This window comes from Gorilla gorilla, chromosome 3, assembly GCF_029281585.2.
Source record: "Gorilla gorilla gorilla isolate KB3781 chromosome 3, NHGRI_mGorGor1-v2.1_pri, whole genome shotgun sequence".
Taxonomy (NCBI): Eukaryota; Metazoa; Chordata; class Mammalia; order Primates; family Hominidae; genus Gorilla; species Gorilla gorilla.
In genome coordinates this window covers 152,857,545-153,001,723 of record NC_073227.2, presented here as the reverse complement: position 1 = coordinate 153,001,723, position 144,179 = coordinate 152,857,545, and the positions used below count along the sequence as shown (strand labels likewise).

General features: G+C 33.8%; 1 long non-coding RNA gene across 1 annotated transcript; it reads right to left on the bottom strand.

Annotated features, from left to right (window-relative positions):
• Window positions 1-43,033: 43,033 nt before the first annotated feature.
• On the bottom strand, window positions 43,034-125,689 carry LOC129532951 (uncharacterized). The gene is made up of 4 exons (XR_008678927.2): window positions 125,498-125,689; window positions 76,044-76,178; window positions 59,141-59,244; window positions 43,034-43,114 (listed from the first exon to the last, which is right to left on the bottom strand). It is a non-coding gene; the product is annotated as an uncharacterized lncRNA (long non-coding RNA).
• Between the last annotated feature and the right edge of the window lie 18,490 nt (window positions 125,690-144,179).

The following is a 144,179-nucleotide window of genomic DNA, read 5'->3' as shown; positions in this document are numbered from 1 at the left end:
CAACATGGATGAGCCTAGAGGACATAACAGTGAGTGAAATATACCAAGCACAGAAAGACAAATACATGTTCTCACCCATTTGTGAGAGTTTAAAAAGTAGATTGCATAGAATAAGTAGAATAATGGTTACTAACATATAGGGGGGTAGAAGGAAGGAGAGTATTGGTGGAGGTTGGTTATTGAGTACAAAATTAGTTAGATAGGAGGAGTAAGTTCGAGGGGTCTATACCACAGTAGGATGACTATAGTTAATACTAGTTTATTGTGTATTTCAAAATAGCTAGAAAAGAATATTTTGAATGTTTTCAACACAGAAATATTAAATATTCCGCTGACAGATATTCCAGGTATCCTGAGTTGATCATTATACATTGTATACATGTATGAAAATATCACATGTATCCTATGTATATGTACAATTATTATATATCAATTACTTTTAAAAGTTCATACAACTGTCCAGAAATTTTACTCTATGTAAATTACACCTGAATAAGTCGTACCAAATCATGGGTTCCTGAAATACCTGCCATCAAAATAATACAAAGCCTACAAAATATTATACCATTTAACTGGAAGATAATCATGACTCTAGCTGCTTAACGAGTCCTAATATGTCCCTGATGTTGTAACATCATCAAGAACGGTTTGGCCATCTCTAGAAGTGTAAGATTTTGTGTAGTATAAATTTTAGCCTCAATTTTGTCAAAATTTATCTGACAGGTACTTTGTTTTAATATTTCTCTGGATATTTGCTAACAAGTAGAGTTTATTGAATGTTTAGGTATCTCTTCATTATTTATAATTTATTATTTGAGACATTAATAAAATTTATACAGTTAAATTTTATAATTGTAATTTGTTTGGTGATTCTTTGACAGGTCACATTTTAAAATGTGAATATAAATCATTTGTCATCAGTCTTGAGAACAGAATACCCTTGTGATGAATTTAATCTCTATAATGGTCAAATAATAAGTGAGGGAACACAGGATTGGAATAAGGTTATAAACACTTGTAATTTAATGCTACCTCCTATACTATCTACACTTAATAAAGAGACATATTTTACATGTGCAACATTGCAGCATTTACAAAAATCACAATATATTGTCACCCCAAAATAAGTACAAAAAGTAAATAATTAGCATATTGCATATGCTTATCATAAGCCAGTAAGTTTTACATAAACAATAAAAATGGCTCTGAAAACTATTTTTTGTTTTTTTTGAGACAGAGTCTCACTCTGTCGCCCAGGCTAGAGTGCAGCGGTGCGATCTCGGCTCACTGCAACCTTCGCCTCCCAGATTCAGGTGATTCTCCTACCTCAGCCTCCTGAGTAGCTGAGACTACAGCAGTGTGCCACCAGCCCGGCTAATTTTTGTATTTTTAGTAGAGATGGGGTTTCACCATGTTGGTCAGGCTGGTCTTGAATTCTTGATCTCATGATTTGCCTGCCTCGGCCTCCCAAAGTGCTGGGATTACAGGCATGAGCCACCATGCCTGGCCTGAAAACTTTTTTAAAAGAATAGCAAATAAAAGAAAAGTAACTCTTGTCTTAAAGAGAATATCAAAATTGACATTCTATATGCCATGGAGAGGGAAACAAAGAGTGAAAAACATATAACACATCTAAGAGACACAGAAAACCTGCATTTAGAAAAACATGGCTAGTCTACTTGTAGTTAAGATTAACAAAAACCAGACAAACTGAATACTGTTATAAAAACCAGAAAAATAATGACATAAAAAGAATGAGGCATACTGATAAAAATTTAAGTTGAACTGAATGAAATAATAAAAAAGAGGAGTATTAATAAATAAATATAAAATCATTATTCTCCCAATCCAATCTTACAACTACTTAAGGTAAAGAGATAAAAAGAGAAAAACAGATATATTTATATTTCTAAATCTATCTATTATATATCTGCTTGCCTATCTATAATTAAGAATGGAAAACAGCCATAACTGAAGCTATCGAATAAAATTAAGTAGAGGAATGGGACATGTAAAAGAATCTCATGAATTTCAAATCGGAGAAGATATAGATTAGATTCTAGTAAAATACAATATGGAAATTTAAACAAAAAGTAGATTTTGAATCAATCAATACTAGAGAAGTGTATTAAATTTTACAGGGGGAATACACTGTAATAGCTAAATTCTTTCTACACTTAAATGATAAATATTCCATTGATATTTACAATATCCTAAACCAAAGAAAAATATGTAAAAATTTACTATAAAGCTACCTTAGTTAAGGCAATGAGGTCTTCACCTAGAAGAAAAGATATTAATGAAAAAAAAGACAAAGGACTGTCAGGAATAGGCAGGCACATATACGTCGCATTTATTTCTAACAGAAATATCAAGGTAGCTCAATAGCAAAATGACTTTTTATCAAATAAACCTGATATAACTGCATAAATATATCAAAAAGTAAATGTCAAGTCCTGTATTAGAGACTCATAAATGTAGATTTGAAATGATCATAGAATTAAATATAAAATCAAAACTATAAAGCATCTAGAAGAAAGTATAATGAAACATCTTTGCAAACTCTTAGTAGTTAACAGTTTTTTATAGAAAATACAAAAGTCACTAAATATAAAAGAAAGAAAGGTAAACATAACAGAACCAGACTAAAAGCACCTTTCAAAATATTCCGCTACAAAAATTAACACGCGAGCTATAGTTTGGGAAAGTATTCGCACCATGTACATCTGTCAAAAGTCTTTTGTCCAGAATACATAAAGAACACTTACATAATTACAATAAAAGAAAAAATGGCTAAAAGACTTAGACATTTCACAAAAGTGTATAAAAGCCAATAAGTACATGAAAACATTCTTAGCATCATAGGTCATCATAAATATGTTAATTTTAATCAAAAAGACGTCTCATTTTATATTTTCCAGAATGGTTAAATTTAAACAACAAACAAAACAACAACAAACCTGACAGCATAAAATGTTGACCAAAATGTGTGTGAACTCAAACCCTCATACCCTGCTAACAGATAAGTATAATCAGTCAACTACTTTGAAGTAGTGTTAGTCTCACTTTTAAAAGTTAAACACAGATTTACTGTATAATACATGAAGTACACTGCTAGGTATTTACTCAAGAGAAATGAAAGTATGTGTCCATAAAATGTCTGTACAAAAATGTTTCTACAGTTTATTCATAACCACCAAAAACTCACACCAACCCTAAAGGCCATCAAATGGAGAGCTGATAGGTAAATAATTTCATACTAAGTACAATGAGATTCTGTTCAGTAATAAACAAAAAATAAAATATTGATACATATAACCACGGTATGAAGCTCAAAAACATTATGTTGACTTAAGAAGCTTTAGAAAATTGTACACAGTGTGTGGTATACCATTTATTTGAAATTCAAGAAGAGAAAAAATAATGTAAGAATGTGCAATATTAATCTCTAATAATAGAAATCAGAACAGTTGTAGCCATATACAAGATGGGAAAGATAAGAAGTTACGATTAAATTCTGGGTGATGAAAATATTTTATATAGTGATTAGGATGGTCAGTATATGGGTAAACACTTATCAAAACTCATTGAATAAGAACTTCACATCTTTGAATTTTGCTATAAATAAATGTGCCTTAATTAAAAGCAAATACTTTTAACTCAGTAATCTAATGCCTGGAAATTTATAGAAAAAAATTAAAAAGGAATTATGTGCAAGAATATTTATCACGTTATTTGTAGTCAGGAACCGCTGGTAATAAAGTAAATGCTTCTCAGTAGGAAATTGTCAAATAAGTCATTCTATGATGAATTATGTCTCTAACGAGAAATCAAGCCTGAACTCTTTTAAGGGTTTTGCTAATGAAATGTTTGTGGCAAAACCACTCTCTCTCTCTCTCTCTCTCTCTATATATATATATATATCTGAGAGTGAGATATCTACCCATATATGGAGAGAGAGATACATATATCTATCCATGTGTGTAGATAGATAGATCTAGATCTATAATATACAGATATATAATATATAGATAGATATATAATATATAGATATATAATATATGTAATATATAGATAGATCTAGATCTAGATATATCTATATAATATATAGATAGATCTATATCTCTATTATTCGATCTATCTATCTATCTATCTGAATAGATAAAGAGAAGAAAAGTTCCATGAAAAGTTTGGATGCAACACTTTATTCCAGTGAACAGTTTGCAAACTGAGGAGACACAACCTTCAGTGTAGAATGTAGAATAATGTGTTGCAGAGAACAAAGAGAAGATTCAGGTTTTACAGCAAATTTCAAACCCAGGTTCCTAATCTGGTCAATTTTTGCAAATGAAGGATTGAAAATGGCTTATTTTTATTGGTTAGTGTAGTTGAGTTCTGATTGGTCAACTTAGATTAACCCTAATTGGTTGATACAGCCAAACCATGATCAGTTAGTACTTTCGAACCCTGATTGGTTGATTGCCAAGACAAAACTAGAAGTTTCTGTCAATTTTTTTTTTTTTCCAAATGGGAAGGGGAAGGTGGTGCTTTCTGGCTGCTGTTTACCTTGGCATGACACTTGCAACAGGAACTGGATTAGTTTGATTGGAGACAAGTCAGTCCTGTGATGCTTTTACATCTTTCTGAGAGCACAAAGTACATATATGACTGCTCCTTCACTCAGTTATGACCACCTGGTTCTGTTTTAAGTCTGAGAACCACAGTTAGCCATGGGGAGTCCACTTTGTCTCCCCCCTCTCTATTTCCTCTCTCTTTGTAAATATATGAATGTAACACGCCAAATCTCAATTTGTTCTTTACTAACTAGTTTGTTGCCATGACCTCATACAATGTTTGAAATACAATGTGAACTATAACATTGTGCATATATCAATGGCTACCAAACCCAACAATTTGCTAAATGTCACAAAAGATACTGGCTCCATCAGGTCTAGAACATTAGAACAAAGAGCTTTGTTTTTCTAGCTTTTACTGTAAAGGGTATTTTCCCAATTAAAATTATGAAGCCCTATGCATTTGTTTCAAGGTACATTTTAGAATTTGTGTACTTTCAAACTATTTAAATATGCAACTAAAATACTTTATTAGTGATTAATTTTACATAAGTTTACTTATATGTTCATGAAATTACTCAAATCATATAAGAATAGCATTACTTGTAACTTTAAAAATATCATGGAAACATAATAAAAGCACCTTAGGTACACTGTTTATGATCTTCACATTTTTATTATAGCCCAATACAACTTAAGTAAACTGAATCATTTAAAAATGTAAAACACAATTACATAGAGAATAATGTGCATTATTTAGTGAGTTTCCCAGTAATTCTAATATTATATCTAAATATTAGAGATAAAAGATAAAAGACAAGTTGCCAAGTAGAAAACTTGAAATTGGGGAGAAAAGAATAATAAGTCCCATGATAACATAGAGAAGACAAGAAAATAGCAATCTGGTTTAGTGATAGGAGATTTCATTTTCTCCACAAAAACTGTAAAACTTTTGAGAGGTGTAGGACAATAAAATACAAAATTATGGATGAAATAAAGAATTATTGACCTTCTGTGTCAGAAATCCTAATAGGAATGGTCCTATCCAATCTCAGAGAAAATGTGCAGTTAGTAGATTAGAAACAGCAAAGCTGCTTGGTTCAAGTGACCTCGTGATTAAATTCAATATAAGTTAGAACAGTGACCTAAATGCTATATCAAACTGTAGCTTGAATTCTCAAAGGCATATTTTGAAAGCATAAGAAAAGGAATGGGGAAAGTGGTCTAGGAAATAATAAAGCTAACATAGCAAGAATAGAGGAATTAAAAAAGAGAAAGAAAACCAGAATATGGGCAAAGTAACTTCACAGGATAGCCACTTTTAATATCTTTTTCTTTAAGGTGAATGAAGTATTCCTCTGCTTTTTTTTTCAATGATTTATTGTCTTAGTGGTCATCACATATTAATGTCAGCAATAATTAAATTTCATATTAAAGCAAGCTGGGTGCTCCTTCCCTGAAGAATGAGTACAGGTTAGCAATAATTCTTATTGGATCATAAAGCTCTTCCTTAGAAAATGGAACTAAGAAATTATTCCCTAAAGCCTATCCAAAGGAAAAACCTCACAAGTTTTATTAAGTTGTTAAATAAAACAGCAGGCCGAATTGGGAAACTCAGCAAATGAAATAAAGAAATTTTAAAATGTAGAAAATTAACTTTTTATTGAAGGTAAAATTACATTATAATGTGCAGGGATGCCTGACTTAACCAGTACCTGGCCAATCAAGTATCTATCAAATAGCTGGTGTTGCCATAAAACTAACAGTCCTAAGTATAAGTTAGGAAGGCTATATAGACTTCTCTGATTTCCCCTAAATTAGAATTTTATTAGTTTTTTAAATAAAATATTAATGCAAGAGATATAGGCTCATAAAATTACATAATCTAATTCATCAAGAATCAAATTATAAGGAACCTATAGTTAGAGTGAGGATATCTTTTTTAACAATACAAATCAGCTAAACTAACAATGAAATTCACCTGATTATTCATTATTTCCTAAGAACTACTAAAAAAAGTCTTTTTACTCTGGTTGACCATAATTATAAAAACCTGTTTTAGCCCTTTTATTCTCATTGCTTTAACATATATGCTCAAAGGCCAGCATTCAACTTCAGAATGATATTGATTATCCAATAAAAACCAACATTGTCCTTTACATTGAATTTATTACAACTATATTTTACATTTTTAAACAAAATTTTAGGTAAAATTTACATTTTTCTGCACAACTTTTATTCTTTTCATGAGTAGTAATAGCAAGTCATGATTTTGTAATTTTATAGATTTTTCCAAAGTCCTCCAAAGTTGCATTTGATTATTTTGTAACTAAACATAATTGTAGAGGACTGTGTTTATTGAGATAAATTAGTGGTAATTAGTGTGCAAATGAAGGATGATTTTACAGTTATAGTGGCTATATTTTGTTTTTGTCTAGATACTTTTATTATATAAATGATAGAATCTCATTTATGTGTAATTTAGCTAATGAAAACACATTATTCTACACCATGCCCTTGAGTGTTCACTATGAGCCAGGAACTGTATTTTGCAATCTCAAAACTATATCTAATTTTATCCACATTACAGTCTTATTGAGTTGGAACATTTATCACTCTTATTCACAAAAGAATAAACTGAGAGATAGAGTCTGAGTAAATTATTCAGTCATATAGCCATAGCAAGCATATAGGTCTTATTTTTTCAAGCTGCTTCTTGTTAGAAAGCATTAACATTTCTAAAAAAATGCTGATTGCAGTGTACTTTCTGTGCAACCTTTATAATTGTTGCTATATCTATGTATAATGTTTATGATTAAATGTATCATCCAATATTGCTATTCAGGTTGACCCACTTTTTACTCCAAGAAAAGTTAAGTGTGAAAATTTCATATTATCATCATAAAGGAAAAAACAATGTGCACTGATATGAAATCAGAAGAACTATATAATATAAGCGATGGCAAAATATTATAATATTTAACATTTTAAATGTATTTTAAAAGCTCATGATAAAGTAAATTATTCTTTAAATGACTGTCAATATTTCTTATATAGAAAATAAAAGTATTCATAATTGTTTATTATCAGCTTTATATAACTGATTTTAAAATAATTTGAACTTTTAAATTTTACTAGAGTAATGCCTAAGCTGTATTATTACAAAATTAAGATGAGAACTTTATGACTTAAATAGAGAAAAAATTCTTACTCTATCTTATAAAAGTATTTGGAGAGTTCAGATGCAGAACATGTGGGGGCAGGTGGATGTCATCTGATATGGTCTGGCTATGTCCCCACCCAAATCTCATCTTGAATTGTAGTTCCTATAATCCCCACAGGTCATGGGAGGGACCTGGTCGGAGGTAATTGAATCATGGCAGTGGTTACCACCAGGCTGCTGCTCTTGTGATATTGAGTTCTCATAAGATTTCATGAGTTTATAAGGGAATTTCCCCCCATTTTGGCTTGGCACTTCTCCTTGCTGCCACCATGTGAAGAAGGATGTGTTTGCTTCTCCTTCCTACATGATTATAAGTTTCCCAAGGCCCCCGTTAGCCATGCTGAACTGTGAGTCAATTAAACCACTTTGCTTTATAAATTACCCAATCTTGGGTCTGTCTTTATTAGCAGCATGAGAATGGACTAATACATCATCTTTGGCTGCAAGATGGCTGCAGCATTTGTCACCCAATCTGTTAGACATGACCAAAATGAGGAACATGCTTATGCCTTTAAGTGTGTGACTTTGAAATGTCTTACATCATTGCAGAATCTCACATACTAATGGGGAAAGGGAAACTTAACATTGCAACAAAACCTGAGACGTTTAATTCTGGGTTGATGACCATCTGCCTAGCTGAAATTCAGAAGGAGAAATATTGATGTAAAACTAGCAGTGCCAACACCAGTTTATTGTTTTACATTTTTTAAACTTTTATTTGAAGTTCAGGGGCACATTTGTGGGCTTGTTATATAGGTTAATTTATCATGGGGGTTTGTTGTACAGCTTATTTCATCACTCAGGTATTAAGCCTAGTACCCATTAGTTATTTATTCTGATCCTCTCCCTCCTCCCAGCCTCCACCTTCTGACAGTCCTCAGTGTGTGTTGTTCGCTTTATCTGTTCATGTGTTCTCATTGCTTACCTCCCACTTATAAGTGAGAACATGAGGTGATTGATTCTTCTGTTCCTGCATTAGTTTGCTAAGGATAATAACACAATTAAGTCTTGCTGTTATCTGGCTTTAACAATCCACACATTGCATATGTGTTAGTAGAAAAGGCAGAATATATTTGAGTGTCCTCTATGAAAATATTACAAGTTGAGAATTATTTTCTGGACACATGGTTATGAAGAAAATTTTTTCCGGCACTTTTTTTAAGAAACTCTCTGAATCATTCTCCATAACCTGATCTTTAGAATGTGTTCAACTATTTAGTTATAGCTTCAAAGTTTTAAGAAATAAGTTTTTTCCACTTGCTGGTGCCATCAGGTTTTGGAAACATTTTAGAATACTTTTTAGAAAGTCTTTAAGTGTTTCTCCATAATATCCAGAGATTCTTCAGATGAAAATAACCTTACCATTTAGATAATGAAAGAGACTCACTTAACACAATCAAAGTATGTAAGCTGTGACTCCATCTTTCTATTATATTCATTCTCCCTTGTAGAGGCAATACTGAGAGACTGCTTTGTATGGCCATATTTAGGATTTTCAAATGAGAAACTGTATTTAGAAAATATGCAGGTTTTAAAGTCATTTCTATTTATCTATATACTCTTGCATAATGAACTTTTTGCCCAAGGAGGACTGAAGGTCTTTCAATTAGAAAATGTGAATGAAGAATTAAAAAGGCTACAGCTGACGGATTTTGTTTGAAAAATAGACATTTGTAGTCACTGGTCCAATCTTTGAAACCGAAAAGAAATACTGCTGCTATGTAAGACAGTATGAAGGCTCCCACAAAATAAAAATTAGAGATTCCATACGATCCAGCAACTCCACTTCTATTTTTCCAAGAAATTGATGTTGAAGAGATACCTGTACTCCTATGCTTATTGCAGCACTGTTCACAATAGCCAAGATGTGAGAACAGCTTAAATATCCATCAAAAATGAAGAAGTAAAGAAAATTTAGTTTATATGTACAACAGAATACTATTCAGCCTTAAAAACAAGAAAAATTATGCAATACTCAACAACATGGATGACACTTGAGAATATTATGCTGAATAAAATAAGCCAGTCACAGATGAATATTGCATGATTCCACATATATAAGGCATCTAAAATAGTCAAATTCACAGAATCAGTGAGTGAAGTGCTGGTTGCCAGGGCCTGAGGACAGGGAGAAGGTAGGGGTTACTAATCTGTGGGCATTGTTTCAGTTAAGCAAGATGGATGAGCTTTAGAGATCTGCTGTACAACATTGTGCCCAGAATGTATGTCAACAATATGTATTGTGCACTTAAACATTTGTTGAGAGTAGAATTCATGTTACATTCTTACTAAAATAAAATATTTTTAAAAGAAAATAAGGTAAAAATAAAAAAAGTTGTAGGAATACTTGGCCTGCACTTATTTTAAAAGCTAGACATATTTATCTGCTTAATTGAGGACAATGATATAAATGGACCAGAAAAACATACTATATACTACCTATAGGAAACTAGGTGTACTGACTGTCCATGTATCTATTCTTTAATTTTAATATTATATAATACTTATTTATCAATCACCTCTTACACAGGGTTGGGTAACATAACAAGAATACAATAAAAATCTAAAGAAATAGTTCCTGGACTAAAAAAATGGTAGTATTATGTGGGTGAGTGACATTAATAAAATAAGCACACTACATAAAATTACATCTGTGACAGATGCAAACAGAGAAAGGTAAATGGTTTTATAAGTGACTGCATTATTTCAAGAATGGTTGACTTAGGCAGGGCAAGAGAGCATCACTCATTGAGAAAGAAATAAAGTTACACATGAGGAATAAGAGAAACAACTAGTTGAAGAAGGAAGATGAAAACACCGGCAACGTCATAGTTGAAACAAGTCCTGAACTCCAGAGGTAAATCTTATTTCAAGTAAATGACAGTTCTGATTGGGCAAATTTGGACCAACCACTTTGGTGAAATAGATGAGATCTCACTGATTTCAGCAACAGGGCTCTACTGATAATCATGAGTGTAGGATCAGTATGATGCAAAATTCATAAATGCTATGTACTGATTCATTGGTGGTTTTAGAGAAAATTTGTGTACCTCTGGAAGTAAAAAGAGAAAGAATGAAGGCTTCCTGGGCAACTGTTCATTTATCACTGTGCTTTCCGCAAGTCTCTACAAGTTGGACCTTTCTTCCCACTCCCTTACCATTTTGAACTTTCTGTAGTATGAGCATATTTCTGAAATTACTTGCTTGCTGGTTTGTCGCTTACACTAGACTGTGGATTTCTCAACTGTGGTAAATTTATTACCTTCATTCTTTTCTCAGTTATAAATATTCTTGTGTGTATGCTAAGTAGATATTTAATACAAATATTTTTGTGTGTATGATAGGTAGACATTAAATGTTAATGAAAAATTATTGAAAGAAAAAATACTAAATGAGGTAAGGCTGGAAAACTCAAATGCCAGTCATTCAGTTAGAAAATAAAAATGTCCACCATGGCACGTGTGTAACTATGTAACAAGCCTGCATGTTCTGCACATGTATCCCAGAACTTAAAGAATAATTTAGAAAAGCAAAAAATAAAAATAAATAAAAACGTTTTGTGAACTCTAGACAGTATGTATACAGCATTTCTTAACAATGAAATATAGAGGATTATAATCTGAATTTAATATCTTCTCAATGTATTATACTTATACTCTATAATCTAAGCTGGAAATCATCAAAATTGCCTTAGCAAGTACAATCGAACAATTCAAAGTATTTACATCAGTATGCTAATATATTAACTTTTAGAAAACACTAAGAAATTATTACAAAATCACAAGTTAGATTACCTCTACCTCTTAAACACTACCTCTTAAAAAGCATGAAGCAATGTAAATTGAACCTATACAAAGATGTATGTTTCATTGAGTTTAATGGGTTTCTATTGAAATAAAATAAATTATTATGGTTTATCAGTTCACTAGAGGTTATGTAATATATGGCATTAACAATCACAAATGCAATGCAACTCAGGATATACAGCCAGAAAAAAGGTATTATTAATACTTTTATGACTGTGTGTAATAAAGTGAGAAACATAAGCCAAAACTTTCTTAATTAAAAAATTGGTTTTTTCTTCCTTTTTTTTTAAAAAAAATTTTTGAACTATGATGTTTACACCTTGTGATGGTTAATTTTGTGTGTCAACTTGTCTGGGTGCGTCTATGACAGTAGTTCCAGAAGAGATTAGCATTTGAATATGTAGACTGAGTAAAGAAGATCCCTCACCAATTTGGGCAGGCATCATTCAATTCTTTGAGGGTATGAAGGACACATTTTTCCTATCTTCTTGAGCTAGGACATCCATCTTCTGCCCTTAGACACTGGAGGTCCTTGTTCTCAAGTCTTTGTACATGAACTGAAATACACCTCCAGCTTGCAGATGGCAGGTCGTGGGACTTCTCAACCTCAATAATTGTGTGAGGCAATTCTCATAATAAATCTCCTCTCCTCTATTGTAGTTATATATAAATATCCTATTGGTTCTATTTGTATGCAGTATGCTGACTCACACATCCCTCACTGAAAAACTGAATAAGTATTTATATTTATAAAACCATTTTCTCTGTCCTTTAACTTAAAAAAAATCAACCTAAAGATATTAATATACACTTTAAGTAGAATGCTATGTTCAAGAATAGAAACTAGCTAAAGAAAATTGGCACTTTAATATTAGTCTTCAAATTCAATATGTGCTATATACCTCATTTTTTTGTTTTGTTTTGTTTTTCTTATGTGGTTATGTGTGTATGTGTGTTGTCATTCTTGTACTACCCCAAAAACAATGAGATTGTTAATCAGTCTACACTAGTGTTACATCATCTCTAAATTCTCTCACTCATCCACTCTTTCTATATATATATAAATGTGTGAGTTTATATGTGTGTATACATGTATGTACATATATGTGTGTATACATATATGTACATATATGTGTGCATATATATGCACACCTGCATATATATGCATATACATGCATAAATATAGATATACACAGATATGTCTTTTTAATATCACAAGTAGTGATTCATTCAAATTCACTGTACATTGATCAAATAGTATGCTGTGAAGTGAAAGTGAAACCTTCTAAAAAACGCATTATTGTTTATTAGACAATTCATAAATTTATTCCAGCCCAGTGGCTACAGCATCAGGTAAAATGACATTTCTTTTTGATACCTAGCAAGTTATAATTTCTTTAATGTTCTGAGGCTACAGAATTACAATACTGTAAACCATAGGAGGATCATTTTCTTTTAATAGCTATGCCAAAATGCAAAAAAAGTGATATACAGGTTAATACATGTATTTTAAAAGGTGAGATGAGAAAACTGATTGTTTGTACAGGAGCTTACTCCACAGGTGATTTCATGAGCAGCTTTCTGTTTGCTCTAAAATTCCTTAAGTAAAACAACACAAACAAATAGGGGATATCTGCTGTTACCATAGCACATTACCAGGTACTAAAGTTCTGTTGGCTTGTCACTTAGAATAGATCTGCAGGCCAGGTGTGGTGCCTCCCAACTATAATTCTAGCACTTTGGGAGGTTGTAGCAGGCAAATCGCCTGAGCTTAGGAGTTCGAGACCAGCCTGGGCAACACAGTGAAACCCCATCTCTACTATAATACAAAAAAATTAGCAGGGCATGATGGCACATGCCTGTAGTCCCAGGTACTCAAGAGGCTGAGGCAGGAGAATTGCTTGAACCCGGGAGGTGGAGGTTGCAGTGAGCCAAGATCGCACCACTGCACTCCAGCCGCCTGGATGACAGAATGAGACTCCGTCTCCAAAAAAAAAAAAAAAAAAAGGAATAGATCTGCAACTTGAAAACTTGAATGTAGGCATTTGGAACATCAAGAGAAAAGTAAGGGACACTGTTTAACACTGTTTAACAATGACGCTTCAGCATACATAAATAAATATATAAATATAAATTAAAAAGTGGACTATTTTATTGTTCATAGCCTGCCAGTCACAGGTGAGGCTAAGAACCAAAGAAGAGCCTTAAATACACATAGTGGAGGTACAGCTGAGCTCATGAACTCTCCAGTGGAGTAACATATGTGCAAACTTTGCTTCAGCCAAAAATTTAAATTTATTTTACTTGAGATAAAATTTATTTGCTTTGCCAGTTTTCTTCTGAGAAAAATCAATACTAAGTAAGAATATTAGATTTGGCAGTGCTTTGTAAAAAATGCTTTGTCACTTAGTCACATGGCAAGTTAATTTAATTTTCAAAAGAAACGGAGATGAGGCAGGTCTAGACTTGAGAAATTACAAAAGTCCTTTTGGTGGCCTTCTACATCTATTTGCTCATATTCTGTATCTTTCCCAAAAGCACAAACACCATTGTTACTGCTTCATAGCTTTTCTTTGAGCACTGCCACATTCAAAGATTAGTTCCTCACATTTTAAATCCATGACGTTTGTTTCTGATTTATCTTTTTTTTTTTTCTCATCATGGCCTTGCTAGATTTGTGTGATAAACAGTTTTACAATATTTTGGATACTTCCATTTTACCAGAATATTTCTTAAAAAGTGGAAGTTTAAGTCTTGTTATAGGTTGAGAAATACTGTTTAGGCAGGACAGTTTTGTACATATTTTTGTTGTTTATCAAGCACATTACGGAATGCTAGAAGCTTGTCTAACGCTAAACAACTTTCCTGCTAAAATTGGTGGTCACATTAGTTGACAGATGGTGATATATCATAAAACTTTCAATATGAGTAATCAAAGAAGACTTTTCTGAGGAGGTGACATTGAGCTGAAATATGAATATAAGAATATTCAGCCAGACAAATATGTGGTATAGAAATTAAGCATATTGCAAGCTGAAAAAAATAAGCAAAGCATGTAAGTTGGGAATGGGATATTAATGTTTGTTGTGAGTAAGAAAGATGTTCAGCAAAATTACAGCTTTATGAGGGAGAGGGAGGATATGGAGAGATGTAGTTACAAAGACTATCTAGGGGAAGGTCATACTAGGCTTTGATAGATACGGCTCGAGGTGGGGAATCCAGTTCTGAATAAATTGTTTATAGCAATGAAAAGGCATTACAGGGCTTTAATCAGAAGAATAAATGGTATAATTTTGTACTTAAGACTGTCTGTCAAGCTTGCTTTGGAGATAAAGATTGGACTGTAAGATAAAATGAACAGAGGAGAGTATATTATATGGAGAATGGGAGAAAATATCCCAGAGGAGTGATAATGGTGGCTTCAACTCAGGTGGTAGCAACAGCAGTAGTGAGAACACTATATTTTAGGGTGTATTTAACAGGTAGCACCAATAGATCTTTCAGATAAATTTGATATGATTTATTTTTTGTGGGGTGGGTATAATCAGGATGATTTTTAGGCCTGGGGAATTGGGTAAATGAATCTAACATTTACTAATTAATATGTGGAAGAATTAAGTGAAAGCAAATTTGGGAGTTGGATGTGGAAATTCAGTGATTCTGTTTACATCACATTAAATTGGGTATGCCTTTTAGACAGCCAAATGGACATCTCAGGGTGGCTGTTGTTTATGAGTCTGGCATACTAGTAAATATCTATCATAAAAAGAGAGATTCTGTGGTTAATATGTATGAAAATGGCATATTAATTCATAGGAAATATGAGCCATTGTAGGAAGAAAACGTAGATACAAATAATAAATATGACAAATAATACCAAGAGTACTAAGAGATTCAGTAGATGAAAATTGGAAATAAGCCATAGGCATTGGTGAGCTTGCTATGAGAATTTTCAGTGGCATTATGAGAAGGAAAGCCTAATTGGAGAACCTGGAGAAGAGAACATGAGATACTATTTGAAGATAAATAAGACAGATGACTTTTTTTCTTTTTGAGAAAATCTGCTGGTAAGTAAAAAAATGAGGTGAATGATATGAAAGGAAGTTTAGTGTATTCACTCTTAATTCAGATTTTTATATAAAATGGCTGATATAATACAGATAGAAAATCATAATTCAAGAGAGAAAAATAATTAAGAAGCAAAGTTATTCATTTACTTAAGAATAAAGTAGAGGAACTGAAGATGAGGTTAATTCTATGAACCGTGCATTCAACCTGACCCTGAATGTAACCATAGCTACTTTCCAAATCTTTTCCTTCTGAAAACAAAGATTTCATATTTTATAACTATACTTCCTCAGTCATAATTAATTTTCTTTATCTCATCACTGAAATTATACTTTTTAGATAACTATTATTAATTTTTAGATGGTAGATAATGAACATATTCACAATGCCATTAGCAATAAACATTGAGAGAAAAAATATGATACCAAAGAAAGGAGACAAAATTTTATAAGTGGATTCCTTGAACAATTGAGATTTGAAGGGCTTACCTACAAATGTTACAAACTTGGGGTCAACGAACAATTGTTATGTGAATGACATAACCTAGAAAAGTACATGATCTATTCAAGCACAGATATTCAGTGAGTCTGGCCTCTCCTTTGTAAAATGTAGTTATAGGAGAAGCCTGAAAGACAGTTCAAAATAATAGAAAGATTTCTGCTCAGTCTAATATTAATATATTCGATCACCTTAAAATACTATTACTTAAAACAGAGTTTCTTAGCAAAGATATTGCACAATGGTATGAGTTATAGAGATTTTGTCAATGAACATGACTGAAAAAATATACATTTTTTGATTTTTTGCATACTGCAAAATGCTAGGGCTTGCCCTTATGAACCTCTACTGTGCAGGCATGTTAGCAATTTTGATACAAATCTTTTGGTTTTCCATGGCAGTGCACACTAAGTAGGATCATGTCCATTTGATTTAGTCAATTCTCAGGTTTTGACTTAAAACATAGGCAACAGCTGAAGGTAAACTCTTCTACAGAAAGAAGAACCATTGGCTGGTGATGCCATCCTCTCTCTCCTGAATTAACTGCCACCAACTGACTACCAAGAGAGAACAAACTGCTGCTGTAAGAGAACATCAAAAGATGTTTTCATTCTTAAAGAGAATTTTTTTTTACATTCCTTGATTCAGCTTCCCATAGCATCTTACTGTTGTGAATGGTGCAAAGCATAAATTATATAGTTAGATATGAATTACATGGTTAAACTTTCATATACAATGGGATTTAATAATTTATTTTTATATAATGTCCTTCTGTTTTTATATTAGATTTTAGTTTATGTTTTACAAAGACATCTGATGTTCCAGTGTGGTAATTTTTGAAAATTAGTTATGTTTTAGGAAAGGAAGACTCCAGGCCTAGGGCCTACAGACAATTCTGATGAGGTTTATGAGGAAAGACGATATAGTCATTTCTCTAAAATAAAAAGGAACACACAAACACACAAACACAAATATGTCTTTACAATGAAGCTAGTTTTTAGTGAATTAGGTATATACCTATTACAATTCAGAACTTATTACCCAGACAAAGATAAATCATAGATTTGGTGAGAATCTTACAATGAGGGGAAGTAATATTATAGTTAGCAAAAGCCTACAAGAAAATGAAAATTTTCCACTCTCAAAGAGCATAATAAATCATTGCGTCAATAGCATGTCACATTAGGCCTAAGAGATTTTCATTAAGAAAATACACAATAACTTCTTTAGGTGGCTGAATCAATACCTTTTACCAATAAATATGATATAGCATTTGTAAATGTCAGAAAATTTAGAAAATTTTTTCTAGAGCATCAGGTTATCCCAAACTAACAATCTGAGGCTCATTTAATGTTTTTTCTTTATATCTGGAAACAAAAGGTATATCTTGAAGGAAATGTGTCAGAATTTGTACTAATGTGGCCTCATCAATGATTGACTCAATGAAAGTTTTAATTCTCTTATGAAAGTGCAAGAAAGCAAGCAACCAAGCAAAAAAGAAAAAGGAAGTTGACATCAAAACAAGCTACTTTCTTCACAGAGAAGAGCTAATGTCAAAATTCTTGGAGTTTTTTAATTTTATAAATAAAAAAATAAAATTCTGAATGATGCTATGGATAACTTCATTAAACAAAGACCAGCTAACTCAAGAATATGTATTTTATTTATTTTTTTTTTAACTTCGTGAAAACGTGGTCAAAGAGCATATAGACCTGTTACACACAGAAATTTGGCAATATAGTAGAAATATTTTCAGCCAGGAGTTTGAATTGGAGGTGAGTTCTGAGAGTACTTTCGAGTAGTCGTAGGCCATATTTAGCTGAGTTATTTGAAGATAAAAATTGAGTGCCCAAACTAGCCTGCTTAGTCTATTTTTATAGTCACATGAACTACTTGACTCTGAAAAAAGCTCTGGAGAACGTTTTTTACTTCCGGTGAGATAATTTCGGGATTTAAAAGGAAAATAACTCTTTGGAAAAAATTATGTGGTAAAAGGAAATTTTAAAATGTTGTTTTATTGCTTCTTTGGCTTAAGTGAGAAGCGATATCACCAAGACTCAAATTTTATTAAAATTACCATTTTTTTTCCTCTCTTTCAAAACCAGGGTTTGGCTGGTAATGGATCCTTTCAATGAAACTTTTGCAAAGCCTGACAACTTAACTTGGAGGGAAAAGAAAGAACTTTGTTAGTTGGAGACTGATAATTTTAAGAAGATGTAGAGTGATCAGATAAAATATAAGACACTCAGTTAAGTATTCTCACCAGAAAAGAAAATACAAGTATGTCCATTTATGCAAACAAAATCTGTCTTTTTCTTAAGTTTGTTCCACATTTAAATATAGAAAACATTAAGAACAGGTTTTACAATAAAGTCATAAATTTAGTTGTTTAATTTTACTTTTAAAACCAGTATTTTCATTGTTCTTTTTTTTTTATTTCAATAGGTTTTGGGGGGAACAGGTGGTGTTTGGTTACCTGAATACGTTATTTAGAGGTGATTTGAGATTTTGGTGTATCCATCATCTGAGCGGTGTACACTTCACCCAATGTGTAGTCTTTTCAAAATCAGTAGTTTTATGCATGTATGGTCTTATACCTGAAATCAAGGTAGCAAAATATGTGGTAATAGTTTCATAAATGCTTAGTGTTTTTTGAGCCTGATCATACAGTCAACAATAAAATTAAAAGTGTTATATAAAATTGTCTTAACCTAAATTTTCATTCATATTGAGCTGACTTATAGCTTTAGTAGCTTTGCTATACAATGTTGTTAGTCAATTTTCATGTTGCAAATAACATTAATTAAAAGCAATTTATAAACTTCGTTAAATCTGCTGAGCCAATCTTTATATAAATAAATCCTATTTGGCCTAGGACAGTTATTTAAGATGAAAAATTGTCTTATGTGTTGAAAACACTTTTTAAAAAAAGTTTTAAAATTCTTAGAATGGTAAGCAAAGCTTAAATGCCTTTTTAATATGAATAGTTGGCTAAAAGTAATTTTCAGCTTTACATAAGTAAAACAAAACACTTTTGCCCACATCATATATCACACATTGTGTGTCCTTAGTATCTGCATAGTTGAAATTTTTGACAGGATTTCTGGGTTAACTTTGGAAAGGCTAAAAAATCATGTTGAATTTATTTTTTTAAAGAAATAACATGAACTTTACTTACATTACTGATTTACACTAAGGTTGATAACTTTTACGTGAAAAAGAAGAATCATACAAAATAAAGGTCTAACATGCTGTCCAAAATGAAAATATAATTCTGTATTTGAGAAAAAAATGGTGATTATAATTACATTATTATATCTACAGCTTCCTGATGCTGATACACTATGAACTATAAATATAATAATTTCTACACAGGGGATCTTTCAGACCTGAAAATTGTTTCTAGGGATGCTACAGGAAAACAGAGGTCTTTGTCAATTATACCACTCAGTTCATGGCACATTCAAACATCTCTTTGCTTTAACTTAAATGTCAATTTTTCTCTTCTTCATTCTACAGTTGATCCCTTTTCTCACTAAAGTAATTAACATATTCTGGAACACAATATTCACAGGATCTACCAAAATGGAGGTTAGAGTCTGATAAAGGAGAACTATATTAAGTAATAGTCTCACAAATAAATGATTATGCCTTCTAGTAGCAATTACGGGGGAAAAGAATTTTGTTTTAAAAATAAATTACGAAGGTTCTAGTTGACATGCAAATGTCAGAAATGGCTTTTCAGTAATGATCTGAATAACAGTGCACCAGGAAAAAATTGGATGGAAGGGTTTTTAGGGTAAAAATGCCCTGTGGAATAAAAATACTTGATGTCATAAAGAAACTTGAGAGTAGAGTGTTATGCCTGGAGAATAGTTGTCTTAGATTCAAATATATGTGGAAACCCAGTAGTAATTGGTAAAAAAAAAATTGTCGTTGTTGTTTGAGAAAGAAATCTTTCTATTCATAGCAAAGCTTATTACAGGAAGGAAAACAAGTGTAACCTTAATGAAGAGATTACAGCAATTGTCTTGTTAAAAAATGACCTTTAATTATGAGTTGTATAGGTACTGAAAAAAAAGAGACAAATGGATAAGCTTGAGAAATATTTTATAAGCAAAATTTGATTTTTTATAATTAAGATAAAAAGGTATAATAAGGCAGAGAGGAAGATATTATGGGTAAAACATAGGTTGTTGCCTTAAATTACTTAACTAATGAATATGCTTATTTGGTTTCAAAAGGAGAATGTTCAGTTTGGAGCTTTTTGATGTTAAGATAGCTGAAAGACAGTCAAATGAATGTCAAGGAGGCATTAGGATATACAATCTGGATCTCTGAAGAAGTATCAATATTAGATTACTAAATTTAAATATTCTAAAATAGAAACGTTACTTAAAGCCATTTGAATGGGTGACTTCTCTAAATGAGAAAGTATATGTAGAGTAAGAATAGAGAAAATTCAAGATACAACTCTGAATAACTTCTGTTATTATAGTATAGTTAAGGAAATAGGTTAACGAAGTTCAAGCAGCCAGAGAAACAGTAAGAAATTAGAAGTGTGTGTTGTCATTAAATCAGAGGATGAAATTATTACAAGAAAAAGGTCATGTGTTGTACAGAATGCTGCTGAGAGATCTAGTAAAACAGAACTAAAAATTGAGCATTGTAAAGATCAATGTGGAGATTACATTGGCAATGTGAAAATCAATGGCAAAATTAGCAAAAAAGTCTTGATACATTGGAAAGAACAGAATTTCAACTCGTGAATGAATCGAGTAGCATATATGAATATTTTCAAGAAAATCACCTGTTAATAAAAATAGATGAAATTGTAGTATTTGAATCATTGGAGAAAAACAACAAGCACTTTTCTTAAATACAGAAAGTACTAACACACATTTGAATAATGATGGAGATAAAATCATTACATTAGAAGAAGGTAGGTTGCAGGAGGAAAAGAAAAAAAAATGCAAGGAACTATACCTTGAGAAGTAGAGATAGGATGAAGCTTGATCTTTGATAGTTATTTTGTATGTAATTTTAAATATCTGCTATAGACACAAACATGTATTGGATATGCACAGCTTAAATGCAGAAAATAGAAAATTATTGTCACACACATTTTCTTAGTATACTTTCTCTATTAAGATACTCAGAAATTAAGCATGTGTGTGTGTCTGTGTGTATGATTATCTCTATATCACTCTCCATAGATAGAGAATGTAAGCTTAGTTGGAAGAAATTCATTTAAGTTAGTAGCTTATATTATGCTATTTTTTCATATCCTAAAGATTTAAAAAAATAACCTATTTTTTATATTATAAACTTTCTTCAGTACTTTTTTATCTAAATGAAATTAATAACATAAAAATCGCGATCTTAACCATTTAAGTTAACAAGTCAGTATTTGTAGTGTGTTCAGAATGGTTTTCAACCATCCCCACTAACAGAATTTCAAAATAGTTTTATCAGCACAGAAAGAAACCACATACCTACTAAAAGTCACTTCCAGTTTTCCCCACCTCCATCTCTCCTCAACCACTAATGAACCTCCTGTCTCTATGGATTTGCCTACTCTGGATATTTCGTATAAATGGAATCAGACAATAGGCAGCCTTTTGTTTCTAGATTCTTTCATTTAGCATAATGTTTTCAAGCTTCATCAGTGCTGTGGAATATATAAATATTTATTTGTCTTGTGTGACTGAATAATATTTCATTATATGGATACATGACATGTATTTTATCTGTTCATTGGTTGATAGACATTTGTATTGTTTTTGTTTTCACTTTTTGGCCACTATGAATAGTGCTGCAAGGAGAATTTCTACTACATTGTGTGTGTGTGTGTGTGTGTGTGTAAGTACCTAAGAGTGAAATTGCTGAGTAGTATGTTCATTTGTTTAACTTTTTGGAGAATTGCTAGATATCTCAAAATAGATCTGACACGTTACATTTTCATTAGCAATGTATGAGGAATTCATTTTCTTTCATTTCACATTCTTTATTGGTTATTTGTATATCTTCTTTGGAGAAATGTCTATTCAAATCTTTTGCCTGTTATTCAATTGGATTATTTGTCTATGTTATTATTGAATTGGAAGAGTTCTTTATATAATCTATATGATAGATGGTGGATATGTAATTTACAGATATTTGGTGGTTGGCCTTTTAATTTTTTTGATAATATCTTTTGATGCAAAAAGTGTTTTTTTAATTTTGTGAAAGTCCAATATATCTATCTGTCTTTTGTTCATTATGCCCTAGAATGTCATATTTAAGAAATCATTGTGCAATCTAAGGTCACAAAGATTTATACTAATGTTCTTTTTTTAAGTTTTGTAGTTTTATTCCTTACAATTATGTCTTTGATCAATTCTGAGTTACTTTGTGTGTGTGTGAGTGTGTATATGATGTTGGATAGGGTCTAAATGCAATTGTTTTACATATGAAAATCCAGTTATCCCAGCACTATATGTTGGAAGACAATTACTTCCCCATTTAATTGTTTTGGCATTTTTTGGCAGTGCTGAAAGCAAAGCTTAAGGAGCAGGACAAGTCATTTAGGTGCCTTTGAGAAGAATACTGAAAACGAGAAGCTGCATGAAGAGGGCCACCAAAATAAGCATTGTAACTTTATATGTCCATAGATGTATGTTTTTATTTCTGTACTTTCAATTCTATTTAATTGATCTATGTCTATCAAAATGCAAGTATCACACTATTTTGATTATTGTATCTTACCAGTGAAATTGGGAAGTGCATTTCCTTCTACTTTGTTATTTTTCAAGATTGTTTTGGTTATTTGGAGTCTCTATTTTCACATGAATTTTAGAATCAGCTTGTTAATTTTACAAAAATAGGCAATTGAAATTTTGATGGAGATTACATTGAATTTGTAGATTAATTTGGAGAGTATTACAATCTAAAGAACATTTTGTACTCCTATTCATAAACATGGAATGTCTTTCCATTTACTTAGGGTTTCTTTAATTTTGTTCAACAACGTTTTGCAATTTTTAATGTACAAGTCTTTCACCTCTTTGATTAAATTTATTTGTAAGTATTTTATTATTTTAATACTATTGTGAATAGAATAATTTTCTTAATGTCATTTTCAGATGGCTCAGGCTAGTATGTATAAGTGCAATTACTTTTTTATATTTATCATTTATTCAGCAACTTTGTTGAACTCAGTTTCGAGGTGGATTTTTTAATATATAAATATTTGCATCCCTTTTATTTTATTTTCTTGCCTTTTTGTCCTGAATAGAACTACCACTACAACATCGAATAGAAGTGGTGAGAGGAGACATCTCATCTTGTTCCTGATTTTAAGGGAAAAACCTTCAGACTTTCATCATTGAATATAATGTTAGTTTTTTCTTTTCTTTTCTTTCTTTTTTTTTTTTTAACAGATGTGCTTTGTTAGCTTGAGGACTTTCCTTTCTTTCCTAGTTTTTTGAGTATTTTTATCATGGAAGTATGCTGGATTTTGACAAATGATTTTTCTATTGCTATGACCATGTGTTTATTTTCCTTTAATCTAGTATTGTTTATTATACAGTTTGATTTTTGTATGTTAAATCAACTTTACATTATTGGGGTAAATCCTACTTAATCATGTGTGTAATATATTTCATATGCTGCTGATTTTGGATTGTTAAGTATCGAATATTGCCTCTGTCCTCTAAAGAGAATGTGGCACATACACACCATGGAATACTATGCAGCCGTGAAAAAGGATGAGTTAATGTCCTTTGCAGGGTCATGGATGAAACTGGAAAGCATCATTCTCAGCAAAGTAACACAAGAAGAGAAAACCAAGCACTGCATATTCTCTCTCATAAATGGGAGTTGAACAATGAGAACACATGGACACAGGGAGGGGAACATCACACACCAGGGCCTGTCGGGGGTTGGGGGACTGTGGCAGGGATAGCATTAGGATGAATATTTAATATGAATGACGAGTTGATGGGTGCAGCAAACCAACATGGCACATGTATACCTAGGTAACAAACCTGCACGTTCTTCACATGTGCCCCAGAACTTAAAGTATATATATACATAAAGAATATTGCCTCTATCTTCAAAAGGGATACTGAACTCTTGTTTTATTTTCTGGTAGTATCTTTAACTTTAGTGTCAAGGTAACACTGTTCTCCTAGAATCCGTTAGGAAATGTCTCCTCCTCTTCTGTTTTTTAAAAGAGTTCGAGAAGAATTGGTGTGAAGTTTTCATTAAATGCTTGGTAGAATTCACCCATGAGTCTATCTGGTCTGGGCTTTTCATTGTTGGAAGTGTTTTGATTACTGACTCAACTGCTTTTCTTATTGTATGTCTATTCACATTTCTTTTTCCTCTTGATAATGTTCTGTTAGTTTGAGTGTTTCTAGAAATTTATCCATATCATCTATGTTATCATATTTGGTGGTATACAGTTATCATAGTATTATCTATATATTTTTTTAAATTTCAATATAATGTACATACTTTTATTCTATTTTAGTAATTTGAGCCTTTTTCTTTTATTGGTAAGTCTAGCTAAAGGACTGCCAGTTTTCTTGATATTTTCACAGGGTCAACATTTATTTTTATTGATTTTTCTCTGTTGTTTTTCTATTCCCTATTATGTTTAATTCCAGCCTTTATTATTTTCTTTGCATTTCTTGCATTAGATTTAATTTTATCTTCTTTTTCGTGATTCTTAGAGTGGAATGTTAGATAACTTACTTGAGATTTTTCTCTTTTTTATAGATGGTTTATAGATGTAAATTTTCCTCTGAATGCTGCTTTCACCACATCCATAAGTTTTTGCATGTCATTATTTTGTTTTCCTTAATTTCAAAATATTTTTTTAATTTCACTTATGGTTTATCTTTGATCATTTAGTTATTTGGAAGTGTGTCATCTATCTTTGAAATGTTTGTTAATTTTCCCCACATTCTGTTTTAATTTATTTCTAATTTCACTCCATTGTGATCAAAGCACATAATTGGAAAGATTCAGTCTTTCCAAACTTATTTATACTTGGTTGGTGTCCAATAGATTGACATGGTCAACAGGAATAGAATTCCATTAGAATTCTAATAGAATTCAATTCAACAAGAATAGAATGCACGTCATTCTCAAGTGCACATGGATTTCTTTTGCATATGCACTTGAAAATTATGTGCATTCTATTCTTGTTGGGTTGAGACGTCTGTTGGTTGCATTTGGTTTTCAGTATTGTTCAAAACTTAAATTTTCTGGAAATTTTCTCTCCAATTGTATCCAATATTTTAAGTCGGTTGTTACAATATCCAATTATTATTTTTGAAATCGATTTTTGTCTTTAATTCTCTCATTTTCTGATTTATGTATTTGTGGTCTCTGTTGCTTAGTACATTGAAAAGTACTTGTTGTATCTTCTTGTTAGATTGAATTCTTTGTTTTTATATAATATATTGTTCTCTCTCATGACAATTTTTGTCCTAAAGCTTATTGTGTCTAATATTAGTATTGACACTCAAGCTCTCTTTTCGTTAATGTTTGTAAGAAATATGTATTTTATTATTTTTTTCAACATCTTTGTGTCTTTAAATATTAATTGACTCTCTTGCAGATAGCATACAGTTGGATGCTCCTAAAAATGTATTCTGTCAATCCTTACCTCTTCCCTGGAGCCCTTACTTCATTTATATCTATTCCATTAAGTTACAAAAATGGACTTACTTTTGCCATTTAGCTTTTGTTTCTTATGCGGCCTCTGTCTTTTTCTTGTTCCCCAATTTCTCCATTACTGCCTTATTTTATGTTAGGTAGTTATTTTCCAAGGTACTCTTTTTATTCTTGTGTCATTCCTTGTACTACGTATTTTTAGTTAGTTTCTTAAACATTGTCCTTGAGATTATCATAAACTATTTAATTAATAATATAATTTGGAGTAATAGCCACTTAATTTTAATAATTTACAAATTTTATATTTTATATAATTTTACTCCAGTTCATTCTATTATTATGACAAATTACATTTTTATAAATTGTGTGCCCATTAACACATATTTATAAATATTATGTTATGCAAATAGAAAATAATATATAGAAGACAAGAAGAGATAGAAACAAAAAATTAATACTGTTCTTTATTTTTACCTATGTAGTTATCTTTACCCTTCACATGGTTTCAAGTTATTGTTTAGTTTTCTCTAAATTTACCCTGAAGGACTTTAGCATTTTTTTACACTGCAGGTATGTTAACAACAAACTCAGTTTTGTTTTTATTTTTTTAATCTGAGAATGTATTAATTTATTCTTTATTTCTGAAAGATCATTTTGACAAATATAAAATTTATGTTTCACAGATTTTTCTTTTCTTTCTGCAGTTTAAATATGGCATACCATTGATTTCTGGCCTCCATAATTTATTATGCACAATCAGATGTTAATCTTACTATATGTATTAATCCCTTGTATGTGAGGAGTCACTACTTTCTTGCTGCTTTCAAGTTCCTATTTGTGTTTCTGCTTTTATCAGTTTGATTATAATATGTATAGGCATGGCTCTCTGTTAGTTTATTCTACTTGGAGCTGGTTGAGAATCTTGGATGTGTAGATTAATATTTTTCATCAAATTTGGGTTTTCTCCCATTATGTCTTTAAATATTTGTTTCTGCCCTTTTTCCACACCTTCTGAAACTCCTATTGTGCACATAATAGTGTGCTTGATGGAGTCTCATAGGTCTTTGAGGATTTGTTCTTTATCTTCTCATCATTTTTTTCTCTGTTTTTCTCAAATTGAAAATCTCAATTGATCAACTTTAATGAGTCTTCCTTCTGTATGTGGAGATCTGATGTGTAGCCCCTCTAAAATTATTTTTTATTTTAGTTGTACTTTTCGACTCCACAATTTCTGTTTGACTCCTTTTAAAAGTTTATATTCCTTTATTATTATTCTGTATTTGGTGATACATTTTAAGGTTTTTCTTTAGTAATTTAGATAAGATTTCTTTTAGATCTTTGAACATATTGGAATTATTTAAAGTATTTGTCTAGTAAATTAATTGTCTGGTTATTAAATTAGTTTTGATCACTTTTTTGTGTATGGGCCATACTTTCTTGTTTCTTTGCAGATCTCATATGTATTGTTGAATTTGGAACAGTTTGAATGTTATGATGTGCGAAATCTGGATATCAGGTTTTTTCTTCTCTGTAGAGTGTTCTTGCTACTTTTCATTTTTGACGTTTGTTTGTTTAATAACTTCTCTGATTTGATTTTGTAAATCATGTATTTTTTTGGCATTTGTGTTCACTGAATTGACAATTTTGTTAGCTTAATGTGTAATGATTGAATAATTTTATTAAATGCTTGGAACCAAACTGTCTTCCAGTCTTTGCAGAAATGTTCTGTGTGTGTTATGGCACACTTTCAAAACTCAGTTAAGAAGTTTAGAAGTTTACCTTAGCCTTAACTTTCTTTTTCTGCAGAGTTTCCACATCAGACAGATGTGAGAGGTGAGGAATTTTCAAGCCTTTTCGAAGCATGGGCAGAGCCATGGACATATGTGTATCTTTCTTGTTTTCCAGTAATATGTCAAAGCATTTTAAAGCCCTTATTCTAAGCAACTCACTATCCAGTCTTTACTTTCAAGCTTTTGACATAGTTTAGTATTTGCCCCAATTATTAACCAATTCCTCAGCAGCAGTGTCTAAAATGTTTGTTTATAAATGTCTTCAATAAACATCTCTGCCTAGCGGCTTTAGTAAAAGGCAAATTTCAGTCAGTTGAGATAAAGACAAGTCTTCTAAGCAGGTCTTCCAGAGATCCACTAGACCAACACATAATTAATGCATAAGTTCCATTCTTTTCCTTTCTCTACCAATACTTGGAATGATAAGGCCTGTGATTTCTCAAGCCACCCCTGAGCTGGGGAACAGAGCATGGTTAAAACACCATAAAATTTGCTTTTTTTTTTCCTGAGTAAAAGCTCCCCAGGTTGTGGCAAGCTTTCAGTTAGTTTTCAGAGTTCTAACAATGTTGATTCTGACAGTTATTTTTCCAGTTTTTAATATGTTTTTATGTACAGACTGGCTTTTTGAATTTCTTACTTAAAAGTAGGGATGTCACTGGCATCATTCTACTTTTGATGACTTTATTCTCTCAGTACATTTTCAAAGAAATGTTCATTATGATGGTCAAAGAAAACTCTTTGTTGCTACCAATCTTTCATTTTTACCACATATGACACAATTTTACTGAAATGATATGTGACATCTTAACTATTTTAATATACATAATTATTATTCATATTTTAATATATATAATTATTATTTATTATTAAACCTTTAAATATTTGGCTATTTTCATTGTTTCTGGACCAAACTGACCTTTCTTCTTTGTTTTTTTGGTTTTAATTTGTCTCAATAAATGTCAAACTGTTTTTGGAACTGAGACAGGTCTACCATAGTTAGGTTTTGAAAATTGTACTTACAATAACCATAGCAATACCTTAAAAGACATGCTGATATTGTTGGCTGTCATGTACTGCATTTATATGAATGGTTCCACTCCCAGTAATTCTGAGCCCAATTTAGGGAAATTATGTAAAATTAATTATTAAATTATTCAAAGTTATATGCACTGAAATAACTGACTTTTTACTTGTTTTCAACAACAAACTATTCTTAGAAATCTTATTAAGTGTCTAAGATAATGCAATTCATTCTAAAATGTTTTTATTTTATACTATCAAAAGGATAAGGGTGACATTTGTTTTCAATATTTTATGGAGTTCCAGGAAGAATAGGTCATCATATATTTGACAAAAGGCTACACAAGATTGCTCATTGTACCTTTAATGAACTCTAAAAAAGATCTTCAATGATTGTTTCTTGAAGATAATTAATCAGTTATTTCAGAAATAATATTGCTCTCTTCAACATCATTATCATATTAATCGTCATAAAAAATTGCATGTGCAATACTCTGTAGTTTCAATCTGTATTCTTTTGGTTTCTTTTGTTTTCCAAAAACTCTTTAGCAATGACTGGCAGTCAAACCATTAAATTAGTTATTATTTCAAATCAAGATTTTAAAATGCAAAATGTTTGCTTATAATTATATGACTAAAAAATTTTAGAGACAGGACTAGAACTTCATTTTCCCAAACTATAGTCTAATATTCAGTTTAATATACTACACTGACTAATAATCTTACATTTGTTCTGCACTGTAAAATGGTTTATAAAAATGTCAATTCAGGGACTTAATTATACAGAAAAGGAAGGAAACATTATTAGTGACTAGAACATGTACCAGTCCATAGAAATCATGGACTATTCTTGGCAAAATGTGGATTTTTTGGAATTCACTTCTCTGATTCTGTCGCCAATATTTTCAGCTGTGACATGGATTTATCTGTTTCTAACCATGAAACAAATTTTCCTGAGAACAGTATTTTCCCATTTATTTTTAATTGCTTTGAGAGACTCTGACAAGGTGCACTATAGAAAGAGACATATTATTATTTCAAGAGATGTTATCACACTTTCTTATCTTAAACACTGAAACTGCACAGCTTATTAGTGTGCAGAATTGGTGATTCATAATGCACTTTGGTGATGATGCCAGGCATTACATTTAAGAAAGATAGATGACATACTAAAAAATTTTCAAGAATAGTACAAGGAAGAAAACTATTATAACGTTAAAATAGACATACATTATTGTACTTTACATGCATGTTCTACTGAAATACAGCTTAATATATATGGGATTGTTGAGAGCATTTAAAAGAAAAAAGGTACAATGAACACATTAGTTATTAATCTGTCTTATACTTTTAATGCTAAACATTTTTCCTTATTGAGATCAGAAAATTTTGTTAACTCAAAAATCAAAATGTTTGGAGAATACAAATGTCCCAAAATAATTTAAGCTAAGAACTTTGGGAAGTAATTGCTTATGAACAGTTTGTTTAGGATGACACATTGCTGTTAACACACCTCTCTGCAGGAGCGAAAAGGAGAAGAATTAGCTATATCTTCAGTGAAATAAAAGATGCCAAGTTTTAACTTATTCTATAAAAAAATAAGAAAAGTCAGACATAAGCAAGCTGCACCACTGAAAAGGAATCTTATCTCATTTATTGCCTTAAAAGGACAGATAAGAGTAAAGGTCTGTTTTCTCTGTTCACAGATAAGTGTGCCTCTGATGATTCAAAGGAGAAAACGCTAAAGATTGATAACAAAAACTACCATATATGGCAATTCTAGTACACTTTTGGGACTTGCTTTTTTAATATAAAAAGTTGCTGGGATATCAGAGAAGTTTCTGATCCAGAACAGAATAATCACTATGTTTGCTAAATTATCCAAACCAACATTGCACAGTGGTTACCAATGCAAGTGCTTAGGATTGGATCCCAGCCTTGCCACCCAGTAGTTTGTGTATGTTTCGAGAGCAATTTTAATAACATCTGAGCCTCAATTTCCTCACTTGTATAATGAGAGAAAAATTGTGTCCCAGTGTTGTCACAAAGATTAAATAAGTTATTACATGTGAATTGTTTAGAATGTTGCCCATATGGAAATAGTCCATGAGTATTAGTTCAGGATAGTTTCTAAAATCCTGTAGATTCATGTAGCTTAAAACTGTATTTCACTTCCTGTGTATATGTAATTCTTATATCAACAAACTCCTTAGTCTAGAAGTGTGGCTTCTATTTATAACTATATTTTATGTAAGCAGAATAGACAACCACCTTACGGATTCAACGTTAAGGAAATCTGAAGGTCATTAATGTCAACCCTTAACAACTCTCTCTTCAGAATAAATATATAAATGAGGGAGAAAATTATTTTCTCATTTTTCCAATTCTTAAAATTCAATATTTTATATTTATATCTTTGTACAAAGACTTTTTTCCTCTGACAAAATACAAATATGTTGGAAAATATACTGATTTATCAATCAGCATGCTTTAATATATATCAACACATAATTTCCTATTCGTATACTAGAATTTACTTACTTTGGGATTGTTTTTTTTCTTCCTCTTTCTGAAAAGTACAGTCTTAAAACCATTAAGACGTGATAGGTCCACATCTGGTGGTAGGCAGGGGAAATGCCATTATCCTAATCCGGAGTCTCAGAACCCCAGCAAGATAAGGAATGAATCTATACGGATGGGCTGCCCAGTGTGAGGAATCAGAGAACAAATGGGGTGAGCAGCCATGTACATGGGAGGGAAACCCACTTGAGGTGTCAGAGCCTGGGCAGGATGTGGAGCAAAAGCACTCATGTAGTTGGCCTAGTATGGGAATTAGAGCCAGAATGAGATGAGAAAGGGATTGTATTAGTTCGTTTTCATACTGCTGTAAATAACTACCTGAAGGCCAAGTGTGATGGCTCACGCCTGTAATGCCAGCACTCTAGGAGGCCGAAGTGGGGGGATCACTTGAGGCCAGGGGTTCTAGATCAGCCTGGCCAATGTGGTGAAACCCCATCTCTACTAAAAATACAAAAAAAGTAGCTGGGTGTGGTGGCGGGTGCCCGTAATCCCAGCTACTCAGGAAGCTGAGGCAGGAGAATTGCCTGAACCTGGGAGGCGGAGGTTGCAGTGAGCTGAGATCACACAACTGCACTCCACCTGGGGTGACAGAGCAATACTCTGTCTCAAAAAAAAAAAAAAAAAAAAGAGACATGAGACTGGGTAATTTATTAAGAAAAAGAGGCTTAATTGACTCACAGTTTCTCATGGCTGGGGATGATGCCTCAGGAAACTTACAGTCATGTTGGAAGGCAAATGAGAAGCAAGGCACTTCTTACATGGTGGCAGGAGAGAGAGAGTGAGGAGGAAAGTGCCACACTTTTAAACCATCACATCTCATGAGAACTTACCATCACAAGAATAGCATGGGGAAAATCTGCCTTCATAATCCAATCACCTCCCACGAGGTCCTTCCTCTGACATGTGGGGATTACAATTCATGAGATTTGGGTCGGGACACAGAGTCAAACCATGTCAGGTATCTAGGTGCAGGCTTTCAGAGCCAAAAGACAGTGTCCATATATAGGGAACAGTTGGTATGGATGGTCAAAGTCCAAGGGTGGTGAAAACATCCTTGCAGAGGATGAGAACATACAATACTAATGAGATAGGTTAATTTCAAATAATTTGATTATATACATAATTATATCAAAAATAAATAATGACAGACTGATTTCCTTCTGTTGGAAGGGTTTCAAATATGTAGAGGAAGAAACTAATAAACTCTCTGTAGGTATATTGGAATACATTATTTGTAATACATAAAGATAGATACAAAAATAGATACAAATATAAATTAGCATGTAAATATACATGTATGTGTGTACATGTGCATGAACATAATTTGGCTCCTAAATAACTTTCTCTACTAAAGGAACTAGGGCTGCCCTGAAGAGCCTAATGACTCTGGAGCAGAAGCAAGAAATTATAAGAAGTTTCTGAAAACCCTTGTATTGCCAGAAAGCAAAGAATTATGTAAACAAGGCAGGGAGCATATTAGCAGGAACTGAGGTCATTAAAAGGATTCCAACTCGTAGAACATGGGAAATAATTAATATCAAAATAAATAACAGTAGTAATGGATTACAATCCTTGCCATAAGGTAGAGTACCATGAATATGTTCTTAAATAATTTATTAAACAAATAAATTGAAGGATTAATGAAGAATGAACATTTACATAGTTTCGAAATTCCACTCCACAAAATGCTGATTGATTATGATAGAGAAGGAAAAACTTTATGGTGGATTACCCTGGCCAAAAGTCACCTTAACCGAGTGATGAAAATGAACATCATATTTAACAGGGTAAAATAAAATTGTGCACTACCTGATAGGATGCAATGAAAATAACACATTATTGTTTCTGTGTTCCTACAAAAGATGCATAACCTGAATCTAATTATAAGGAAACAGCAAATAAATTCATGTTGAGTGAAATTCTACAAAACAACTCCCATATAATATGAAAAATACCAGGGAACAATTTTAGAAAATAGCCCTGGTAATAAAATTGAGAAAAAGTTTAGGAAATAGCCCTGTTAATATAGAGACTGAAGAGACATTTTGACTAGAGGAATGATTTGATTCTAAAGTAAATTCATTTGATATGAAGACAATATTGTGACATTTGGAAACATTTTAATGGTGTCTGATAATTAAATAGTAATGTATCAATGTTAATTCTGGATTTGGTGGTTTTGTTGTGATTATGTTAAAGACTGTCCTTGTTTGTAAGAAATAACTACTCAATAATTCAGAGGAATAAAGTAACATGTTGACAATACTACCAAATAATTTGAGATACCCAAATTTATAAAGTTAGAGAGAAAGAGGAACTGAGAGAAAGAAGGGTAAGATAATGAATTTACTTCATTCTTGATGGGAGGCTATGAATTGAGGGTGCAGAAATAAAGTGAAGAAATAAGCCAGGCATGTTATGTTGTGCTTGTAATCTTAGCTACTTGGGAGGCTGAGGCAGAAGGATCACTTGAGGCCAAGAGATTGAGAACAACTGAGCAACATAGGGAGACCCTGGATCTTAAAAAAATAATTTTAAAAAAAATGAGGAAAGAGAAAACAAATTCCAAGAATTATAAATTTACTGAGAATCGCCTGTCCTTTTACATCTTTATTCACATTAACTTGAACTGCTGTAGGCTTATACATTGATGAATAATCAATAGTCATATACAATTTAGAGGTTATAAAAGGTTTCTTAGATATTGTATAATATCTTCTGTATACAATTTTAAGGCAGACATTGGAATCCAAAGTTTAATAAAACTTCGGGAAATTCCAGCTCAGATAGACAGAATAAGTTATTATGTCTTTTCAACCTACTCATGTGACAAAGGGCTAATATCCAGAATCTACAATGAACTCAAACAAATTTACAAGAAAAAAACAAACAACCCCATCAAAAAGTGGGCGAAGGACATGAACAGACACTTCTCAAAAGAAGACATTTATGCAGCCAAAAAACACATGAAAAAAATGCTCACCATCACTGGCTATCAGAGAAATGCAAATCAAAACCACAATGGGATACCATCTCACACCAGTTACAATAGAGATCATTAAAAAGTCAGGAAACAACAGGTGCTGGAGAGGATGTGGAGAAGTAGGAACACTTTTACACTGTTGGTGGGACTGTCAACTAGTTCAACCATTGTGGAAGTCAGTGCGGCGATTCCTCAGGGATCTAGAACTAGAAATACCATTTGACCCAGCCGTCCCATTACTGGGTATATACCCAAAGGACTATAAATCATGCTGCTATAAAGACACATGCACACGTATGTTTATTGAGGCACTATTCACAATAGCAAAGACTTGGAACCAACCCAAATGTCCAACAATGATAGACTGGATTGAGAAAATGTGGCACATATACACCATGGAATACTATGCAGCCATAAAATGATGAGTTCACGTCCTTTGTAGGGACATGGATGAAATTGGAAATCATCATTCTCAGTAAACTATTGCAAGGACAAAAAACCAAACACCACATGTTCTCACTCATAGGTGGGAACTGAACAATGAGAACACATGGACACAGGAAGGGGAACATCACACTCTGGGGACTGTTGTGGGGTGGGGGGAGAGGGGAGGGATAGCATTAGGAGATATACCTAATGCTAAATGATAAGTTAATGGGTGCAGCACACCAGCATGGCACATGTATACATATGTAACTAACCTGCACATTGTGCACATGTACCGTAAAACTTAAAGTATAATAATAATAAAATAAAAAATAAATTAATTAATTAATTAAAAAAAATTTTTTAAATTGTTTTAAATTTTTTCAGACAAAATCTCATTCTGTTACCAAGGTTTGAGTGCAGGGGTGTGATCTCAGCTCACTGCAATCTCTGCCTTTCAGCTTCAAGGGATGCTCATGCCTCAGTCTCTTGAGTAGCTGGGACTAGAGGCACATGCCACTACACCTGGCTAATTTTTTGTAATTTTAGTAGAGATGGGGTTTCACCATGTTGGCCAGGCTGGTCTCAAACTCCTGACCTCAGGTAATTCACCTGCTTCAGCTTTCCAAAGTGCTGGGATTACAAGTGTGAGCCACCATGCCCAGCCTATTATATTTTGTCTGAGCATTTTCTGTCATGCCATTTTTTTCCTATGTGACTGTTTAAATAAATCGCCATGACATAGTGCAACAAAGAAATATGAGGAATTAAAACATACCTTTTAATGTAATGGAAGACATTACTTTAGAAAAGGAATAATTTTAATGTATCATAATACTGATCTATTTAAAGAGTGATATTTAGAGTGTCACCCAAAGTAAAACTACTTGAGTTTACATTTAAGTCGAATATTTAATTGTTGTGCAATTTGGAACTCTTCGTTTAAACTTTCTAAGACTGAATTTCCTCATCTGCAAAAGGAAACTAATAATGCTATTTCATTCATAGAATTGTGGTAAAGCTTAAATAAATTAACACATTTAAAGAATTTAACTCACAGCTTTGCAGATGATATACCACATTCTTATAGATATTATATTTTTATGAATGTTGTAATTAAGATAGATTTTGATGTAATGATAATTGTTGATGCACTTCTAGCTCTTAATGCTGAGAAATTATTCAGTGAGTTATTCCAACCCAGAAACACTATGAAATGATAAGTGAACTGATATAAGGATAAAATTTGCTAAAGTAATTATGTGTTTGCTATTGCATAAATGAGAACACAACAAATGAAGTAACTGCATTTTAAGATTAATTTGTAATTTATACTGTCTAGATTTGTTTTTTGTTTGTTTGTTTGCTTTGTTTTGAGATGGATTCTCACTCTGTCACCCAGGCTGGAACACAGTGGCACAATCTTGGCTCACAGCAACCTCTGCCTCACAGGTTCAAGCAATCCTCCTGGCTCAGCCTCCCGAGTAGCTGGTACTACAAGCACACACCACCATGCATGGCTAATTCTTGTGTTTTTAGTAGAGACAGGGTTTCACCATGTTGGCCAGGCTTGTCTTGAACTCTTGACCTCGTGATCCACCCAGCTCAGCCTCCCAAAGTCCTGGGATTGCAGGTATGAGCCACAGCGCGCAGCCTGGATTTTAATTACTTAAACTTTTGCTGTATATCATGAATATAAATAATCAAGAATTTGAATGTAATACATTAAAACTTTTCAATAATATTCTGTAAGTGCAGCCTTCTTAATTGATATGCCTTGGTTGTGTCCCCACCCAAACATCATCTTGAATTGTAGTTCCCATAATCCCCACATGTCATGCAAGGAACCTGGTAGGAGGTAATTAAATCATGGGGGCAGTTATCACCATGCTGCTGTTCTCCTGATAGTGAGTGAGTTCTCATGAGACCTCATGATTTTATAAGTAGCCCTTCCCCTTTTGCTCAGCATTTCTCCTTCCTGCCACCCTCTGAAGCAGGTGTCTTTCTTCCCCTTTGCTGTCTGCCATGACTGTAAGTTTCCTGAGGTTTTCCCAGTCATGCAGAACTGTGAGTCAATTAAACCTCCTTTCTTTATAAATTACTCAGTCTTGGGTATTTCTTACAGCAGCGTGAGAATGAATTAATACAGTAAATTAGTACTGAGGGAGTGGGGAATAAATATAAGAATACCCAAAAATGTAGAAGCAACTTTGGATCTGGGCAGATGTTGGAATATTTGGAGGACTCAAAGAAAGACAGGAAGATGTGGGAAAGTTTGGCACTTTTTAGAGACTTGTTGAATGGCTTCGACCAAATGCTGATAGTGATATGGACAATAAAGTTGAGGCTGAGGTGGAGATGAAAAACTTATTGGGAACTGGAGTAAGGGTCACTCTTGCTGTGCTTTAGCAAAGAGACTGGTAGCATTTTGCCTCTATCTAGAGATCTGTGGAACACTACATTTGAGAGAGATGATTTAGGGTATCTGGCAGAAGAAATTTCTATGCAGCAAAACATTCAAGAGGAAGCAGAGCACAAAAGTTTGGAAAATTTGCAGCCTGATGATGTAATAGAAAAAACAAACAAACAAACAAACAAAAAAACATTTTCTGGGGAGAAATTCAAGCCTGCTGCAGAAATTTGCATAAGTAGCTAGGAGAAAACTGTTAATCACCAAAACAATGGGGAAAATGGCTCCAGGGCATTTCAGAGACCTTCAAGCAGCCCCTCCCATTACAGGCCTGGGGGCCTAGGAGGAAAAAATGGTGTCCTTCTGAGTCCAGGGCCCCCTGCTGCGTGCAGCCTCAGGACATGTTGCCCTGCATCCCAGCTGCTTCAGCTCCAGCCTTGGCTAAAAGGGGCCAAAGTACAGCTTGGGCCATTGCTTCAGTGGGTGCAAGCCCTAATCCTTGGTGGCTTCCATGTGATGTTGAGCCTGTGGGTACATAGGAGTCAAGAATTGAAGTTTGAGAACCTCTGTCTAGATTTCAGAGGATGTATGGAAATGCCTGGATGTACAGGCAGAAGTTTGCTGCAGGGGTGGAACCCTCATGTGGAATCTCTGCTAGGGCAATGTGGAAGATAAATGTGGGGTTAGAGCCCCCACATAGAGTCCCCACTGTGACACTGTCTAGTGAAGCTGTGAGAGGAGGGTCAGCCTCCTCCAGACCCCAGAATGGTAGATCCACTGACAACTTGCACCATAAGCCTGGAAAAGCCATAGACACTCAACACCAGCCTGTGAAAACAGCTGGGAGGAAGCTGCATCCTGCAAAGCCACAGGGTCTGAGCTGCCCAAGGCCATTGGAACCTACCTCTTGCATCAGCGTGACCTGGATGTGAGACACAGAATCAAAGATTATTTTCAAACTTTAAAGTTTGATGACTGCCCTATTGGATTTAAGATTTGCATGAATCCTGTAGCCCCTTTGTTTTGGCCAATTTCTCCCATTTGGAATGGGTGTATTTACCCAATGCCTCTCGCCTCATTGTATCTAGGAAGCAACTAACTTTCTTTGGTTTTACAGACTCATAGCAAAAGGAAATTTTCTTTTCTTAGATGAGACTTTGGACTTGAACGTTTGCGTTAATGCTGGAATGAGCTAAGAGTTTAGGGGACTGCTAGAAAGGCATGATTGTGTTTTGAAATGTGAGGACATGAGATTTTGGAGGTGCCAAGGTTGAAATGACATGGTTTGTTTGTATCTCCACCCAAATCTCATCTCGAATTGTAATTCCCATAATCACCACATGTTTAGGGAGGGATCCTATGGGAGGTAATTGAATCATTGGGGTGGTTACCCCCCATGCTGTTCTTGTGATAGTGAGTGAGTTCTCAGGAGACCTGGTGGTTTTATAAGGGTCTTTTCCCTCTTTACTTGTCACTTCTTCTTCCTGCCATCCTGTAAAGAAGCTATCTTTCTTGCCCTTCTCCTTCCACCATGATTGTAAGTTTCCAGAGGCCTTTTCAGCCATGAAGAACTGTGAGTCAATTAAACCTCTTTTCTTCATAAATTAGCCAGTCTCCAGTATTTCTTCATAGCAGCGTGAGAATGAATTAATACATTAATTATCCTTGAGAACACTTTCATAGTAAAGTAAACCTTATGAAAGAATTATTGCATCAGTATTTTTTTATTCTTTTAAAGATTTTCTAAAGTTTAAATATTAGAGTTATTGTTGTGGTGACTTAAGAAAAAATAAAAGTACAAAGAAATTATTCTCACCAAGAAGCTAAGGATTTGAGATCATTACAATTAAATGGGCTCCATGTCTGAAAGTGAGGTCAGATCTTTAAGGTTTGGGATTTCTCTTTTTCTTGGTAATTGTGACTTCCTTTCTGGGAAAATCATAGCCACAAAAGCCTCATAATAATAGACTCTACAGTCTTTCCAGTCATCAAATAGGTCTTAGAAAAAGAGCACTTTTACCATTTAAGTGTGAATAAATTGGAATCATTCCCTTAGCATATAAAAACTATTATAAATAAAAGGACTAGCAATCAATTGGTACTGTTTTTCAGAATTTTGATAAGCAAAAATGGTTATATATATATAAACATACAGATACACACACATATATTCAAAAGCAATATATGTTGATATATGTGTGCGTAATATATATGCAAAAATGATGACACAATGGAATATATGGTATACCTAACCTACCCTAAGTAAGGCACCAATTAATCAGCTCAAATGATTTGGAAAAAGTAAAGAAGAAAACAAAATTTTTTCTGAGGAATGTGAGCCCCTTTAAATTATCAGTTCTAGAAAGGCAATGGAATAAAACAGCAGTTATGTCACTCCCCCTTAAGCTAAATAACACTCTTGAAGCCACTAGCTATATGGGCTCTAGACTAAATGATGCCCAGAAGCCATAAAATGCTATTTGCCTGATACCATAATTCATACTCTATTGTTTAACAATGTATGACCAATCACTAATCAATGTTATTTCTGCAATCCAGTGAGGATTCTTGTCAAATAACTTTGTATTAGTCCACTTCTTGTTCCCTTTGTCATGAAGTCCATTCCTCTCACAGTATCTTGTCTACTAGAGACCAGGTTTACATTAAAGGCAGTGAAAACTGAGTGGAATGTTTTTCTTTCTATAAAAATGTTAAACAGTGTGCAATAGAAAGCATAATATTATATTACAGAATAAAAACTGTGTTTCAATTGGGCTCTTACACTACTATATTATTGTGCTGAACCTTAGTTTTATTTACTGGAATATAAGATGCTAAATAGAACCCCAGTCAGTAAAAGAGTGTTCACTTCCTTCCTGGCATAAGGATTTGTGTATTTATCTTTTTTAGATGTATCGTGACTTAGTCTGCTATTCAAATTGTCTAATAAGACATGTTATTATCTGGTAAAGAAGTGTTAGGCATTTTTGAAAAGCATGGAATAGATATTTTCTGGTGAGAGGCCAAGGATCAAAAAATTACTTGAGGGACAAAATAAAAAATAGGACCTAGGAGAGCTGATTTTTATTTCCATTTCTTCCACTGTTTCACCCTGCTAGACCCTAGTATCTACTTTATAACACTTAATTCTAATACTCAAACCATGCTCAATACACAGCACATACTGGTAATGTAATCTAAAATATTTAATACTTGCTCTAAAAAAGACCCAGAACATGAAACCCTGATATGAGTTATAAATATTATAAGTAAATTTAAGTATACTAATACAAATATGTAGGAGTAATAAAAATAAATAATTTAACATTATTACAATAAAAACATTTAAGCAATTTTTTAAAGCAAAAAGTAAAATAATGTATTTTGAATTACTTATTAAATGTAGTTATTTATTTTACTTATAAATAACACAACCATTCTGAAAACTTGCTGAAAATAAAATCACTTTATTTTTTCAAAAAATAATTGAAGCAAAATAGCAAAACAATTTCAGTGTTCCAGGAAAAATTTTCTTCTGGATGATGAATACAGAGTTTTAAAGTTTACATAGAATGTGGCATGAATATTTATTTTACTTAGAGAATGTAAATGCTATTTTTATGTATTAATGATTTACATTGCTTATTTTATACATTACAATTTAATATATTTTATTCATTGCAATATTTTACACACCAAAATATGGAGGTTTATTTTGTGATCATTATGATAAAAAGCATTTATTATTCAAATAAATTATCCTGGAACAATATATGCTTTTGATATTGATGGCTGTAAATAGGACCCCATATATCTACTCATAATAATCATTCCCCCAACATTGTCACTTAACATTTCCTCTGTAAAATAAAAAGGTAAGGTAGAAATTGTTCATGCCTTTCAGTCATCTATATTACACAAAACTTATCTTTAATTATTGTAAACATAACTACATTTTACCCGACATAGATAAAAATAGATCAGATAAACAGGACTTTACCCCCACCTCGAGAATTTGGAAGTAATCTAACCTGTTCAGTGTCCAAAGCTTTTAATATGGCTTCTCATATATTTATGAAAACTCCTCACCAGACTGTAAGGCAGAACACAAAGCAACATCCCAGCACCTGTCAGGCATGACTGACTGAGCAGCCACCAGAATCAGTCTTCATACCCTGCCAGTTCCCATCCCTGAGAATCTAAGGGAAATGAGATTCCAGCTGCAGCTGAATTCAGAGGTAGACTGACTTTCTAACCATCCAGAGGACACTGAAATGTGTTTGCCTGACTAAAAGCTAAATATATCAAGACCCTCCTGCTCATTTCCTTACTCTGAACACTGAATTAAAGCCTGTATTCTGGTTATCTGAAACTCTTCCCTCTCACCTCCAATTACTTTGTTCTTCGTTTAACCAAAATTCTTAGACTTTCTTTCTTTTCAATATGTTTTCTTCAGCTCCTTATTAAGGCATAAAATCATCTACTTCTTTAATGTTTCTTTGCTTAAAATAAAATCTACTGTTCCATTAAAGACTTTATCATCCCAGGGGTTGTTACGAAAAAAGGAGGCTGCCCTTCAACTACACCAAAAACACCTCAGGTTTGCCACAGAAATGTGTATTAGGTTTTGCTGGTGAGCTCTTTGGCCTTCAATCACTCTTATCCTTATCCCAAAACACCAGTCAGGCAATTTGACTGCTCTTCTTTAAACATAAAACAAACGAGCAAAGCAATCATGTTAGGATCATGTCATTTAGCTGTGCTACTCTCTACTTCTTAAAAATATTTGAAACTATTTTGTCATCTACTAATAATAATATCTTTGAATAGATATAACAATGTCACTTATTAAAGGCCTTGCAACATGGATCAAGTGTTTCTGCCCACGCACAAGCACAGACCTGATCTGTATGAATGACCAATTCCATACCAGGGCTTATTTTCTATGTCTGCTTATCACTTCTGCTCTTGGATCGACCTACCACACCCACAGTCACAACTCCAAACTGCTAAACTTCCCAAAGTTTCAGTAATTCCTGGACCTATAGTCTTTTGCTACGATTACATATTCTCCAATCTCTCAGCCTCTTTTTGGTCTGATGTTCCATTCTATACATTATGAAGTCCCTGGTTGATCTATTAACTATCATTTTACTGAGACATCTACCATTTTAGTGTGATTCTCATTCTGTTCTTATAGTATCTCTGTGATGATTAATACTGAGTGTCAACTTGATTGAGTTGAAGGATACAAAGTATTAATCCTGCGTGTATCTGTGAGGGTGTTGCCAAAGGAGATTAATATTTGAGTCAGTGGTCTGGCAAAGGCAGACCCACCCTTAATCTGAGTGGGCACCATCTAATCAGCTGCCAGTGTGGCCAGAATATAAAAGCAGGCAGAAAAAGATGAAGAGCCTAGACCAGCTTAGGCTCTCAGCCTGCATCTTTCTCCTGTGATGAATGCTTCCTGCCCTCGAACATCAGACTGCAAATTCTTCAGCTTTGGGACTCGGATGGGTTTCCTTGCTCCTTAGCTTGCAGATGGTCTATTGTGGGACCTAGCAATTGTGTGAGAACCCCTGGTGTATGAAAATACCTTCCAAGGAATTTCTCAAAGCGTGAGGATCTTTAAGGAATCAATTTTAAATCTTCTATTTGTACTTACTCTTTTCTCACTTGCTCTGCTTGAGAAGGCCCTCAGGAATAACTTTTTTTCCACCTTAATAAATAAAACCTTATCTCTATCTCTTCTTGAGACTCAATTTGATACATTTATCAAGAGGTAAAACCTTAAAACAAAGGGACTATTTTAAATTTTGATGTTTGAGAAGCCTGTTCTCTCAAGCCAACGTATACTTCTGTGTGACTTGAATTCTTTCCATGTGTTATGCATATAATTGTTAAAAGGGAAGCATGGCACTAGAGATGAGATAGTTTGACCTCTGTTTGGATATTCTGAGTACACACATAATAGCACAAGGGAGCAGGATTTTTGACAGTTTTCATTTAATGCGCTTGGCTTGTCAACTTCCAATATTACAAAAGGTTTTATAGCTTCTGAGGAATAATCCTGAAACAACACAAGGGGAAGACATTGAAAATAGCTTTCACTCATCAGCTTCTCTCTTTATTTATTTATTCTACTTACATACTTACTAGAGTAGTTCTAACAGAATATGCTTTTCCTCTATGGCAACTAACATATCAAACATTAAATACTTTCTGTAGGTTTCACACTTACTAGAGGCCACATACATTTTGTTCGTAAATGTTTACAGATTAACATCATTCTAGTAATAAATACTATTAGTACATGAACACAAAATAATTGAAAGAGAGCATTCCTATAAAGGCCATTTTTGATGCATTTCCCATATAATTTTATTTGTGTTTATTACTTTAATCAGTCTCTCTAATACATTTATATTTTAATTAGCTTTTATTAATATTCACAATAATGATTTAATCCTGAAGATGCTTGGTTAGAAGTTTAGAGTCCAAGGAAAAATTTTAAATATACTAAATTTCATTTTACATAGTTTTTTGTAACATAGTATGATACATTGCACAGAAATTGGCAAGCAAAAAATATATATTATATTAGGATAAAATACTGTAGGCTGGAAGTATGTATTTAGGAGATCAAGGAGAAAATGAGTAATCCAGAATCTCTAACTTAAACAAAATTAATTCATGCATTTTTTAAATGAATTATTATGAAGATATGAAATGGCAGTAAGAATAGTTTGTGTGTTTCTAATAAAATTTACATTTAGAGAAGTTTTAAGTTCACAGCAAAATTGAGTAGAAAGTACAAAGAGTTTCCATATAGCCCCATTTTTTATTATGCAATATTTCAGAGACAGAGAACAAAAATTAATATAACAAATAAGTACGTATATATACATATATATTAGATACAGAGAAAATATGGGAAAGCACAAAAATAAAATGATTAAGTACATTTTCTTGGCCCTCAGAGAAAACTACCATTAAAAGTGTATTCTTTAGGATCTTTTCCTATGTTTGTATAAACATATATATTTTACAAATTGATATTGTACTTCACATAATATCTCCAGGCATTTTTTAGTTAACAATAATCATTTTTCATGGCTATGTTTTTTCAGTTTCCAATACCCATTCCATGTCCACATTTTTCCAATTGTCCTAAAAATATTCTTGTAACAGCTTTTTTATCCCCAAATGATATACAATTTAGTACAGTATCAGATTTTATATTAACATTGCTTTGTTCTCCAGCAAATGCATCCCCACCAATAAGACTGCCAAAGAAAATTAGGATACATAATTAAATTTGAATTTCCAGTGAGTAATAACTATTAGTTTGTTATAAGTATTTCCCAGGTATAAAAATGGATTATGAAAATATTTGTAAGACTAGGATTGTATTTTGTTGTTTTCAGTTTTCATTATCATTGCCATTGTTATTATTTCTATTATTATATTGCTGCTAAATATGTACAGAAAGCATGATTACATTTATTTTACATCTTTCAGATCAGAATTTTATTACTTTTATGGTCAAAATAATTATATGTCCAGGCCCCAAAATAGTTGTCTATTCCTAGTATTTAAATGGATAAAATGCCAGTAGCAGTTAATATATTAAGGTTCTCAATTTCCATATTTTTTGTTGTGATTAATATTTATTTTTTTAAGACGAAGTGTTGCTCCGTCACCCAGGCTGGGAGTGCAGTGGTGCAATCTCGGCTCACCGCAATCTCCACCTCCTGGGTTCAAGCGATTCTCCTGCCTCAGTCCCCTGAGTAGCTGGAATTACAGGTGTACACCATATGCCTAGCTAATATTTGCATTTTTAGTAGTGATGGGGTTTCGCCATGTTGGCCAGACTGGTTTCAAACTCCTAAGCTCAGGTGATCCGCCTGCCTCGGCCTCCCAAGGTCTTGGGATTGCAGGCGTGAGCCACTGAATTCGGCCAGTAATTATATTACTATTCTTAACCTGGATTCAAGGCCTATATATTTCCTAAATTCTTACAAAATTTAACACTTCTATTAGTCGCTTTCTTACTTTTTATTTGGATGACAATTTGACTGGACAACAATGTCATGTGTCCCATTTGTTCTTCCTCAAAACTTTGTGGAACTGACTCCACAGTTTTTTGACCTCAAATGTGCTGTTGGATGTTTTCCCACCTGTTCAAGACCAAATATGTCTTGAATTCTTACCTTCACCTCAAAATTAAGTAAATATGCTAGGTTTTCTCTTGTTGTTTACAAGTTAAATATGTAAGTGCCTTTCAAAATAATTAATGTGTATTTGTTCGGAGGAGACCAGATGCAAGTTGAAACTTCATCAGTTTTAATTTGTTATACTGCTTATTAACGACCCCATCCATTATATTCTTCATTCCAGATGGGCCATCTTCCCTCATTTTCCCCTTTTCATTGGATCAGTAGAGTTCAAGAAAAAAAAAAAACAAACAAAAAAACACCCTTTAGTCTGAATCCTCAGGATTGTAATGTAAGTGATGTTATCTCTTCTTTCTATACTTCACTCAAATAAAGAAATCTCAGTATACACAGAGTGATTTGTTAGACAGTAATGATAGAAGGTTTTCTAGCTTTATTCCTGCAGTTCTGCCACGTGTTGTTTTGCACGTCTATGGGAACAGAATATTTTTTCTGTTCCCTCCATCATTCACGTGAAAACAAAAGTTTGAGAGAGCCTAAATCATTTCCCATCTTTCAGTAAAGATTTGCTTTAAAATTTCTGAGTTTTAGATTATTTTAGTTAGTAAGAGCCATTTCGATTTTAATTGAAGTTAGCATTTATGATTTTTTTGCACTTTTTATAATATTTTCAATGTTTTTTAAAGACATAAAATGGGATAAAATATCTTTATGTTGAATGTTCATTGCATTTTACTTTGACATTATTTTAATTATTATAATTCATCATGGAAGAAACAGAGGCTAGTTTGATAAAATACTTTATTGAAAAATTCATAGTACCACCCTAATCCAGTCTTTCTGACCAACCCTCACCATGACATCTCCTTTCCCTTTATTCATGGCAACCAAAATTAAAGTTTTTTTTTTACTTTACATATATTTATTTATACTTACACAAATATAACACATGTATACATACAAATACATTTAACAGTTTTTAAGAGAACAAGTTAAAATTAGAAAATACTCTGTAAGTTGCATATTATAAACACATGTGCACCTGTACATCTGGCTTATTTGCGTGTTAATACATAGCCATATATAATTATTTTAATAGCCTTATAATATTTTATTGCAGAATTATTAATTAGCTTTTGCAGTAATAACAAATAACTACTGAAGCTCTGTGTATTAAATCAATAAAATGTTATATTTCTGACTCATTTTATACTAAAGCTACAGTCAACTGCAGCTCTGCTTCAGGCTGCTAGTCACTTGCTTGTCTGTTCCATGTACGTTCTCATTCCATGATCAAGGCTGAAGGATAAGCCCCTAAAATGTGTTGTACACATAGCAAAAGGCAGATTGAAAGTTGCTGAGTGAAATCAAACAGCTGAAAATAAAGCTTTCCTTAGACAAGGTATAGGTAACATTTGTCAAATTCCTTTTGCCAAAGTCACATGGCCAAACATTATATAATGAGTCATATATGAATATAATGTAATTATTCTAACCATTTCTCTAATGGTATCCATTCAAGTTGTTTTTGGGTTTTGTTTCTCTGTCTCCCCCACACCTGTTTATTTTATTTTATGTCTCCTTTTTTATCAGTTCATACTACAATAAAAATTTTTAAATATACCTCCTACGGTGACATATTTAATTACATAAAGTAGAGTTGGATGAGCATGATTGCCTAGTAAAAGTCTTTGGAAATCATATAATAAAGAGATACATCCAGAATCCAAAAATGTAGAAATTTCACCCTTTAATATTGTCTATTTAATTAATGACAATGTTGTGAATACTGTGGCCTTTTTTCTGTATTGCTTATATGCCCTTTACTCATGATTCCAAGTTTTCTTTCTTAGTGTAATGACTTCTAAATAGTCTATGCAGTACTGATACTTATAGGTAATAAGGTTAACATTTATTGAATACCATGTGTCATACATAATGCTAATTTATATAATTATAAATAAAGCTGTAAGTTAGCTGTGTATACTTCAATTTTTATCATCATTCTTAAATGAGAATTTCATATATTGTATCACAAAAATAATAAATTAATTCATAAAATAAACCATGCAATCTATCCTAGAACTTACTCTTTTAAATTCAACATGACACTATATGCTGACATGTAATTTTATTGGCATAGCAATCCAACTTCAGACTTACATGTTTTGCATATTTTCTCCTATCTTAGAGTTATTTTTGTTTTCATTTATATAGTCTTTGCTTTACAGAAAATTTATCATTCATTTAAAATCGGTACATAACCTAATCCTCTTGTTTTCATATAATTCCCATACTTATTTTTGAAGAAATAAAATGCTTGTCAGTTTGTTTTACATTTAACTTGCTAATCAATTTGAAATTTACTTTAGAGATTGTATAATTATGTTCTGTTTTATAACCGATATATACTCAATTATTCTAAAACATTTTAAAATAAAGCAGCATAATTCAATTCAATTTAAATTTAATTGAATATCAACATATTATAATTGTTGATATTAGGGTTCTCTCATAGTATATGTTAATGAACATTGAACATTTTCTTCATTTTTTTATGCTATATTTCTTAGAAATTGCAATGTTCTTTTATATGAACTATAAAATTATTGGGACCAGTTTTTAACATAACTTCTTAAAATGTTGTGCAAATATAGTATTATAATTATATTAATTTGACAAAAACTCAACATTTTTATAATACGAAATCATGTGAGTGAGGAATGTGTTTCTGATTTTATTTAGATCTGTTTTCTGCCTTCACCGTAACGCCATAGATTTTTATTATTTGTTTACTTATCTTTATAAATTCTATCTTTATATTTTGTAATCTATAAACTAACTACAAATTTAACCACTAATTAGTGCACTCTATAGAAATGTGTGCAAGCAAAAATGGTATGGTTGATTTGTGCTGTTCATCTTTCTGTATTTGATCAGAAGACTGTAGTTTATTATTCATAACTCCCTTTTTCTAGTAGTCATTCTCTAAAACCCCTTTCTTCTACAGTACCACAGTGAGTTGTGATACTTCTATAACTACGAACATAGTTCTATAACTACGAACATAGTTCTATAACTATGAACATAGTAATTTATGCCTTAATATTTTGATACTTTTTGTTAATTAATATAAACAAATTTGTATGCATATGATTTATCTTCTTGGTATATTTATTTGTATTTTTAATTGATAGTAATTTCAAGAAACAATATATTTTCTTTAATTTTAAGCCAGATTTAATTTAAAAACACAGTCCCCATTTTTTCTTAGGCAGTATTTTTCTGTGGCTGTGGAATTCTAGAAAACATGTTATTTTCCTACAGCAATCAAGGTAAACTGTGGCCTTGGTATTCTCAGGCAGTAATAAATAGAACAATACTGAGAAATTGCATTTATGAAAGAGGTTGATAGGTGGATGAAGTAGACAAGATACATAAGAATGTATTTTCCTTTCTTTTTTCATAACTAATTTTACAAATATACATTTTGATTCTTCATGTGTTTTAAGAAGTATAAACTGTCATATTTTACACTGTTGACAACAATGCTAAACTAATTTTTTCAAGGGAAAACAAATCATAAAATTGTGGAGAAGCAGTAAGTAGTGCAAAAAGAAGTGATTCAGTAGAGGGAAACTGGGAAATAGAATTGGGTTAAAATAATTAAGTTAATGGAGAATTTTTTTTTTAATTTAACATGAGATAGGAAGATTAAACAATACTTGTGACTAAGTATTTTTTTATTTCATTGAACAGTTTATGAGATAAGAAACCATGAATAAATTCAACATTTGGGAATCTGATTTCATAGTCAAATTATTTCCATTAATAGAAAAAAAGAATGAAGTTTTAATTTTCAGATATTTTTGCGAAGGAATTAATTTTATATTATGAAAGTACTCAAAAATGTAATTTAAAATTTTTAGAGATAAAAATAATTTTCTCTGCTTTTATTTAATACATATTCATATACAAGTCTGTGTTCTTGTCAATTAAACTACTTTCCACTTTTCATAAGCATTTTTTACTATAACCCTATTTTGATTTAAGTCTGGTTTTCTAGGCTACAATACATGTACACACACACACACACACACACACACACACACGGAAATATGGTATTTTCAAATGTGGAATGACTTCTAATAATGAGCCTTTAAAAAAGCACTTCTTATATTAAATTTTTACGAAAGCCAACAAAACATTCTGATCATTAGTTTTGATCTGGAATATAATAATACATGTATACAATTCACATGTAATAAAAAGTTCAGCTTTATTGGCAAAATGTATATGATAGACTTCATTATAAACAACAATTATTTTAAATTACTCACAGTTACCTAACAGTTAACTAATATACTTCACATTGCTTAGTTTAACTTTTACATGCTTTACACAATTAAATATGGGTGGCCTTGGATAAGATGTGAAGAAAAAATAAAAATTTGACATGATTACTAATTGAACTGATAGGAAAATTGCTTTATATAAATCTAGATGTTAAATGAGAAATTGCATACAACAGTCACTTGCTACTAATATTAATAAAATTCCACTTTTAAAAAAAGTTTCAGCTTTTATTTTAGATACAGGGGGTACTCGTGTAGGATTGTTATGTACATATATTATACCCAGCTAGTGAGGATAGTACTCAATCGGTAGTTTTTCAAACCATACTCCCCTCCCTTCCCCCTCTAGTAGTCCATAGTGTCTATTATGTCCATGTGTACTGAATGTTTACTCCCACTTATAAAGTGAGGACATGTGATATTTGGTTTTTTGTTCCTGCATTAATTCACCTAGTATCATGGCTTCCAGATACATCTATGTTGCTGCAACTAGACCGTTTCCTTTCACCACATGCAAAAATTAACTCAAGATGGATTAAAGATTTAAATATAAGACCTCAACCTATAGAAGTCCTACAAGAAAACTTAGGAAATACTTTTCTCGACATAGGCCTTGGCAAAGCAGTTTTGGCTAAGTCCCTAAAAGCAATTGCAGCAAAACCAAAAACTATTTTGTTTACCTCCTGAAGTTAAAATTTTTGATGATACAGAATAATATGAAAAGTTTAGTTGTTTCTTTATTTTTGAATTGCTGTCTCCCTATTTATAACACCTCTACTGATGGAAAGCTGTAACTTGTTTCCATTTCAGCAAGGTGATGTGAAAATTAAATGTTGAGATTTAGAAGCTATGATTTTTTTGTTTGTTGCCATAAAATCAGAGGATGAAGTAAAATTTTACAGATGCAGAATTTATTTTGAAATTTGTTTCTGCTACTCAATAACTTTCTGTGGTAAGTTGCTTTTTTTAAAGAAAATAATTATTTTAAAATTGCAATTTTTCACAATGTTGTAAAATTGTTGCAGTTACTTTAAAGTAGCAAGTGATCTCTTTTCTGTTTGAGACATTTAAAATACTTCTGTGAATACCTCAATGTAACTCTGAGATATCTTGGAAATAGAATTGTTTTGAACTCTTACAAGTTTGATTGATATTTCCAAAATATGTTTCAGTACCCTGTAGTTGTTTTGTTTTCAGTAAGTGCAAGTTTTCTCATGATTTCTGGATGTTTTTACTGGTTGTGCTGTTAAATTATCTGTCATTTAATGAATGCAGTTGTGCTTTCCCAGTTCAAAATGTTTAATTGTTTAGTAATTTGTTGAAAGTATGAAATATTTGTACTGCACTACAAATCTTAACCCTGTGGACAATATGTTTTAAAAGATATAATTTGAATTTTATAATTTAAAAAGGTTGAATATTTTTTAGCATTTTGAAAATTAACCATACCATACCAACATTTCTCCATAAGCATTTCTCTTTTGTAATATTACATAGATAAAGAAATAGCTGCCAGTGGATTTTATTTTACATACTTGTAAATGCCAAGGCTAGAGAATGATAAATGTTGAATTTCTTTTAAGTTGTTTCTTACCACAATTATTAAATTATAAAACTCTCAGTAAGACTGCAGTTTGTTGTACAGCTTATACAAATACGGTACCGTTGATAAACTGTAACTTGTGCTTGTTGTTTCAAATTGTTTATTAAATTACTAAAGCTTTCTTTAAAACCAGTAGAGTAAAACTCCTATAATAATGTTTTAGATGAATTTAATAAGCAGCGATTTCTTTACAAACAATAATTGCTTTTGAAAAATAAAACCCCTAATTATTTTTTGTTGTTTTAAATCATTTTTTAGAAAGTTTTTGGTCAAAGTAAAATACTGCTTTCAAGATTAGTTTGTGCTTACAAAATTACAACATTATTTATGCCCATATTTGTTTGATGTGTCATAAGCTTTGACAACCTGGTCAGCAAAACTGACTCTACTGAGGATTCTGTATACAAAGATTCATACTACTTCATGAAATTGAGTTAACCAATGTGTTCTTCCTACATGGACCATCTGCTTTAACCTAGATTTTAAAAAGATTTTTGTTAAGATCAATATCTAGAAAAATATTTGTGGTATTTAATAAGCCAATAAAAGTTCTAAAATAAAAATAAGGGAAAACTATCAGTTCACCATCTTTACCAGAACTGAACTGAAATTATTCATTCGTATTTAATAACTAATAAGCCTAGGATATACTATCATTTAGTAAGGTATTTTGAAGAAAATAAGGAGCATGTATTTTTAATCATAGAATTAATGTAGATAGTAATATAATGGATGAGGAGTACAAATTTAAAAAGGTATATTATTTGGCATGTATTCAATAGATAATAAAATAAGATTGTTTCTAGTAAATTCACACTAAAATCATAATCACAACAGTTAGCATTTCAATGTTTACTGTGTACAGCAATTACTCCCTTCAATTTGTAGGAATTAAGTATTTAATTTTGAAAAGAACACTGTGAGATAGGTATTAATGTCATTCTATTACAAATGAGGAAAAAGGCACAAAAAATGCTAAGTAACTTGCTAAAGTCAAAGCTATTAAATATTAGAACTAGGAAAAAACCTCTTAACCATATGAAGATGGATGTTGAAAATTAATAATATGGATAATACTGAAAAAATTAAATAAACTAATTTAAAATTAAATAAGTTGTTAGGTTAATTAATTAAAATTAGCAATCTGGATGGCACTGGAAAATGAATTTTTGTTTATTTTTGACATATTATAAATGGATTAATTAGTCAGGTATGTCCTTGGCACAAACCCATCAGAAAGCAAGCAATTAAGTGTGTTTGTAAAGTTAACAACACAAAGTAAGAAACAGAGAGATAAATTTTGGGTTGCAGCAGGAATATTCAAAAAGGCAACTCTAAGAGAAAGTAGAATCAAATTGCAAAGCCAAGATGAAGATCTATAGACTCAAGTCCATAGCCTGAAAAAGCAAAAATGGAAAGATAAATCATATTAAGAGATTATTTATAGGTTTTTAATACTTTTTATTTTAAAGAAACGAGTTCTTAGTTTTCCTTATTGATTATTCCATTTAGCAGAAAGAGAGAAATAATTGTGAAGCTCACTGGTGCCCAAACAATGAATATTAATACTTGACTGAGAAAAACTATTGGGAACTTTAGGCACAAAAAAAAAAAATTGTATCATTCTACAATTTCTAATGGCCAGAAAGAGCTTTGCTCATGCCATAAATATACATGTTACAAAGTATAATGTAAGAAAACTTATACTATTTATTTGACGGTATGCTGTTACTAAAATGATGTGAATCTGAGTGTAAAGGCGCAAAGGAATTTTCTGCAAATTTGAATATATAAGTCTTAGGGATTGCTATGGTCTTAATGTCAAAACTTAATCACCAATATAATAATATTAAGGGGTAGTGCTTTTAGGAGACAATTAAATTATAAGAGAGGAGCCATCTTGAATGAGATGCGTGACCTTATACAGGAGGTTGAAAAGAGCACTGTAGGCCTTTTGCCTTTCCATCTCTTAAGCCACACGAGGAGACAGATTTTATCCCTTTTTCCCCCCTTCCACCATGTGAGGATACAGCAAGAATCTTGAAAGCAAGACTGGGCCCTCAGCAAAGAACCTGCCAGTGCCCTGATCTTGGACTTCCCAGGCTCTAGAACTGTGAGAAAGAAATTTCTAGTATTTATAAGTTACTTAGTCTGTGGGATTTTGTTATAGTAGCCCAGAATGAACAAAGAGCTTTAAAGAGTCAAATTTCTTCCTTTTTTTTTTTTTTTGAGACAGAGTCTCACTCTGTCCCCCAGGCTGGAGTGCAGTGGCACGATCTCTGCTCACTGCAAGCTCCACCTCCTGGGTTCACGCCATTCTCCTGCCTCAGCCTCCCAAGTAGCTGAGACTACAGGTGCCTGCCACCATGCCCGGCTAATTTTTTGTATTTTTAGTAGAGACAGGGTTTCACCATGTTAGCCAGGATGGTGTCGATCTCCTGACCTCGTGATCCGCCTGCCTGGGCCTTCCAAAGTGCTGGAATTACAGGCGTGAGCCACCATGCCCGGCCAAAGAGTCAAAATTGAACTTGTATCTGTACTGGCCTTCAGTAACAGGAGTTGAAAGTTGAACTGGTCAACATTTCCACTGAAATAGCTTTTAAAAAATCTTAAAGACATTGATGATTTGAAAGGCAATTTCCTCATGAACAGAGATAAACTTAGTATGAGAGTAAGAACTTGGCATGCCCTTAGAGCATGTACCAATACTAAGCAATGGTGCTCAAGTCCTGTTTCTCTTTCAAAATCCAACCTCTTGGGCTTAGAGGAATAGAAATCAATGCTTAAGTTGAGAAAATGGGAAATCTTCTGAAGGACATCCTCACACCCATGTCGGTGCCCTACTATTACCTGCAGGCTCACAGACATCTTGCTTGTGCCCCTCCATGTTCTCATCTAATCTGCATTCCCTCAGCAGCCCTGTGAGGCTCACCTGTTGACCACCAGGCCTTTAATTTCTCCCCCATGCCCATACTACCTTTCTACCAGTTGTGGCAGCTATTCTCTTAAACTTCAAGAGACTGATTACATTGTTATAATCACTTACCCTTATTATTTTAGCTTTTATTTCTATTTTTCTCCATCTTTAAAATATCTTTTTCATTGAGGAATTCTTCTCAGTTATGGACAAGCAAAAGTGTTTTTCATTCTAAATAATTTCTTCCATTATGTATTAATCCACTTCATCTATTAACTTCTATCACTTGTCCATTTATCATATAAACTTCTCAATAACACACTTTTTGTACTCACTTCTCAGTACACTTCTATCTGATTTTTACCGGCAAAATTTAATTAAATTAAGAAAACTAATGTGCTCCTGTTTATCAAATCCAATTCCTTATATTAAAATTCAGGAACCACATTTAGGACTGTTTTCACATCTCCTTGAAATGTTTTGTTCTTTTTGAATTTATGAAACTTTTGGTTATTCTTTTGGTTGCTTTAGTCATATTTTTGTTTGTTCCAAGTACTTGTATCTTACCCACACGTTGTCAAAAAAACACTCTAAAATTATTCCTCAAGTCTATATTCTTTAAACCTAGCTCTTACATTGGCCACTTTTTCCATCCAAAAAACAAATAGAAAAGTTTAGGACCCTTGCTGGAAAGCCTTTAATATCTTGGGGAGAATATTAACACCTTCTTTTTGAATGATAACTTATTATTATTTTTCAGAACAAAGTAAGTTGGAACTAATATTCTCACAACAAAATTACATATTAAACTTTAAGTTTATTTGCCCTCAAAAAAACGTAATTGTCATGGCTACGAGGAGATAGAAAAAAGAAATTGGAAGGTAATACATCTCATGCTGTTGACTGTTCTCTCACTCTTAGGTGTCTAGGATAGTGGCTCCTCACTTTTACTAGAACCTAATTCTGAAAATAAATAGGAAATAATTAAGTCAAAAAATGTGGGAGAATGCAGAGGAGGGGAAGAGTTTGCTAATGTTGGTGGATTACCTTTCTATTGCTGCTTTAACAAATTGTCACAAATTTAATGATGTAAAGTAGCACCTACTGGATTTCTCACCGTTTTTGTGGATTAGAAGTCTGAGCACAGTGTAGCCCACTTATCTCTCTGACAGAGATGCATAAGCTTTAAATCAAGGTTTTAGCAGGCTGTGTTCCTTTTTGCAGGCTGAATGGAGGAATGTACTTCCAAGCTCGCTGAGGTTTGGGCAGAACTTAGTTAAATGGGACTATTGGACTGAGTTCCTGATTTTTTTTCCTGACTGGCCAGGGATCCTTACCAGCTTCTGGAGATAAGCTGTAGTTCTTTCTCCATCTTGAAAGCAATGAATGCTGGTGATTCATTTTCATGCTTTAAATTTGTCCAACATCTTAAGCTTCTTCCCTCCCACTTTTTTCTGCTGCTTTTGGGATTATGTGAGTATGTTGTACCTACTTGGATAATCCAAGGTAATGTCTCAATTTTAAAGTCTGCTAATTGGTAATCTTTACTATATCTGAAAATATATTATTTGTAATTTTACCTAGATTAGGAGTCAGATATTTGAGGAAAATTGCTAGAATCCAGCTCATCATATCTGGCCAAATCCCATTCTTCTAAGAGGAGAGCTGGAAGATGGAAGTTTTCACTCTATATTGTTTCACAAAATTGAAAGAATAAAGGCAGAAGACTCCCGGAAACTTGTATCATTGTCTCTTGGATTTTTCTTTCTGGAAAACAAGTCTAATTTGCTTATTTTTTCTAATGTTTAAAAACCATTTAGTTTTCAGAATATATGAATATCCTTCGAAACATTTTTACATGCTTTTAGAATAGTTTGATCAAAAATAGCTGCAGAAAAGAGCTGGTTCAATGATGTAATGATATGTTATTTCAAAAGAACATGAATAATATATGTGTTCCCTAACCTTCCAAAAGCTATCTATGCACTAATCAACTTTTAAGCCATATTTTAGATATTATCTTCCCCCCAAATATGTGCATTTTCTTCCCCATACCCCCATATTTCATTAACTACTCATCAATATACTTCCCTAGCCCCTTGTACATACCCCTCCTATATAGAATTTATTTCAGTAATTATTTGTGCAACATTGTTTCACATCAGAATAATACTTTCCTTCAACCAATGGCCATATGACCATATCTTCATCTTTTGTTTATTTTTAAATAAGTGCATAGAGTATTGCAGAGTATATGAATGATAGAGATATAAAATCTCCATGTCAGCTTTGGTTCAATTGCCTTCATAAATAAAGATGCCTATATTTAATATTGAGTGTGAGGAAATAGAAGGAACTATCTGAAATCTGAGTACCTTAACTGATGTTCCTATAGAAGTTTGTAGCATCAAAAGTCTGTCAGCATGAGTCTGTAATAATAATGGTACCAAAGAAAAGATAAATATTAATCACCCCCATTCCTAGTGCCTGCTAATGAGCCAGGTTTTTAAATTATTATTTCACATGTTATAAGATTATATGAGGAAATAAAATATGACCTTCAATGGTATATTGTGTGTGAAAGATCCCTTCAAACAACAGCCAAGATATGATTATTTCAAACAACTCCATGATGTTTCAGCCTTCCAGTTACTCGTGAAATTGGAAAAGACTAGGCCACCAAAAACAACAAAAACCAAAAAGCAAAAAATAATCTCAGAAGATATTTTAAAAACAACAACGAGGTGTGTATATCCCCTGGACACTGTGAAGATTTAAGGGAAAATTTTCGACAACCTTCTCACATGACCTCTCTACAATTATTTTGTTTCTTTTTACCAGCAAACTCCTGCAACTTTTTCTCTCACATACAATTACTATCTTATACTCCTGTCCTGATCTCTTTCAACTGTCAGTTTTTCTGTATTTGATTTGTGAGGCAGACAAGAGGAATGTGATAGGATGAAGCAAGGTGGCAGCCTGTCAGCAGGATTAGCACCTCATAATAGTCAACTACATGTTTGGACAACTGGCCATGGACTCCCTTGGTTGGTCCTAAGATGGCAGTGTGGGGAGAAAATTATACTTTTCAGATCCATTCTAGGCGTTTAGCGCCTTGAAGCAGAGGTTACAGTTGGTGTATTCGGAGTCCAGAGTGCTCACCGTTACACCATGTAACCTCACACTGTAGAGGTTAGAGTTGGGAATTACCTGACCATGTGCCCTGGCTATGCTGTGTAGCAGAAAAAGGCTTTGAGACTAAGAGAAGCTAAATTACCTCAATGCACATTCCCTGATGCCAGGGTAACAGGTGGATGGCTGTGTGATCTGCTGATTGCTGGCTTTCACCACAAGCTATTGCAGGCAAGAGGAAAGGCATCAGCACTAACAAAGTGGAATGAGTCTAAATGAATTCAGAAAATGTTTGCTATGTTTTAGTTTATGCAATTGGAATGTAATATCTTATATCAACTTATATAATTCTCATGTCACACATAAAGTGATCTTGGAAATATGTACGAAATTATGTGTTAATTTCAAAATAGGGAGAAATTTATGATAATATTTGACTCTTTAACCTCCGCAGTACTCCTACCAAATGCAGTCAGTAACTTGTATAATATTGGAAACAATTTTTAGGATACCAGCCGAGACCTGGAATAATAGGCATTTTAGATGACTGAATTAGAATCTCAAAAAGATTTTGGCACATTGGAGTGACAGAATGGATCATACAGGGTGACACTTAGCAAGCTTGAGAAGGTGTTTAGAAACTTCAGGCTCCAGGTTAAATTATAATTAAAAAAGAAAAAAGTGAATTAGATTATGTCTTATTAATATTATTAAAGATGAAACTTAGAGTAAAAACATTAGAATTATGATCTACAGCAATTTTCAAAAAAATTATTACAATTACATTTACGTTTCTGGGGCACAGTTATTAAATATATATATATTTAATAAGGTATGTATACATATATTGGGTTATCTGATCCATCCACTATGAGGGTGAGGTTAGCAAGATACTATTCTATTATATTTCTTTGATCCTGTGTAAATCATGCACTTGTGCTTTGTTTCGCCCACCTCTAGATATTGACTTTGTATGTTTGGCAGTAAAATCAAACAAATATAAACAGATCACCTGCTTTTTGCTGATTGTTGGCATTTAGAGAATCTAAGCTTGAAAACCTTATTGTTCACCATGTGATACAAAATGACTTATGAATTGACAAACACAATATTAATTATATAATTTCTATATAATGATATCTTTAAACATATTACACTCAATTTCTTCCTTTTTACAAATTTTTTGAAGACTATTTGCTTGTTATGCATTAAGAAATATGAGTTACGGATTAATGTATTTTCATTTAATAAAACACTACCCTTTAAGGTTACTAAGCTGTGCATTTTTATCTAACTTTCACTGTAATAATTATTCCACTTTAATAGTGCCATCATGATTTTCTTAATTTACTAATATAGTTTTATCCACAAAATCACTTTACATGCTTCTGATGTGAATCTTATCATTGGGCTTTTTTGCAGCAGCTCCCTAACTCTGAGACTTTTCCTATTAGGAGATGGCAAGAAACCTATAACTGGGTCATGATCTTTGGTTGTCTTTTCATTGTTCCTGGATCTATGATATATGCTTTACCTCCCTTGTAGGATTTAAGTTGTTTTCAAAGCTAAGATCATGATTCTATTTCTCTGAGACCTGGAAGTTGTCCATATTCTCTTGTGCCTGTTGTCACCATCTGTTCTTACTAAATGGCCACTTCCCAACAATAGTTGGACAGAAGTCTCTCAGGACAAGGATAACATCTTGATAGAAACATATAATGGAATTGGAGTATTTTCTTACTCTCTGGCATTATTAAAACAACTACTTCAGGCAAAGGATACAGACTTAGTAAGTTTCAACTTCTTCATTTGAGGCAAAATTCTCTGTTTGCTCATTCAGTGGAGCCTCTACATATGGTCACAAATTCATCAGCATGATCAGCTTGCAAAATTATAGAACAAGTCAACTTACTGGATGGCAGTCTCCTACAATTTTTTGAAGCAATCTGGGCACCAAATGGCAGAAATCTTCTCCAATTCTGTTATAATTTCTGATGACCATAGGACCAATAGTATCTAATAGAAAATATAAAAGACAGTGAGAAAAGATGATTAAACTTTTAAAAGCACAAAACTTTTACACACTTATGAAATAAAAATTGACATCACAAGTTTCATAGAAAATATTTAAAAGAGGTAAAGAAAAGATATGAGAATGAGGTTACTTTCCAAAAAATTAAAATATGTGTCTTTATGCATCATTTGATTACACCTTATTTAAATTCATTTTTGAAGGTACATTTCGGATTGATAATGACCTTAGTAGCAATGTTGCATAGCTAGGTTTTATTAAAGTTGTTTTACCTTGGTGACACAATTCAAGCTAATGTGCCAGACAAAATGTAGCCTAATTAGTACAAATGAAGGAAAGAGACAATTAGCCGAGGGGGAATAATGAGCAAAGGGAACTGGTAATGTGAATCTAGACAATCATGAAAACTTCCAGCCAGCAGGCAGAAAGATAGATGTACTCACCCATTATTCAAAATACACCTTGAAAAACAAGGATTTTAATTTATCTTTACCTTGATTTTGACTCAGATATATTTACTCAGGATTATGTGCTTGAGTTGATGTTTTTGTTAATAATTGGTATGATTAGTAGGCCATATAAATTTTAGTATATATTATGCACCTTATAAATTTTATTAAATATTAGTTAAAATGCACTACACTGTGCTCAGGGGTATTTACACACACTAAGACTGCAGATGCCTAACACAATAGAAGTCTATGATTTATCATCATGTGATTTATATTTAAAGAAAGTAGAAGAGACAATTTTAGTATTATTCGTCTCATACTTTAAAAAATGCCATGCATTGTCTCTTCAAAGTAGAATATATCTGAATGATGCATTCAATATACATGGATACAGTTGCCTCTGTTTTTTTTTTTTTCATGGTTAATAATTTTGGGATTTTTATACTTCATTCTAGAAGAAAATTTAGAGGCAATGGTAGAGTATGAAAAAGGTGAAAATATTTGTTTATTTATTTTTTTTCTCTGATATGTAAAGCCTGATTATTTGTATAAACTCTTGGGACAAAATTTTTTTATAAGTTGAAATATAAAAGCAAAATAACTTCTGTAAAGCAAAAGAATTAAAGTACATGCGTAATTGCTTAAGACATCACTAGAGAGTGATATATATTTGGATTATTATCTGGAAAGTAAAATGGTAGATGATAAACATTAACTTGATAAAAATTGAAACTAAGTTAACGCCAAATAATTTCTTTTGATTGCACTGCCAATGGATAAACGTGAACTGATTTGAGTCATTCCTGGAAGTATATATACATTTCCAAATTGGAACAAGGCAGAATAAAAATACATTTCCTGAATCCATTCTAGAAGTTATTCTTAACTAATATTCTATTTAAATCCTGGCATATTATATAAATATTTTGAAATTATACCGAAATGTTTTGTTTAAGAGGTAATGAAGCCAAATCTTAACATACTAGTGATCTATTTGCCAATTTAACACAGACCCACAGGAATCTTTCTGTTTGCAGAAAGATTTATTCAAATGTAGATATTTATAGCATGTTATATGCATTTTGTACTAATACATTACTCTGAGAAATAGTATTTTCAAATTTTTACTATTTTATATTTAGATACAGCAAAACATTTTGGTATTGAAAAGTACTTTATGTACCCATTTTCACAGAAGTTAACATTTAACCAAAAGCTGCTTTACCTCTGTTTGTAGAGAAGTAAACATTTTTGTGATAGCTTGACTGAAAAGAAAGATTGTTTACAGCTATTATTATAGTCTTTGTTCTTAGATTAGTAGTTGCTGGTAAGTTTATCTCACTTTTTTTACAAGTACATATAAATGCTGTTTATTTATCTAAATGAACTCCTGCTGTTTTGTAAAGGCAATTAATTATTCCCAGCACCAAACACTTTCTTGTCACTATAAAATACACAACACTTTCTTCTTTCATTGCTTATATTTAAGCTAGATTTGAATAATACTCTTCTTTACATTGTAGAGAGTCACTGAGCCCACTGAAAATTATATTATAGTAACTTTCCTCTATTCTGCTTCATCTCTCCATGGTGCAACATAGAAGGTTGCACAGATAGAGATATTTTAAAATATCTCTATTAAGCGCATCATTGTCTTCATCAATTGACAAGAAGTAACTATCACAACTGTTTAAAGTCTCTCATTTAAGTGTTCAACAATATCAAAACAAAGGGTCAAAAATGTGATTTGCATATTATACATGCTTTCTTCAGTTAGATGATGCAATGAAATGGAAAAAAAAACCTTTTACTCCTTGAAAAGCATGCGGTGTAATTTTATTTGGGCATATTTATATGTCTATTTATATTTGTACTTCAGTTGAGCTTGACTTATGACATCACTGTCTTACTATAGCAGCTTTTAAATGGTTAAACAGGAGAATTTAATAGAAAGGCATATAGAAAAATGAAAATTGGCCAAATTGTCATAGAAAAGACCTCTACCTTAAATCTAGATATTAAAAACTCCACATCCAAAAACAAACAAAACAACTCCACACATTTTTAAGGATATAAGAATTGATATGTGTCACAAAATATGTGTCACAAAATGTTAGTTGGATATTAACCAACTTACAGAAATTGCTATGAATAAGTCCTCTAAAAATCCAAGTTGTTCTAATGTGCTTTAGCTGGTATCTTAACATTTTTTTCAAGTTTTATCCTACAAATCAGCAAATGTTGAATTTATATTTGTTAAATTTACCAAATAGTAATTTAGCATAGGAGAAAATAAATGCCAAAAGTTGCATATAAAAGTACACCAATTTCTGAAGATGGTTGACTAGATGCATCTAGTAAGTGCCTCTTTCATAGAGAGGAAACAAAATATCAAGCAGATATTTAAACTTTGAATAGATCATCTAAAAGAGAACATTAGAATTCAACAGAGAAGTGAGGGAAAGCACTGAAAGCAAAGAGAGAAGCCAGAAGCAAGGTTGCCTGCACTGCTGGGCTGAGATCTGCTGGGAGCTGAGAGGAGCTCCCAGACATGAGGAAATGTTAAGTGAGTGACTACCGGGGCTCCACTTTCCTTCCACAAACTTCTAAAATCTTAGCTGCAGGAAAGCCCTTTGGTTTCAAAGACCTTGAGACCTTACACAGGGTGCTGCCTAGAGGCGAAGCCAAGGCACTGCTCCAGAAACACAATTCACACTGAGTTCCACAGTCTGCTGGCACCATTCTTAGAGTCAGGCCTACAAAGGTCTGCATTTTGTTCTGGGGTTGTTGTTATCACAGTTGCCACTGAGCTGAGTAGGGATAGGGAAGGCTGGGCACTGTCATGGACCTTGAGGACAAGTCCCACTGTTGCTGCTCTGACTGTTGTGCAACCATGATGTGAGGAAAGCACAAGCCCCACAGCTGTCTGCCTTCACTGCCTCCATTGAGTGGGGTCCTGCCCTTCTTGGAGGCAGGTCTGCAATGCAGCTGCCACTGCTTCCACATGAGCATTCTGCTGGTGGTATGGGGACAATCCCAACCCTGCCTATCACAATCAGTAACAGAGCTTATTTTCAGAGAGCCTGAAGACCAATCTGCCAACCCAGTCCTATCCTCCGAGTGTACCATCCGGGGCCTGGAGATCACCCAGCCCAGTCCACCACTATTGGCACCTTAGCACTCCTCCCAGGGTCTGAGGTAGGGTTGACCTAAACTGGTGATACTACCACATCTGACGACCACTTACATGAGCTACCTATGGGTGAGGGGACTGGCGCACTCAGCCTATCATATTCACTGCCTCCACCAGCATGGATTTCTAGGGTTCTAGTAGGGTTCTAGTACCACTGCTGCTGACACTGCCCACATCACATGCACTGTCCAAGGGCCCAAGAACATGTCCACTTGCCCAACCCACCACTACCAACTGAGCAAACCACGTGGAAGCCCAAGAATTGGCTCAACTGAGCTCACTGACAGTGAAGCCATTGCATACCACTCTGGAACTCAAGACAAGGTATGCTCAGCCCACTACACCTACCACCACTAGGGCTTGAAGACTGGCCCACTTGGCATTCTGGTCCCCAGCTAAAACTCACCACAGCCTCCACTAATTATCACACCAAAAACCACTGAAGAAATCACAGATACCACTGGTGTTGTTTATAACCAAAGAAATCATACCGACACTACCCTACTGCATGCATCCAAATTCAAGGCCAAAGTACCCTACCTAACCAGTAACATATATAAATATTCAGAAAAAAAAATCCTCCCCTACAAAAGAAAATTCGAAAAATTGGAAGAAGCAACTGTTACACCAGATGCACAGATATCAATGTAAGGATCCAGGAAAAGTGAAAAAGTAAGAAAATATAACACCTTGAATAGAAAGCAATAATTCTCCAGGAACAGATCCCAGTCTAAAAGAAATTCACAAAATCCTAGATAAATAATTCAAAATACCAATTTTAAAGAAGCTCAGCAGATACAAGAGATTTCTCAAAAACAATACACTGAAATCAATAAAACAATTCATATGTTTTTCTAGATATGAATGGGAGATTTACTAATGAAACAGAAAATTCTTAAAAAGCCAAACAAATTCTAGAACTGAAGAATTTACTAAATGAAATACAAAATAAATTTAAAAAATTTAACAATAGACTAGGTCAAGCAGAAGAAAGAAACTTAGAACTTGAAGACAGATCTTTTCAAGTAATCTAGTAAAACAAAAATATAGAAAAAAGAATAAAAAAGAATGAGCAAAGCCTTTATGACTTTCGAGAAAACTTAAAGCAAATAAATAGTCAAACGTTCAGTGTCCCTGTGAGGAGAATGTGAAAGGGTTAGAAAACCTATTTAAGTAAATAACAGATAAAAGCTTTCCAAATCTAGCAAGAGAATTGCATGCTCAGATACAGGAGGCTCAAAGATCCCCAAAGAGATACAATGCAAAGAAGTTTTCACAACACATTATAGTCACAGTACGTAAAGTCAAAGACAAAGAGAGGATTCTAAAAATAGCAAGAGAAAAGTACCTACTCACCTACAAAGGAACACCCACCAGCCTAACAATGAATTTCTCAGCAGAAACCTTATAGGCCAGGAGAGGATGGGATGACATATTCAAAAGGCGAAAAGAAAAAAATAAATATACTGTCACCTAAGGATAATATATCTAGCCAAATTATCCACAAATGAAAGAGGAAGTATTTCCCAGATGAGAAAATGCTGGGAAAATTAATTATGGCTAGGTCAGTCCTGCAAGAAATGTTCAAGGGGGTCCTAAACCTAGAAGTAAAAGCATAACATTTACCATCCTGAAAACACATGAAAGTAGAAAACTCACTGGTAAACCAAACACGCAAATGAGGAAGAGAAAGGACTCAAATGGCACCACTATAGCATTAAAATAACCAAAAAACAATTAACAATATGACAGGAACAAAACTTCACATATCAATAATAACCTTGAATATAAATGGTTAAATTATCCACCTAGAAGATATAGAAATGAGATTGAACTGTGTGCTGTCTACAAGATATTCAATTTATTGTAAAGACACATGTATACTCAAAGTAAAGGAATGGATAAAGTTACTCCACATATATGGAAACCAAAAGTGAACAGGAGTACCTATACTTAGAACAAACTTTAAGTCAAAAACAGTAAAAAAAAAAAAAAAAAAAAAAAAAGACAAAGAAGATCACTATATAATGATGAAGAGATCAATCCAGCAAAAGGAAATAACAATTCTAAATATATATGCAGCGAACACTGAAGCACACAGATTCATAAAGTATACATTACTAGATCCAAATGAGAGGTAAACTTCAATTATTTCACAATAATATTGGGGGACTTCAACAACATTAAAGAGAAAATCAAGAAAGAAACATTGGATTCAAATAGGACATTAGATCAATTTTAAATGTATTTTCTAAATACACTGTAGCACACAGATTTATAAAGCATATATTACAAGATCTGAAGAGAGAGAGAGAGACAGAGGCTTCTATACAATAACAGTCAGGGACTTCAACACCCCACTATCAGTATTAAAAAGAAAATCAAGAAAGAAACATTGGATTCGAATGGGACATTAGAACAAATGTACCTAACACCCATTTACAGAGTATTGTATCCAACAACTAGAGAATATATTTCCTTCTCATCAGCACATGGAACATTCTCTAAGAGAGAACATGTATGAGGCCACAAAACAAGTATCAACAAGTTTAAACAAATCAAAATCATATTAAGTATCTTCTAAGACCACCATGGAATAAAACCTGAAATCAGTTCCAGGAGGAACTGTAGGAATGATAAAAATACATGGAAATTAAACAGCATGTTCATAAACAATCACTGGGTCAATCAACAAATCAAGTTGGTTATCAAAATGTTTCTTGAAACAAATGAAAATCAAAACACCACATACCAGAACCTGTAGGATATGGCAAAAGCAGTGCTAAGAGGAAAGTTTATAGCAATAAACAAATGCCTACATCAAAATGGTAGAAAGATTTCAAATATAAAACCTAACAGTGCAACTCAAGGAACTAAGAAAACAGTAACAAACCAAACCCGAAATTATAAGAAATAATAAAGATCACTGTAGAAATAAACAAAGTAGAGACTTAAAATATATAAAGGATTAATGAAGTGAAAAGTTGTTTTTTTCAAAATGGAGACTAAAAAAATAAAGGATTAATGAAATGAAAAGTTGGTTTTGCAATAAGATAAACACAATTGATAAACCACTAGAAGGCTAACAAAGAAAAGAGAGGAAACCCAAATAAGCCAAGTCGGAAATGAAAAAGAAGACATTACAAATGATATGACAGAAATACAAGAGGTTATCTGAGGCTATTATGAACAACTACACACTAATAAGCTGGAAACCCTAAAGAAAGTGGATAAATTTCTGGAAGCATACAACCTATTAAAATAGAATAAAGAAGAAGTAGAAAATCTGAACAGTGAGAATCAATCAGTATTAAAAAGCCTCCCAAAAAAGAACAGCCCAGGACCTGATGGATTCACAGACAAGATCTACCAAATGTATAAAGAATATAAAACCTTCTTAAACAATTTGAAAACATTGCCTTAAGATGGAAGAATTCTCCCTAACTCTTTCTATGATGCCAGCATTACCCTGATACCAAAATCAGACAAGAACATAACAAAAAAAAAAAACTACACTCCAATATCCGTGATGACCATAAATGCAAAAATCCTCAACAAAATATAGCAAGCCACATTCAACAGCACATCAAAAAGATAATACCCTACAATAAAGTGGGATTTATAGTAGGGATGCAGGATGGCCCAATATATGCAAATCAATAAGCATAATACGTTACGTCAACAGAACGAAGGACAGAAACCATATAATTACCCCAATAGGTGCATAAAATGCATTTGATGAAATTCAACATCACTTTGTAATAAAAAATTTCAGCAAACCAGGAATACAAGGAACATACCTCAAAATAATAAAGGCCATATCTGACCAACACACAGCTAACATCATACTGAATTGGGAAAAGATTACAACTTTTTTTTTTAAGATCTGGAACAAGGCAAGGATGTCTGTTTTCACCACATTTATTCAGTATAGCACTAGAAATCCTAGCCGGTATAATCAGGCAAGTGAAAGAAATAAAAGATATCCAAATTGAAAAAGAGGAAGTCAAATTTTTCCTCTTTGCAAATGATATGTTCTTTTAACTAGAGAAACCTAAGGACTCCACCAATAAACTTCTGGATTTGATAAATGAGTACAGTAAAGTTTCAGGATACAAAATCAACACACAAAAATTGGTAGTGTTCTATACACCAATAAAGAAATACCTGAGAAAGAAATCAAGAAAGTAATACCATTTACGATAGTGATAAAAATTTAAAACGTAGAAACAAATGTAACCAAGGAGGGAAAATCCCTCTGTGGTGAAAACGACAAAACACTGATGAAAGAAATTGAAGAGAACACCAACCTAGAAAAGGCAACCCAAGCTAATGGATTGAAAAAATTGTTATTGCTAAAATGATCATACTGCCCAAAGTAATCTATAGATTGAATGCAATACTTATCAAAATACCAATGTCATTTTTCACAGAATTCGAAAAAGAAATTCTAAAACTCTTATGGAACTGAAGAAGAGCCCGAATAGCCAACAGCATCCTCTACAAAGAGAACCACGATGGAGGCATTATACTACCTACTTCAAAATATATTACAAGACTATAGTAACCAAAACAACATGATACTGGTATAAAAAACAGACACATAGAACAATGGAACAGAATACTGAGTCCTGAACTATATCCACATATTTATAGGCAACTGATTTTTGATAAATGTGCCAAAAACCTATGCTGGGGTAGGGACACCTCTTCACTAAAAGGTGCTGAGAAAATTGGATATTCACATGTGAAAGAATGAAACTGGACCCCTGTCTCTCTCCATATATAAAAACTAACTTAAGATGAATTAAAAACTTAAATGTAAGTCCCGAACCTATAAAACTACTAGAATAAAGCATAGGAAAAACACTTCAAGACATCTGTCTAACAAAGATTTCATGGCTAAGACTTCAGTAGCACAGACAAGTATAATAAAAATGGGCAAATAGGACTATATTAAACTAAAAAGCTTCTGCACAGCAAAAGATACAATCAACAGAATGAAGAGACAACCTGATGAAGGGAAGAAATTATTTGCAAACTATTCATCTGACAACAGACTAACATCCAGAATATACATGGAACTCAAACAAATTGACAATAAAAAACTCATTAAAATTGGACTCTGGACATTAATAGACATTTCTCAAAGGAAGACATACAAATGGCCTGCAGGTATATGAAAAAAAAAAAAGAAACAACATCACTAATCATGAGGGAAACGAAATCAAAATCACAATGAGTTATCCTCTTACCCAGTTAGAATTGCTATTATTAAAGAGACAAAATATAACAGATACTGGTGAGGATATGGAGAAAAGGGAGCTCTTACACATGGTTGGTGGCAATAAAAATTAGTTCAACCACTATAGAAAAGAGTATGGTATTTCTAAAAAAAAAAAAAAAGAACAACCATATGATCTAGCAATACCACTACAGAGTATTTATATCCAAAGGCAAATAAATCTGTATATCAAAGAGATACCTGCACTCTCATGTTCATTCCAGCACTATTTACATTAGCAAAGGTATGAAAACAACTTGTGTCCATCAATTGATGAATGGATAAACAAGACATGCCATATATACACACAATTGAACACTATTTGGCCACGAAAAAGAACATAAGCTTGTCATTTGCAACAACATTGATGGAACAGGAGACAGATAAAACAGATATCACATATTTTCACTCATATGTGGGAGCTTTAAAAACTTACTTATTTTATGGAGATTGAAAATTTCATTATATCAGAGGCTGAGAAGGGTGTGTAGGTGGGAGCAAGGAATGAGGAGAGGTTGACTAGTGGGTGCAAAGATACCCACTAGTATGTTAGGTTGAAGAAATAAGCTCCAGGCTAGGCACGGTGCTCATGCCTATAATCTCAGCACTTTGGGAGGCTGAGGCAGGCGGATCACGAAGTTAGGAGATCAAGACCATCCTGGCTAACACGGTGAAACCCTGTTTCTACTAAAATTACAAAAAAAAAAAAAAAGAAAGAAAGAAGCTCCAATATTCGACAGCAGAGTAGGGTGACTATAGTTAACAACAATATACTGTATATTTCCAAGTAGCTAGATGATAGGATTTGAGATGTTAGGAACACATAGAAAGGAGAAATACTCAAGGCTGTAAATACCCTAAATTCCCTGAATTGATCATTATGCATTCTATGCATGTAGCAAATACTCACATGTACCCCATAAACATGTAAAATATTTTGTCTCAATAAAAACAAGAAAATAGAGAAAAATACAAGTGTATGTTGATGGTAAAAAATATATGCACAAAGTTATCTGCATATTAATTGCCCATCTCTGGTTACATGACACTTATTCATGTGAGGAAAAAACCTCCACATATCCTTTATTCCATATATTTTTATGTGGCATATAGTCACTAAATATACACTAGAAATCACATATGTGACCAGTGACATGTGCACCAAGGTGTACCGATGAAGGAGGTTACAAAAATTACCATTTCACCCACCTGTCCTACATATCCCAGTTTGTGTGGGAAGCTGCATCAGAAGTATCAAGAAATAAAACACATTAGAGATATTAAAAAAGAAAAAACTTCTTAAATATAATATACCAGGCCTTAGTATACTATTTTTGTGACTGACAGAGTTGCTAATACTGTCCTATTTTCTTTCTTCTTCTTTCAGACAACATAATGAAAGGAACGAGAGCAACATTTATAATGGAAGAAAAAAAATGCCTATGATGATCTCTACCCTTTGGAACAAAAAAGCTCAGTAATGCTTGTCTTCCCATTTGCTAGGGGAGCAGTAGAAAAATCCATTTCAATTTCTATTCAGTATAGGGGTTTTATATGTAGCGCACAGAAATAGAATGTTGATGTCAGGAAATGTGCCATATGTGTCAAAGCAAGTGGGAGGGAGAACTATGAATGGCTTCAATGAATGAACTGACTTGAATGCAATGTTTCTTTTGTAATGATAATAGAAGTGGGAAAAGTTTGCATGTGTATGTATTTCTAACACTAAAACTATTTTAAAGGGCAAAAATCATTTGAGAGAAACAACTCAGGGGTCAGATAATTGATGATTATTGGCCTGGATTCTTCAAAAAAAGGTCATGTAAAATCATTAAATAAATAAAATGTATATTTAAAGAGTCAATAGTAGAATTACAGTAAAATACAATTTGTGACATTTAATTGGATCCTGGCTAAGAAGAAGAACAATTAATAGGGAAATTAAAATATAAACTCAATATTGGATAAAATTTTTGTTATATTTTAGGAATAATATTTTAGAAGCTATGATTATATTGTAGGTATTTTACAGATATAGTACTTCTTAGAAGGTGTGAAATTAAGCATTTAGGAGTTAAAAGTCATGACGTCTGCAATTTAATATCTGTTGGTGCATATAAATTCACACACAAAAGCAATGTTTATTTTGCATAGAACCGTGTTCATTGAAACACATACTTATCCAAAATCCATGATTTTTTCTTTCTTTCTTTCTTTCTTCCTTTTTTTTCTTTCTTTCTTTCTTTCTTTCTTTCTTTCTTTCTTTCTTTCTTTCTTTCTTTTCTTTCTTTCTTTCTTTCAGATGGAGTCTCACTCTGTCACCCAGGCTGGAGTGCAGTGGTGCGATCTCGGCTCACTGCAAGTTCCGCCTCCCCAGTTCACACTATTCTCCTGCCTCAGCCTCCCGAGTAGCTGGGACTACAGGCACCCGCCACCACGCCTGACTAATTTTTTTGTACTTTCAGTAGAGACGGGGTTTCACCTTGTTAGCCAGGATGGTCTTGATCTCCTGACCTCGTGATCCACCCACCTCAGCCTCCCAAAGTGCTGGGATTGCAGGTGTGAGCCACCGCGCCTGGCCAAAGTCCATGATTTTCAAGATTTAGTGATAATTGCAATATAATTCTAGTCACCACGTGACTGTGCAAAATGAGGACTTCCTATGCAAACTGAGGACTTACTATGCCAATAGTAGCAAAATGTTAATAAAATATTTTAACAGGTAGATTTAGTCATTGGGTATAAGGCAATTATTTTATAATTCTTTCAATTTTTCTCTATTTATAAAAAATTCAAAATAAGTACAAAAGTTTAATTTATTTTACTTATCTATATTCATATAAAATCTGAAACCTTACCCCTGTGATATACACACACACACACCAGACACACACACACAGACATGCACACACCAGACACTTACATGGAAGGAGAAAAAAATTTAACAGATATTAGCAAAAGTATAATTATCATTACAGACTTGGTGTATTTCTGAAACTTCACGAAATTGCTATTAGAATAGTTTGCATTAATGAATATAAATCATTTGAATTAATTAGAATTATATAAAAATCTGACTTTTTAGAAAACTACTGTCTTAGGGAGTCATTTCTATGTCAATAGGTATCTATGAGTCAATTTGAAATGTGTCACTGTCAATTAGAGTTGTATCATCATAATCATTAAACCATGGAATCAAAGACAAAAATTTAGAAATCATTTAGATAATAGTATATATGAAATTCTTATCCTAAATATAATTTTTTACCTAAATAAATTCATTTATCCTAAGTAAAATCATTTTATAATTTCTTATTCTGGCTCTGTTTTTTACCTCCCAACATAAACACATACACATATTTATATGTGAAAAAAATCATGTTACAGAAGTTCTTAAAAAATTAACTAGAACCATAGGACTTTAATTGCTGAAGATAATGAAACCTAGAGAATGTATACAGTGGTCATGACTAAACATGTCAGACACTGAGAAAAAGTTAATTATGTGCTTGAAAACATCAACAAGTAAAATTGTTTTATCTCAGCTTGGTCTGACTAAATATGGAAATATCCAAAACGTGAAGAAGAAAGAAGTGAAACTGAAATTTAGTCAAAGAGTGTTCATGTAGCAGGTTATGTCTTCTGGGATGCAGATTCTGAGATGGAGTTTAGTTTGCAGAATAAATGTTTAGGACTTCCCTTGAGATCAACAACTATTGAGTGGAGCTGGAAGCAGTAGGAAGTAGGTTTGGGCCAAGGAAGTGTTGAGTTGTCATGCAGGCCCATAACATGGACAAATCCATTATGATCCACAGCCTTGGAAAAACTCATTATTAGCCATGAAGTAACGCCCTTTCAGAGCTGACCTTAAGATTAGCTTGAGATGACCTGGTGTTTAGACTCATACATATATCGGTTAATGGAAGTGAGTTGTCCCAGGGAATGAGTATGATTTTGGGCAAGGCACCTCTGCAGCTGAGGCAATTCCTGGGAATGACAGCTAAAGGTTAAATGGAGTCACATCACAGATGCCATCATTTGCAGCTCTTAAATCCACTTCATGTACACTCTGAATCTTCTCTGTATTTCTAGTGGATTCTCTGATTGGAGGAATCTTATGAGAGGAAAATTAACGGATTAAAATCCAGGAACTTCTTCTGTAGCTGGCTACAACTAACAGTCATCACTTCTCTTCTCTATTATCCATTTAAATTCTTCCTTCTCCTCGACTGTTAGCTTCATTGGTCTCAATGGCTTACCATGTAGTGTGACCTAGATTTTAACTCCTAGCATCTGAGCCCATGGTCACCATACCTTACTCAGGCCAGAATGGCTGCACCTGTCCATTTAGTGTCAAAATACAGCAGGAGTATGACCATAGGTACCCAAATGAATCACCTCTGCTTAATAAATATTCTTTCTTGAACCCATGCATGACAGCAGCCCTAACACCTACTGATGATCATGGCTATTTATCTCTTCCAAGATGTCAATTATCTTAACTTTTCTTCCTTGGTGATCATTTGACACAAGTATCCCATAGTGAAAAGTGTCACTCTTACCATATAATTCAACGGAATTCTTCCCGGGTCCTCTGGACCTGGTGGAAGTATTCCCCTTTAGGAAACTAAGACCTCTAAACATGTCAAGCCTAGAATTCTATTTCCTGTGTGGCTTTTTGAGAATAAAGGTAATGAGGCCCACTCCTGCTTCAACTTTTTGGTTTCCAGACCCATGTTGGATGTCCACATTCTAAATTTCCCTAAGTAGCAATTTAATGTGATCAAATAACAATCCCATAACAAGGACAGAACAATGGTTTTGTTGCTGGCAGGTTGGCCATTTGATAGCAGTAGGAGTTACATGAACTTTGATAAGTCAGAATTAATGTTTCAGGATCCATTCTGAGCCTCTACTTTGGCTAGGCAGTGGGATAGTCAATGAGAATCTGGCCGATGTCAACTGGTTGAGTCACTTTATCTACTTGGTTTGTCGAGTACGTTTTCCATGATAGAGGCTCACTGGTGGACTTCAATAATGTGATATAAAAATCTTCTCATTGCTCCCACTCTCATACATTAATTCACTAAACAGGAGTTTCCTGTGAATTATCTGCTCTTCCTTCTTTTTTAACTTCTTGTCTCCTCACCAAGGAACTAAGCCATTTTCCAATATCTACAAGTAAGTATAAATTATAACCTTGAGCTATGTCTCTTTTTACACAAAGTGGATGACTAGGTGCTCTGCACACAAAGGAAATTTTCTGTTGCCAGTGCCTCTCAAGGTTACTACTGAGTAAATACGTAGAGAATTTCCATTCACTTTTTAACTTATATGCACACACATAGATATTCTGCCCACCTATAGGCAAAGTGTGGACTTTTTCTCCTCCATCAGCTGGCCACATAGGTTCCTGCATACTGTTATAAAGTAAGTGTAAGCTGAGGGAGAGGGGGGGCAAATGAAATAATGGTGGTCAACTTGGGAGTCTGCCTGTATAACTTGTTTGTGGTCCCTGATTCTGCATGTGCTTGATCCAGAATGCATCACTTCTTTTTAATGATGGATTGTTGTTTTAGTCACCTCTCTTTATGACTGATGGATCTGACATAACTCAGTTCATGATGGGCAGTTGTAGCCATATGGTCAGTTAGTGGTGATAATTAGGTGCTCCATGTCTACCATGGCCCAAAAAAACACCAGAAATTAGTTTTGAGGTATAGAATTTCCTGCTGATGGCATAACCTTATTCTGGAATGCTAAGCATCTATGTTATAATTCTACCATTATCAGAATTTCTAAAAATTATCTAAAAATTTCTAAAAATTATCTGAATGTTGTGTCAAAATCAAATGTACATCCTGCACATGTACCCTGGAAATTAAAAATAAAAATTAAAAAATCAAATATTAAAACCCTAATTCTCAATGCAAGCGTATTTGGAGATGAAGCCATTGGAAATTAATTAGGTCATGAAAGTGAAGCCTGATTATGGGATTAGTATCTTCAAAAGAATACAAAAGTGAGTTTGCTTCTCTCTTTCTATGCTCTGTCATGCAGTAAGAACATGGCTGTCTGCAATCCAGGAAGTAGGCATGCTTGAGATATCAGATATACTGGCAACATTTCTTGGACTTCCCAGCCTCAAGAACTGTGAGAAATAATGTTTGTTGTTTATGTCATCTAGCCTATGATATTTTTCTTATTGCAGCCCAAACTCGCTAAGACAGTATCCCTTTCAAACACTGATACCTCTAATACTAAATGGCCTGCTGAGTCATGAGGCCTAAGGGACAAAATTTCTGTAACCACTGTCTTAATATGACTCAGAACCCTTTTGTGTTCTTGGCTGCACTCAAAACAGGTAGCATTTCATGTTGTCTGTTATATGCAAAGAGGTTCACTGTGCACTGATTACCATTTGGGTCCATGGCATCTTGAGCTGCTATTTCTATTACTTGCACAAGTCCAGTGAGACAGAACACTTATACTACAAGTTCGTAGAAGCAACTTTATTTCTCACAGACTGGCACCAAGCAATAATAAAGTCTAAGATTCATGGTGAGCCAGTCCCTCAAAGCTCAGAACAGCTGTCCAAGGCAGATGAATCTCATGCACTGTATCTGTGAGACTCTGAGAAACACCTCACCCTAGCTTTTGGACCCTGGAGGAAATTTAATCTTAGGGGCTTTCACTTATTTTTCTCTATTATATATTACCCCGCTAAACAAGATTATAATATCATGGTCTTGCCAGCTACCAAGTACATCTCTACCTATTATTTATTTAGAGACCAGAAAAATAACCATTAATAATCCATGACCGATAGGTCCATTGCTCTATTGGTCCTCCTGTAATCTGCTTGGCCAGGACTCCATTTATCATTTGACTGAACATTTCCCAATTACAGTAGATGATGTATAATAATGCTTTGGTCCTCTGATATCAATGTGAACTTGGACCCCGTATCCAACTGCTCTTGAAGTATTTGGGCATTTCCATTTCTTCACTACACAATTAACAAAATAAATACCTATATGTCCTTTAGAGAAGAACTGAGCAAATCATGCACACTTATTATGATATTGCAGCATTCTTCAGCCTCCTAATCATATACCTGTGATTTCTTTTGATAGTGTAAATTAAGTATTGCCCTATTTTCCTGCCCACTTAATTTGCTCCTAGGATGCTATGTTCTTTAAACCATTTTCACAGCTGTCTTAATCAGTCTCCTTCCTTTTATGTTAACAGTATTTTGCATCCATTTTGCTTCCGATTTAGCACTGCCGCCTGCACTCTATTTTGTGGGGCACTATCACCTGTCCTGCTAAAAGAGAACATACTTCTGCAATGATCTCTTCAACAATCAATCCCATGGCAATATGGAGAGTCACCACTGACCTTTCTGGTAATGTGAGTGATGCACTCATCTGAACATTTCTTATGTCCTTGTTAAATAATGTATGCTCCGAATATTTTTATAAGGAATAAATATCTGGTGAGACTTCCAGCCAAATATATAAATATATAAATATTAGCATGCTCACTTCTTTGAGCCATTTAATCACTTATTCTATTGTAGAGCTGGCAATTTTGGCACATACACCTCACTCGTGGAGCCATTGCCATCATCTTAGGAGGCATTCTACTAGCATGTTTATACCATCTCCTGGGGTAATTGCCAGGATGTTAAATCCAGTATTCTAAGAGAGTGCTCACAATCACTATAGACTTCCTCATCCAAGTTTATGTTCCTATTAGCTAGCACCTTCAGAATTCAACTCCACATGTTCACCCCCAGCTCTTGCTTATACCTACTGGCTATGAATTGCAGGTAACTTTGGGTATAGTTACTTTCTTCTCGTATCAGATTCAGAACATCCTCAGCTTATTTAGTTTATGATTTAAGCTTGGTTGTGGACACAGTAGCAGAGAGGGAGCTAGGACATATTGAGTGTTGAAATAGGTGGTCATGGAGAAGCAAAGTCTCTACATAAAACAAATGAGAGAAGATTAGTATGTAAGGAAAATTTGGCTACTTTTGTAGTCTAGTTTAGGGAAATCTGAGGATTCAAGGTTTTATGGCGCACCAACTCAGACATCCCAACTATGTGTCACAATTAAATTCTTCCCCAAATCTGGTTCTGGCTTTGGCATCACCAACCAGCTTTGATACTCTGCCAATTAAGTCATTAATCTGGTTTTCATGTTTCCTCTGCCCTCCCACAAAGAGGTGACACGTTTCTGTATGTCGCAAAGGAGACCTTCTGTTGTTTGCATTTATCTTTCAATTTGTAATTATTCTTCCTCTCTCAACTTCTAGTTACAATGTTCTAGAATATCAATTGAGTTAGTGATAGCAACTGAATTTCATATTTTTGTAGTTACTATGTTCCCCAGAATTATCAAACACCTAATATAACACATTAGCTAATATAATCTTTTCCGTAGATAAAGCATCCCAATTCACTACTGGTAAAAAATACAAAAATAAATTGGACCACCACCGGGGATTAGGTCCTAATTGCTAGCTGGGGGACGAATGCTTCTGCTTTAATTTTTTGTCTTAGGTTCTACTTTCCTGGCCCTCATCTGCTACTAACTAACAGTGGTAGGTTTGCTACCACTGAAAGCCGGCTCATTTGAGATGGAGTTTAGCATGCTGGTTATTAATTAAATAATCCCTTCCTTGGAATTAATATCCATGGAAAAGAGAGAAAGGAAGCAGCTTGGACAGACGGAGATGTCATACTGCAAGCAGCTTCAATGGCAGAACTGTCAGACACCCAGGGAGTTATGGAACTAGATTTGTTCTTCAGTATTGTTTCAATATGAGTTGAAATGGTCAAGAATTGATTAGTTGTTGGATGCAGGTTGCCCTGAGAAGAAGCATGGCTTTGAAGAGGTGACTCTCTTCAACCCACAGCAATTTCTCTTCAGAGACACTTCGTGGAAGGAAGCTGAAGATGTTTGCAGCAATAGACCTAAATCCTCCATTGAAGGTGGATTTGGGTGGTGCATCACAGAATTCACCACAGATTAAGGGTAGGCTGAACATTTAACCCTTATGAAATTAAAGTGGAAATATGAAAGAAGGGAGGTGTTTCATTTTTAAAATATTGCATAATTATAAGAGTAATTTCAAGAATCCATGTAGGAATAATTCTGCTACATATAAATAAATACTGTCATCATCTTCATTTCCTAGTATAGTGAAAAAGAAGAGGAAATAGAGCAGAAACTCAATTGAAAGGTCATTTCTTCCACTTTTTAGATATTTAGTCTTAAGGAAATCCCTTAAACTTGACTGAAATGGTTTTCCTTTCCTGTAAAAAGTGAAAGAGTATCTCTACATTGCTGTTTTGAATGTTCTGTGTGGCTCTGAAAGTATCTAGAACAGAGCCTATGATCCTGTTACTTATTTAATATTTTTGAAAAAAATTACCAGTATTTTCAACTCAGTATAATATTAAAATATATATGAATAGAAAATATATAACATAAAATAATTGCATGTAATTTTATTACTTTCAAAAGTATATACTATAATTCTATGAATTGGGCAATGTGTAGATCCCCCACAAAAAAGAAAGCATAAACATAAAAGCATAAAAAAAGATGATTATGTTAGCATGTGCAAACACTAGTGGAAGTTTTGGCATAATGTTCTCATTATACGGAAAGTATATATTTGAAAATAAATACTTTTTATATACTTCAAATGTTCCTTCTTTTATATTTCTAATTCACTCTGAATTTTTTCCAAGATAAATTTATTTTAATTACTGATCTTAATAGCTGGGTTTCTGCCAGACTTCATGCTAAATTTTATGCTAGAGATCTCTTGTGTTCATATTGTATCACCAATGTTTTGGCCCTAATGCATAAGATTTTTATAAATTAATATTGAGTGAGAGGTGAAAGAATAAATAAATAAGATAATTTATTAAAAAGTAATAATTATAATATAATATTATCCAAAATACGTCCTAAATAACTACCCCAGGCAATTAAGGAAATACAGATAATGAGGGTCCAGGAAGGCAATGCTAATGATAAACAAGTCATTACTGGATTTTTTTTAACACTCAAAGATCAGCAATGACCAAGAAAGAAAATTAATTTGTATAACTCTTTGTCCTCACAATCTGTCTGTCTAGTAATTGACTGGTAATAAATATTTCTTGAAGGAATGGATAAACTTTGTCAGAAACGAACTCTAATGTGTAAGAACTCAAATAGAACTTGAGAAGGCGACTGCAATGACTAGATATTGCCAGAGGAGGGAAGCAAAGGGTAACAGAGCAGCTGGCTGGTTGAGCAAAAGGTACCCCTCAGAAAGCCTTCAGAAAGGACAGTTACTGCAGTGGCAAGTTCTGGTCAACGATTAGAAAAGTAGTTTATGTGACAGAGACTGTGTTTGAGTCAAGAGAGAAGTTACTCCCAAGAGGCAAGTCAAGCCATTAGTCAAGACTAGAGGGCAGTATGTAAAACTGGAAGAGTAAAGCCAAAATATGATGCACTGAGAAAAAGCCATGCACCAGGCAATTAAACAAGGAATAATAAGGCTTCAGAAATGTAGTCAGTTGGAAAATATCTTCTGACAATTTTTGTGTTGCTCTGTGCATCTTTTAAATATCTTTGTCTGGTTTGGTAACTGAAATATCTGCTTCTTAAAGTGACAGGACCTTATCTTGGGGATTATCACCTAATGTAAAGTGCATAGTTTAATTTTCAAAAGTTGTTAAATATTGAGGAAAGCAAAGATTAAGAGCTCTCTTTGATTAGAGATTCAAGAAACTATCTATAAAGAAAAGAGTAGGTGAATGTTAGCCATCAAAAACCAATGATCAAGTTTTACCTTATAAATCTAGAGAGATTTATTTCACCTAACAGTTCTTATCTCTTCTGGTTGTTCTCGAATGGAATAAATATATTCCAGCATTTTCTTCAGGTTCACTAACAATGGAAATAAAAAAGATATGGGCTTGATTTGTTTCGGTATAGACTTGTTCTATAACCTAGGTTGTGTTTCTCAATTTAAGTACATGGCATTCTGACTTAATTCCTTGACTTTTTACTTGAAATGTTTTTGCTTATGGAATCCTGCTGTAAACTTTAAAATTCAGTTTAGCTTTACTATAAGTACATGGAGCATGACTGGGTTTATGCATGAATTAGGAAAGTGATTCAGATTTATAATGCTGCTTTTTTCCCCCAGCTCAAATAAAGTGTTTTTAGTGGACAGCCACAGCCAAAATTATGACTGATATTGCATCCCATTTCCCTGGATCTCAGATATCAAAACAATACAGATTAGACCTTAAGTTCATCACTTCACTGTGGATTTCAATTTAAACTTTGCTAAATTCAAAATTCCTAAATTATGATCCCAGTGCTGTTAATGATTTCTCTGTTTCTGGATAAGTCACATAGTCTCTCTATGCCTGTTTTATTTATTCTTTTAATTTTTTATTCATACCTAATAATTGAACAGATTTATAGGGTACGTGTGATATTTTGATACTAGCATGTGATGTATAATTATCAAATCCAGGTAATTGGGATATTCATCACGTCAAATATTTATCATGCATTTGTGTTGGAAAAATTCTGTATCTTCTCTTCTAGCTATTTTAAAATATGTAATAAATTTTGTAAACTATAGTCTCCCTATTATGCTACCAAACACTCAGTCTTATCCCCTCTGTCTAATTGTGTTTTTGTATCCATTAACCAACTGCTCTTTATCCCCTTCTTAATACACTTCCTAGCCTCTGGTAAGCACTATTGTATTTACTACTTTTATGAGATCATTTTTTTCAGCTCCCACATATGAGTGAGAACACGTGATATTTGTCTTTCTGTGTCTGGCTTATTGAATTTCACATAATTTTCTCCACATCTACCCATGTTGCTGCAAATGGCGGGATTTCATTCTTTATATGACTGAATAATATTATATTGTGTATATACATTTTCTTTATGCATTCAACCATTGATGACCACTTAAATTGATTCCATATCTTGGGTGTTGGGAAGAGTGCTGCAATACCTTTAATTTGTATGTTTAGACTAGGCCAGAAGCTTTTTAATGGGAGGTTCAGTTTGAGAGGCTAAAATGAGGTCTCTGTTTGGACAGAAGTTATTTTGACCTTTTCACTTCTATCTGTTTAGTTATATGTGAGTTGAGAATGTCTCACGAGGGGGTAAAGGGGTTTGTGAGTGTTACATATAGCATTTTTTTGTGCAAAGACAATGTTACACATTCAAATGTGCTCTCCACAAAAAAGATGTGAAGTCCTAATTCTCAGTACCCATGAATGCAAATTTATTTAGGAATGGGGTCATTACAAATGTAATTAATTAGCATAAGGTAATACTAGAGTAAGGTGAGCCCTAATCCAATATGACTGGTTTCTTTAAAAGAAGACAATGCCATATGAAGACAGAGACACACAAGGAGAAGGCCACATGATGGAAGAGGCAGATATTGGAATTGATGCAGCTGCAAGTGAATGAATGCCAAGGATTAATGGCCACCATCAGAAGCTAGGAAGAGGCTAAAAACAATTTAACCCAGAATCTCAGAGTCAGCATGGGCACTGCTAACTCATTGGTTTCAGATATCTAGACTCTGGAACTAACAGAGAATGTATTTCTGTTGTTTTAAGCCACTCAATTTGTAGTACTTTGTTATAGCAGTCCTAGGAAACTAATAGAACAAAGACAATAATAAGTTATTTGTGAAAAGAAACAAAGACACTGATGAAAATGTTGAAATGCACACCTTGTCGAGAGATTCAAGAAACTATCCAAAACTGAGATCTTAGTTTCAGTAAACACATGCCGTCAAAATACAGTCTTTTCCCATAAACTTTGTTGTGTGGCCCAATTTAAATAGTATCCTGACTTAATTTTCTATTTTAAATTTATTTTTAAAGGTCTAAGGTAGGAGGAAGGGATTGTATTTGTCAGGGTTCTCTAGAGGGACAGAACTAATAGGATAGTTGTATATAAAAAGAGGAGCTTAATAAGGAGTATTAACTCACATGATCACAAGGTCCCACAATAGGCAGTCTGCAAGCTGAAGAGAAAGGAAGCCAGTCTGAGTCCTAAAGCTGAAGAACTTGGAGTGCAATGTTCGAGGGCAAGAAGCATCCAGCATGGGAGAAAAATGTAGGCTGGGAGACTAAGCCAGTCTACCTTTTCAAGTTTTTCTGCCTGCTTTATGTCCTGGATGAGCTGGCAGCTGATTAGATGTTGCCCACCCAGATTAAGTGTTGGTCTGCCCTTCCCACCCCACTGACTCAAATGTTAATTTCCTTTGGCAACACCCTCACAGACAAACCCAGGATCAATACTTTGCATCCTTCAATCTAACCAAGTTGACACTTAGTATTAACCATCACAGGGGTTATATGATAATTCTAGTTAGGATGCAAGTAAAAGCAATACTAAAAACTATTACATGCACAATTTCAACTCATCATTTACAAACATGTTTAAAACTTGACTTAAGTAGTTCTCCTTCCAATAATGGCTAAGTAGCTGATATCAGACCCAATCTTTTAGAAAGGACTTGTAATATCTTTGAAAATTATCTTTAAAAAATCAGAAAGACAAAACTTAGGCAGATATTAAAGGGATAGCAAAACTTTCAGCAATGTATATGCATTGGTTAAGTTTCACATTTTACAAGGGTTCTGCTTGAGGACACAGTCAAGTACCACACTTCGTCTTGTAGTAAAGCTACAGTTTATTTCTTCAGTGTGTAGTCTTGTTAACTGGATGAACCAGAGGACAGAGTTTGAATTCCTGACCCATAAGAAATTGAAGGGGTGATATTCAAGAAAGGAGAGGCACAGAAAAGAGTAGTACCAAATAATGTGTGTAAACTCAATTCATACCTCTGGTAGACCTATTGACCATGCACCTGTAAAGCAGATGCCAAAAAGACCATTTCAGGCTAAAATAATTGAAGCTAGAATTCAGATGCTGCTCACTGGAGAGGATACAGATCTTCCAGACTGAGTTCAGCTGTTTAATTGGGAGAAAAAGAAATCGTCTTCAGAAAAACAAAACAGAATTCAGAGCCTCCAGTATGTATGTTCCACAATGTCCAGGTTACACTCCAAAATTACTCATATATAAATAAATAAGAATAAATGACCCAAATTTAAAAAAAATCAATAGAGAAAAAGCTGAAGTTGTCTCAAAAGATGAAATTAACGGAGTTTTAAAACTATTATTATTACTATACACTAGAATAAAAAGAAAAAATAGGCTCATAATAAATGTAAAGATAGGAAATCTGAGTGGATAAATAAAAAATATATTAAAGCTGAAATTTTAAACCTGAAAAATAAAATATCTGGCCTTAAAATAATCACTATATGGGCTTAACAACATATTAAAAATTATCAAAGAAACAGTATATATACAAATTGATCATTAGAAAATATCCAATTCTGAAAAAGGGGGAGAAAATAGATTTAACAAAATGAATAGAACTTATGAAACCTGTGGATCAATACAAAAGTTATAATACACATTTAAATGATACCTAGAAAAAGAAGAAAACAAATGGCTGCAGAAATAACATCTGAAGAAATATAAAATGCATTTTCAGAAATGTAGTGATAAACATGAATTTTTAAATTCAAGATCATTCAGTTTGAAACAAAATTAAAAACAAATAAATGTTTTAATAAAAGCATAACTATATCACAAATTGCTGAAAACTGAAAATAATGTCCTGAAAGAAATATGACAAATTATATTAAAAAAGATTCAAATATCCACTGATTTCTCACTGGAAACAATGGAAAACTAGATGACATTGAAATACTCTTGTGTTAGTCTATTTGCATTGCTATAAAGAAATACCCGAGACGAGTTAATTTATAAAGAAAAAAAGTTTATTTTGACTATTGGCTCTGCAGGCCATACAGGAAGCTTAGTGTCGGCATCTGCTTCTGTCGAGGGCCCAGGAAGCTTACAATCATGGTGGAAGGCAAAGGGTGAGCAGGCATGTTCCAAAGCAAGAGAGAAAGCAAGACAGAGGAAGCAAAAAAGAGATAGAGGAGGTGCCACATTCCTTTAAGTAATCAGATCTTGCCTGAACTCAGAGGGAGAGCTCACTGATTACCTTACAAGAAGGGTGTATTAGTCTGTTTTGAAACTGCTATGAAGAAATACCCAAGACTGGGTAATTTATAAAGAAAAGAGGTCTAATTAACTCACAGTTCTGCATGGCTTGAGGGTGAGCTCAGGAAATTTACAATCATGTCAAAAGGCACATCTTCAGAAGGTGGCAGGAGAGAGAATGAGTGCCAAGTGAAGGGGGAAGCCCCTTATAAAACCATCAGATCTTGTGACAACTTACTCCCTATCACAAGAACAGCATGGGGAAACCACCCCTATGATTCAATTGTATACACCTGGTCCCACCCTTGACACATGGGGATTATTACAATTCAAGGTGAGATTTGGGTCAGGACATAGAGCCAGATCATATCATTCCACCCCTGACCCCTCAAAATATCATGTCCTCCTACTTCAAGGCAAGTCCCTTCTGTCTATGAGCCAGTAAAATCAAACACAAGTGAGTTACTTTTTTAGATACAATGGGGGTGCAGGCATTGCATAAATGCACCCATTCCAAATGGGAGAAATTAGTCAAAACAAAGGGGCTACAGGCTCCATGCCAATCTGAAATCCAATAAGGTGGTCATTAAAACTTAAAGTTCCAAAATGATCTTCTTTGACTCTACGTCACACATCCAGGTTACACTGATGCAAGAGGTGGGCTCCCCTGGTGTTGGGCAGCTTCACCCCTGTGACTTTACAGGGTACAGTCCTCCTCTGGGCTGCTTTCATGGGCTGCCATTGAGTGCCTGTGGCTCTTCCTGGCACATGGTGCAAGCCATTGATGGATCTACCATTCTGGGGTCTGGAGGATGATGTCCCTCTCCTCACAGCTCCACTAGGCAGTGCCTGGGTGGGGAATCTGTTTGCGGACTCCATCCCCATACTTCCCTTCTGCACTGCCCAAGCAGAGGTTTTCCATGAGGGCTCCACCTCTGCAGCAAACTTCTGCCTGGACATCCAGGCATTTCCATACATCCTCTGCATCTAGGCAGAGGTTCCCCAACCTCAATTCTTTTTTTTAATTATTAAACTTTAAGCTCTAGGGTACAGGTGCACAACACACAGGTTTGTTACATAGATAAACGTGTGCCATGTTGGTTTGCTGCACCTGCCAACTCATCATTTACATGAGGTATTTCTCCTAATGCTATCCCTCCCACAGCCCCCCACCCCCCGACAGGCTCCAGTGTGTGATGTTCCCCACCCTGGGTCTATGTGTTCTCATTGTTCAATTCCCACCTATGAGTGAGAACATGTGGTGTTTGGTTTTCTGTCCTTGTGATAGTTTGCTGAGAATGATGGTTTCCAGCTTCATCCATGTCACTGCAAAGGACATGAACTCATCCATTTTCTTAATCCAGTCTATCACTGATGGACATTTGGGTTGGTTCCAGGTCTTTGCTATTGTGAATAGTGCCACAGTAAACATATGTGTGCATGTGTCTTTATAGTAGCATTATTTATAATCCGTTGGGTATGTACCCAGTAATGGGATCACTTGGTTAAATGATACTTCTAGTTCTAGATCACCGAGGAATTGCCACACTGTCTTCCACAATGGTTGAACTAATTTACACTCCCACCAACAGTGTAAAAGCATTCCTATTTCTCCACATCCTCTCCAGCATCTGTTGTTTCCTGAGTTTTAGTGATTGCCATTCTAACTGGCATGGGATGGTATCTCATTGTGGTTTTGATTTGCATTCCCTGATGACCAGTGATGATGAGCATTTTTTCACGTGTCTGTTGGCTGCATAAATGTCTTATTTTGAGAAGTGTCTGTTCATATCCCTTGCCCACTTTTTGATGGGGTTGTTTGTTTCTTGTAAATTTGTTTAAGTTATTTGTAGATTCTGGATATTAGCCCTTTGTCAGTTGGGTAGATGTCAAAAGTTTTCTCTCATTCTGTAGGTTGCCTGTTCACTCTGATGGTAGTTTCTTTTGCTGTGCAGAAGCTCTTTAGTTTAATTAGATCCCATTTGTCTATTTTGACTTTTGTTGCCATTGCTTTTGGTGTTTTTGTTGCCATTGCGTTTTGAATTTTGTTGTCATTGCTTTACTCATGAAGTCTTTGGTCATGCCTATGTCCTGAATGGTATTGCCTAGGTTTTCTTCTAGGGTTTTTATGGTTTTAAGTCTTACATTTAAGTCTTTAATTCCATCTTGAATTAATTTTTCTATAAGGTGAAAGGAAGAGGCCCAGTTTCAACTTTCTACATATGGCGAACCAGTTTTCCCAGCACCATTTATTAAATAGGGAATCCTTTCCCCATTTCTTGTTTTGGTCAGGTTTGTGAAAGATCAGATGGTTGTAGATGTGTGGTGTTATTTCTGAGGCCTCTCTTCTGTTCCATTAGTCTATATATCTGTTTCGGTACCGGTACCAGTACCATGCTGTTTTGGTTACTGTAGCCTTTTAGTACAGTTTGAAGTCAAGTAGTGTGATGCTTCCAGCTTTGTCCTTTTTGCTTAGGATTGTCTTGGCTATATGGGCTTTTTTCTGGTTCCAAATGAACTTTAAAGTGTTTTTTCCAATTTTGTGAAGAAAGTCATTGGTAGCTTGATGGGGATGGCATTGACTCTATAGATTACCTTAGGCAGTATGGCCATTTTCACGATATTGATTCTTCCTATCCATGAGCATGGAATGTTCTTCCATTTGTTTGTGTCCTCTTTTATTTCACTGAGCAGTGCTTTGTAGTTCTTCCACCAGATACCCTAAATCATCTTTCTCAAATTGAAACTTCCAGAGATATATAAGGCAGGGGCAAAATGCCTCCAGTCTCTTCACTAGAGCATAACAAATGTCACCTTTGTTCCAGTTCCCAACAAATTCCTCATCTACATCTGTGACCACATCAACCTGAAATGTATTGTCCATATGACTATTAGCATTTTGGTCAAAACTATTCAACAAGTCCCTAGGAAGTTCCACACTTTCCCACGTCTTCCTGTCTTCTGAGCCCTCCAAGTCCCTAGGAAGTTCCAAATTTTCCCACATTTTCCTGTCTTCTTCTGAGCCCTCTAAACTATTCCAATCTCTGCCTTTTACCCAATTCCAAAGTCACTTCTACATTTTCAAGTATCTTTATAGCAGCACCTACTCTCTGCATTACCAATTTACTGTATTAATTCATTCTCACACTGCTATAAAAAATACCCAAGACTGGGTGATTTATAAAGAAGAGGTTAATTGACTCAAAGATCCACGTGGCTTGGGAGGTCTCAAAAAACTTACAATCCTGATAGAAGTCACCTCTTCACAGGATGGCAAGAGAGAGAATGAGTGCCAAGTGAAGGGGGAAGCCCCTTATGAAACAATCAGATCTTGTGAGAACTCACTCACTATCATAAGAACAGCATGGGGGAAACCAACCATGATTCAATTTTCTCCACCTAGTCCTGCCTTTGACACATGGGTATTATTACAATTCAATGTGAAATTGGGTGGGAACACAGAACCAAACCATATCAGAGGGATTTATGAAGAATTTGCTGCCATAATTTAAACACCTCCCACCAGGCCCCACCTCTAACACTGGGGACCCCATTTCAACATGAGATTTGGAGGAGACAAACACCCAAACTATAGCAACTATCAGTGAAATTCTTTCAAAAGGGAACTTCCAGAATGGTGGAATAAAAATCTCAGTGGATCCTTTCATCGGCAACATAACAAATTAATTGATAAAAATTATAAAACAAAAACAATGTTTCATTTGTGAAATTTTACTTATATTCATTTAAGAAAATCTTCTGTCTTTGCACAAAGTACAGTGAGAGTCTATAGAATTTGAACTATAACCCATATTCTGACCCTTCCCACTTATTCCACCCCTAGCTCTGTGTTATAAATCTCTACCATGGGCATTCTACTCCCAAGGAAGTGTGGCAAAAAAGACAATGACTTGCTCTATCCAACTCATAGTCTTGCACTGTAGTTTCACACAAAGATGGGCAGGATGCTAACATTTCTTATGCCTCCCAGCCCTGTCCTGCAGAATCTTCATACCATCTGAGCACTTCGGATAGCACTGGTGTCCCTTTTCCCATCCAGCCCCCAACCATAAAATGGAAATTGTATTCCAGGAATGCAGACCAAGAATATTGGGCCCCAAGTGCCCCTTTCCCAGTAGGCTTATAAATATAATTTCCATGATAGGAGAGCCAAGCTGAAAAGAGAAGAATCTACTTCCCACCACCAGTGCACACTTGTAATATGAGTAGTTTTCTGGAAAATCTGATCCTCTAACACACCAGTTCTGTTGTACTTGTGAAGGGATTATGCATGTGGGGAAGGCAGGTCTTAACAATGAAGACTTCCACAGATCTGACTGAGGAAACTGACTATATTTGGTACCAAACATGAGAAATTCCATGCCTGAGGACATTTTCAGAAACAATGGAAATCTTGGTGGAGAGCAATTAATAGGAGTTTGGTAGTTGCATAGAGATCATATTCAACTATGAACCAGGAAGATGATGAAAATGTGCTAGACTGTGTAATAATAATAATGAGTAGGAACCCGGGAGCAATCAGTACATAACCTGGACAGACTTAAAAATATTTATCCAGTCAAACATAGACACATCAACACAAGACAGAGGCTTCACTGGTTTAAAGACAACCCCAGACTGAACACTACTGAATAATAAGCTATGTGGTCCTAGAGGCAACTCCTAGAATGCCATGCTTATACATAAATTCATACTTAGCCCTGCAGTTTGAAAGACTCAGGAATGCCCATGGCTGTATCTTCTCAGTACTGACTGAAGAGAAAAAAATAGAAGCTACTAGTCCCTGGATGAAAATGGGGCAAACACAAAAGCTTATTGAATTGTGATAGTAGGCTCCAACAATTCACATATCCAATGGGAAAAGGTAAAAATCTACTGATAAAGGAAGCTTAAGCACAACCTTTGACCACCATGTGACTCATATTGACCTGGAAGTGACCCCTAGGTAACTAAACTAAACATAAAAATTAAAAACAAGGGAACAAAATCTGAGCAAAAACATCAGAGGCTGAAAACAGGCAAAATAGACTTTGGAAAAATAACTTATTCAAATGATGAAATTTTAAAACTCACAAAAAGACACCACCACCAACACCAAGAAAAACAGTAAGAAACCATGGGGAGGTGAATGAGAAGTCAGTACCCAGAATTTCAACAGTATATATGTTTAAAATGTCCAGTTTTCAACAACAAAAATTTATGATACATGTAGGAAAAAGTACAAGTGAGACTCACAAATAAGAAAAATAATCAGGCAATAAAAATTACGGTTGAAGTACACAGATGGTGGAATTAGCACAGACTTCACAGTAGCTGTTATAAATATGTTCAAATAATTAATGAAAACCATATTTAAAGAAATGAAGATATAATGACAATGGATTATAAAAGAGAGACTATCAATAAAGAAATAGAAATTATAAAAAGTCAAATAAAATATGAAGATGAAAAGTAAAAATACGAAAATAGAGTGACAGTGAAAGATTTGAGTAAGAAAAAGAAACAATCAGTGAATTTAAAAATAGATCAACAAAGATTATGCAATAATCTTAACATTTTCAAAATCTGTTGAAAAAAAATCCTTATATTAAGAAGCTCAATAAACTCAAATTAGGATAAACCAAAAGAGATATACACTTAAACACATCCTAATCAAAAAGTTAAGCTAAAGAGAGAAAGAAAATCTTCAAAACATTAAGGGTAAAATGATTCAGGACATACAAGAGAAACTCCAATAAAATTAATAGCTGCCTACTCATCAGAAACAATGGAGATGAGAAGGCACTGTAACAACAGAAGCAAAGTGCTAAGTAAAACAAAGCAAAACAACACAAAAGCTGTTGATCAAGAAGCTTGTATCTAATAAAACTATGTTTCAAAATGGAGACAAATATTAACACATTCCCAGAAAAACAAAAACCGACAGAATTTATTGCTAGCAGAACTGCTTCACAAAAAAAAAAGGACATTTCTAGGCTGAAGGCAAGTGATATCATAGATTAATCTGAGTACACATAAAAAAGTGTTGGTAAAAACATTTAAGGAGGTAATTTTAAAAGACAGTCTACTTGTATATATTTTTCTCCTGCCTTAAATAATTTTAAAAAGCAATTGCATAAACAATACATTTAAGGGTATTTTTGCACTGTAACATACAGATATATAATGTATTTAGAATATATGTTATATATCCTAAAACATATACAAATATAATATATTTGACAATAACAGCATAACAAAGGTGGGTGGGAAAAAAACTATAATGGAATAAGCAAATTAGTTACCAGACGGTAGCTTAAATTCATAGAAAGAGTACAAGTGAAAGTTAACAAAAATATTAATATAATAAACTATATTTTCTCTACCCTTTTACTTCAACTTATTTAAGAAAAATAAAGTGAAAAAAGCTAATATTTATAATAATTTATTACTGGGCTTGCCAAATATATATATACTTTACATGTACAGCAATAATAGAACAATGAGGGGGGTAAATGGAGCTATAAGGAAGTGAAGTTTCTATATTTCACTAAAATTGGGTCAGCATTAATGAATTAAATCAGCAGAAATACATTCTAGTAAGTTAAGATGTATGATATAAGCCTTAATGCAACTACTAAGAAAACAACTCAGAATTAAAAAGGGAGACCAAATTTCATACTTAATTATATCCACTTTGTTCAAAAGAAGGCAAAGTTATTCAAAATAAAGAAGAATGAGAGGAATATTATTCAAAAGAAGGAAAAAATATTCTAAATAAAGAAAAATGAGAGGAAGAAAATTCCAGAAAAATAAGAAGAAGGAGAAAGAAGAAGGAGGAGAAGAAGAAGGAGTAGGAACAGGAGGAGGAGGAAGAGGAGGAGGAGGAGAAGAAGGAGAAGGAGGAGGAGGAGGAGGATGAGGAGGAGAAGGAGAAGGAGAAGAAAGCAGAAGAGGAGCAGGAGGAGAAAACTGAGGAGAAGATAGAGAAGAAGGAGGAGGAAGGAAGGAAAAGAAAAACCCTTTCAATCCAGAATTCTATGTCCAGTGAAAGCCTTCATGAATGAACATAAAATAAAAAAGGTTTTGGGGTTTGTTGTTGTTTTTGAGACAGAATCTTGCTCTATTGCCCAGGATGGAGTGCAGTGGTGTGACCTCAGCTCACTGCACCCTCCGCCTCGTGGGTTCAAGGGATTCTCACACCTCAGCCTCTGGAGTAGCTGGGGCTATGGGTGAACAGTACCATGCCAGGCTGATTTTTGCATTTTTTAGTAAAGATGGGGATTCCAGGTTGGTCTTGAACTCTTGACCTCAAGTGATTTGCCCACCTTGGCCTCCCGAAGTGCTGAGATTACAGGTGTGAGCCACCATGCCTGGCCAAGAAGTTTTAACATAAAAATAAAACAGGGAAAATTCATCCAAAATGGTCGTATTACCCAATGGCAACTTGAATTTTTAAGAATGTAAAATACAGCATGATTTATAATCCTTTGGGTATATATCCAGTAATGGGATTGCTGGGTCAAATGGCACATGTATACATATGTAACTAACCTGCACGTTGTGCACATGTACGCTAAAACTTAAAGTATAAAAAAAAAAGAATGAAAAATACAGACATGTACAACACGTTGGAAAATGTATTTCTTTATCTTAGACTCCTACAAGTGAAATTCTTGGTCAGGGTGTATTCACAGCATCATTATTACTAGATGCTATTCATTTGTCCTCCAAAGTGACCCTACCATTTTATACTTTAGGAAAAAATGTGTACATTTCCCCACCTGCTTAACAATATTTGTTATTCTCTGTAAAAATGTTTTTTATTTGATTTCTATGAACAAGTCTGTTCATTTTGTGTTTATTGATTGCAGAGGAGATTGAAGATCTTTTCTAAGTTCATTTGTGATTATGGCATATTCCTGTATGCACTGCTTAATGTCATCTCTAGATTTTACATATATTTGGCTGAATAACTTTTTCTCATAGATTTGTAGATACCATGTAAATATTCTGGATATTCATTATTTATTATTTATATGAGAAGCAGACAGTTTTTACTCTATTATTGGCCTACATTTTCTATATTTATGATATATTCTGTCATGATGGTGTTCTTAATATTTTCTAAAAGCAAACAGCATTTTAAAAAATAATTTTAGGTTATCTGTGTGAATTAAATAAGAGATATTTCCCTCTTATGTCAAAATTTATACATCATATGCCAGATGAAGAGCTAATCACCTTAATATGTACATATCTTTAAATCATGGAAAATTATGAGAATAGTTCTGTGAAGTAAAGGGTTAACTCAGTAGGCTTGGGGCATTTACACCCTAAATATCATAAGGAAAGGACTGGTCCTTGACCAATTCCTGTAATATTAATTCCAAGCACTTGGGAAATCCTATGTAATAAAAGTGTCTTTATATACCTGAGACCTTGGGCTATAACAGATAGCTTATATTAATGATTTGATTTATGGTGGGTGCTTGGACCACAATAGATAGTTTATGCTAATAATGTAGTTTATCATGGGAGCAGTAGGCCACACTCTATCAACTTGACCTCCGGAGGGGCTGAAGACATAGTGACTAAGATCAGCCATAGTGTCACTTCAAGACTGAGTGACAAGTCCTTAATAAAAACTCCAGACACAAAAGCTCAGGTGAACTTCTCTGGTTGGCAATACTCTATATATGTTGCCACATATATTGCTGTGAGAATTAAGCACCATCTATGTGACTCAACTGACAGAAAAAACTGGAAGCTTGCTCATATTCCTGGACTTCACTTTATGTGCCTTGTACTTTTGCTGATTTTAATCTGTAACCATTCATTGTAATGTGCCATAACCATGAAAAATAACAGCTTTTATGTTGTCTATGATTCCTTACAGTAATCATCAAATGTGAGAGTGGTCTTGGGGACACCCAGTCACAAGAACATTCACCAGAATAAAAATAAAATTACTTCTTTACATTATGAAATAATGGTCACTTTATTAATAATATAAATTCATATTAAAATGTATTTTCAGATTGACAAAATTAAAAAGCGTGTTTGTAGGAGAAATGTAAATTGGTCAAACTCTTTCTTACAAAGTTTAATAAAAATATAAAAATACCAGTGAACTTGAATAAAGACCAATAGAAAATATATGTTAAAGAAGAAAAAATGAATAAAAAGTAACAGAAACTTATGAACGTGTGGAAGAATAAGTTTAACTACATACATGTAATAAGAGTGCCAGAAGGAGAGAAGAAAGATAAAGGGGAAGACATATTATTTGATGAAATAATGGCGAAAGCTTCCATAATGTGATGGAGTACATTAATCTATATATCCCTGAAGTTTAGCAAAACTCAAGTAGAAAAGACACAAAGAGATTCACATCTAGGCAAATCATAGTCAAAGTATAGAAAGGTAAACAGAAAATATAGGATGTAGAAAGTATGAAACAACTGAACTTGGACATGGAAGCAGCAATATGATTAACAGGTGATTTTTCTCCAGGAATCATGAGACTAAAAAGTATCGGAATTATATATTCACAGTGCTAGAGGAAACAAAACAAAAACGAGCAAGGGTCAAACTATAATTGTATGTTCAGGAAAATAATTCTTCAAAAATAAAGGAAAAATAATGGAATCCCCAGAGAAACAAATACATAAGTTGTTGTTAGCAAACCGCCTTTAAAAAAAATACTATAATCCCAGCACTTGTAGAGATTGAGACATGAGAATCACTTGAGGCCAAGAGTTTAAGACCAGCCTGATCAAAATAGAAAGACCCCATATGTACAAAAATAAAAAATAAATAAATTAGCTGGGCATGGTGGTGTTTGCCTGTAGTCACAGTTACTGGGAGGCTGAAGTGGAGGATCACTTGAGCCCAGGAGTTCAAGGCCGCATTGTGAGTTATGATAGCACCACTGCACTCTGACAGAACAAGCCTTTGTCTCAAAAATAAAAAATACTAAAAGGTGTTTTTCAAACTGAAAGGAACTAATATCAAAGTTAACCATGATTTACAGGAAAAAAAATTAAGAACGCTTCTGCATAAATATAAAAATCCTTATCAATATATGTCCTCTCATTTATAATCTTAGCTTTTTAAAAGAAATAAGATCATATAAAAATTAATTGTAACTGAATATTTTTATATTTTAACTTACATTAAGGTTTTATAACACATAAAGATTTTTTAAATATAGACACACAGTATCTGTAATTTACCAGAAATATTAGTACAATTATGAGGTAGATAGTACTAAAATAAAATGCATAGTATAATCTGTATTTCCAGGAACTAAAATTAAGAAGATAACTTTAAAACAGTTAAAATATCAATAGAGAAATCAAAATTATATACAAAACCCATGCTGATTGACTGTACCTATAAATGAAGCTATAATTTTTAATGTACATGGTTTTAATTTAATTGATAGTTGGATTAAGAAAGTTCGTATTGGCCAGGTGCTGTTGCTCATGCCTGTAATCTTACCCCTTTGGGAGGCTGAGGGAGGAGAATTGATTGACCCCAGGAGTTCAAGACCAGTCTGGGCAATATCAAAAGACACCATCTCTACACACAAACACACAAAATAGCCAGCCATGGTGGCATGCACCTGTAGTACCAGCTACTCAGGAGGCTGAGACAGGAGGATCACTTGAGCCCTGGAGTTGGAGGTGGCAGTGAACTATGATTGTGCTACTGCACTTCAGCCTGAGTGATAGAGCAAGACCTTGTCTCAAAAAAATGCAGATTAAAAAAAGACTTTTGAGTATAATTTGTTTATTATTAAGCACAGAGTGTGTGCCAATGTTTTCTTAAGAGAAGAAAGATTTCAAATAAGCAATCTTGCTAAGACAAGGATGACAGAAGGAATTTATGCTTTCACTGAATTAAGAAATGTCATCAAAGACCCTAGGCCTAACTTGATCTAAGAATAAGTGAACAGTTCTTTCAAAGGGACATAATACAAATACACCCCATTCTGATCATTAGCTATGTTCAGGCAATATAATTAACTCTGATTATAAAATAATAATAAAAATATCTCCCCCCCCCAATAATGAGACTTGTAATAGATTAACTGCTGAATGCGAGAGTTTGAAATACACAGGCCAACAGGTTAGTTGGTCTGAGGAAGAAGGTATATGTCCAGAATAGGGATTAGAGAAACATTTATGTGTCTGTTCACTTTGAAAAAATTAACCTTGATCTAGGGAGTTTTCTTTATCTCGTTAACATCATTTGTGGGCACTTTGAACAAAGGAACACTGTGCAGTTTGAAGCCTTACTGTCACAGGTGCTGACTGTCTGGGGCCAGTGTCATGTGGGTAGTAAAACAAATTTACCAAGACAGTTGTAGGAAAATAAGGCAAACTTATTATAGAAAGTAGAAAAGTATGTTGCATAGGTGCAATAGGCAAGTCAGCAAGAGGGAAGCTGACTGCAAGGAGACAAAGGCTTTCAGGGGACTCTATAGGATGAGGCTTGTGGTATGTGCTGGAGAGGGCTGCACGCAGTACTAATAATGCCAAAGTTATAGTAAGCAAACTTGCATTTTTCTATCAGCCAAGAATCTGGTGATAAGTCAGACCTAGGAAGGTTGTGAGTTATTTGCATAGGAAGGCGAGGTGTTCTGGACCATGAGGAAATATAGACTTAGAGGTTATCTGCTCTTCTTTTTGCTTTCTCCTTCTCTTACCAGCCTGATTTCTTTTCTCTAGTTAGGACTCCACACTTAGATAATATCTAAATCAAAACTCATGTCTAAAACATGAAAAGTAGAGACAATTTAAACTTTCCTCATGGGGCTATTCCCAAGATTGACATAGCAGATACTGTACTATATAAAAGACCTGACAATCTACGTTATTTTCATGGGCATTGCTCAAATGACTAAATAATATGGTTTGACTCTGTGTCCTTACCCAAATCTCATCTCAAATTATAATCCCCACATGTCGAGAGAGGGACCTGATTGGAGGTTATTGGATCATGGAGTAGATTCCCCCATGCTGTTCTCATGATAGTGAATGAGTTCTCTTGAGATGTAACAGTTTAAAGTGGCACTTCCTCACTCTCTTTCTTCTGCCATCATGTCAGATGTGCCTTGCTTTCCCTTCACCTTCCACCATGATTTTAAGTTTGCTGAGGCTTCCCCAGCCATGCAGAACTGTGAGTAAATTAAACCTCTCTTTATAAATTGCCTAATCTCAGGTAGTATCTTTATAGCAGTGTGAGAATGGACAATAACAGAGAATTGGTACCAGGGGTGGGTCAATAATACAAAGATATCCTGAAAATGTAGAAGCAAATTTGGAGCTGGGTAATGGGAAAAGGTCGGAACAGTTTGAAGGACTTAGAAGACAGGAAGATGTGGGAAAGTCTGGAACTTCCTAGAGATGTGTTGAATGGTTTTAACCAAAATTCTGATAGTGATATGGAAACTGAATTCCAGAATGAGGTGGCCTCTGGTGGAGATGAGGAACTCATTGGGAACTGGAGCAAAGGTCACTCTTGCTATACTTCAGTAAAGAGACTGACAGAATTTTACCCCTGCCTTAGATATCTGTGGAACTTTGAACTTGAGAGAGATGATTTAGGGGATCTGGCAGAAGAAACTTCTAAGCAGCAAAGCATTCATGATATGAGCTGTTTTTTTCCTGAAAGCTTATAGTTATATGCACTTACAAACAGAAGGTTCGAAATTGGAAATTGTGTTTAAAAGGGAAGCAGAGCATAAAAGTTTGGAAATTTTGCAGCCTGACCATGTGGTAGAAAAGAAAAACCCACTTTCTGAGGAGTAATTCAAGCTGACTTCAGAAATTTGCATAAGTAAAGAGAGGCCAAGTGTTAATTCCCAAGACAATGGACAAAGTCACAAGGGCATGCCAGAGATCTTCAAGGTAGGCCCTCCCATCACAGGCCCAGAGGCCTAGGAAGATAAAATGGTATTGTGGGCACGGCCTAGGGCCCTGCTGGTGTGTACAGCCTTGAGACTTGGTGCCCTGCATCCCAGCCACTCCATGGCTAAAAGTGGCTAAAGTGCAGCTCAAGCCATTGCTTCAGATGGTGCAAGCCACAAGCCTTGGTGGCTTCCACATTGTATTTGGCCTGCAGGTGCACAGAATATAAGAGTTAAGTTTTAGAAACCTCTGCCTATGAAAACACCTGGATGTCCAGGCAGAAGTTTGCTGCAGGGGCAGAATCTCTGCTAGGGCACTGGGGAAGGGAAATATGGGGTTAAAGCCCCCATACAGAGTACCCACAGGGGTACTGCCTAGTGGAGCTGTGAGAAGAGGGCTACCATTCTCCAGACCCCAGAAAGTGAGATCCACAGAGAGCTTGCATCGGGTGCCTGGAAAAGCCACAGGCACTCAATGCCAGGCTGTGAAAGCAGCAGCTAGGGCTGTACCCTGCAAAGCCACAGGTGAAGAGCTCCCCAAGGCCATAGGAGTCCACCCTTTGCATCAGCACATCCTGGATGTGAGACATGGAGTCAAAGAAGACATCATTTTGGAGATTTAAGATTTAGTGACTACCTAGCCAGGTTTTAGACTTACATGGGGTCTATGACCCCTTTGTTTTGGCCAATTTCTCTCATTTGGAATGGAAACATTTACCTAATTCCTGTACTGCCATTTTTTCTTGGAAGTAACTAACTTGCTTTTGATTTACAGGTTCATAGGTGGAAGGGACTTTGTCTCAGATGAAACTTTGGATTATGGACTTTTGAGTTAATGCTGGAATCAGTTAAAACTTTGGGAACTGTTGGGAAGGGATGATTAGCTTTGAAATGTGAGAAGGACATGAGATTTGGTAGGGGTCAGGGGTGGAATGATACGGTTTAGCGCTATGTCCTCACCCAAATCTCATCTTGAATTTCAATCCCCATGTGTTGAGGGAGGGACCTTATGGGAGGTGATTGGATCATGGGGGTGGTCCCCCCATGATCTTCTTATGATAATGAGTGAGTTCTCATGAGAGCTGATGGTTTTACAGTGTGGTACTTCCTTGCTCTCTTCCTCCCGCCACCATGTAAGGTGTGCCTTGCTTTCCCTTCGCTTTCCACCATGTTGGTAAGTTTCCTGAGACTTCCTCAGTCATGTCTAACTGTGGACCAAACCTATTTTCTTTAAGTTACCCAGTCTCAGGTAGTATCTTTATAGCAGCGTGAGAACAGACTAATACACTAATAGAAATCTACTCTTTGCATGTGAACAGTGTATGTCATAAAGTTAATGTTCTTTAGAAATGGTAGACTGTTGAGGAACAGAATTATACAATAGGGAGAAAGAGACAAATCATTAATCAGCCTTGTTTATTATTATTATTATACTTTAAGTTCTGGGGTACATGTGCAGAACATGCAGGTTTGTTACATAGGTATACACATGCCATGGTGGTTTGCTGCCCCCATCAACCTGTCATCTACATTAGGTATTTCTCCTAATGCTATCGCTTCCCTACCCCCCACCCCCCGACAGGCCCCAGTGTGTGATGTTCTCCTCCCTGTGTCCATGTGTTCTCATTGTTCAACTCCCACTTATGAGTGGGAACATGCAGTGCCTGGTTTTCTGTTCTTGTGTTAGTTTGCTGAGAATGTTGGTTTCCAGCTTCATCCATGCCCCTGCAAAGAACATGAACTGATCCTTTTTTTATGGCTGCATAGTATTCCATGGTGTATATGTGCCACATTTTCTTTATCCAGTCTATCATTGATGGACATTTGTGTTGGTTCCAAGTCTTTGGAGTTGGAAAGATCATACACTCTAAAGTGAAAATCATCTTTATTGGACCGATTTTTGTAGATGATGTTGTCTATGATATAGATAATAAGGAAGGTAGGAAAATATTATTCTGATGAAGTTATCCTGTGTTTAGGAAATTGCAGAGTTATGAGATCAGTGAATTAGTTATCAGCTTTCATGTTAGAGGTGGTGCTGTTAGCTGTACCCGAAAAATTGCTTTTCAATTTCTGCATAAAAACAAATGAACATGTGTTTGTATATACAAATATATACAGATATATCTTAAGGACTTAAAACATTTGAATTTCAAACAAAGAAACATAAAATATAGACTTATCTAGTTCAATCTATCTTACAAATAAAGATGGGTTTAGAAGTTAACACAGGTGTGTATTATGGTAAATTATGGAAGTGTAAAATGAAAGTGTATTAAGAACTATGTGGAGATATAAAAAGAGTAGAAAGTGTTGCCTTTGGTTTTCAGATAAGAAATTCATAGAAAATAATAAATTTAACTAAATAAAACATCCTACTGTAGGTCATAAGCCCAGTGAATGAGCATCAGTGAGAAATTCCTAAAGCTATAGCAACAAATTAAGATGTCAGCAAAAATGGATCTAGTGACTGTGTGTTGGTAGACAATTAGCTAGTGTATAGTGCACAGCTGCAACAGCATACAATTTTGATTGTCTAGACTCAGATAGCCCATAATTTGTCTCTTTTTTTGGTACATGTTTGAATAGGTTAATGGCATCACAGTAACATAAATACTCTGGGAAACTCTTTTGGGTAACGTTGTTTTCTATTCTTTTATACTTAGCCTTTCTTTAAAGATTTGCTCTTTGCTTAAACATATTACTTCTGATATCCATTTCTCTAACATTTATAACTGTGTTTTTAGCATAGTTTTCTCTGCAGTTATCAGGCCATAGTGCTATTTAGTCACATTCAAAGAAAAGTATACAGTTTTGTTTCTGATTTCTTGTCTATTTATACTTTTTTACAGGTATCTTTACCTTACTGTTTGATATATCTATCAACTTATGAAATACAATTTAAAAGCTTAGATCCCTGTTCTCTTGTTTATCCTCTTCATTAAAAATAAATTTCAATCTGTCCAAATGCATTAATGGAACTGTATCAGTGCCATTTTCATCTTAACTTTTATTTTTCATTCTCCATTATTATTTTTATTTTCTCCAAAGGTTGATTGTTGATGTCCTTCAGCCTTGTTTATTATTATTATTATACTTTAAGTTCTGGGGTACATGTGCAGAACATGCAGGTTTGTTACATAGGTATACACATGCCATGGTGGTTTGCTGCCCCCATCAACCTGTCATCTACATTAGGTATTTCTCCTAATGATATCCCTTCCCTACCCCCAACCCCCCGACAGGCCCCAGTGTGTGATGTTCTCCTCCCTGTGTCCATGTGTTCTCATTGTTCAACTCCCACTTATGAGTGGGAACATGCAGTGTTTGGTTTTCCATTCTTGTGTTAGTTTGCTGAGAATGATGGTTTCCAGCTTCATCCATGCCCCTGCAAAGAACATGAACTGATCCTTTTTTATGGCTGCATAGTATTCCATGGTGTATATGTGCCACATTTTCTTTATCCAGTCTATATTGATGGACATTTGTGTTGGTTCCAAGTCTTTGCTATTGTGAACAGTGTAGCAATAAACATAGGTGTGCATGTGTCTTTATAGTAGAATGATTTATAATCCTTTGGGTATATACCCAGTAATGGGATTGCTGGGTCAAATGGTATTCCTAGTTCTAGATCCTTGAGGAATCGCCACACTGTCTTCCACAATGGTTGAACTAATTTACACTCCCATCAACAGTGTAAAAGTGTTCCTATTTCTCCACATCCTCTCCAGCATCTGTTGTTTCCAGATTTTTTAATGATTGCCATTCTAACAGGCATGAGATGGTGTCTCATTGTGGTTTTGATTTGCATTTCTCTAATGACCAGTGACGATGAGCTTTTTTTCATATCTTTGGTGGCTGCATAAATGTCTTCTTTTGAGAAGTGTCTGTTCATATCCTTCACACATTTTTTGATGGGGTTGTTTGTTTCTTGTAAATTTGTTTAAGTTCTTTGTATATTCTGGATGTTAGCCCTTTGTCAGATGGACAGATTGCAAAAATTTTCTCCCATTCTGTAGGCTGCCTGTTCTCTCTGATGATAGTTTCTTTTGCTGTGCAGAAGCTCTTTAGTTTAATTAGATCCCATTTGTCAGTTTTGGCTTTTGTTGCCATTGCTTTTACAAATCAACCCAATTGCTCAGCAATTTGCATTAAGGGAGGAGTTAGCTGAGACAGAGGTTGGACTGCTTTGGTATTCCAGAATATATGTCTGTATCACTTTTCTTACATGTTTTTGCAATAAAATATTATTTCCCCATTTTTTTCACTTCAGATTATACATGTCAATTATCTTAATATAGGAAAACTATGAATCTTTAAGTGAACTATAATTTTACTTTAGATTAATGAGTCTATGTAGAAACAAGGCATTAATTTAAGACACCCAAATCAATATATTTTGCAAGCAGGAAATTTTAATTTGGGGTTAAAAAATCCATAGAACATTTCTTTTTAGGTTATATACTAGTTTATATAGTTAGTTTTATTAAAAAAAGGAAACTCTTGTAACTTTAGCTCATTTCCTCCTTAAAATTAATAATACTGAGAGAAATAGATGGCCTTTCTTGCTATCTATATTGCAACAAGTCAAATATATGCATATGGATATATATGTGTGTGTGTGTGTATGTGTGTTTAAAAATGTTTACATGACTGTTCACTTTGAACAATATAAAGAATCATAATATAAATGACCAAAACTACGCAAATAAAGTTCCGTTTAAGTAAAAATTAAGAAATAACATAGCTAAATCAGCAGGCTGGAAGTTCTTTTATCAGTGCAAATAAAACTGATGACTCAAAAGATGAAGGCTAAGACAAATATCACAATATGTGAGATACTATTGCATATATAATACTCTATTTAGAAATGTTTCTTTCCTTTTCTGTATTTGAGAACTGAAGTGAGGGCTGAAATGTATCCAAATGTAATTATTTGGTATTTACATTTGTCTTACACTTATGACTATTATAGCCTGTTAGTAATAATAATAATAATGAAAACATTTATTTTTGGCATCAGTTATAACAGAGTATAGCCATTTTTCTCATATAATTCACTGTACAACTGTATACTATTTTCATAGCACAGTATTGATTATACATTTAAGAAATTATACTATATTATCCACATTCCTCACTTGGGAGATTATATAATTTCTGCAAAATGATTTTTAAGTGTCTGTGAGGCTACCAAAAAAAAAACACCATCTCTTTTCATTCCCACTTTTGCTTTAAGCAGAACATTCTATTTAAGGAGATATAGAAACATAACCAGAAAGAAAAATTAACAAAAAATTGTTCTTATAGTTCCAGTTGACTTCCACCAGGTGGCAGATATTCAATGGCATTTTTTTATTAACATTGTTTCATTTATAGTCTGTCTAAAGTGACTTAATGAAAAAGATGAATATTTGGGAAGTTTATAAACTATTTTATTTGAAAATGTCTATAAAATGTAGACAAAATTACTAAGTTTAGTAAGTTAACTTTACTTTTTCTTTCCAATTTGCAGTGTGGTAGTGAACTCTTCAAAACAAAATTGTAAACATGGCATTTATCTACTTTTGTTTTCAAATTTTGATGCAGTATCATTTTTTACATTTTTATTATCACATTTAAAAAGTGATATAATATTTTAGACTTATAACAGAATAAAATTTATTTTTTGTATATCTATAGCTAGGTACAGTCTTACTGAAAGTGTTCTAATTGTATTAAATAAAACAAAATTACAATGAAAACATCAACATATATTTATTATTTCTGAAAATATTATAAACCAACTTCACTTTATAAAATTGTAAAGTGAATTATAATCTTTTAAAAAACTGAGGTTTTCTGTGTCATTTTCTAGTCAAATTCTTCTGTCCTCTATACTCCAGAGATAACCATTTTCAAAACTGTTGTGGTTATTATTCCTGTAAATTTACTTTTAGTTTTCCACAAATTTCTATCCCTAAGCAATATTTTGCTTAGTTTCACATTTTGTCTATTGATTTTGCTGTAAAGAATCATTTATAACTTATTTTTTCCCAATATTGAGTTCCTAAGTTTTGTCCATAGCAGCATATATCACTGCCGTTGATTTCCTTACATTAATGTAGAACACTGCCTGAATATTTATCTATTTTATAGTTGATAGATATTTGCAATGTTTTTATTTGCTTGCATTATACAAAGTGTCTATGTGTATCCTTGTTTGTTTCCCTCACTGCATGTGTACAAAATGTCGGAGTCATAGGATACGTATATCTTCAATTTCTCGAGGTAGTTGAACAGATTTAAGTACCTGTAAGCAGTTTGCTTGTTTCACATCCTAGCCAACACTTGTTTTCACATTTTTAATTGCTGTTGACCTAATCGTTTCAATTTTTTGCTGAGATTGCTAATAAGAATTAGGTTATTTGTCTTCTAATCTTTTAATCTATTTCTACTAGATTATTTGCCTTTTTCTATTTAATTTTTATGTATTTCAGATATTAAAACTTAAGTAAATTACATGCAATGCAAGGTTTTTTTTCCCAGCTTTTGCCCTTTCCCCCTCTGTGTTTCTAAATATAATAAACATTATTTAGAAGAATGGTTCTGTGATAACATATCTTGGATTACCTGGCAATGAACTGTTTGGAACAGGAGGGCCTTGACTGCAGCTCAGCAGGAGATTCTGTGCTTCGCTTAGCACCAGTGTGCAGGCTTCCACCACTGGCTATAACTGTCTACAGATACAGTTACTTTAGCAACTGGTTTTAACAATTGATTTGGTAAACTATGAACACCTAAGCTCAGATTGCCTAGTGCTCAAGCAGTCTTTTTGATATCAGGCCACTCTCACAGTCACTCATAAAAAGTGAAAGCCGTGGAGATGGGGCTCATGAAGAGATGCTGGTGAGTCCACTCTACTATAGCAGGGTTCTTCTAGGTTCATTCGCTCCTACCCAACATCATATCTGTGCAGCATGTCTAGAAATCAGGAAATTTAGAGACATTGGCAGTATTCATTACATATACAACATCCTTTTTCCCCACTGGTGTTCACTCTCTTCTCATAATTGAGGTTTTTATATATTCTTGACTCTATTTTAGCCTTCCTCGTTTTCTTTTCCTAGTGTGATGTGCCTACCTATACAAATACTACACTCTTGAATTTTAGAGTTACAGTATGATTTTATATGACAAGTTACTTTTTCTTTTAATGTTCTTTATTTAATTTTTTAAATTTCATACACTCTTTTAGACAAATTGCTATTCTTCAGTTTTGTTGGCTTTAGAGTTTAGAAACAGGTAACAGGATTTAAAATTTTTAATATAAATCAATGGTAGATAAAGGGAAGCTACTCAATAGTGTCCTCCTGGGTTCAAAGAGCCTGTTATAGCCGCATTCCCAGGGCAGAGGCCTAAACAGCCAATGTAGGATGATGCAAGTTTGGAACTTCATTTACTGGAAAAAGAAATACTGATAGCTGCTGAAATACTGTCTCCTTGTACTGTAATGAATCATAAGATGATTTGACTATAATAATCAGAATATAATAGACTTGAACAATTCTCACGAGGCTGCATATGTTATCTACTCTGTACAGCATGATTTATAGAAGTTTATAGAAGTTTACCATTTTCTGCCTGCAATTTTCTTTCTTCCAACATCTTCAATTTTGTCAATTTAAAAGTAACAAAATATCCAGAAATGTATATGGTTGTATTTCAAGGAGTAATGATGTGTGGAAAATGGCACATTTCTCTTTATGTAATTATGCAAAACCTTGATAATATTTAAAATATTTTCACCAGTGTTTTTTAGGTATATTATTTATACTAAGAAGTAATTATTAACATTAATACTATAGTGAATTGTGGTAGTAAGTGAATTTGAGTACTAATTTACATGAACAAAATTTATATACAAATATTTATTAGTTTTTTTAATAAACCCAGTTCTGTAGAAACATCATTTTTACTAATTTAACATTATAACATATTGTACAATAATGTTTTCTAATTTCCCTCAACATTAGTTATCATCTCTATATTTTCAGTTAAGTCTCTAGAACATAAGCAGCTGAAACAGAAAGCTTTTGTTGAAATGTAATTTAATATTTGAGCACAGTGTTTTAAAGGTGTGTGTATTTTTTTAAATGGAGTTGTTTGATGTTAACATTGCAATTCTATTGATTGGAAATAGCATTAAAAATTTACCTGTAATAGTCTATTTAGTTAAGTAAGATACAAAGAGTATTAGAAAGTGATAGTTTAGATATGTAGAAAAACATACAGGTTGAATAATTGATGAAAAATGAAGGTAAAATGTATTTTCAGTGAAATATAATTAAAATTTTAAAACATATTTTATATCTTCTGAATTAAATATTGTTAAAATATTTATCAATAATAAAAATTAGAAAATCATGTCTTAATTCCCATGCATTTCACAAAGAGCAATCACTGATTTTATTTGAAATATTTTTAATGGAATAAGCTTAACATTATGAGAGAGTGCATGGATACATGCAAGGAAAAGTGCTTCAGTAAGCTACATTTAAGTGATAAAGGACTTTTGATACTAAGAATGAAATAGAATTACTGTCCAGTTTTATATTTTTGAGCTAGTTTGTACTATCAGTTTGAAAAGTGTGTTTGGAAAATGTCTCCAATGTAAGCTTTTATTTCATAACCTTCTCTATTTAGAATAAGACTATGTTCACAAATATTTGTAGATATTGAGAATTAAAGAAGTAAATGTGTCTATAGGCAATAAGAATTACACTTTTCTAATTTTTTATTGAACCTGAATGAAGTTTCCATTGACCACATTATGTTCTTTACATTTGTCTCCCCAGTGGACTCTACTTTACCTTTAGATCTTAGGGGAAATATATAGATAGATATAGGTATATAGATGTAGACATACACACATACATACACATACCCCACTGCCTATTATCATATCTTTAATATACTATTTATTTGTTTTCAAGTAATAGTGCACTAGCATTTGTTTTCTATGTTGTAGTTTATTATTATTTTAGAGTATATTCTTTCTACACAGTTAATTGAAAGCCTCAAGCAAGTCCTTCAGGAGGTATTCCAGAAGAAGACATTGTTGTACAAGTTAGCTTCTAGTATGTTATTGTTCCTGACCATCTTCTAGTGGGACAAGATGTAGAGGTAGAAGACAGTCATATTGATGATCTGACTCTGTATAGGCCTAGGCTAATGTGTGTGTGTGTCTTCATTTTTAATAAAATAACATTTAAGAAATAAAGAAAAAAATAATTAAAAATTTTTTAAATAGAAAAGGGTTTATAGAATAAAGATATAATAAAATAATACATTTCTGTATAGATGTACAATATGTGTTTTAAGCTGTGTTATTATAAAAAGGCCAAATTTAAAAAGTCTATGAAGTAAAAAAGTTACAATATAAGATTAATTTGTTATTAAGAAAGAACAATATTTTGTTATAAATTTGGTGTAGCCTAAGTATACAGTGTTTATAAAGTCTACAGTAGTGTGGAGTAATGTCCTAAGTCTTCACATGCACTCACCACTCACTCACTCACTCACTCACCCAGAGCTACTTCCAATTTTGCAAGCTCCATTCATGGTAAGTGTCCTGTACAAGTGTATAATTTTTTTTATATTTTATACTGTGTTTTTACTGTACCTTTTCTATGTTTAGATATGCTTAGATACAGAAATTCTTACTATTGTGTTAAAATTGCCTACATATCCAGTACAGTAACATGCTGTACAAGTTTGTGGCCTAGAGCAACAGGCCATACTACATAGCCTAAGTTTGTAGTAGGCTGTACCATCTTGATTTTTGTCAGTACACTCTATGATGTTTACACAACAAAAAAATTACCTAATATTGCACTTCTCAGAACATATTCACATCATTAAGCAACGCATGACTGTATATGTAAATGCTTTTGACTAACGTAACCTAACTGACATATATAGAATATCACACATGCTCAATGAAAGCAAGAATAAACATTCATTTAAAAGGTACATGTTTCTTTTCTCAGAATAGAGTTGTGAGTAATAAGAAAGAGTCTCAATAAATTTAAGAAAGTTAATATTATATTAAATATATTATTCATCAAAATGGAATTAAATTAGACAGGAATAACACAAAGGTATCTAGGAAATTTCCAAATATACACAAAATAATCAACATATTCCTAAACAACTTATGTCAAAATAAATTAAAACCTTTGAAACCATATTAAAAATTCGAAACGAGGAATTAAAATACAAGTTATAACATATTGGAAACTAGTTATAAAACGACAACATATCAAAATTTGTGGGAGTCAGCTAAAGCAGTGCTAAGAGGAAAATTTCTAGCTTTACCTGCTTCTAATTTTTAAAAAGTAGAGCTTTAAAACTTAGTAACTCAAATTGCTCCATTAGGAAGCTATAGAAAAAGAGAAAATTAAATCTGTTAGTGAAATTATAACAATAATAATAATAAAATAGAAGTCAAAGAATAGAGAAAACCAACAGAGTCAAAGGTCATTTTCTAAGATTCCTAAAATTGATATGAATAGCAATATTGATCAAGAAAACAATTGCAAATACTCAATAATGAAAAGGAAACATAACTATAGATTCCATAATGTAGGAAAAAATGGACCATTGACTTCAAAGGTGAAACTTTCTAAATTAGTCAAAAAGGAATAAAATATTAGAATACTTTTATATCTGTTAAAAATTGAATTTATTATTGAAACTTTTTACCCCGTCCAAAAAAGAAGAAAGAAATTTCTGACCCATACGACTTCACAGTTGAATTCTATCAAACATTTGAAAGAGGAAATAATACTATGTCACACCAACCCTTACATAAAATAAAAGAAGTAGGAATATTTCCAAACACATTTTGTGATGTGAGCAAAACCCTGATACCAACACTTAATAAGGATAATTCAGGAACAATTTTCCATAAATGTGCTCCATGATTAGAAGGAAACAGAGCATTAGCAAAGCAATCCAGATGAAAACAAATACATCATGGTAATGCACATTTATTCCAAGAACACAAGGTTAGTTTTATTTTTGAAAATTAATCAATATAATTCAGCATTTAAAACAAATGTGGTGGCTACAAGAATGCATCTCTCCAATCTCCAACTACAGAACGTATAACTGATCAAAGACTCCAAGTGCAGTGCTTTTATATTGATTGCTGCACTTGCATCAGGGCCATGCTTTCCACAAGCTGCTCTCTCCATGCAGCAGGGCTACTCATGAAAGCCCCTTCTTGGGGAATGGAGTTCTCCTAGGACATGGTCTGAATGTTATGGACTACCCTATGGCCTTGTGGAACTGTTCTTACAGCTGCATTATAATGTAAGAATGTTGCACCCAAAGTATCTTCCTTTCATCCCTCCCACTTTTCTTCACTCAAAGTTGAATCTGTAACATAATTTGATGGCTCTCCTAGACTCCTCTGGCTACCTCTTTATATTTTTTCTTATTTTTTTTGAGACAGAGTTTCACCCTTGTCACCCAGGCTGGAGTGCAATGACATGATCTCGATTCACTGAAACCTCCTCCTCCCGAGTTCAAGTGATTCCCCTGCCTCAGCCTCCCAAGTAGCTGGGATTACAGGTGTGCACCACCATGCCCGGAAAAGTTTTGTATTTTTAGTAGAGATGGGGTTTCACCATATTGGTCAGGCTGGTCTTGAACTACTGACCTCAGGTGATCCACTTGCTTTGGCCTCCCAAAGTGCTAGGATTACAGGTGTGAGCCACCATGCCTGGCCATAAAATAATTTTTGCACATGTATTCCACCTTAGCATTTGCTTATTGAAAGATGCCAACCAAAACAAGTGGTACTAGAAGTGGTCTGAGAAAAGAAGTGGCAAGATGAAGGTTTGGTATTGGCTGATTCACTAGCTGACAAGGGCAGAGGACATCATCCTGGTGGGTAGGTGGGGCAGAATGTTATGGCCATCTTCACACAGGTGATAGTTCGCTTGGTAAGAACTTTACCAACCACAAGCAGGGAAAATGTTCTGGTGTTGAGAAAAACATGATGATACAAGTATTTGGAAAGTATGGTGGGTACAATGGCTACAATGCCAGTAGAGTTGGCTGGTTATTTTCAAGTTGTTATTGATATACAGATTTATGAAAAGTCAACGACTGTTATCAAGGGGAAACTCTAAAGGCCTCTGTGATAACTTACAAAAAAACCTTTTGTCTCTTGAAGTAGAAGGCAGTTACAGCTGAACATCAGTGAGCTGACAAGCTAATTATTAGTGTTACAGAGCTCCTAAGTGGTGAATCGCTCAGACAAGATAAGTCAGGCCCTAGTTGGAAGCACTTGAGAACCTGAAACATGGAAGAGGGACATCTATATAGATGCTATTGAGGATATTGCCCTGTAATGACAATAGAAAAGACAGATCTCCCCAATGGGCAGAACTACAATAAGTGAGCCTGGTCATCCACTTGGTGAATAAGTGACCCGCGGTAATCATACATTTAGATGCCTGGGCATTACACAAGACTTGGCTGTCTGTTCATGGACGTGGAAACAAAACAAAACAAAACTGGATGATTAGAGACAAGGAATTCAGGAATAGAGTCATGAGAATGGACATATGGAAGGATGTATGAAGTGTGAAGATTTTTGTATTACGCTTGAAAAATCGAGAACTCATGACTAAATAATGAATTAATTTCAAGTGTATTAATTCATTATTTGGTTATAAGTTCTCAACTTTTTAAGAACAAATCAAATGGTAGAGGCATCGACTAATGAAGTAAACAGGTGGCTCCCTTCCTTCCCCCATTTTCTCTAAAGACATTTTCCCTAAAACAATTCTTGCACATTTAATCCTATCTTGGTCTGCTTCTCTAAGGACTTAGGCCAATAGAGTAGGCAGAAAAATGTGCACCCTTCCACCCAAGGTATCTACTGCTTAATGTTTGGAACCTGTGACTGTTATGTTACATGGAAACAGGTTTTTTGCTGATGTGATTTAGTTAAGCATCTTGAGATAGGGAGATTATCCTGAATTTTTAAGGTGGGTTCTACACGCAATCTCATGTACCTCTATGAGAGGAAGACAAAGGGAGACTTAAACACAGACTGAAGAGGAGGCACTGTGACCACAGAGACAGTGATTGCAGTGATGCCACTACATGACAGGAATGCTCACAGTTATCAAAGCTGGAAGAGGCAGTGAACTTATTCTTGCTTAGAACATCTAGAGGAGTAGAGCCCAGAGAACACTTTGAATTTGGTCTACTGATACTGATTTCATACTTATGGCCCCCAGAACTGTGATAAAATAAAGTTTTGTTGGTTTGAGCCACTAAATTTGTGGTAGATTGATACAGAAGTCATAGGAAGTTAATACAGCCAACAGAAAAAATAAATAAGTTAAAGAAAGAAAATGACAGCACATCCCAATTCAGGCAAAAAAAAAAAAACCATGAAAAACATCAGCAAATAGTCATGATAAAATAAAAAGCTCACAAATACGAGGGAATAAAATGAATTTCTAAATTACATTAAAGACACCAGTAGATAATGTTGAACTTTACAGTTAAATATTGAATGCCTTCTAACAAACATCAGGGAGAATATAGGGGTGTTCACTTGTAGCATTTCTATTAAGCATTGTACTAAGAATCCCAGCCAGTGCAATAAAATTATGAAAAATCAAATAGAAGCATAAAAATTAGAAAAGAATACATGAAATGGTCTTTATTCAGAGAGATCTAATTTTATACATACAAAAATGCAAATAAATCTACTTATGTAATGTTAAAACTAATGAAGGACTTTAACCAACTTGCAGGGAATAAGGTCAATATAAACATCAAATTATCATCCTATATGCTTGCAATAAACAAGTAGGGAGTTTTTGAAAACTAACAATACTGAAAAAGAAAGAATGAAAGCCACTGCCCTGAGATCAACCCACTTCCAATCAGTTTGCGAGCTTGGAAGAAAAGTTATGAAACACTTCTAGGTAAGGGCAGGTGATCTTGTCTAATTTCCTCGTAGATATGATGATCAATGCATGCTAACAAGGAGACTAATATTTGTTAGAAGCATGGTCCATATTTATGGTATCTTCTTGTAAGGATGCTCTTGGCCAAGGATTGTTTATTGAAAATAAGCCCAAAAATTGGATTTATGAGATGAAAGTCTCCAGAAATGCCACGTGTATTTGTTTCCTATTATTATGGTAACAAATTACCATAAACTCAGTTGCTTAAAATAACACAAATTTGTTACTTTACAAGTCTGGAATGGGTCTTACTAGAATAAAATCAAGGTGTTATCAGGCTGTATTCCTTTTTGAGGCTCTAGCACAGTATCTGTTTCCTGCTTGTTAGTTTCCTTGCAGAAGTTAGTTTTTGCAGGTATAGAACTGAGGTCTCATCTTACAGTGGGTTGTAAAATTAAGGTTGTTTTTAGCTTCTAAAACCTGCTTCATTTCTGGGCTGGTGTCTCCCTTCTTTCATTTGTAAAGCCAGCAATTGAATACAGTCTTTCTTGTTTTGCACCTCTCTGACCCACTCTTTTGCCACATAAATTATATTTGGTCAACAATGGTAAATCAGGATCATCTCCCCTTGTCGAGGTTCTTAACCTTAATCACATCTGAAAAGCCTCTTTTCCTGTGTAAGGAATCTATGTTCATAGGTTCTGGGGATTAAGACAGAAACATCATTGAGGGAGAGGCATATAATTCTGCCTAACATATTGCTTTATACAATGAAGCTATTTAATTAAATAAATTGTACCCTTTGTATGAAGCATCAATTTGCATACCTCACTTAGAGACCTTTTTGTCTTCAGACCGGAAAGCACATGACTGATTCAGATAAGAAAAACTCTGGAGCCAGCATTTGTTTCCCAAATCTTGCCTACCTTCGTACATGCCTCTTAACTGTTCGTCTTTGAAATTATTATAAAGCTTTGTCTTGGATAAGACCTCTAATTTGTCAGAGTCTGATTTCTCAATTTCATTATTTTTGTTAGTTGAGATCCCAGAGAGCAGAATTGCCTTTGAGACCCACCTATCACAATGACTAATATGTGTTTTGGTCAGAAAAAGAAGAGCATGAAAAAATATAAGAATTTGAAGCCAGATTGAGTGCCTACACATCTTTGGGAACAAGTGACAAAATCTTAAATAAATTGTGAGAGACAACTCTTGCAAATTGAATTTGGAGGAAATAGCCTACAAAATGTATTATATATAAGTATTCATTTTTTGCATATGATTGTAATGTTTTTATATGTTCATATTTAAAAATCCAAGGAACACATAATACTAAAAATGATCAAAAATTTTAAAAATTATATCAAATCCCATCATTCTGTAATCATACTTTTATTTAACACATTTGCAGAGTTAGAAAGGTAGGTAAGTGGTAGGTAGAAAGAAATTACCTAGAACAAAGCTGGATAAAACTATGCATCTTTTTAAAAGCATACTTTTAATGTAATAATATTATTATAATTGTTTCATGTAATAGGAAAAAAATAGATCAAACAAAAGCAATAACTAATCTTCAGAAGAATGTATCCCAGTTGTAAGAAATGTTTGTTCCTATAATATTCCTTAGGTATGTCTTGATACTCTATTGCAAGAATAAACATATTATTGCATAATTAATCAATGGATACAGTGACCACTACTATCAGTTTCAATTCAACATCTCTATTCCTGAGTTATTCTACTCTATTAAATAAATTCATTATTTGGTAATGAGTTCCCCGTTTTTTAAGAACAAATCATGGAATAATATAGTCATTCCTTATTGATTGTTTTAGCGCATATGATATTTTTGAACAATAAGCTAAGGAAGAAAAAATTATCCTCTAACTAATAATTGCTATATCTACTACTTTGAGCATCTTTTTTTCCTCTCTTTTATCTTTTCAGAAAAACACTTCCAAATCACGTTTCTTTCGAAGTTAACTTATTCATAAGATTTTATATGCAAATCTAATTAGTCATTTCCGCAACAATTCCTGTGACATTATAATTTAATTTTTTACTATGTCATCAGATTAAATTAACTTTAAATTTGGTATTTACATATGCATTTTAAAAGCTTATATGTTTCTGTAATCAGTACTCTTAAGTCTGATGTTTCATTAATGATTATTCTCTGCCACTTTTCTCAATTATATTATGTCCCAATAAAATAAAATCTTAATACGGCCACCTTTCATATCTAAACTTTGCACTATAGCAAATTTGGAGGAAATGAATAACTACATAATACTATGGTTTCAAATTTTCAAATTAAAATGTAGAAAAAGATTACTTCATTGTATTTATTACAAGTAAATAACTACTATAGTAGCACCAACCACTTTGAAAAATAAGACTAGCTAAAAGGTTAACTTTGAGTATCAGATTTGGAGAGGAAGATATTTAACTTTTTATCATGACATGAAAAATATTACATAGCGTACACTTTTATTTATAAATTTTATCTCAAATAGTTAATAGAGTAGATTTTTTAAAGTGTCAAATGTTTTCAGGTTTAAACATATAGAAGAACATGGTAAAACCTTGAAAAAAAGTGTTGCAAATATTTATTGATCTGGCAGTTAGAAATTGGAGACACATAGAAAAGAAATTTGTATCATTTATTGGAAAGAATAAAATGTCATCCAAAATGACTTAAGATTTTCATTAATAATTTAAATTGTTTTAAAAGCATTTTAATCTAGATAAAATGTTATTTCTCTCAGTAACATAGTGATTGAAAATTCTTTAGAATATATGTAAACTGTTGAAATAATTTTCAAATATTTTAAAGTTAACATCTACATTTTACATTGGAATTTTCAGGGTTTAAACATCCCTTACATTTTTCTACTTGCGTATGCCTATTACATAATTCTCATTTAAACTTTGTATTCTTTTGCTGAAAATAAAATGTATGGATTTGATACTCTTTGATATGGAACAAAACAAATTTAAAGAAAACACTTTAACACAATTGTCTAAATGAAGAAGATACCACCAAAAATCTTAAGCCTTGATAAATTGTTTCTCTGAATATTAACATAATGATTGCAGAAATCTTGGTATTAAAATATTATATACGAATATATTTTTATTATAAAATATTATTAAAATATTGAATGTATTATTTCTATTTTATATAAAAGTAACTCTGCTTCTTATACTAAAGATTTAATAAGTGGGTCAGGCATGGTGGCTTACGTCTGTAATCCCAGCACTTTGGGAGGCTGAGGCAGGTGGATCATGAGGTCAAGAGATGGAGACCATCCTGGCCAACATGGTGAAACCCTGTCTCTACTAAAAATACAAAAATTAGCTGGGAGTGGTGGCACGTGCCTGTAGTCCCAGCTACTCAGGAGGCTGAGGCAGGAGAATTGCTTGAACCTCGGAGGCGGAGATTGCAGTGAGCCGAGTTTGCGTCACTGCACTTCAGTCTGGTGACAGAGCGAGACAATGTCTCAAAAAAAAAAAAATCTAATAAGTGATTTCATAAAAAGATATATTTTTTCTAACCCGTGATAATTTTCCAACAAGATCATAATCATTTGAAGCATTCTTATTTGGGCCTTAGAAATATAGCCAATTATATGTATTTAAAATATTATGTTCATTTTCTGGTGTTGCATGTAAGGAGCTTGGACGTCGTCACTCTCATCCTCACAATAATTAAAACAGTGAACAAACTGAAAATCAACAACTCGTCTTAGATGCATTAGAGAGTTTAGGTCAGAGGGCTAACCACTTCCCTCCATGTTGACGAGACAGGCTAATAAAGGGAAAACTAGCTTACTGGATCATAAATTTAGGAGTAAAAAAGCCTATTGCTGAAGGTACTGCTAGGGTAGACAAAATTAAACTGCATCTTAAAATAAAACTTAAAGCAGATTTCAGAGAGAGAAAAATTATAATGAATAAAGAGATATATTACGTAATAAGTGAATCAATTCCCTAAGAAGATACAATTCTTAATGTGTATGCCCCTGACCACAGAGCGTCAAAATACATGAGAAAAACAGAACTGTAAAGAGTAATAGATGAATCTGCAATTATCGTTGAAATCTTTAATATACCTCTATCATTAACTGATTATCTATCGGGAAAATCATCAGTAAGGACATAGTTGAGCTGAAAAGCACCATTAATCAACAGGATCTCATTGACATTTGTAGACCACTTCATCCAATAACAGCAAAATACACATTTTTCTCAATCTCACATAGAACATTTACTGAAATACACCACATTATGGACCACAAAACATATGTTAACCAATATAAAAAGTAAGAATTATACCAAGCATGATTTATACTACAAAGAAATTAAATTAGAGGAATGAATAATAGAAAAATAGCTGAAAAATTCCAAAATATTTAGAAATTGACTAACACACTTCTAAACAACATATGGGTCAAAGAAGAAGTCTTAAAATAAACTAAAACATATTTTAAACTAAGTAAAAATGATAATATAAATTATCAATATTTGTGCAATGCAGCAAAACAGTGGTTAGACGAATATTTATAACATTGTAACATTGAATATATATTAGAGAAAAAAATATTTAAAATAAATAATCTAAGTTTCCAACTTAGATTATAATGAATAAGGAGTTCACAAAAGTTGCATATTCTCCTTGTTTTATTACTGTACTGAAATAATATAAAAATATACTATTAAACTAGAATACCATAATTATATTATATTAGAGCATTATAATATAATATTCCATTTTTTTCTTATATCCCCAGAAAGAGTATTGTTTTGTCCAGACCTTAATTTTGAGAATTCTGTAAAATTATCTTTTTAATGTATCAGTTTATGTACCTCTTTTCCACAAATTTTATAACATTATTTCATGTTTTGGTTTGCTATAGACTGGTGATTTTAATTATATTTAATTATTTCAATAATAATTTTTATTGCCTCCAAAAAAGTTTGCATATTTAAACTTGACTTTTATCTTATCCTCAGCTCCTTCTTAAAAAATCACAAAAAGTATTTCAGAAAGCATTTTAATTGACTGTCATTTGTTAAATATTGTTAAAATTTTTGAAATTATTAGAAAACACATATTTTTCATAACTAAAGATAAGGTACCTACTTACATCTACATACCCCAATATTTCTAATTAAAATAATACAGAATAAGAAGAAAAACACTACATTAAAACTATACCATAAGCATCTATTGAAGACATACACCGAGAAGTGCAAAACAACTGTAATTTCTTAAAAATTAAAATACCAACTTCTCAATTAAAATTGGCATACAATCAAAAGATTTGTCACATAAGTTGGTATATTTCAAAATGCAATTAAAATTTCAAAATTAAATATTGTTAAGTATTTGTGTACACTTAATTTGTTCATATCCTCCCATACTTTCTATTTGTTTGTTTTAATAAACTTAATCATTAGAGCAGTTTTAAGTTCACAGCAATATTGTCGGGAAATTACAGAGAATTCTCATGTACCCCCTGTCCCCACTATGTACAACCACCCCACTATCCATGTCCCACACAAGAGTGGAACATTTATTACAACTGACGAACCTACATTGTTACACCATTCTTACCCAAAGTCCATGGTTTACATTGGTGTTCACTTTTGGTACCGTGTATTCTATGGGTCTTGACAAATGTATAATGGCATGCATTAACCATTGTGGTATCTACCCATGGGAATATTATAGCAGAATAATTTCACCGCCCTAAAAATCTTCTGTGCTATGCCTATTCATCCCTCACAGCTCCCAACCCCTAGCAACCACTAATCTTTTTGTTATCGCCATAGTTTTGCTTTCTTCGATAAGTAATTTAGTTGGAAATACATAGTATGTAGCCTTTTCAGATTTACGTCTTTCATTTAATTATATGCATTTAAGTTTCCTCCATGTCTTTTTATGGTTTGATAACTCATTTCTTTTTAGTGCTGAATAATATTCCATTGCTTGGATGTACTGCAGTTTATGTATCCATTCACCTATTGAAGGACATCTTGGTTGATTTAAAATTTTGTCAGTTGTGAATAGGGCTGCTGTAAACATTTGTGTGCAGGTTTTTGTGATGACATAATTTTCACCTCTTTTGGGTAAATACTAACAAGAGTGATTTTGGCATCATATGATATCCTATGCTTTTTGGAATATAAATCTCAACATCTCCATGTTTTGGGTGAGAGGCACAGGACAGCCAAAGACAGACTTGGGAGCTGCCTACAAACATGACACTAGTTCCTCAACACCTGCGGCAGTGGCTCTCCACCCTTGCAGAAAAAGTATTAATAGCTGCACTTTGTCAGCCACATGACCCTACAAGGCTGGGGTTCCCAGCACAGCTCTGGCCTCCTGGAGCAGGAAAGGTCCAGCCACCATTCCTTAGCTGACTCTGCTGGGACAGATGGAGGTTGGGGTGCTGTTATCTGAGGATTTATGGGTGCTGTTTTTAAGGTCCGCTGCCCGCCCGAACTCCAACTACTGCCTCCGCAATTAGCCCAGGAGTTGAACATGTAACCCAGCTCAGGACTTTTCCCAGAATGTTGTAATCATGGCCTTTCCTCTGTCCCAAGTTGTAGGGGTCTGAGTCTGGAGGCTGGGACCCCAGGCCCTGTGCTTTAAGGGAGGAGGATGACTCATCAAAGAGGAAGAAAAGGAAAGGCAGTCATCTTCAATGTCATCTCCATACCAGCGCATCTTGTCCTTTGGATCTATGTGCCAATAAAGACATCTTTTGTGCTTGAAAAAAATGAATTATTTTCTTGAATTCTAACTCAAAATCTATAAAAGGTAAAATTATTGGTGTTCTATGAAGTAATTTATTGATAATTTTCCATTGCTCCTGAAGAAGTAAATATATATATATATATATTTCTGCTTCCATAATTCTTAATTTATATGAACATTATTAAATTATGGTGTTATCTTCCAGAAACTTTGTATTTTTGTTTTTATTAAAATAGCAAATACTGTGAAGCAAAACCTATGTATTTTACTTTTTAACTAAGTTTACCAAAAGCATCTCTATTTTCACTTTCAGTTGAATGTGCTTTGAAAAGCTTTGCTTTTTTCCCAAAGATTAGGTAAAAAACTCAAACTCTAATTTAAGAGTTGAACCTCAGTGTCTTTCTGTTTGAAGCATCTGTTGATATAAAATTAACTATATATAAATTAACTTTAATTAACTGGTAAGTTCTGCTGTTAATTGAATTAAAACTGTAAAAGCCTGTGTCACATTTCCTTCATGCATAAGGAAATTTGCAATTGAAAATTTTTAAAAGTAATTTAGAGTAACAGCTATTTGATCAATGAAAACTGAAGTTCAAAGGGTTCTATATAAATGCACTTTCTGCAGCTGCATCGATTAATGTATCATCTTTGGAAACATTTAAATAGCTAAAACATCTACTTACTCTTCAAGTAGATGTGGATATTTCTTTGGAAATTTTTTGCTTTCTGATTGTCATGTGATCACTGATATCAAATGTCCTCCATGTTTGTTGCCATAAAAACTCAACAAATATTCTGGCATGGTGTATGCTCAACAATTTGTTACTTTTTTTTCCTTTAAATATCAGCTTCATTTATTTACACTCATTCCCACTAAAAGAGTTATAAAAAGAAAAAGTCACACAATAAAATCAGTTATTGCAGATTTTCACTATTTGGTAAAACCAACCACAACAAAATATATGATCTGGAGTAGGATTCCACAGTCTCTATTTTGTTTAGATTTTCTTAGAGTCAACGTATAGGTTCCCACCTTTCCTACTGAATCCCAATTAATTGACTACCTTGAATCTCCACTTACATACATTTCAGGCCATAGCACTGCCAAAGCGTGGTTAGCTGGTACACCAGGTGACTGGCATAGGCTGCAGCATTATCCCACCACCATCAGATATCTAAAGAAGTTGTTGGATGCTCTACCTACTCCCCTTCATAGGCCTCGGCATACTAGCCTTGTAAGGGAAGTGTTAGTCACACTGACTTAGAAAAGGACAGACTGAATAAGAAAATTAACACTTTTCATATTAAAATGTCTTCAAGTGAAACTTCTATTCACTTCATATACATTTTACACATTACAAGACTCCTCAAAAATGAAAGATGCCAGAATTACAAACTGTAGGCCAACAAAATCATCCCTGGTTTGTTTTACTGCATGAAATTAATATTGATACTCCGCTGCATATTTTAAAATGTGCTACAAATTGTAAATGAGGCTGGATGTAAGTATACCAATTGTAAACCAGAACAATACTAGGCAAATCAGGTAATACAATCACCTTCGATGGGCGTGTGTATACGTGTGCTTTCCTCCAATTCAAGACTGTTCAAATTGCCTGTACCACACAGATTGGACAAGCCACTCACTCTAAGTCCTCTACAGCAGTGATTCTCTACTTAATGCAATTCTGCCCTGTAGGCAACAATTGTCAATATCTGGAGACTTGATTCTCAGCACTAGCGGATTGTTACTGGCATCAAGTGGGTAGAGACCAAGTTTGCTTCTAAATTTCATGCAATAAACAGGATAGTTCCCCAAAACAAAGTATAATCTTGTCCAATATGTCAATAGTGCTGAGACTGAGAAACTTCACTTCAAATAGATAACAACAGCCTTCTGTATCTAATTTTTCGATTCAAAACGGAACCTAAAATTTTTGAAATTTTGAACTTTCAGAAAATAAAATCACTTCCCCAAACAATGTTCACTATAAAATATAGATATAAGAAAATCACAGAAATATTGAATAATATTTGCATTATTATTATTGTATTTCAACTCTAGTTTCCCACGCACCTAGGTCTCTCAGTGAGAACTGGTCCATCTAAAATTTCAAAAAATTAAAAAAATAAATTTGTTTAAAGCATTTGGACTTTGTAAGTATATAATGAAGATAAAGAAAATAGCCTAGGACAGATAGCAAGATGTTATAAATTTAAAATACCTTTCGAAGAACTCGCTTTTAAAAATTACCTCATTAATCCTCACACTATGCCTACAGGGTAGACGATAATAATTATTGCATCTGTTTTACAGATGAGCAAACTTGGTCACACAGAGGTTAATTACTTACACAAGTTTAATTTGAGAGTCGATTATCGGACCAGGAATGACATGCCAATCTTATAACTCCATATTACAAAACTATAGATTTTTACTCTATAACAGGTCTAGTCTAAATACTGTATTTTTTTCATTATTACATTAGTAATTAAACTTGACTGTGTATCCTAGAACTAATATGATACCCTAATTTAGTATTTTACTTACTGATCAATTAAATTTATTTTATTGAATGGGAATTAGATACAGAGTATTTTAGAAAGTGCTATTAGATGATCTTTAGATTAATGATTAGAGGAAGGATCTAGCAGCTCAGGACGGAATTCTTCTCCAAATTCACCTTGCCTTCTTCAAAGGAAAAGTCTTCATATTCACCAAGGTAGTCCTACATGTAATTTTCATAGATTCAAATCTCTGAAAAGGTTAATGGGTGGAATTTATTTTCCTGCTTCTGCATAAGCATAGATATTTGATATATAGTTCTGATTTTTATAATATTTATTATTAATAAATTTCATCTCTTTATAAGTGGAAGTTTAAATAGGAAAATATTGTCTGTCCGATATTGAACACATGGAAGTAATCTATACTTAGGATAACATCTCACACTGAAGAAGTGTATAATACATGCTAATTATTATTGTTATGATTACTACTCCCTAGACCAGGAATAGGGATGAAAATTTATTGAGTTAAATTCTGGCTACTAAATTTGCAGCCTCCTCCTGCCACTATCAAAGTGGAATAACTACCCAAGTTATTTCCAGTTGCTTTTGACCCTGATGATCAGATTTTCATTAGCATATTCATAGGAATATTAAACTCATATTGATCCTTTACTTCTAAAAATGTGTTTACAGAAAGTAAAATTTAAATTATCTAATTAAACTATACAATCAAAATTAATCTAGTTTTTCACAGATTTATGATTTTAAAATAAAGCCAAATGAAGCAAAAGCAATTTTACCACTTCTTTTACTTATTTATTTATTTATTTATTTATTTATTTATTTATTTATTTTTGAGACAGGTTCTAACTCTGCCACTCAGGCTGGAGAGTAGTGGAATGATCATCGCTCACTACAGGCTTGACCTCCCTTGTTCAAATGATCCTCCCACCTCAGCCTCCCAAGTATCTGGGACCAGAAGTGTCTGCCATCGTGTTTGGCTAATTTTTGTTTTTTAAATATTTTTGTATAGATTGTATCTCACTATATTGCCCAGGTTGGTCTCAAATTCCTGGCCTCAAGTGATCTGCCTACCTCTGCCTCCCAAAGATCTGGGATTACAGGTGTGAGCCTGTAATTACCACTTCTTTTAAATGATTGACTTAGACATACAGCTTATGTCCTGTTACTATTTCCAAGTAAACCAATCTATCAAAGAAGGCAGAATAGTATATTGGTTACATTTTTAGGTCTTAGAGAAGACTAAAATAACCAACTAAGTATCATAGTAGCTTTTTGACCTTGAACAATATTTTAACCTATCCTTTTTTATCTGTAAAACAGGGATTATGACAACAATATTAATCACCTCACAGAGTTGTTGTGAGAATTAATTGAATCAATCTATCATAATAAACTTAAAATTATGCTTAGCATGAAGTAAACAATCAAGAAATATAAACTAATATAATTTTAGAAAAATGATATTTTCTAATACAAAATACCAGTTTAATTAGTTAAAGTGTCTTACTGTTTCTTCCCCTCCATTGGCATCTTTATGCCATGCAGAGCAGACTTGTTTAAAAGAAAATTAATATTATGGCTATATTGTTTTAGTTTGTTCAATATAATTAGGGAAGAATATTCAATAAAAGGAAGACTGTAATAAGAAACTAGATAGGGTGTCAATAAATTATTCCAGGTGTGAAAAATAAGAAATTAAGATGAGATAATAAAATATTAGTAGCTTAAAAATAGCTTCCAGAGGCAAAGTTCCAGAATGCAAGTATTGCCTCTTTTGGTTTGATCCCTAAAGGTGAAAGCAAATGCCTCCTTGGGACTCAATCTGGAGGGATAATTTCTTTCCTCTCAAATGTGTGGGGTTTTTTTGTGGTTGGAAAAAAACAATATGATAGAAGGTTTTGATAGTAAAGACAGCTTCCTGCTATTTTTATAGAACCATCACTTTTTCTGCTCACTGCTTTGCTAATATGTTTGCAATAACAAATCCCCCAAGAAGTCAGTGTTTGAAACAGCATTTTAATTTAGGCACTTCCCTTGCAAACTATTATGAATACATGTGGCTCACTCAGATTTAACTGTTTAATGAATTCCCCCAAAATGTTAAAGATGCAAACATAAAAAATTTAAAAATAAATAAGTACATGTTCTGCTCCAGTTTGGATGTGAAAATTTGCAAGAGATTGTGTTCACATTAAAAAACTAACAATCTAAGTATGCCATAAAATTATAGTTTCCTTTAAAATGATGACAGGTTTGAGGACTCAAAGAAACCTAGGTGGAATAAATTCCAGAAAATGAAAAGCTCTTCATATGAGCTTTCATGGGGGAACTTCTACCTATGGTGGAACTATGGGTAGAAGACACAAGGCCTCTGTGACAAAGGAAGATGAAAGCAGCTGAACTTTTCAGAAAAATTCAGTATCTGTTCTTGGGCTGGTGTGACAGATCAAAATTCCAAAGAGCCTCAGGCACAAAGTGAATCCAAAGCTCCACTTACCTGCCACATGTTTTCATAGGCATTTATTAAATGTTCAGTTGTAATACACCAAAAGCTGAGAATGGAGGAGAGTTGAGGTGGTCACTCTGTGTTGAAGAGACTCCATCCATCAAGTGTGTAAACTAAAAATAAAATCCGAGTCACCTCCCTCCCACTGACTGAATGGACCATCTTGTGGGCAATGGAACCCCAGTAAAACCTTAAAACTGAGTTCTTGGCTATGACAGGATGGGAGGTCAGATACACCTCATTATACACGCCCCCTCCCCTCACCTTTATGGTTTAGATACAATTGATCAGCACTACTGTTAAAAAAGAGATCATAAGACTGACAGAACAGACTCTTCGTGGCAACATCAAATTATAAACAGGACCTAAGTCCATGCCAGGCAAGGGTTAAGTCCTGCACCCCTACACTTAAAGAATGACTATGTTCTACCATCATGTTTTTCTTTTTCTCTAGCAGCTAAACAAGCACTGGCCTGGAGATAAGCAATATTAAAACAATTACATCCAGCTCACAGACACTAACCGAATCCCTGTTCTACTGGCCATAACTACAGCTTTCATTGGACAAGACACTGATTTCAGTTACTTTCTTCTGATAAAAAGACCACCACCGACCATGGCTCTGGCCTGTTTAGAGAGACTGTGCACTTGTGGGCCTTTGTGCCCTGAAAATACCTTTTGATGTATAGGTCCTGAATGTAATACATTTAAATGTTAAGTCTCCACCCCAAAGTGAACATGGGTCATACATTACATGCTTGTTTGTTCAATACACAAGCATCATGACCACCTTCATGAATACTCCTAGACCTTCCTGTAACCTGTTGAATATTTATGTTTGGCCAATCTGTCTAGCATAAAGCTCCTACCCCAACACCTCCTCCTTCAAAGTGCCTGTCTCTGGTCTCTGCTGGAGGCTGTGCTTCTCCACCTGTGAGATAGCCAACTTGCAGGATATAACCCTTTATAAGAAATAAAGTCTCCTCTTCTTTTCCAAATTGATAAATTGTGGGGCTTTACTTTGTTTAAGTTAACAAGTGCAATGTACCTATTAGAATGCATCTGGACAGAGCAGGAGAGCTGAGAAAAATCAAGAAGAGAAACTCTAGGTTGTCAGGGAAAAAAATTATTGAGGGTGAGGCAACAGTGCTGAAAGAAGGCATTCTAGGAGCTCACAGGCCCCTCTTCTCCCACATTCAAGGGATCTGAAGAGATTTCAAACAGGTGGATTTTCAAACATTAATGAGGCTACGCTGTGACTCCAAAGCCTGGCAAATATTCTGAGGTGTAGGAAGAAATCTCCCACCATTCTGCAGACAGATAGTTTGGCTAAGTTCAAGCAGATAGCATCAGTGCTCAGCTTCCCAGGCTGGTAAAGGGAACGTTTTGATTTTACCATCGAAATGTCCAAAGCCAGAGAAAAGACCCCTGTTTTTGTTTAGGATGTAAAAACCTGCAAAGAATTTTGCTCTCAACCTAATAATGTATAAAGCAAAACCAGATAAAATATACAATTATACATTTGCTCGATTCCCTACATTAGAGAACTAGAATTGTAAGGTAATTGTCATGGAGCTGGAGTTATACTGTTATCGTGAAAGAAGTTCAATTATCCTAAGAAAGGTCCTCAACTGTTTCCTTCCTTCCTTCCTTCCTTCCTTCCTTCCTTCCTTCCTTCCTTCTTCCTCCCTTCCCTTCCCTTCCCTTCCCCTCCCCTCCCCCTCCCCCTCCCCTTCCCTCCCCTTCCCCTCCCCTTCCCTCCCCTTCCCCTCCCCTTCCCTCCCCCTTCCCTCCCCTTCCCCTCCCCTTCCCTTCCCTTTCTCTTTTTCTTTCTTTCTTCTTACTTGGTCCTTTTATTCTTTGCATCAAAAATTGTTCCTATTTGCAGATCCAGAAACCTCATGCTTGGAGAACTGTATCTACAAAAGCAAGCATGATAAATAGCAATCCCAAATTAGTGGTTCCAGACATGCAGTGCTGACACCTAGCGCTCAGGGTAGAAAAGTAAAGGGGCACTGAGTCACATGACGGCTCTCAGAAGTGTTTCAGTTACTGTTAGGAGGACAGATGGGGCTGTTTAAAGGTGTCAAAGGTCAAACGTCCTTGTGACAAACGAAGAACTCCTGGCTGGACTGACACATCCGACTGAGGGTGGGAGCTTCTGAGTGGCAGCTGGCCCTCCCTTTATTTCAGTGACCAGTCGTAGCACCTCCTGCTGGCATCCCACGTTATTGCCTATGGCCTGGGCGAGCACATCTTTGCCACCACCTTTGGGGTCTTTGAAGCCTGACACTTGTTGCATCCCCTCGCTGGTTTTTAAGTTCCAGTTGGCTGCATTTCGGGGTAATTGACACAAGCATGTGATCTCTTCAGGCTCATTGTCCCCTTGAAGAGCATGGTAAACTTTTGAGGGAAATCAGTCTGGAAAAGCAAGCTTCAAGGTTCCATTCATGTCTTTGGCCGAAGCACTGCTCTCCATCTCCACGATGAGGAGGGACTGGGTGGGATTGCTGCCAATGAGCTGCTTTGCTTCTCCATCCCTCTCGTTTTGGAAGTATGCTTTGCTAGCCCTATCCAGGTCATTCATGATTTCCTTCAGGAATTTGAGTCTCTCGTAATTCCTCCTTCCTGACACTGAGCGATAACTTCGACTTTTTACCATGTGATTTTCAGCATTTGCACCAAGCCTACATTTATTTTTTATTATTTTCCCTGTTAACGCTGAGCTTTGCCCCTCTTCTGCCATCGACCCTGTGCTACCATCTTTTTGTTCTGCTCATTATATGTGAAAGATTTCTCAAAATACAAACTGTATTTGAGCTTCAAGTCATAAGAGTGGTATTTTAAGAACATGCCTGTGAATGGTAGGTCAGTTAGGGAGGGAAAAGGAACAAAGATATAAAATTGGGTTTGTTCCAGGACCCGGAACAGTGCTCTAGAGAAAAAGAGGATATAAATATTTTTGAGCAAACTTTTTCAAAAAACTAGCACAGATATCCACTGTTATTTCATTTATAATATAGATTATAGACATTAGAGCAGTTGATAGAATGATTTGATACATATTTTCCATATTCTGTAAATGAATGATTGTTCTATTTTTGCATAGCAGAATATTTTAAATTTTAATTTCTACCATCATATACAACTCAATATTTGAAAATGATCTTTTAAGATCTGAGAAACACATATTTTTATTGTTTAATATATTTCTAAGTTATGTATGTTATGAGAGCATAGTTTTTGAAGTTACATAAGCTTTTAATTTTTAGTACCTATTTAGCATAAAGAGAAAGACTAATGAACTCCATAGAGCACTTTTGTGTTCAGATTATTTCACGCATACTGTCATTTGATAAAGATGAAGGACATCTGCATGTGTTACTCATTGTGTATCATAATATCTTAAAACCAAGCATGGTAAAACGAACTTTTATTATCTCACACGTTTCAGACAGAAGTCCAGTGATCCAGAAGTGGCTCAGCTCTGTGGTTCTGGCTTAGGGTCTCTCAACAACAGTCAAGCTTTCAGCTGGGGTTGCAGTTATTTGAAGACTTCACTAGGACTGGACGAGCAACTTCCAAGATGGTTCACTCTCATGGCTTTTGGGAGAACAGGAGGCCTCAGTTTTTCACTGGCTGTTGGCAAAAGACCTTATTTCCTTGCCACACTGTTCTCTCCACAGGTTGCCTGAACGTGTTTATGACATGGTGGTTGGCATTCTCCACAGCCAGTGATCCAAGAAAGCAAGCAGAGAGAGACCAATGCCTTTCATGGCCTAGCCATAGAAATGACCTATAAATATTTCTACCATAATCTATTGGTCACACAGATCAAACCTGATACAGAATGGGAGCAAACTACCGGGGTATATACAACAAGAGGCAGGTATCATTGGGAACCATCTTGGACTCTGGCTACACCCTCATAATGCAGCAAATACCATACAAAAGCTATTTTACCTCATTATTCACATGATTCTATTCTCTCAAATATCAAGAAGATAGCCCTGCTTCTTTTCTACAAAATATTTAGATGTTTTTAATTGATGTTTTGACAATTAATTATGTTCTATTATTTTTGTGCACTGTATAATAATTTTATTATAACAAAACTGTTATTATAACAATAGCATTTTACTATTGTATACTGTATAATAATACAGAATCTCATAACTGCCTTTATATTCTGTATACTGTTTATTCCAATGTGACAATATAGTGCCTTAATAATGTATTTTCCTAAAAAACTGTTGATTATGTTTATGCTATCATAAAAGAATTGTATCTGAACTAACATTTTCCAGATTTAAAATAATTGCATATATTTACTAATACATATCATGAATGTATTTCAACATTTTCTTTTACAACCCATGAAAAAACTAAGTTTTCAGTCTAAGAAAACTCCTACAGTGCTAATCCACATTAATTGATATTAATGTATCCATCAATAATGTCAATAATTAAATTGTGTCAAATTTCAAAATTCTAAAATATTTTTAATATTTACAATAACTAAAACTAATAAAATGAGGCCAGCTGCAGTGGCTAATGCCTGTAATCTCAGCACTTTGGGAAGCCGAGTTGGAAGGATAGCTTCAGGCCACGAGTTTGAGACCAGCCTGAGCAATGTGGCAAGACTCTTTCCACCAAAGGAAAAAAACAGAAAAATAGCTGGGCATGATGGCACACACCAACTATTCTAGTTACTCAGGAGGCTGAGGCAGAAGGATACCTTGAGCCCAGGAGTTTGAGGGTTCCAGTTAGCTGTGATCACACCACTGTACTCCAGCCTAGGTGACAGAGCCAGACTCTGACTCTATAAATAAATAAATAATAAATTCATTACTTATAAAATGAAACAATGTGTTAAATAATAATGGCACCATTTCCTGACAAGAACAAATAATAAATGTCAATGTAATTAAGTTTATAAGTGAGATTTTTACTTATTACATAACTTAACAAAAAGATCTTAAAGGACACTAAACAAAATTTTTGTGAAGTCAGATTAAATTTCTACATTTGAAAACAAATATTCTGTAACACATGATAAATAATTGCTTGTATACTATTTGAAGTCCTCCAAATTGACCCAAGACAATAGTAACATTTAAAAACATTTTACCAGGAAAAAAACTTCATAAAGTTTTTATGTAGAAGTTTTTTGAAGTTCCTACTAAGTTAAAGAAGAGCTTCTTATTCTCAGGTTTGTCTTACTGATACAACAAGTATTGCTCATTTGTGAAATGGTGTTGACAACTGATTCATAATCAATTTTAAATGCACAGCAAATAGTAAGCTTGAAAAGATAATTTGTGACTTCATAAGTTGAGGGACTATCTGAAGAGTTTGAAACTCATGGTCTTTTTGATTTTTAATCACTGAAGTAGCAAAACAGATACCAAAGATTCTTGGTGTCTTTGAATATGTTGAGTTATCGACAAAGATTTGCTCCCAATTCCGAGCACGGCTTGGATATCCAACCAGTCATTCACATATGTGAAAAGCCAGATATTAGTTACATGCACCTAGAACCTCACACTAATTTATATGTAAACACAAAATATTATCTACATTATTTTAATATAAATAGAAATTCAATCACTGTATATGTGGACAGATGACTGTACTTTATTTTGTTGGGAAAGTTATTAAATATTGTTAACTCTAGCTAAATCATAGATGGAAGCACTATTCATGGTATTTGAATTAACACAAAAATCGCCTTTATTCGTCTGGATTTGTAGAGTTTACATGTAGAGTTAATACACACATGAATGCAACCTCCTAACTACTTTATTATATCATTTATGTAGTACAGTCCAGACATTTACACATTGAAATATAATGTATTTCCCTTTTATTTCTCATTATGTTACAATTAGTGCAGCATAATAATTTTAAAAATATGGTTGTAGTTAAATTATAACCTTATGCATTTCATTTCAAGATAATAAAGGAAACACTAAATAGAGCTTTTATAAAATAGAGACATTGGGTCTGATAGGATTGAGAAGCAATTTGAAAGTTGTTTTTATACAATATGGCACTAGCACAAGCTCTTTTCTGGGAAACTTTATATAGAGCAAATAAATGTTACTTTATTAACTTTCTGTCCTGTGAAAAAAGAATATATAAATAGAATTAAAACATTATGAACTGTAGCAAATTGCTATATAAAATTTTTTAGGTTTGCCTACACATCTGATTTTTAAAAAGCTATACTGGCAAGAATGTATTAAGTACTTCTAGATGAATTATATATCTGTGAGAACTAATTTTGTACCAAAAACATGATGAGACATATGGTTAAAGTAATTTAAATATTTACTTAGACCTTTAGTAAGAATAACTTTAATGCAGGCACCAAAAGGGTACTTTTTAAGTAAGAAAGTTATAAAAGAAGACATCAACATGGCTACAGAGTCTCCCTGAATTGTGTTAATTTTGGTTTTGGTAACTCGTCGGGAGCGGAGAATTGAAAATTAAGAAGTACTGGAAGTTGAGATTCAAGTTCTTGGAAAGAAAATAACTTTACTCTTATCCCCATTCTTTTACAAAGTGATTCTATTTTTTATATCAAGATAAACTGAATTATGATCAGAATAACTTTAGCTCATTAAAGACTAAGCAAAAGTTTAGTTACCAGTTTTGTGTACCAAATAAAGAGACCAATGTAATAAATAATCAACAAAATACATTTTTGGATGTTATTTTGGCTTTAGAGTTTGGGGGACATGTTTTCCCACACCCACATAAAAGATAAAATACCCATTTTGCCAGAAGCATAATTTTATTTAAAGTTATTTTTCCTTAATAAGTTATCTCTTCCAGAATCCCTTCTGGAAATGGTCTGAGTCACCTTTCAAAACAAAAGTAAGTTAGAGTTACCTAGAGAAGCTGAACTAGTAAGTACATTCTTTTTAAAGTTCATCTGAGTCATGGTGTCTCAGGGGAAAGGAAGTAATTGTTTTGGGCTTAAAAGTCCTTCTCTAACACTTTCTACACTGAAGGTATTCACAAAATTGTTACTCCAATAAACAAATAGAGAAGAACAAGATAGAATAAACAGCAATTGTAATACTGCATAAAGAAGATTCGATCTGAAATATTCATACATCAGATTATCAACATTTAATTGTGTGCCTGTATATACTTATGTGCAAATAAATATTTCAATACAAATATCACTAGTAAATTTATGTGAATAATAGAGCATTTTCTTTCACTTTTATGTTCTCTTATAGGCGCAACATTTTTCTGCTTCATCACACTTTCTATACATTTTCAGAAGGCATGCCACTGACTAATTCATAACACCAATATACTACTTATAAAGTACAAGAACACAAATGAAATTTAATAGTTTGGTGACAGAAGTAAATATTAAATATCTTTGAAAAGCTTACTTCAAAATGTAAATTCATTGTCATTATTTTTTCCAATATTCCAAGGGACATTATACCAGACACAGTTTAGAATAATTACTCAAAGGAAGGATATAGGGGTCAGTTTTGCCTAATAATACTACTTTATGGAGAGTAATCTAATTTTCATAATTTCATGTTATCGAATTTGACAACATACAATTAAAGAGTGCTTTATCATATAAAACCATTGTCATGGTGCTTAGAAAACATAAATTTCTCAGATGTTGGCTAAGTTTTTAGTTCCAACTTATGAAAGCCATACTCTCTTTGCTAGTGACTGATCATTAAAATAGCCTTTATAATCTGAATTATATATGCATTTGAATTATACAGTTTGATAAATTAGGGAAGAAAATAAAAACAGAATATATATTTGGGTTGAGAGATCTCAAGACCCTCAACAGCCACAAAAATTTGCAAGAAGACTCTAAGAAGAACTGTTATAATCATGAGTATAGTATATTACAATGAAAAGATACATAATAAAGTCAACAAATTAAAAAAAAGTATGAGAAAAGTCCTAAGATTAACCAGATAAAAGCATTCAGGCACTCTATTTCAGCAGAATCGCACAGAAGCACTTGTTTTCCCAACAAAAATGTGTGGCAAATTATGTGAAGTATTGCCACAGAAAAGCTCACATGAGCCTTGGTGTCCAGGGCCGTTATTGGAATTCAGTCATTTATACATACAGCCACCTGTGTAATTGTCATCAATTACTTAGACTACAGCACCCCACAGAAAAATCAGAAGTGCACCATAAGTCTCAAATTAGTATTAACTATCAGATTGTGTTAGTCTGTTTTTACACTGCTATAAAGAACTACCTGATACCAGGTAATTAAAAAAATAGGTTTAATTGACTCACAGTTCTGCATGGTTGAAGCGGCCTCAGGATACTTACAATCATGGCAGAAGGTGAAGGAGAAGCAAGGCGTATCCTTCATGGTGGCAGAAGAGAGCAGGTGCAAAGGAGAAGTGCCACACTTTTAAATCATCAGATCTCGTGAGAACTCACTCACTATTATGATAATAGCATGGGGAAAATCTGTCTCCTTGATTCAATCACTTCCTACCAGTCCCCTCTCTCGACACATGGGAATTACAATTCAAGAAAAAATTTAGGTAGGAACACAGAAAAAAACCATATTATTCTATTCCTGGCCCTTCCCAAATCTTATGTGCTTCTGACATCGCAACATCAATTATGCCTTCCCTACAGTCCCCCAAAGTCTTAACTCATGCCATCATGAACTCAAAAGTTCAAGTCCAAGGTTTCATCTGAGACAAGGCAAGTCCCTTCTGCTTATGATCCTATAAAATCAAAAACATGTTAGTCACTTCCAAGATACAATGTGGGTACAGGTATTGGGTAAATGCTCCCATTCTGAAAGGGAGAAATTGGCCAAAAGATAGGGGCTACAGGCCCCATGAAACTCCAAAATCCAGCAAGACAGTCATTAAATCTTAAAGCTCCAAAATAATATCCTTTAACTCTATGTCTGACATCCAGGGCACACTGATGTAACAAGTGGACTCCCATCACCTTGGGAAGGTCTGCCCCTGTGGCCCTGCAAGGTACAGTCCTTGCAGCTGTTTTTACAGGTTGGCATTGAGTGCCTGTGGCTTTTTCAGGCACAAAGCGCAAGTTGTCAGCGGATCTAGCATTCTGGGGTCTGGAGGAATGTGGCCTTCTTCTCACAGCTCCACCAGGCAATGCCCAAGTGGGGACTCTGTGTGGGGGTTCCAACCCCACATTTCCCCTCCACACTGCCCTGGTAGAGGTTCTTCATGACGGCCCTATCTCTGCAGAAGAATTCTGCCTGGGCATCCAGGAATTTCCATAAATCCTCTGAAATCTAGGCGGAGGTTCTCAAACCATAATTCTTGCCTTCTGTGTACCCACAGGCCCAACTCCACGTGGAAGCCACCAAGGCTTGGGGCTTGCACCCTCTGTAACCTTGGCAAGAGCGGTGCCTTGGCCCATTCTAGCCCACAGGGCACCATGTCCTGAGGCTCCACAGAACAGCAGGGCCCTGGGCCTGACCCGTGGAACAATTTTTCCCTCCTAGGCCTCTGGGCCTGTGATGAGAGGGGCTGCTGAAAGGTCTCTGAAATGCCCTGGAGACATTTTCCCCATTGTCTTGGTTATTAACATTAGGCTTCTCTTTACTTGTGCAAATTTCTGCAGCTGGCTTGAATTCCTCCCTAGAAAATATATTTTTCTTATCTACCACATGGTCAGGCTGCAAATTTCCTAAACTTTTATGCTTTGCTTTCCTTTTAAACATAAGTTCCAACTTCAGACCATCTTTTTCTCCATGCATACGAGTGTACACTTTTAGAAAAAGCCAGGTCCCATCTTGAACACTTTGCTGCTTAGAAATTTCTTCCATCAGACATCAAGATGACCCTAAATCATCTTGCTCAGTTTCAAAGTTCCACTAGTTTCTTTGCTAAAGCATAGCAAGAGTGATCTTTACTACAGTTCCCAATAAGTTTCTCATCTCCATGGGTGGGAATTTTGTTTCATTTTGTATTTTAATTTAGGATTTTTTTGTAAAGATAAAAGAGACAAACGTGCAAGTGTAAATGGCCTCCTCAAAATTTTTAATAAAATAGGTAATGTAATACTAAAATATTATAAAACTTACATTATTTACTTAATAATTCTATCTACATATGACGATTTTTCAAAAAGTTTGAAAAAAATGTATTACAGAAAGGATGGGAGAGAAGGTATGACACAGGTTGGCAAGATTCTCTAACATCTTCTCAGCTAGAAGATCCAAGCTAGAGGCACTAGGTAAACTATAAAGCAGATACATCACTTGGAATCAATTTCATATAGGATAATTACCAGTATTTGGACCAAGAGCACTGTAGGAGTACAAAATTCAAGTCCAGTACTACTTAGCTATAGCAAGGAGATATCTGACACAGGGTAGAATTACGCCCTTCATGAATAAAGTAGCGTCAGCCTAAATTAAGTTGTATGCTGCCAGAAAGCTGGCTATTTTGAGGGTTTTCTCAGCAAAGGTAATTTTACCCAAAAAGGGAAAGATAAGGTTTCAAAGAAAAGATTAATTCCCTACACTTCTCACAGCCCACTCAATTCCCTCAAAATTCACACTGTTTGACGAAAGACTGTAAAATACCATTACAGGAAATATTTTTTACCATATCTGCACTATATTAGTGTGTTTTTCCATTGCTACAGAGAAATACCTGAGACTGAGTAATTTATAAGGAAAAGAGGTTTAATTGGCTAACACTTCCACAGGCTGTACGGGAAGCATGACACTGGTGTCTGCTTGGCTTCTGGGAAGGCCTCTGGAAACTTACAGTCATAGTGAAAGGTGAAGGGGGAGTAAACACATCACAAGCCCAGAGTAGGATCAAGAGAAAGAGTGAGGGGAGTGCTACACAACTTTTAAACAACCAGATCTCACAAGAACTTACTATCACAAAAACAGCACCAACGGGATGGTGGTAAACCATTTATGAGAAATCCACCGCCATGATGCAATCACTTCCCACCAGGCCCCAGCTCGAACACCAGGGATTAAAATTTCACATGAGATTTGCTGGGGATACAGATCCAAACCATATCATGCACCAAGTCCAGAGTGCTTTAAAAAGTACAATTTTGTAATATTTTAATATCTTCTGTGATAATAATTCTATTTTTTAAACATTTCTTGGCCAATTTAAAACTTTTACTTTTTAGATTATGTTTAGAAAAAAAATTTAAATTCCATTGTACAAAAATCTGTGATTTTCATTAGGGCTGAATTATATTTATAGCTTAAGTAGAAATACAGTTATCATTTTTAAATATTGAAGTTTTCCATTGAGAAGCGTAGTATGTCTTATCATGTATTAAAAGACAAATTTCTTGGAAGTCAAATTTTTTAAAATGTGAAAAAAATCATGTATTACTACATCCAAATTTTCACCTAAGATCTTCACCTCAGTCTTATAATGACACCCCAGAAGCAGTTACTGAAATTGGAACTCCTTCTTCAATTTCTTCCTATGCCGACATTTCTCATCAGCATACGCTCTTCCATTTTTCAAATAGTTTATACTAATGCAGTTAGTCACCCCTGACTTCTCCCTCTGCACACTACTGCTAGCATCTAATACCAGGGCCTTTAAATATTCTTGCCATATATTAGGTACTCAATAAATATTTGTTTAAGGAATAAGTGAATGAAAATATCTAAAATTCCTGTAGTTTTTCTGCAAAGTTTGTACCAAATTGATCCACTTTATTTCACCTTCAATTGTCTCTATAAAGTTTATTTAGATTTATAATACAGACATTTATCATTCTACTCCTTAAACTACCCCATATCCCTTTTTTATATTGTTACCTTTCTAGTTTGCTAGCTTCTTTAAAAATATATAATGTAGTTATTTGAATCCAAATTTAAAATTCTACATATTGAATATTAATTCTTATGACATTTCTACCCAGTTGTCTGCCCCTCTACCTTCAGGTTTTCATATTAATGTATTTAAAATGTCCATATATATGCACAAGTATATAAGTAGAGAGATTCTGATTCCATTCCTATTTTTAGCAAAAGTAATAATTACATATACAATTCATCACCGTGAGTAGATTTTAAAAATATTTTTAAAATAAGATGTCTTTCTGTTTCAAAGGATTCAGACATTTGTCAGATAGTTTATAGAACTAAGAAATTTCCCACTGTATGAACATATAATAATTTATTTAATTCATTTAATTAGTTTGATTACACTATTTTGCCATTATAAGCAAAGTTACAATGAACAGTATTATTGCAAGTACACCTGTATGATAAATTCTCAGAGGCAAAATTTTCTGTATAAAGGGTAGAGAACATTGTTTTATAACTTATTAGGCCTTGTGTGTTATGATATTGCTCTCCATAGATATTGTACAAACTTATGCTCCTACTAACAAAATATGAAATGAACTTTCCCTCAAAGCTTCTTAAAAAAATTGCCACTTTAAAAAAGTGTTACAAAATAATTTAACTGTATTTTAGTTTGTTTTTAAATTTATATTCTCTATGTCACTGTTATTTCCTTTGATGAATTATATCTTGTATCACTTCCAATTTCATCTTCATACTTTTGAGGGCATTATTTTTTCTTCAGTTTTTACCTAAGTTTTACCAGTTTATGTTTCCTGTACTCATAAACTTTTTATAATTTCTTCCTTGACTTTTTGCACTTCTGCTTTGTGATCTCCCTTTGTAGGAGTGAGCACAAACTTGTGTGTGTGTGTGTGTGTGTGTGTGCATTATTTTATAAAAGAACATATGCTTACCAATTGCCCTGATGAACTTTTTTTTCATTTAAGTAATTCTTTAGCAGTTTGAAAGTTTTGTTTCTCTTTTCTAAATTCCTCTAATAGCAATATTATAATAATGTTCTAACATATACTATATTGTTACTCATTATTGAACATATTGGTTTTTATTAGACTAATTATTTGCAGGGATTTTCTATTCACCACGGAGAGGTTAGAGTCTGAAGCACTCAAGAAAGATTTTTTTGTTTTTTTTTGAAATAAGCCTTCTCTGTGTTTTCATTGAAACTCCATTTCCTATATTTCTTGAACAAAGTTGAAACTAGAGAGCTTTTGCTACCAATCCTGGAATTCTTGCTTTTACCAAAATCACTGCAAAATGGAATTCTTTAATTCACAGTGAACACATTAAATTCAGACCATGCATTTTTCTGACTAGAAATCCCTTTCTGCTGAGTTCCCTTGATACTCTCCATTCTCCATGTCTCTTCTCTTCATCTCCATGGGAGCATATTCTATGTGGTCTCAGTCCATTGAGGTTACATATGCGGTTATTAAAAATAAGAAATATAGTGTTTGCCCCTTAGAATGATTCTTTTACTTGTGGGGAGCATATTTTTACAGTACATTCTTGAATCAGCCACCTCTGGGCCAAATAAAGAACCTCCACACTTATTCTTGCATGACATCTGCAAAGATTCAATTGATTTCAGTAACTTACACTTCAGAACCTGTAAATCATATCTGACTTCCAGTTTCAATGAATATGGAAACTGAAATTTATTTTATTTTTGCTACCTTACATGATTTCCAGGAGAGGAGCAAGATAATCTACATAGCTGCCATGTCATACTAAAAGTTTCTACTACACGTTATATCCTTAAATATTCCTGTAGGCATCTGTCAATCACTTTTGAGGCAAAGGTATTATTAGTCACCACAGGCAGCCATGACAAGTTCATATTTTTAATTGGATTGCTTTCAGTGCTTTTTAGAGTAATATTTCTGTTGTCTCTCAGTAAATATTTTTTATTGTATTTATATAAGCCCTTTCTAGTCTATGTCTTTATTAAAAAGAGCCGTTAAATTTCATCAAATGCATTTTCCACACTTAGTAATAAGAGCATACAGTAACTCATTTACTTTGTTGATGAAATGGATTACATTGGTATGTTTCTCATATTCTTGGAATAAACCCTAATTGGTCAGAATATATTATAATTTGATACATTATGATATTATAGCCATACCAAAGATTTTGTGAGCGCAGTATTGTGTACAAAACTTGCTTTCCTGTTGTGTCAGTTTGGATCCTCTGAGAAGCAAGACACCATGACAGGTTTTACATGCCTGAGATTTATTTAGGGAAATGGCTGTGAAGGACAAAGGGGAGGGTGTAGAAGTAGGAAGGGAAACCTTTGGACCACAAGGCTGTCCAAACACCTGGGAACACACAGAAAGAATCTCCAACACACAGCACAGTTCTAGGAAAATCTTAGAGAGGCAGATGAGAGTATTAAGCCATATTTGCTCACTACAGAAGACTTGCTTCCTGAAGGAGAAGCCTGCACTGGTTCCTCTAGCAACACTCATTTATTACCTAAGAGAATGCTGGAGAGTGGGGTGGAAGGGGGAAGCATCACCTGCAGGCAGGTAGTGGTGGATCCTGAAGGGCAGTATCTGAGGCTGTCAGTCAACTATGCTCCCTGAAGCAAAAGATATAAGCAATGACTTTCTGTGTTTCATACTCATCATTCACACCATCTTTTATCCACCTTTCCCAAGGCATGTGGCTTTGGGTTTAGCAGTCAGCTGAGCTTAAATAAAGCTCACACACAGCTTTAGTTAGGAGAGCTGAGAAGGCTTTTCTTTCCTGTGGGATATGCAAGAGCCTGGACACAAGCATCAGAACATACCAAGGCCACAGAACATGCCTATCCATAGGAATAATTTGATAAGAAGAAATCTGTAAACTCCCATTTATAAGGTTGACGATAGACCCATGGGATAGAGCTTTCTTTCATTTGCTCCAAAAGTCCAATAAAGAGTTAAAATCTTGAACTGACTTCTTCAAAACTCGTTATAGTGCACTAACAAGGTAATAGGCAGCATGATTGCTTCTATTCCGACAACCCATGGTGGTTGAAATACCTGCTCTCAGTTAATCGTCAGGCCTATACCACAATGTAAATCAATTGCCAATACTAAGACTAAGACTGAACATAAAAAGGACACATATAAATAGACATAGCAGGTGGGAAGAAATAGGCCAGAAAAATACATGAGTTAGTAAATTAGAATTGTTAGGAGAAGTAGATGACAAATTCAACAAATCTTATGAAATTATTAAAAGTGATTCAGCCAGAGTACAATTCTTACTGGAAGTAAAAGGTTTTCTTACATTAGTTATTTTAATTATTTTTAATTGTACATGCACATATTTGGATTATTCTTAATCTTTGCTTCTATACATGCTATTGGCATTGATCTACGCCTAGACTTCTTTCATGTATTAGCTTTTTTCATTTAATTTTATAAACTCATACTTATCTAAATGTAAAAAATACCCATGAAGCACCACATACAAAAAATACTCACATTTTAATAATAACTCCTAAAACCATATAAAGATCCTCATCTCCCTAACCTGGCTTCTCCTTAACGAAGTTATCATCTTTCTGAATCACACATTCACCATTCTCTTATCCTCTTTTTAAAATAAAACCTTGTTTCTTTTACACAGGTTTCTAAAGTTATTTTTTACTTATTAATTATCTTAACTGAAAATGTTTTCATGTTCTACATAATCTTTGAGAAATATGTTTTTATTAGGAATAGTAAATGTTAGATATAATATTTGCTTCTTAGAGATTCACAATCTTATTAATATGCTGAAAACTGTAATACGTAGAAATTCTCTCCTTTTTGTTTTGATTTCAATTCCTCTAATTTTCTTTATCTAAATGCCTCATTTTCTATAACAAGTCCCACAGGAAAGTCCTGGGCAATAATATTAGTATATGCTGTTTTTAAAATTATAGTGGTAAAAACAATAAACATGAAATCTATCCTCTTAACAAATGTTTTATAGCGATCGTTACTACTTTTTGTGTATAACAAAAATATTACAGCCATTCAATAGCAATTCCCCATTTCCCCTCCCTTACAAACTCTGGCAACCACCATTCTACTCATACTCAGAGGATAATAGTGGTTCTACTTTACGCAGAGTGGAATGGTGGTTGCCAGAGTTTGTAAGGGAAGGGAAATGGGAGTTCTATCTATGAGTCTGACTATTTGGAATATCTCATGTAAACGAAGTTATACAGTATTGTTCTGTAACTGCTGTATTTCATTTAGCATAATGTCCTCCAGTGTCATTAATGTTGATACATATGGCAGGATTTCGTTCCTTTTTAAGTCTAAACAAAAGCCTATTATAGGTACATAACACATTTTCTTTATTCATTTGTCAGTGGACATTTAGATTTTTTATTATGTCAGCTATTGTAAATAATGTTGCGATGAACATAGGTGTAAATACATCTCAACATCTTGATTTCAGTTTTTTTGGGAAATATTCCCAGAAGTAGAATTACTGCAGGATTTGGTAACCATTATTTTACTCTCTATTTCTATGTGTTCAACATTTTTAGATTACACATATAAGTGAGTGTATTAGTTCATCTCACACTTCTATAAAGAAATACATGAGTCTGGATAATTTATAAAGAAAAGAAGTTTAATTGTCTTATGGTTCTGCAGGCTGTATAGGAAGCATATTGGCTTCTGCTTCTTAGGAGGCCTCAGGAAACTTACAATCATGGCAGAAGGCGAAGGGAAAGTAGGCATGTCTTACATGACCAGAGCAGGAAGAGTCGGGAGGTGCTACATACTTTTAAACAACCAGGTCTTACTAGAACTCACTCACTATACAGTAGCAACGGGGTGGTGCTAAACCATTCATGAGAACTCTGCCCCCATGATTCAATCACCTCCCACCCAGCCCTACTTCCAACAATGGGGATTACAATTCAATAAGAGATTTGGGTGGGGACACAGATCCATACTATATCAGTGAGATTTTCTGGTAGTTGATTTTCTGTGCCTGGATTATTTCACTTAGCATAATGTCCTCCAGGTTCATTCATATTATTACAAATGAGAGAACTTCGTTCTATTTTTACGGCTGAATAGTATTTCATTGGTGTACATATACCACATTTTTAAATCTATTCATCTGTTGAGAAAAACTTAGGTTGATTCCACATCTTGACTGTTGTGAATAGCGCTGCAATAAGCGTGGGAATGCAGGTATTTATTTATCACATTGATTTCAATTCCTCTGGCTATATACCCAGAAGTGGGACTATGGATCATATGACAGTTCCATTTTTATTTTTTTGAGGAACCTCCATACCATTTTTCATAGTGGCTATAATTGTTTGCTTTCCCACCAACAATGTACAATAATTCACTTCTTACTTTATCCTCACCAATACTTGCCTTTCGTCTTTTTGATAAAAGCCATTCCAAATGTGTAAAGTGATATCACACTGTGGTTTTAATTTGCATTTCTCTAATGATTAGGAATGCTGAGTTTCTTTTCATGTACCTCTTGGCCATTTGTATGTCTTATTTTGAGGAATGTCTGTTCTTGTCCTTTGCCCATTTTAAAATTATTATAATTTTTTTTTTTTGCTACTGAGGTGTTTGAGTTTCTCACATGTATTGGATATTAACCCCTTATCAAATGCTTTATTTTCAAATATTTTCTTCCATTATTTGGATTGGCTTTTCACTTTGTTAATTGTTTTCGCTATGCTGTGAAGAAGCTTTTTGGTTTGATACCATTCCATTTTTTTCTTTTTGCTTTTGTTTCTTTTACTTACAGGGTCATATGAAACACATTATTGCCCAGACTAATTTTACAGAGATACATCCCTATGTTTTCTTCTGGTAGTTTTACAGTTTCAAGTTTTACTTTTAAGTCTTTAATCCATTTCGAATTGATTTTTGTGTATGGTATTAGATAAGGATCCAATTTTATATGCCTGCATCCAGTTTTCCCAATACCATTCACTGAAGAGATTGTCTCTTCTTCATTGTGTGTACTCAGCACAGTGCATATTTTTTTTTTCTGACAAAAATCAATTGAACTTAAATATATGGGTTTGTTTTTGGCTTTCTATCCTGTTCCATTTGTCAAACTATTTGTTTTTCTGTGAATACTATACTATTTTAAATGCGATCATTATATAATATATTTGAAAATTAGGGAGTGTGATGCCACTGGCTTAGTTCTTTTTGCTCAAGGTTGTTTTGGCTATTTGAGGTCTTTTGTAGTTTCATACAAATTAAAGATTTTTTTTCTGTTTCTGTGAAAAATAACATTATAATTTTGATGGGGATTGCATTGAATCTGTAGATACTTTTAAGTAATATGAACATTTTCACAATATTATTTATTTTAATCCATGAACATGGAATATATATTTTTTATTTGTGTCCTCTTCAACTTCTTTTTATCAGTGTTTTATAGGTTATATTATACTGGTCTTTCACCTCCTTGGTTAAATTTACACTTAAGTATTTTAATTTTTTCTTAATTTTGTAAACTGAATTGTTTTCTTCATTTCCTTTTCACATATTATATAAACTTAAAGAAATACTACTGATTTTTGCACACTGATTTTATATCCTGTAACTTTACTGACTTAGTTTATCAGTTCTAACAATTTCTCTCTTTTTTTGTAGTCTTTGGGCTTTTCTATATATAAGATCAGGTTATCAGTAAAATGAGACAATTTTATTTCTTCCTTTCCTGTTAGATACTTTTTATTTTTTAGTCTTGCCTAATTGCTCTGGATAGGACATCCAGTACTATGCTGAAAATAAGTAGTGAGAGTGAGCATCTATGTCTTGTCTCCAATCTTAGAAAAAAAGCTTTGAAATTTCAGAAACTGAGAATGATGTTAACTACCTGTTTGTCACATATGGTCTTCATTGTTTTGAGGTACTTTCCTCATATACCTAATCTGTTGAAGGTTTTTATCACAAAAGAGTGCTGAATTTTATCAGACTCTTTTTCTGCATATATTGAGATGATCATGTCATTTTTATTCTTTTTCCTATTAATGCTGGCTTTCACATTTACTGATTTGTATACATTGAACCATCTTTAAATCCCAGGAATAATAGCCCACTTGATCACAGTGAACGATTCTTTTAATGTATTGTTGAATTTGGTTTGCTAATGTTTTGTTGAGAATTTTGACATCCATGTTTATCAGGAATATTGGCCTATAATTTTCTTGTGTTGTTCTTGTCTGGCTTTAGTGTCAGGATAATGCTGGACTTGCAAACCGAGTTTGAAAGTATTTCCTCCACTTTGAATTTTTTGTAACAGTTATAGAAGAATTACTACTAGTTTTTCTTTAAATGTTTGGCAGCATTGTGCAGTGAAGCTGACCATCTTGAACTTTTCTTTTTTGGGAGAATTGTAGTACTGATTCAGTCTCCTTACTCACTATTGATATGTTCAGATTTTCTATTTATTTATGTTTCAGTCTTGGTAGGTTGTGTCTCTAGAAATTCATCCATTTCTTCTAGGTTATCCAATTTGTTTGCATATCATTGCTCATAGTAGTTTCTTATGATCATTTGTATTTCTGTGGTAACAGTTGTAATGTCTCCTGTTTCATTTCTGATTTTATTAATTTGATATGTCTCTCTTTTAGCCTAGTCTACCTAAGGGGTTCTCCATTTTGAGTATGCTTTCAAAAAACCAACTCAGTTTCATTGATATTTTTATTGTTTTTCTAGTCTCCATTTTATTTATTTCTCCTCTAATCTTTGCTATTTTTTTTTCCTTCTGCTAATATTGGGCTCAGTTTTTCTTCTTTTTTTAGTTCTGTGTGGTGTCAGTTTAGATTATTTGAATTTTTTATGATACAGGTGTTTACTGCTATAAATTTTTCTCTTAGGATTGGTTTTGCTGCATTCTATAGGTTTTGGTATGTTCTTTCCTTTTTCATTGGTCTCAAAATACTGTTTTGGTTTCCTTTTTATTTCTGTTTGGATCTAGTGCTTGTTATGAAGTATTTTGTTTAATTTCCACAGATTTATGTATTTACCAAGATTTTTCTTCTTAATGATTTCTAGATTCATATAATTGTGATACAGAATAATACTTAATATGATTTCTATATTCTTAAAGTTTTAAGACTTGTTTTATGTCCTAACTTATTATCTATCCTGATTAACATTCCATATGTGTTTAAGAAGAATGTGTCTTTTGGTGTTTGGGGATCACATGTTTTATATATGTGTGTTAGGTCTATTTGGTCTAAAGTGTAATTCAAGTTCAATGTTTTCCCATTGATTTTCTGTCTAGATGATCCTTTCATTGTTGAAAGTGGGGTATTGAGGTCCTCTACTATTATTGTATTACAGACTTCCCCTTCCTTCAGATTATTTAATAACTGCTTTATGTATTTAGGTGCTTTAATATTCAGTGCATATATTTTTACAAGTGTTATGTCCTTTTGGTGAAGTGACCCCTTTCTCATTATGTAATGACATTTTTTGTCCCTTTTTATATATTTTATTACTTAATGTCCATTTTGTCTGATATCAATATAACTACTCCTGCTTTCTTCTTAACATTTCTTTGTGTGAAATATGTTTTACCATCTTTTAATTTTTAATCTATGTGTCTTTACATATAAAAGATTCATAGTAATGTAAGTATTTTGTAGACACCATATGGTTAGATCTTGGGTTTTTTTTGTTTATTTGATTGTTTTGTTTTTTAATCCAGTCTGCCACTCTGTGCCTTTTGATTGTAAAATTCAAACTCTTTTCATTCAAAATAATTAGTGATAGGTAAGAACTTGCTATTGATATTTTAAAAATTGTTTTTCTGGTTGTTTTGCAGGTTCTTGGTTTCTTTCTTCCTCTCTTGTTGTCTTCCTTGGTGAATTGATGGTTTTCCGTTGTGGTATGCCTTGAACTCTTTCTTTTTGTATTTTGTGCAACTCTACAGGATCTTGCTTTCTGATTACTATGAGGCTTACATTAAACATTTTATTTTTATAACAGGCTACTTTGAGCTGACAATAACTTTCTTTACACATACAGAAACTCTACACTTTTGCTTCCTCCCCTGACGCTTTATGATTTTTGATATGACAATTTAAATTTGGAGGGAAATTTGTATCTCTTAACAATTTATTGTAGCTACAATTGTTTTTAACCCTTATGGTAGAGATAAACTTGCTTTACATACTGAGCTTATAAATATTAAAAAATTATGAATATGTCTACATATTACTTAGGTCATTTGACTTTTTACTTGTCAATTTTTTTTTTTGTTTTTAATTAGCAGTCTTGTGTTTCAGCTTAGAGAACTCCCTTAACAAATCCTATATATCAGGCCTGGTTGTGAAGAACTCCTTTAACATTTACTTGTTTTAGAAACTTTTTATTCCTTCCTCATTTCTGAAGGACAGCTTTCCAGTGTAAAGTATTCTTGATTGGCAGTTTTTCCATTCAGTACTTTGAATATATCGTCTCACTCTGTTTTGGCTTGCAGAGTTTCTGCTGAGAAATACATTAAAAGCTGACTGGGGATGCCTTGAATGTGATATGTTTCTTACATTTCACTGCTTTTAGTAGTCTTTCTTTATTTTTTATTTTTTATAATTTGATTATTATGTATATTGGTAAATTTTTTGTGGGGATACATTTTGTGGGAGTTTGCTAAGCTTCCTGCACCTGGGTATTGTCTTCTTCCCCAAATTTAGGAAATTTTTAGTCATTATTTTCTTAAATATACTTTCTGATTCGTTTTCTCTCTCTTTTCCTTTTATAACTCCTATTATGCAAAGACGAATTTGTTTGGTGGCATTCCATGATTTCCATAGGTCTTTATTATTTTTTAATCTTTTTTCTTTTTGCTCTTCTTACTGGATAATTACAAATGTCCTCTTTTCAAGCTCACTGAATCTTTCTTCTGCTTGTTCAAGGCTGTTGTCAAAGATTCCTAATAAATTTTGTATTTCAGTTATTGTACCTTTTATATCTAGGGATTTCATTTTTTAATTGTTTCTATTTCTTTATCAAATTTCTCATTTTGTTCAGGAATTGTCAAATTTCATTTAATTTGCGTCTTTATTTTTTGAACTTCCCTGAACTTCTTTAAGATGATTATTCTGATTTTTTTTTGTTAGTTATTTCACAGATTTCTGTTTCTTCTAGGTCAATTATTGGAGCTTTATTAGTTTCTTTTGATGGTCTCATATTTTCTTGAATTTTAATAATTCTTGTGTTCTTTCACTGGTGCCTAATTCGAGAACATATATACTTCTTCCAACAGTTGTTG